General features: G+C 43.9%; 2 protein-coding genes and 1 long non-coding RNA gene across 3 annotated transcripts; 1 reads left to right on the top strand and 2 right to left on the bottom strand.

The window, feature by feature from the left end:
* The first annotated feature begins 41,305 nt into the window (after window positions 1–41,305).
* On the top strand, window positions 41,306–114,210 carry LOC128327874 (uncharacterized). The gene is made up of 5 exons (XR_008308849.1): window positions 41,306–41,435; window positions 55,643–55,742; window positions 56,393–56,487; window positions 96,541–96,644; window positions 113,079–114,210. It is a non-coding gene; the product is annotated as an uncharacterized LOC128327874 (long non-coding RNA).
* Window positions 62,189–67,214, bottom strand: LOC128327873 (uncharacterized). The gene is made up of 2 exons (XM_053257168.1): window positions 66,653–67,214; window positions 62,189–63,212 (listed from the first exon to the last, which is right to left on the bottom strand). The coding sequence occupies exons 1-2, from the start codon at window positions 67,044–67,046 to the stop codon at window positions 62,608–62,610; spliced, it is 999 nt and encodes a 332-aa protein (XP_053113143.1). The 5' UTR covers window positions 67,047–67,214; the 3' UTR covers window positions 62,189–62,607.
* LOC128327872 (uncharacterized) lies at window positions 62,189–72,745 on the bottom strand. The gene is made up of 2 exons (XM_053257167.1): window positions 72,601–72,745; window positions 62,189–66,780 (listed from the first exon to the last, which is right to left on the bottom strand). Exon 2 carries the CDS (start codon window positions 65,858–65,860, stop codon window positions 64,136–64,138), a length of 1,725 nt encoding a protein of 574 aa, XP_053113142.1. The 5' UTR covers window positions 65,861–66,780; window positions 72,601–72,745; the 3' UTR covers window positions 62,189–64,135.
* Window positions 114,211–144,179: the final 29,969 nt, after the last annotated feature.

The following is a 144,179-nucleotide window of genomic DNA, read 5'->3' as shown; positions in this document are numbered from 1 at the left end:
TGCCCGGCTGTCCTTGGCGGCTCACAATGGCGGCACCTACTCCTCTTTGGTCTCCCTCCCTCCTTCCTCACCAGCTCTCACAACTCCCGGCAGCTGCTCACGAACTCCTATGAGAGCTGCCACGCACAGGATTAGCCATGGGTATGCCTTAGAGAATTATCTATTTTTCTCAATAATTCTAAGAACCCTTTAGGCCAATATTACATATTAGGTGCTTTAGGCACATTATAAATTCTAAGGTACCTACTAAGTTCATGACTGGGGTGAGATTTGAACTCCCAGCTTAAGGTTTTAGCCACTTCATGTGCTCACTACATGTATGGCCATCCCACAGCATGACCTAAACTTGTGTGTTGAGGAATTAGATACCAGATTTTAGCTGCCAGAGAGGAATTGAATGTGGAGGAACTGATTGCCACAATTTAGATGTCCCACAGATCCATTTCCATTTGTGGACCCCAGTTTTTCTGCACTCTGGCCCAATCCAAAATGGATCACTAATGGCCTCAGTCCCTCAGCAGTCTTCTTTGGAGTCTCTCCCTACCATCCCTCTCCATAAAACTTATTGAAAACAGAGTGGATAGTGGAGACAGTTCCAGGCAATGCTGTGGCAGGGGATAAGGCCCCTAGGCCCCATTGTGTAGCTGTGATGCCATTTATACATACAATAGAGCCTACGGATCCAACTGAATCAATTAACATTAGAGCACATTTGGGTTAGTCAGTCAATAATTTATCTTGCCTACCCTGCCAGGCATACCAGGAAGTTCCTTCCTCGATGGGATTTGTATTCTGGTCTCTGTCACCTGCTCATTCTTATACGTTTATACTTATGGTACAATAGCATCCGAAACCAAAGGTCACTGTGATATCTGCGAAGAAAATTCAATTTCTTAAATGTAATTGGCCCAAATGATGTAAGCCTTATTCACAGGAATAGTCCCATTGGCAATAGCAATTTAGCTTATGTTCTCATTTTGATAGAAGAACATTGTGATATCAAAATGCCTCTTGGGTTTACAATGTGAATACTGGTATAAGAAAAGACATATATATTAACCTTTCTTGGACTCTTGTAATGCACACTGGAGCTGACAGTTAACTTCAAAATCTGTGCTGCTACATATCCCATAGGGTGATATAACACCATCTCAGTTAATTGTTGCATTCTAATTATTTGTAGAAATATGTATAAGTCAGTTCCCAGTGTTTTCAGTAATATGTGGTATGGATTTATTCCCCTAAACTGATTTGTAGTACAGAGAAAGGAGTGAAAGAAGACAGTACAGCTTGAACAAAGCAGTGGTAGTCTGAATAATTCCCTGCTATATAAGCAAGATCCATTATACCAGTAGCACATGGGACAATTTTGCCTGTTTAAAGCAACACTAAATTCTTGCTGTTGTCAATCTAAAACATATTGGTGAAAGAAATTCAAATATCGTATATATTTTATGCATGTTTTGTTGAAATAAAATATTTAAATGATTTGCATATGGAATGAAAGCACAATCATAAGACATCCCGCCTATGTCCTAAACAATCTCTAAAAGTATGTTTTAAAAATCATCATCATCATCATCATCATCATCATGTTTATTTACGGTCATAGACCAAAATTTACATAGATAATAATACACGTAATATAGTAATAATATATACATAATATAATCAGGAACATGGACTCATCCTAATCAGCAATTTCCCATTTTAAAAATAATCCATGGGTCTAGTTTCTGAGACCCCCACACAAATCTGTGGGTGGAGTTTTTAGTTTTGGGGGTTTTTTGGTGTTTTTATTTGTGTTTGGTATTTATATTTATATTGGGTTTTAGCATCAGAAAGCTCTTGCAAACAAAGCCAGTGAGGGGGAAGACATGAGGCCAGCTTGGACAATACTCCAACTGGATCATGTAAGAGCATGTGGGAGGATTGTGAGCATTCATGCTCCCCCTCCCAGCATGCTTTCATTTAATCTCAGGAAGGGCCACCCCCGAACATATAATGTTAACAACATTTTAAAGTACTCTTAAAACATATTGAGAGATGGTTTAAATTAACTAAACCCCCCCCCCCATGCAAGTAAGTGTCAGGTGGCCAAAACATGCACACTCACATTCCTCTTCTATGCATTTTGGATGGGCAGGTCAGAGTTTCATCTGAACTGGCTGAGAGTTAACATTCTAAAATGGAGTGGAAGTGGCTTCTATACACATCTGACATATACGGAAGCAAATTATTATTATTAGGGGTGTGCAATTCGGGTTTTCGGTGATTCGGTTCAGGACCCGAACCGAATCACCCCCGTTCTGTTCTGTGCCCGAATCTTGGCCACCCGAATCACCCTCGATTCGGTTTGGATTCAGATTAAATCTGAATCTGAATCTGAATCAATTCGGGTAAGAAAAATGGGTCCTGGGGCAAAATAGGTGGGATGGGGTGGTAGTGCCCAATGGTTGGAGGCTACCACCCAAATTTCAGGGAAATTGGGCAAAGGGCTGATTTTGGGGGAATTTTTGAAGTTTTAGTGTCTTTGGGGCAGTTCGGGGGCATAGCGTGGGATCTGGGCAAAAAGAGTGGGGTGGGGTGGTAGTGCCTAATGGGTGGAGGCCACCACCCCAATTTCAGAGTGATTGGGCAGAGGGGAATTGTTTTTGGGGGAATTGTTGAAGTTTACGCATCTTTAAGGTTTTTCCCCATAGAGAAGCATTGAGGTGTCAGCAAATGTATAGCTTCACGCGGGGGGCAAAGAGGTGGCCTAGAGCAGTGTGGGGTTGGTGGTAGTGCCAGGTAGGGTCAAGGAAGCTACCTGAATTTTTTCAAAGGATTTGGGCAGAGGGCTGATTATTGGGGAATTGTTAAAGTTTACGCGTCTTTAAGGTTTTTCCTCATAGGGTATACATGGAGCTTTCAGCAGCCCCATAAGTGCACTTGCGGGGTGCTGGGGTGGCCCAGAGTGAGTGGTAGTGTAGTGCACATAGGATGCCAACCACCCCCATGGGTTTCTAACAGGGTTCTGTTGTTTCTGGGGTACAGGGTTCTGTTGTTTCAGAAGTATTCTGAGTGTGGATTCTGTGATAGCAAATTAGAGTAGATTCATGGTGTCTCATTGAAAATCTCATTAGCTATTTTTTAGCTAATGCTAAATTTTTTGCACATCCCTAATTATTATCCCCTCTGGGGTTTAAACTAGGAAAATGGAGAATCCATTGACAGCTGAGAAAATTCTCAGATGTTTCTCCTTGGGAAGAACCCTGAAATCCCCTGCTAACTGAGCTCGGAGAGATACCTTTCAAAGTGATGGTTCTCTTATATTTAGCAGAAGGAGGGCAACTGGCTAGGGGTGTGCATGGACCGTTTCCCATGGTTTGGATTTAATTTGGACTTGGAAAAAACAAAATGACTACTGCACATGTGAAATGGTCTCTGCGAGGCCATGGGCCATGCCAGGCCTCTTAGAGGCCATTTACGCATGCACAGCGGCGGCCAAAATGGCCACCGCCGCATACTACAGAAGCCCGAACGGGCCAGAAATGATCAGCTTTCTGGGCCGCGGTGATGATTTCAGAGGCCGGCGGGGGGAGGGTAACCCACGCGGACCCCCCCATGGCAAACAAGAAGCCCCCCAAAGGGGCTAAAGGTACTTTTACATTTATTTATTTTTAAAAAATTTTTTTAAAAAAAATCTGCGAATTGTTCGGACCTGGACTGGACGGGGGGAGGGGTTCGATGGGGGCCGGACCGGACTTGGCCGGTCTGGTTTGAATCCAGTCTGGACTTGAGCCAAACCGGGCCAGCCGATTCCATGCACACCCCTATGCGTGACCACAGAAATTTGCATAAGCACACAAATGTGCTGTGTGTGGAGGCCAGGTGAGTGAGTGCTGGGAGCCATGCCACTGCCACATGGGCTTCTGGGGGAGCACGCTTTAGCTTCCAGTAGTGGCACACCACCAGTAAGCAGCACCTTCTTATTTACTTTGAGGTATGTCTCTTGCTGCACACACACACCCAGCACCACCTGCCCTTACTGGCTGCCTTAAGCTTTATCCTCTTTAAAGATAAAGGTTGCCATCGAGGCGGTGTCAAATCCTGGCAACCACAGAACCCTGTAATTGTCTTTGGTAGAATACAGAAGGGGATTACCATTGGCATCTCCCATGAAGCAGGAGATGATGCCCTCCAGCATCTTCCTATATCTCTGCTGCCCGATATAGGTGTTTCCCATAGTCTGGCATCTCCCATGCAGCAGGAGATGATGCCCTCCAGCACCATAGTCTGGGAAACATACCAGCAAGGATTCGAACTAGCAACCTCTGGCTGGCTAAGCAAGTCACTTACCCGCTGCACAAGCAACCTTATAACCACTTGAACCAGCGAACCAAGTCAAACCAGGGCTGATTCTGTTCAGTCTCGGACTAGCCTGCCTTTCCTGAAGGTTGGTCCAGTTAGCAATCAAACCGACCCAGTTCATGGTGGACCAGTTCACTATTGAACTGTTTGTGCACTCCCCTACAACTGTCCATATTCAATCCCAGCACAATTTTGTGACTGTAGTTGCTATCTTCATTCTGTTTCTTTTTTTAAAAAAATTTGTGAGCCCTTTGGGGCAAGGAACCTTCTTATTCTTATTTTGTTTCTATGTAAACTGCTTTGAGAACTTTTTCACTGAAAAATAGTATATCAATTATCACCATCTTTGTGTATTACTATACAATACGTCTTAAAGCAAGCTTCCCCTTCCACCCACAAACTTCCCCTTTTCACCCCCATTCCCTCCCCATAAACCCACCTGTCCTATTCTCTGCCAAGAAGAGCACTTATATTTCTCCATACATTGCTGCAGTGTTTTATCTGTACATTATGGTTCTTTTGTTCAGGGAAATAGATACATGGTTAATCTGTTCCACTATCTTAGAAGTTTAATTACACTGATGATTGTGTTGTTTCAAAAAGCTCAATAAAACATATTATCCCTCTTTTCTTCTTTAGAATTCTTTTTTCTTTTAGGAAGAACCTGGCCTTTAAAAAAGAAGTTTGCATTGTCCTTAAGACTGTAGAATCCTTTTTCGTGTGTAACTGTTATACCATATAATCAAGTTTAAATTATTATTAATCAGTTGATATGACAGCTGCATCTGTTCCTTGAAGATAGTGATCTCAGAACTGTGGTACACTCTCTGGTAATCTCTAGACTTGGCTACTGTAATGCGTTCTACTTGGGGCTGCCTTTGTATGTGGTTTGGAAACTTCAGTTGGTTCAAAATGCAGTGCCTAGTAGGGGTGTGTGAGTCTGTACCAACTTTAACCGGACCGGGCATGTTTGGTTAAGGCACCCCACTGAACCCTCAACCCCCCCCCCCGTTTGGTTCGGGGAGATTGCAATTTTTAAAAAATTAAATTTACTCACCCCCTCAGGGGGGTGCTGCCATGGCTGCTGGGGGCAGTCTCCAGAGGTACCCTTCTCCTGCCGGTCTCTGCTTATACCCAAATGGCCTGGTTCAGGCAGACTTCAGCCTGTTCCGGTCCTGCCCTCCATTGTGGTGGCCATTTTGGAGGCCGCCATGCATGCCCAATGGGCATCTGTGTAAATGGTTTTTTTTTAAAAAACTTAGAACCCCCCATAGAGGCCAAGGGGGGTTATGTTTGATATTGAACCAAACCGGGGGGGTAGGGATCGGTCTGAAATTGAACTATTGAACCAAACTGGTTCGATGTCAAACAGGTTCTGAATTGAACCTGTTCATGCATCCCTAGTGGCTGGATTGGTCTCTGGGGTGTCTTGGAGACATCATACTCTGCTTGTTTTGTAGCAATTGCATTGACTACCAATAGGTTTTTGGGCAAAATACAAAATGCTGTTGATTACCTTTAAAGCCTTAAATGGCTTAGGACCGGGTTACCTAAGAGAGCACCTTCTTCTGTATGATTGCCACCGCACATTGAGAGGTCAGTCTCCGTATGCCACCGGCTCATCTGGTGATGACTCAGGAGCGGGTCATCTCTGTAGTTGCTCCTAGACTTTGGAATATGCTCCCTATAGGCATTCATAGTTTAACAGCTTTGCCAGCCTTCCAAAGAGCCCTTAAGACAATTTTTTTTCCAGCCAGGCTTCTAATAATCTCTGAATGTTTTAAATTTTTAATTGCTATTTTAATAGTTTGTTTTATTTTGTTTTTCTTGTATCTGTTTTTGTGAGCCACCTAGAGCCTTTGGAGTCAGGTGGTATATAACATAAATAAGTAAATAAATGTATATGCACACAGGCATCACCCAGCCCCCTCATCAAACAATGTACATTGATAATTGTAACTTCAGAAATATATGTCATGATCCAGGGACGCCCCCTTCTTTGGTAAATGAGGCAGGAAGTTGTGGGGATGAGATGGGACAGAGTCTAGAACAAAGTTCCCAGATTACCATGGGCTCTGCCTCCTCCCACACCAGGAGACCCTGAACTAGCACCTCCATTAGGGGTGTGCACAGAACCGGCCGGTCCAGTTTGGTTGAAGTCCGGATTGGTTCAGTCTGTCACCCCCTCGGCACCCCCAGTTCATTTAGTTTGGGGGGGGTTCACGAACATTTTTTTTCAATAATTTTTTTTTAAATTATCCCCTCCAGAGGAGTTGTTGGAGGTAGCAGGGGGCGTGGTACGCGGTGGTCCCCCCCCCCGCTGGCCTCCCTTGATGCCCATACTGGCCAGCTGGCCGGCTCCTCAGCCCATTTGGGCCTTCCCACTCTGGTGTGGTGGCCATTTTGGAGGCTGCCACACCTGCACAATTGGCCTCTGTGTGGCCTGGATCACACAGAGGCCAATTGCGCAGGCACAGCAGCCTCCAAAATGGCTGCGCCAGAGGGAGAAGGCCTGAACGGGATGAAGAGCCGAACGGCCGGCCAGTATGGGCATCAAGGGAGGCCAGCAGGGAGAGGCGGAACCTCCGTGGAAACCCCCACTGCCTCCAACAACTCCCCCAGAGGCGGTAAGTAAAAAATTTATATGTATGTCTGGGAATCCCCCAAACAGTTGGGGGGGTGTTCAGTCTGGGGTTGGACCAAACAGGGGATGGTTGGGTTCGACGTTGAACACATTTAACGTTGAACCCTAACCTCCAGCATGACTGGAGTACACAGTCCTTCCTTCATTCTCCAGTCCAGAGGAGGCCCTCAGGCTTCTTTCTGTCTTAGTAGAAACACCACCACCTTCCATGTCACTGGAACCAGGACCTAAGAAATCAAGTGAAGCCCCTTTCAGACACACAGCCTTTCCTTGGGAAGGGGCAAAACAATTCCCTCTACCTAGCAGCAGAACCGGTAGTCTGTTCCAGGAAGACACTAGAGCAACATTTGGTTAGTTTTGCAGTACCTAACTCCCATGACCATGCACAGCATTGCCTAATCTATAGCACTCTGGCACCCCTTCCTTGGTGAAAATCCCAGCTTATCAGAACACCTCCAATTTATATCTGCAAACCAAAGAGAAAAAGCAAGACAAGATCTCCCTTAAAAGATAATTCTAGTAATGAGACTTTTTCGCTTTTTCAAAATACCTTCACCAACTAATCATGCTTGCCTTGTATTATGAGTGCAAATGACCATCCAGTCAATGGTAATTTTAGGGAAGCCTTACCACTTGATAAATCCCCCAAGCTTCATCACAATTCGAATTTGATGATGGGGAGGAAAATGACCTAATGGTCATTTAATTAGACAATCAAGCAAAAATATGGTTCAACACTTGATCACTTGACTGGTTCAAAACTTGATCACAAGTTGTTTGCAATGGGCCAGACATACATTCTGAAGCAGGGTAGGTTTTGGTCTTTTGGTGTAAGTAACTTGTATTGTTGATGTGGAATTTGCAGCAAATTGTACCTAGCTAAAAAACACAAGTGTGTGATGGAGCACTTTTGTCTCATTTATCTCATTAGAATAAAGTAAGGGCAATATGTTTGAAGTCTGACAAATTAAGCTGTGAACTGGATCCTTCCAAGGATTCATGTCGTAAAAGATGAAAAATTGTAAAATGCATATTGCTTTTCTTATCATTGGATATTGTTATGTACATGAATGATCTGTGAAAAGGGACACAAGAATATAGGAATTGCTTTGCTAGATAAATTCTGTATAGTGTATCATCCTGTTTCCAACAGCGGCCTGCCAGAAGCCTCTGAAAACTCACAAGGTGGGCGGGAAAGTGAAGACCATGTTTTGCTTGTCCCCAAATATGCAGTACTCAGAGATTAAAGTTGCCACCAAAGTTTTGTGTATAGTGAAATTCAAATTGAGCACGCTGGATCCCCATCAGGCAAATGCTGTTAATAATTTCTAAGAAAGCCATCTCTAAGGTGATCTCTAAGGTGCTAAAAGCATTTAGATAACAGCAGAATCCTATGCATGTTTATTCTGACATTCCAGTGTGTTCAGTGGGGCTTTCCCCCTAGAACATCTGTTTAGAATTAGATTGTCTTAATTAGTCACATTTCTAATTTATTTAAGATAATCATTTATCAAAGGTATTCTACTTCTCCACATGGATGTTCCATTTTCATCTTTATGGCTAATAGCCATGGATTAACCAGCTAATCCAGGCAACTACTCTTGTGTGGTGTAGTGAAGTCTGATTTTTTTAAAAAAAAAACATATACAGGGGGACAAGATTTATCTAAAATTCCCCATTGCTTTCCTATAAAGAGACTTGGATTTGAACCAACAGATTTGACCTAACAAAGGAAAACATCAGACTAAGCACCAGAATGAAATGACTTTGGCAGATGTATCAGGGGGATATATCTGAAGAGATTAAAGGAGGTCACACACTTTACTGCTGCTCTAGTTATATGCGACACTGGTAGATCACTTTCTCAAATGTGCAAAAATTCTAGTATCCCATTAATTTGACATCAAGTAGCAGAACTTCACAGTGCTTTTTCACAGTTTATCAAAGCAATTTCAAGGCCAGATTCTCAAACTATCGTGTTTGGTTTTTTTAAAGTATTCCTGACTTATAGAAGATCACAAGTTGTTTTGATAAGCAATGACATTCAATGTCTCTTTAACCCCAGATCACGCTGATGCAGCTGTTCTTTGAACAAAGGATTGCAGCAAGCCATGCTGCATGCTTGTGAGAGCTATTTATTGAACAGCATTAACATGGACACTTTCACTGAGAATTTACTGTGCTGTGGTCTATTGTCACTAAGCAAAGATTTATATTTTGATAAAGTGTAGCAAGCTCTGATTCGGAAAGGTAAAAGAAGTTGCATATATTTATAATTTGCATTGGTGTTTTCTTTGAAACGTATTTAGCTTATAAGAGCTACTGTCCACGGAGTATGGACAGAAGTGGGTTTAAGTAAAAACAGACATAATTTAGGATTTTATCTGATACAGAAGAGGCACCTTTTACCGTGGTGATTCTCTTTATTTAGCAGGGGGAGAGTAACTGCCCTATCCACCCCCAGCACAGTACCTCCAGTGACTGTAGCTGGTGTCTATCTTATGTTTCTTTTTAGATTGTGAGCCCTTTGGGGACAGGGATCCATTTTATTTATCTTATTTATTTGTTATTTCTCTGTGTAAACTGCCCTGAGCCATATTTGGAAGGGCGGTATGGAAATCAAATAAATAAACAAACAAATAAATATATTATTTTTGTTTCCATTTTACAGGATTCATTAGGAACATAAGAACAACCCTGCTGGATCAGGCCCAAGGCCCAACTAGTCCAGCATCCTTTTTCACACAGTGGCTCACCAGGTGCCACTGGAAGCCTACAGGCAGGATGGCCTACATGCCCTCTCTCCTGCTGTACTCCCCTGCAAATGGTACTCAGAGGCATCCTGCCTTTGAGGCTGGAGATGGCCTATATCCCTTTGACTAGTAGCCATTGATAGACCATTCCTCCACGAAGTTATCCATACCCCTCTTGAAGCCATCCAGGTTGATGGCTGTCACCACATCTTGTGGCAGAGAATTCCACAAGTCGATTATGCCTTGTGTGAAAAAATACTTCCCTTTGCTGGTCATAAATTCCCGGCAATCAATTTCATGGGATGACCCCTGGTTCTAGTGTTATGTGAGAGGGAGAAGAATTTCTCTCTATCCACTTTATCCACACCATGGATGATTTTATAGACCTCTATCATGTCTCCCCACAGTCATCTTTTTTCTAAACTAAATAGCTCCAGATGTTGTATCCTTGCCTCACAAGGAAGATGCTCTAGGCCCCTGATCATCTTGGTTGCCCTCTTCTGCATCTTTTCCAGTTCGACAATGTCCTTTGTTTAGATGAACTGACCAGAATTGTAACAAGACTTCTATACTGAAATGTAATCATGCAGCCATCTGTGATACAGGAATATTCCTCTCATGTTCTGAGCCTTCACTACATATACTTATTGCATATACATATACATTGCAGTAGCAACCCTTTACTTCAACATTACAGTCTACAGCAGAAATTAAAACTGATGCATACATTACAGACATGTTGACAAAACACATGGCAAGTGATCCTCCTCCCAACAGTAATTGTTTGGAACTATTCACCACATGGATCAGGGCTGGCTCTAGGGTGGGAGTGGAAGGTACACTCAGTGTGAAATTTGGCCAAGCTAAAGGGCCCCAAACCAAGTGATTGCAAAGGTGACTGAGCTTATATATTTTTTGCTATGGACTGCTTCATGGGTTAGGCACCTGGCAAGTGCCCAACTCTTGTGGCACCTGGAACCAGCAATTATATAGAATGATTATGTAGCAATTATGTTAAATGTAATAGCCACTGTGTGAAATAGGATGCTGGACTAGATGGGCCTTGGGCCTGATCCAGCAGGGCTGCAGTTATGTTGTTAGGATACCATCATATTGTTTTTACACTCTCCTAGCTAGTGATGGGCTAGCATTCCTTGGCTTGATTCAGAATTGGCTCTGGGTTTACAAGCTCTCTCAGTGGGCATTCTTAAAGTGTATTCTGAGATGTTTCTCCCAGTTTTCAGTGTTGGTGCATGAACAATGATGGTGCTGCATGCATATGCATTATCATATTGCCCCTTGGGAATGGTTTTCACTTGAGTTGTAGTCTCCACAAACACACATATCTGGGAACAAGATATGGTTTTAGATCCAGATGGAGGATAGTAAGCACATCACACACATGTGCAATAAATAATCAAGAAAATTGATCTAAGTAGAAAAGCTACTCACCAAACAAATGCTTGTTGGTCAGCTCATGCTGTTTACAGTTATTGACAAGAGGTTCCATCACGAGTAAAGGTAAGACATAAGGCATATGTGTCTGCATAGCAGCTCACCACACATGTGCATAATCTATATATTTAATTCTCTAAGGCATACCTGTGGCTAATCCCGTACGTGGCAGCTCTCACAAGAGTTTGCAAGCAGAAGCACCTGTTTGGGCAGTGAGAATTCCATATGCAGAAAGGGAGAAGGAGCCTGTGAGAGCAGAAGCACCATGGTGATTGGGTAGTGGGGATTCCTTATGCAGATAGGGAGGAGGAGCCTGTGGCACCATGGTGATTGGGCAGTGGTGACACCATATGCAGATAGGGAGGAGGAGCCTGCGATGGTTAAGGTCAGTTGGAATGCAACTGTTACTGTTCAGAAGATGTTCTTGATTGAGGAGGAAAGGGATAGATAGATAGATGGCAGGCAGGCAGAGGTCCGCGAAGAGAGGGGTCATGAGGGAGGAAAGAACCCCTTCAGGAGAAGGAGGCTGCCACTGTGTGAATTAGATGAGGAAACAAGATGAACAAGATCTGTTAACTCAGGGAGGGAGGAAGAGGACATGAAGGGAGGGGGAAGAAAGAATGGGGAAGAGTGAGTGGAGGAGAGAGAAAGAGAGAAAAAGAAGAGAGGGGAAGAGAGATAAGGGTGAGGGACGGCCTAAGCCTGTCAGCAGCCTGAGGGGAATAAGCAGCCATGGAAGGGTCCAGTCAAGGAAGCAAGGAAGGGTCCAGTCAACCACTGCTGCTGTTTGGGGCTACTAAGGCCATTGGCGGAGGGAGGGAGGCAGGCAAGGGACAGGCCCAGGCCTGTCAGCTGCCTGAGGGGAATGAGCGGCCATGGCGGCGGTGGCAATGAGAAAGGACCCAGTTAACCGCTGCTGCTGCTCTTGTGGCTCCTGTGGGCAGGACTCTGGGGATAGGTGGCTGCAGCTTGGTCAATAGGTGCCAGCAACACTGCAGCTGTGACCAGGAGAGGTGAGGGGAATGGAATAAAGGGATGGAGGAGTGACCAAGAGGGGTGAGGGGGATGGAAGCAACAGGATGGAGGAGGAGGAGCAGGAGTGCAGCTCAGGTGAGGGTGGGGAGATCTCAGAGGTGAGGGGGGCTGTGGCAGGGGGTGAGGGGAGAAATCAAGTACTAGCACGCAGATGCTCTGTGCTGGTTAAGCTAGTCTCATTCAATATTTCAAGACACACATACAATTCTAAGGGAAGTGGCATTCAAATGCAGCTGAGCATTATAAGGTAGGCAGATTTGTATACCAGATTGTAATTATGAATTTTAGTACCATCATTACTTGTGCCAGCTCTTCAGAACATGGCATGAGTGTATGAAAGTTCACATGGATGTCAGCAAACCTATGTGATAGATATAAAAAGTTACACTGTGGTGCAATCATTTGACACATGCTGGCTGTTTTACCTGACATTGCAATGTGTTTACAGTACCAGTCTTCCTTCTGTAATAGATATAACATTATTTTCCACAGTATAACAAAAGATGGGTGAACCTCCATCCCCAGTTATGCAAGTCTAGTAAACAGGCTATTTATTATTATTATTATTTCTTGTTTGCACAGTCAAACAAATATTAACTGGTTTGTTTTATCCAGACATCGAGTCCTTTCTAAGGACCTGGGATGCCAGAATTTTGTTATTAATATTGTTTTTGTTAAAGGTATCATCGCAAAATGTAGGCTGTAATGTTGTTTTTTGTATTTGGATGATGGTGATTTCTGTGACCCCTATGATGTTGAGGTGCTTTTCAAGATGTTTTGGAATTGCACCTAGGGCACCAGTTACTACTGGGATTATTTTGGTCTTCTTCTGCCACAGCCTTTCAATTTCAATTTGTAGATCTTTGTATTTGGTGGTTTTTTTTTGTTTCTTTTTCTTCTATTCTGCAGTCACCTGGTATTGCTATTAGGGGTGTGCAATTCGGGATTTTGGGTGATTCGGCTCGGACCCAAACCGAATCACCCCTGTTCTGTTTTGTGCCCGAATCTGGGTCACCCGAATCACCCTTGATTCGGTTCGGATTCGGATTTAATCCGAATCCGAATCGATTTGGGGGGGTAAAAAGGGGCCCAGGGGAAAAATTTTGGGGTGGGGTGGTAGTGCCCAATGGGTAGAGTCTACCACCCCAATTTCAGGGGGATTGGGCAAAATCCTGATTTTTGGTGAATTTTAAAGTTTTAGTGACTTTGGGGCAGTTCGGGGGCATAGCATGGGATCTGGGCAAAAGGAGTGGGGTGGGGTGGTAGTGCCTAGTGGGTGCAGGCTACCACCCCAATTTCAGGGGGATTGGGCAAAGGGCTGATTTTTGGTAAATTTCTGAAAATTTCATGTCTTTGGGGCAGATTGGGGCATATTGGGGCAGAAAGTGGGGCCTGGGGCAGAAGGGTGGGGTGGTAGTGCCTAATGGGTGGAGGCTACCACCCCAATTTCAGGGGGTTTGGACAAAGGGCTGATTTTTTGAGAATTTTTGAAGTTTTAGTGACTTTGGGGCAGTTTGGGGGCAGAAAGTGGATCTACCCCAAAGGAGTGGGGTGGGCTGGTAGATAGTGCCTAATGGGTGGAGGCTACCACCCATCCCCAATTTAAGAGTGATTGGGCAGAGGGGTGAATTATGGTGAATTTATTTGTATGAGGTTTGTCTTCATAAGGTGAAGTGTGCTAAATTGATTACTTCCTCATATTATTCATAGTAAAGGAAAGTGTGAAAAAGTGAAAGTGGGGTCATGAGAGTTGTTTAATTGAAAAATATCTCATTTGCTATGATAGAATGAGAATTCACACCTTTTCTGAATCAACCGTGAACCGAATCACCCGAATTTTTCATGCCCGAAATTCGGGTGATTCGGCTCGTGCCCGAAAAATATCGGGGGACATCGGGGGTGATTCGGTTCGGCCCCGAATCACCCGAAATTGTTCGTTTCGGGCACAGATCGTTCTGTGCCCGAAATTTTTTGCACATCCCTAATTGCTATGTCGATTATTTTAACTTGTTTTTCTTTCTTCTCGACTACAGTTATATCTGGTGTATTGTGTGGCAGATGTTTGTCTGTTTGTAGTCGGAAGTCCCATAATATTTTTACATCTTCATTTTCTACAACTTTTTCAATTTTGTGGTCCTACCAATTTTTGGCTGCAGGTAGCTTGTATTTTTTGCAGATGTTCCAGTGTATCATCCCTGCTATCTTGTCATGCCTTTGTTTGTAGTCAGTCTGTGTGATCTTTTTACAACAGCTGATTAGGTGGTCCACTGTTTCATCTGCTTCTTTTACAGAGGTGACACTTGCTGTTTGTTGTTGATTTTTCTACTTTTGTTCTTACTGCATTTGTTCTTAGTGCCTGCTCTTGTGCAGCCAGTATTAAACCCTCTGTTTCTTTCTTCAGGTTGCTTCTCTTGAGCCACTGCCAGGTCTTGGTGATGTTTGATTTTCCGGTTATATTGTGCAATTATTGACCATGCAGTGGCTTGTTTTTCCATTTTTCTGCTCAGTTCTTGACTTGTTCTTTGTTGTAGGCCTGCTGTGCTTCATTGATGTTTAATAATTTCTCATTGTTGACCATTTTAAGTGCACCTTCTTCACTGTCCTTTAGATATACTTCAAGGCTTCTTTTCTCCTCCTCTACTGTTCAATGGACTTGCAGCATTCCTCTTCCACCTGAGCTGCCCCAGGTACTTCCAGCCGAGGACAGGGAAGAGGCGGCAAGGAGGTATGCTGCCACCCCAAGGGGCTTTGATACAATGGAGCGCCGGCGGGGAAAACGTGGCAAGAGGGGTAAGTGTACCCTCTCCCACCCTTAAGGGAACACCCCCGCTGCCTCCGGAACAGTTCTGAGCACATCCCTATCTTCTAGCATCAGCTGACTGATGTCATCAGGCTGACTGTGATACCAGGCCTCCAAGCTGGCTTATGTGGAGGGGTTCAGGCTCTTTGCACATGTTGTGGGACTCCATCACTTCTTGCTTTGCCGCTCAACTGCTAGGGAGTTCAGCTGCTGCCTCCGGGACCCCTCCAGCCATTGAAGTGAGCTGTGTGGGGGTGGTGGATGGATATTGATTGTTTTCATTTTTAAAATTTAGATTCATTTTAATTTGTTTCATTTTCCATTGATTTTAATTAGATTTGATTTCAGTTTCCCCATTCATTTTCTACTGATTTCAGATGAAGACTCAGCCAGTCTTCAAAATCGGTAACCTTCGCCTGTAAATATTTTCTGTTAGAATGTCATGAATTTTTCAGGCATTCTACTATTCCAAGGCAGGAGACCTGCCAACTTCAGAGAAACTTAATAAAGTATCCCCATTGTACAGACAATTTACATGCTGAAAAGTTTTCATTGCTTTCATTGTGAGACCCAGCATTCCTTTTCCTGACGAATCATTAACTGTACGAATCACTTCTATATTCAATTGCTGCTATCTGACTCTAACCCCCACACCACAAAGATCATTGCCAAGTTCTGCGCGGCTGCGATTGGCATCTGGCAAAAGATGATAGCTGATGTGATCCTCCAATTTGAGTCCTGATAACACTCGCCTCCATAGTCTTTGTATCATATTAACTGCAGTTACACTGCAATGCATAATATTTTATTAGATTAATGCAGTGTAGCTTCACCATTTAGTGTATTTTGGTGTATTTTACCATTTAGTAACTCTGTGTAACTTTACCATTTTTAGTAATAGTCCAACTTATGGCAATCATTATAGTTTTAACCATTCTTAATTTTAATTCTAGCTTTTTACCACATATGAAATCATTTTCAGCTATATTAATACTAATATTTAAATTCCCCTTCTATCTTTTCTGTGCATTTTATTATGGGAAAGTATGTTTAGCGGTTTTAGTTTCTTAGTAGCTTGTTTCTTTTTAAATTGTAATCATTTAAAATTTTAGCCTTTTCACAATAGCTATCATCATATTTGCAATCACCTCTATCAACATGTAACTTTTCTCCAGTATTACCTTCATTTAATGTGTAATTTTATGCTGGTCTCTGACCATAATAAAGCTTGATTCTGATTAGGGATGTGTGAAACGTTTCGGATACAAAATGTTTTGTACCCAAAACAGCCTGTTTCGGGTGTTTTGTAGATAAAACAAAACACCCATTTTCCAGATCCAAAAGTTTTGTATACAAAACAAAACACCCCTGTTTCAGCTACAAAACATTTTGTTGTTTCAGACCTCCATTATGTGGTGATCTCTGAGTCAGTCTCCATTTTGTGTTTGACATCTCTTTGAATTTCCCACCCTTCCAGCCTTCTGATTAGTGACCTAAATCATGGGCTGACCTGCTGACAATTCCCTCCTTGTTCCCCATTGGCTCTTTTGCTTCTTGCCACTCTTTACTGACCCCACATTGGCCAGGGGAAGGGTTGCTAACCCATGGGGTGCTGGGTTCTGCTGTTTCTGTGGTGTTCTGAGTGTAGATTCTCTGATAGCATATGAGAGTGGATTCTTGTTTTTCACTGAAAATCTCATATGCTACCAGAGAATCTACAATGAACACCTCAGAAACAACAAAACCCAGTACCCCACAGGCTTTTGGGTATGGGGGTGGTTGACACCCTATGTGCACTACACAACCCCTCACCCACCCCAAAGTGGAATTATGGGGCTGCTGAAACCTCAATTATTCCCTATGGGGAAATCTTAAAGACACATAAACTTCAACAAATCACAAAAGATCAGCCCTTTGCCCAATTCCTTTGAAATAATTCTGGAAGTTTCCTTGCCCCCATTGGGCACTACCACCCACACACTCTGCTCTGGGTCATCCCTTCCCCCTTGATTTGAAGCGATACATTTGCTGGAATCCCCATTATTCCCTATGGGAAAATTCTTAAAGATGTGTAAACTTTAAAAAAAACACACACAAAAAAAATCAGACCTTTGCCTAATTCCTTTGAAATGTGGGTGGTAGCTTCCACCCATTGGACACTACCACCACCACCCACTCTTTTTGCCCTGGGACCCTTTTTAAAAATCCAAATAGATTTGGATTTGGAAAATTTGGCTACAAAACAAAACAGGGCTGATTCGGATTCAGAAAATTTGGGTACAAAACAAAATGGGGATGTTTCGATTCGGATACAAATCGAAACAAGAAAATTCAAAAACGCACACCCCTAATTCTGATTCTTTTCCTGAATCTAAATTCTTTGTTTTGCATCCTATTGCTATGAAATGTTCACACATTCTACAACCTCCTTAAAGGATCAGACACGGCAACTTTTCGATAGATAGGGCAAGGGAACCATTTTATAGGTAAGTAAAAATGCACACTAATGCTATTGTTTTCTTTTTCTTCCTTCTTTCATTTAATCTTTCTGTGAGGTTTATAGAGCATTGTCTGTACCAAGATTCTCAAGGGTTTTTATAAAAATAAACAGAAACAAATGAAAAAATGAATGGGGTTTCTTTATTAGCCCACCCATTTTATTTCCCACTCATTTTAATAGAAAAAACTGATGGTATTGAATGCATCAATTTGCATAGTCCCAAATGGCCATCATCATAGTAGGATCCCTATGGATTAGCTCATGGCTGCAAAACTAGGCTTCAGGGCTTCTCTAAGCTAGGCCCTTTTGGGCTGCACAGGAATTGCTCCGCTCTCTTTCAACTTCTGGGCAGCTTCATCACTGTGTTCCCTTAGCTCTTTTCCAGAGATGAAACATGATGAGGCATTTCTCATGTCTTTTAGGGCTTGATCACTCTAACAAAAGTTAATGTCTTATTTTAAAAAAATATTAGAGTGGCAAAGTTAAAATGTTCATTCTATTACAAAACTCGAGTCATGATTGGTTCTGTTTCAGTCCTACATTTGATATTTTTTATATTTATAAAAACACATATTTGTATAAGTATTAAGTTCTGTACCTCTAAATAGGTGACTGTGCACAAAGCCCCAATATAACAAGCATGGGACACAAAGGGAAAGGCTTGAGGGAGACGGAAATGAATAATTACATGGACAAGCCATCTTATTTATTTATTATTTTTCTGTTTAAACCACCCTGAGTGATTTTTGGAAGGGCGGTATAGAAATCAAAAATAAATAAATATAAATATAATATTTCCCCACATCCTCTTCCCTACAAAGAACTTATCTTCAAGAGAGCTTTCTCATCCCATCTTGTCTACAGCCACCACCTCTGAGTCATTTCTAAGAGTTGGGAGACACTTGGGAACTGGATGGATGGAATGGGGCTTGGTTGCTGTAGTGGGGAGGGGGAGTTGCTGAAATTCTGGTGGAAGAACCTTTCACGAAAGCTGTCTGTATCCAGTCTGCGGCAATGACCCTTCCCCCTACAGTCCCCAATGGCACACAAGTTTCCTTGTGTGAGCTTCCTTCTGCTTATGCAATGATCTGGATACAGCCTCATGTCTTATGTGAATCAGTTCTGAAGGTCTTGTCCAACTAAGGAAAGTTTTCTGATTGTACCATATATGTCTTGCCCACCTTTTAGTGACAGACTGGTCAAGAACTCATAATTTTGGTAACAAGCCTATCACTTTAAGTACTAGATCCAAAAATTACATACTGTACAGTAGTTGCATACCTACTATTAATGTCTACTAATGTTACACAAATGTTATATACTTTTGAAACTGAGTGATTTAATAGGCCAAGGCAGTAATTTTAAAATGTCTTTCCATAGTTCACTAGCAAATTTAATTTGAGGGCCATTCCTTAGATTCATCTTTGCCTGATTCTGTTCTACTGTACCTGGAGTACACGGTACCTGGAGTATAGTCTTCTATATTTATTTACATAGCAAGCTGACTTCTGGCTGCTAGCCAATCTGTGCTATCATGAGGTAAACAAATGTTTGTTCTAGGCAAGCAGCTGCACTTGTTTCTTTGAAGTGTCAAAGAATGAAAAAAGTCAGAGGCAGCATTTTCAACTCATTTGCAAAGAGATGTTTCCCTCACAAAGTTTCCCCCCAAAGCACCAAGTAGGTGGAGAATACCACACATTTCCTTTTTGATTAGCTATAGTTACCCAAGTGTGTACTCAGACCTAGATCTCTGACACTAAAATGCCTCATATTCCAATTATACAAATTCCTCACAGGCTTAACTAATCCAACTCAAATCATTTCAAATCCACGCTTTCCAATACTGGAATGTCAAACTGAGACAAACTACCTAGCATTGCCACCTTCTAACCTGGCCGATTATGGACACAGCCATTCACTGAGGATGTTCACATGACTGTTTGAGCTGGGGCTGGGGAGGGTGAGGGGAAGGCAGGATTGCACCTACCTCCCCCCACATGACTGTCTGTTCCTGCCTAGCCATGCCACTTGCTTATAAACATGATCTACACTGCAGCAAGTAGCATGGCACTTCAGAGGCTCAGTGAGTGAAGCTTGACCTCCAGGAATCCCACAATGCACTGAGCAATAAGAGAGGTGCATTGTGGAAATTCCTGAGGTCAGAAAACTCCTTTCCCCAAGACTCTATGATATTAATGGCTGCTGGCAGCTTGAAAGGAGCTGCCAGCAGCCTGTGCACCCACATGACTGGGCAGTGAGGCAGAAAGGCGTGTGTGTGCTCTCCTACCTCACTTTTAGCCCAGATACAAAACCCTGGCCACCTAGTGGAGGAGTGCCGGGATCAGGACTGATCCTGGAGGTGATCATACTATTCTAACTAGACTAACACTGCCCTACCCAAGTAGGGCTGGTTGTGGGAAAGACCTCACTGTGTTAGTGGGCAAAATGAATAAGCATATAGAGATGTATGGCATTCCCCTACACTCCCCCCCACCCCGAAATATCATTCATCTTATTGAAACTCTCTTGGGTTTTCTCTGTTTCTCAGATGGTCCATTTTAGGAGACATTTTCATGATTGTTTTGCATTCTCAAAATACAGGGCAACCTCCTCACAAATTCCACTAGTCTTATCAAAATACTTTTGGCACAATTTCTGTGATAGCTTCATATAGGTCATCAGAGCCTTTTTGCAGCTACAGTACTGTCATGGGCATCTAGTATTTTAATTATTAAAGACAGAGCTGTAAAACAGGTCACTAATGCTTAATTGCATTACTATTCAACACAGCCCTTTTGGTTTTCAGAGTGCAGATGACCAATAACAACACTATGCATTATATGTCTTCAAAGCAGTTTACCCTTTTCGGTTCTTTTGTAGGTAACAAAGTGTGATCTTACAAAAAACAAAACAAAACAGGAGGATGTAGACAGACTTGTAGACATCTGGAACATTGTCATAGAAATTTCTAAGTTTCTGTTTGCAGAATTTGCAGCTAGTATGTGGGTGTGCTGAGTGCTGAAATCAACAGAAAGAAAGTGCCTGAGTGGGTCTCTGGAGATGGAAGGGGCTCTTTAGCTGTTCAGGAAGGTCTTTTTATGGATAGTGGCAGCCAGCATCTCCTCCAATTTGAGGAAATATGTGTATATTTTGATAATTATGAGGGGTCAGAAACATAATTTGCAGGTAGTGCCGCATGTAAGGAGAAGAAACATGGCTAGTGGGGGAAAGGGGTAAGCCAGTGATGTGAAGAAATTTCTCCAAGGATAAAATTTCAGGTTTGCTCCCAGGGAAAATTTTCAGAGAATTTTCTCAATCTCAATGAACTTTCAGCATAGCCAGCTTCAGGAATATAAGCTAGCTTCTCTCCTCCTCCTCCCAACTGGCAGAGCAGTAGAGTATTAATACTTTTTGAAGGGTTCTACCAAAGACAACCACGGGGCTCTGTGGTCACCAGGAGTCGACACTGACTCGATGGCACACTTTAGCTTTACACATATTTTGATGGCTGCAACCATGCATTTCTAGCTGGATGGTGAACATGCATGGAACCCTTTTTCTTTGTTCATAGCTGGATCAGGGTACTTCAAGGTATCCAATTTAGGATAAAAACAATTCTTAAAATATGTATTAGGTCAAAGTGTATGTATAGTTTAGAAAGACATGGGGCGGGGGGGGGGCGGAAACACTGAACTATGGTAAATTTTAAAAGTTGACCAAATAGAATCCATGTTTTCTTGGAACCAAGTACAACTGAGTTCAATAGGGATTGTGCTCAAATAAATGTGCTATCATTTGCAATCATGGAACACAATGCTACACATGCTTATTGGATAGTAAGTCTCATTGATTCCAGAGTGATATACTACCAGGTAATTGCCCTTAGTATCATCTCCTTTGTTATTCAATAGCCACAGTTAAGTGTGGAAAGGGTGTGTCTGTCTATCTATCTATCTATCTATCTATCTATCTATCTATCTATCTATCTATCTACACACACAAACCCTTCAGCACAGAAAGAAAGAAAAACCTCACCAGAGAGTGAGACTGACTAGGAACTCAGTGATGCTAACTAAGCAGCTAGTAGCTAGCAAACTGTGCCAAGAATAAAGCTAAATCAGGAATCTGTAGAGCACTCAGATGTGATGAGCAGCACTGCTATCAGAGAAAACAATGGTGAGTTGAAGTGTAGAGAAAGAGATTAGAGCAGGTCTTCAAACAAAGCAGAAGACAAGAAAAACAATACTGTTAGATGACAAACAATAGTTGAAGAAATCAGTCTCAAGTCTCTTTTTAACTTTAACTGATCATCTAGACCCATTTCAAACTGTCTTTTGGGTGGGCTATGGGGTGGAAACTGCCTTGGTCAGCCTTATGGATGATCTTCAATTGGGAATTAACAGAGGGAGTGTTGGTCCTTTTGGACCTCTTGGCAGCTTTCAGTACTATTGACCATAGTATCCTTCTGGAATGTCTGAGGGGACTGTGGGTGGGAGGCACTGCTTTGCAGTGGTTCTGCTCCTACCTCACAGGCAGATTCCAAATGTTGTCTCTTGGAGACTCTACTTTTGTAGAGGAGACACTGCAAAATTTCTACTTTGGTATGGTGTCCCTCAGGGCTCCATATTGTCTCCAATGCTGTTTATATGAAACCACTGAAAGAGATCATCAGGAGATTTGGTGCAGGGTTTTATCAGTATGCTGATGACACCCAAATCTATTTCTCCATGTCAACATCCTCGGGAGAAGGCATAACCTCCCTAAATGCCTGCCTGGAGGCAGTAATGGGGATAACAAATGGGGATGAGGGATAACAAACTGAGGCTGAATCCAGAGGAGACGGAGGTACTTATTTTGTGAGGTAGGAACTCAGAAGACGATTTTGATCTGCCAGTTCTGGATGGGGTCACATTCCCCTGGAAGGAACAAGTACACATTCTGGGGGTACTTCTGGATATGAACCTCTCCCTGGTGTCCCAGGTTGAAGTGGTGGCCAGAGGTGCTTTTTCTCAGCTCCAGCTGAAACTCCAGCTGCATCCATTTCTTGACATGAACAACATCAAAACAGTGGTACATATGCTGGTAACGTCTAGGCTAGATTACTGCAATGCACTATGTGGGACTGCCTTTGTACATAGTTCGGAAACTGCAGGTGGTCCAAATGTGGTGGCCAGGCTGGTCTCTGGGTCATCTAGGAGAGACCATATTACTCCTGTGATGAAAGAACTACATTGGCTGCCGATACGTTTCTGGGCAAAATACAAGGTGCTGGTTATTACCTTTAAAGCTCTAAACAGCTTAGGCCCTGGGTATTCTTTGCCATGAGCCCCACCGCCAATTAGGATCACCCAGAGAGGTTCGTCTACAGTTGGCACCAGCTTGTTTGGCAGCTACTTGGGAATGGGCCCTCTCCGTTGCTGCCCCTGGACTTTGGAGTGAACTCCCTGTTGAAATAAGAGCCTCCTCATCTCTGGCAGCTTTTAAAAAGGCATCGAAGACACATTTATTCATCCAGGCTTTTAATTAGATTCATAGTTTTTTTTTAAAAAAAATACTGGGTTTTAAATGTTTTTTAATGTTTTAAATGTTTTTAATTGATAATCGATTTGATGTTTTAAATGATTTTTATTATAAACCACCCAGAGATGCAAGTTTGGGGCAGTATAGAAATATTTTAAATAAATAAAATGAACTCTCTTTTTAAAAGGCAAGAAAACAAGTTTTTACAGATTTTACAAAAGTAAAATTGATGAACTGAAAGGGTAGAAGAAATCTATAGAAAATCTGGTAATAAGTATGTGAAATATTAAAAAAATGAAAAAAACCAATAAGGTAATTTATCTACCGCAGTTTATGCTGGACGAACAGAAACCAAACAGAAAGGACAGCAGAGAAGTCAAAGGAGGAAAAGGGAAGAAGGGCATTTCCCCATCAAAGTTTTTCCTACCATTTGCATGCAATCCTGATTTTGAATGCAATCCTGAAGGCAGTGCCAACCTTTGAACAGCTCCCCTCCATCTCAAAACTTAGCTTCCTTCTTATATGAGAATGTTATGGATACTAGAAAAGCTTGTTCCAGGAGAAACAGTCTCAGTTTGAGCAAGCTGACAAGATCACTTCGAAACCGAGGGAGATTATGATCACCCTCAGATTCCATGCATTTTGATGGGGTTCAAAATGTGGCAAGAAGCCACATAGTTGAATTACCTATTCTGCACTCAAGCTCCCTGCAAAATCACTAGGAGCACATGATGTTTCCAGCCAAGCTGAAATAACTGAAATAGGCTATCTTCTGGTTTTTTGTAGTGCTCTTTTCCTGGCTAGTTGTATGCCATGTGCTTTTGTTACCTGGGAGGCCCCCAGTTACCACAAACCAGACGAACAAGGATGATTGAAGGAAGCAATAATCACCATTTATTTAGTTTACCAGCGCTGGGGCTTTTCTCGGTGCCTCTTGGCCTACCAGAGAATCACGCGCAGCTGCCTGGGTCACAAGTTTTTATACTTTGGCATAACTACATAGCTGGGCATCAACATTCAGCCCCGAGGGACCAATCGTTTCATTGGTTAACATCATTGTCCATCATATTACAAATATTATAATCATTGCATTCCTCTTGGTACAATGAAACATTTCTTATTCTCTTTCTCTAGCCAAATGTCCTTGATGGTGTTATTTTTCAGGCCTTTGCTTTTTCAAGAGATATAAGGAAACCCCCGCCTTTCCCCCCTCTAGCCTGTCAGCAAATTTATGGCTTTACAGCTCGCAATTTGGCAAGGCAGCTTGCAGACTCTATTAACCATTTCTTGACCAGTGCAAAGACACTTTCCCATTCCATGAGAACAAAGTGATTACAAAGCAGCTTTCAGAAAAGGTATTTTCCCCTCATTCCACACTTTAGCCTCCTAAAGCCTGTTTTGAATTAATTGCCTGCTGGCCAATTTTTTCAAAAAAACAAAAACCCAGAAGGTACTTTGAAATGATGCTGTTTAGCAGGGTTTCTGGACCATTCTGCAGGGAGGAAATCATGGACACAGAAAAACACTTCTGCCACGGAGGTGGCAGAACAGGTGCCACCTCAGGTGGCAGTTGTTCCCCAGCGTAGCTGCTCATGCAAGCCAGGAGTAAACCGTCCCTGAACCTTTTGGAGAATTTTCATCCATCTCCACAAGCAGTGAAATGTCCCCTTATTTTGCTGTCTGTGCATGGGGCAGCAAAAATGAGGGGTGGGGGAAATACAGATCACCTTAACCTTCTCTGACACCATGCCCTTCTCCAGGAGATTCAGTTTACTCCTTCCCCAGTGGAATTTTTTGCTTTGTTTTTTGTTTTGTTTTTTAATATTAGTTTAAAGTTATCTGAGTTTAAGAGGGTTTTTTTTTAAACTTTATTTCCTGATACAATAAGCTTTTGGTTGTGAGTCACCTTGCTTGCCTCAGAATAAGATAGAGCATAATAAGATAGATATATAGGAGGCCTGTAAAGACCCGGCTTCAAAGGGTCAAAGCCAAATCTGGCTCCCCATGCCTCCAAGGAGAAAGTATTGGGTAGTACTTTGTTTTCCAACACACTCTGTGCACCTTCCAAAACATTACTGGGGCTTCCTGTGACTCCACTTCCCTTTAAATGCTCTCCGTGGCACTGTGTACAGGCCTGCTCTGCATGGAGCTAAGCTGCAGGAGAGGCTTCCTTCGCATGGGGCCAAGGGCAATATGCCCATGATTTGGGTTTGCCTCTTTGAAGCCAAATCTTTGCAGAGGCCTAATATTTATTATTTTAACTACCACAACAATCTGTTAACCAGGCCTTTATGTGCATTTTAAGTGAACTTATTGTTATGTTTCACATTTGCATTTGGTAGACGGGGGGGGGGGACCACATCTTATTAGATCTCTATTCATCACCTGCAATTAGCTTTCAAATGAAGTCTTCACTCACATTGCTGTTAATCTCTTTTGTTGCTCTTTGTTATCCTTTGTGAGGTGCCATTTTAATAGAGAGAGAGGAAAAAAAATTGTATGCATCCTATTACATTAATCATAATTGTGGAATAATAAAAATGCTTTATGGTTCAGATGGAATGGCTTAATTCACCATTTGACATTATGTGCCATAACAAGAATGGGGGAAGAATAACAACAACAAAAAAGCAGCAACTATAAATTCTATAAGTTATGCAAATGTATGTAAATCAGCAAAAAACCCAACTTTTACAAAAGTAATTCTCTAACTAGAGCACCCATGTTATTATAACACAATTAGGTTGCTATATAATCCTCTATAAAAATGGGCTGCTAGATAATTAGAAATGCAAATGTTAAGAAAGTTTTGCCTTCACTCATAATTTTTAAACATTATCAGCTGCAATTAAAAATGAAGAATTCATTTTCATTTTCTTAACAAAGAGTTCAGTATTGTAATGTCCTTTGAAGATGTTGTCTTTTTTCCTGTAAATGATGCTGCATCATAAGCTTGTATTCTGATGACTTTATTATTACTACTTTAAAAAGCTGCATTCATAATTGTTCTGCTACTTAAATAATAATTTTAAAAACACTAAGTGAACTTAAGTAACTTTTCTAGAACTGCTGTCACAAAACCATTAACCCAATGATTCTCAAACTGTGTGCAACCTAGTAATTTGTCCCAAGAACAACTGGAATATTCTTTGAAAAATTAAGACACCATTGATGTATCCACCATTCTACATCTGTCAGAGTGGGGTGGGGTGAGCCTCAACCATCCATCCTCACAAATATATGGGTCACAACTTTAGAAGAATTTCTCAGAGCCCTCCTCCCAAATCTCCAAAGTTTTACCCCTCTCCTTTGAATCCCTCTCACACTTCCAATTTTAATCTCAAAAAATATTCATTGTCAACTTCTATCTCAGTGGTACTATTTGCAATGCATTGTGAACACCTCCTCAAAACACACCCCTCACACACACAAAAGGGGGTTTCCAAATTTACACTATGTTGGAGCCACCTAATGGTGCAGTAGGAAATGACTTGCCTAGCAAGCATGAGGTTGCTGGTTCGAATCCCTGCTGGTACTTATATTGGGCAGCAGCTATATAGGAAGATGCTCAAAGACATAATCTCATACTGCGCAGGAGGAGGCAATGGTCTACCAAAGACAACTGCAGGGCTCTGTGGTCACCAGGAGTCGACACCGACTAGATGGCACACTTTACTTTACCTAGTGATGCACTGAATAAAGATTTTAAGAATATTGTAAATAAGTTGACAGACCTCAACTAGCTCAAGGCCACGGGAAAGTATGCAGTTGCTGTGTCTGGCTGCTATTCTTTCCTATTCTTTCATTACGCCTGTCTCCTCTGTTTTGAATATTATTCAAAATATCTTTATATACTGCTTTTCAACCAAAATTACTTACTGTAAAGCAGTACTTTAACAAAAGAGAAGATTTTTCATGTACCAAAAGGGCTCACAATCTAAAAACAAACACAAGGAAGACGCTAACAGCCACTGGGACGAATGCTGTGCTGAGTTGAATATACTATTCCCTATGTCCTTGTTATACCAAACAGAGAACTGAGTGGCTAAGCGAGGCCAGTGGTGGAACATGCCAGAAGGCACTGTAGGTACGTCTTTTCTTTTGAGTGACTTTGAAACCTTTGTTGAATCCTAGTCTTGCAGAATACGATGACACATTCTGTAAATATATAACATATATTAAACAAATGAGGCATAGTGGAAAAGACACTGGCAAGTGAGAAAATTTGTTTTTCTACATTTAAAGTACCATGCTTTTCTGCAAGCATATGCAGAAATTGTACCCAGCATTTTGAGTCAGATCTTATAACTGAAATCGCTGACGTGAGAGAATTACTCAGTGTAGTCTCGCAATTCCATTATTGGCCCACAGACTTGGAAGATGTATCATTTCTACCTCCCAGGGTCTCGAAAGACAATATCTGCAATGTTGCCAGATTATGCCTAGCACAAATGGTGAATAGGCAGGAACTCTTTATTCTGAATGGAGCTGTTCAGGGAGACCACCCAGGCCAATATTCATTTTGGTCAGGCAGGAGACTCTCAACTATAGATTGATAACGTCTCATAATTTGACTCCCATGATCTCTTATTTTGAAATTATAGTTAGACCAGAAAGTGACCACCTGCCTTTATCATTATTTTGCAGTTTCCCAAGTGGCCCTTTGAAGGGGTCACATAGGCATCAACCGGATGTGTATTGGCAGATGCTGGCCCCTCAAGGATTAGATGGGATGGTCAGGTGAGTGAGACAGTTGCTAAATAGTATAATTCTGCTGATAGTAATTCCCTACACACTGCTATTTTAAAGAGATGTACAGATTCAACTCCCCCAGCCAAAAGTGTAATGGAATTATATGAAGTGTTCATTCAGAAGCTCCCAGTCTTTGTTGTTAAGACAAATTCAAAGTCAGCTTGGCACGGCTGTCCTTCTAAGAAATGGTTTTACCACAATTGTGTGGCTGCCAACAAAGTGCTAATTAATTCTTATATTTGTTATAGTACTGGATTTACACCTAGTTTTAGTCAAACCATGTTGGAAATGAAAAGAAACTATAAAGCTCTCTTGAGAAGGAAAGAAAAGGTCAACTATAGCTTTAACCTGGCAGCTTTTGATTGAAGCAGTCCAAACCAATAATTCATCCTCTTTCTAGCTAATCACTGCAGGGTATTCAGATTCTGGTCTATCCTGGTTGGCTTGCTGTATACTAGTAGGGGCATGGTAATCTTATTTCTGTTCATTATACAGAGATGCCTGTACTGCCACTTCTTTATTAGATCTAGTTGCAAATCATATATAGCGTTGGCCACCAGTATTGATTACCTAGACTAAGCAGCTCGTGAAGGTAAAGTGTGCTGTCAAGTTGATTTTGATTCCTGGTGCCCACAGAACCCTGTGGTTTTCTTTGGTAGAATACAAGAGGGGTTTACCATTGCCTCCTCCCGCACAGTATGAAATGATGCCTTTGAGCATCTTCTTATATAGCTACTACACAATATAAGTGCTTAATCTGGGAAACATATCAGTGGGGATTCGAATCAGCAACCTTCTGCTTGTTAGTCAAGCATTTTCCCTGCTGCGCCACTTATAGATCAGCTAAAACAAGGTAAAGCTCCAGGTAATGACATCATTCCTGTGGAGTTAATAAAGGCCAATGTAGATTGGTGGGCTCCTGTTCTAGCATCATTGTTTACATATATAGACTACAAAACACACATCCTAGGTGATTGGAGTATAGCTACAGTTGTCCTTATTTTCAAAAAAGGGGAATAGATATGATCCTGCTAATTACAGACCTATAAGTATTTTGAACATTATTATTATTATTATTATTACATTTATATCCCGCTCTTCCTCCAAAGAGCTCAGAGCGGTGTACTACATACTTGAGTTTCTCTTTCACAACAACCCTGTGAAGTAGGTTAGGCTGAGAGAGAAGTGACTGGCCCAGAGTCACCCAGCTAGTTTCATGGCTGAATGGGGATTTGAACTCAGGTCTCCCCGGTCCTAGTCCAGCACTCTAACCACTACACCATGCTGGCTATAATTAGCAAATTATATGGGAGACATTTGTGCTGGAAGCTCTGTGATTGACTTGATTAAGAGAACATACTCAGGAATGAGCAAAGAGGCTTCAGGGCTGGGAAATCTAGAACTGATCATTGCCTGGTGTAAATGAATCCCCCACTGAAGGTTAGGCAGTTTCACTCACTCACCCCTGCTCCAGTCCAGTTCTGTAGTCACTGCTACCACTCTCTGCTTCCAGAGAGAACTCAAGTCTGGGTCTGAATCAACATTTGGCAGAGAGGAAGCTGGGCTTGATTCCCCTTTTTAGGTAAGTTTCCCTTTGAAGTAGCTCAACTAAGTGGTCGGCTCATGGGAAATGGGAACTCCAGAGTCTCTTAGCATGCACACACAAGTGGCAAGATTGTTCCCTCTAAAAGATTACTTTATTAATCTACAGGAACCAAGATGGGTAGGGGCATAGGTAGGCAGTAGTAAAATAAAGCAAAAGTCATTTCTTGCTCCTAATACATTCTACAGTCTAAGCAAACACATATATATCTTGGTGACAGGTGGTCCAGCAAATAGATGGAAAGTAGCTGACACCTTAACACAGGCAAAAACACACTTTTAAAAAGAGTTCATAGGTAAAGCAGCTGAAGGGGCACTGCATGCCTTCCACCAATCAGAGGTAGACCATGAGGGCTCAGGTTGACAGCTCCTCAGCCAATGAAAGGATGAGATGCCCCAGTGAGCAGAGGAGGATTAGGGAATTGGTGAGGGGCAGATCCAGTGGATGCTGTAGGAGAGGTTCTCTCACTTTCAGGATAATGGAGGCGAAGCATCCCAGCATGCACAGGGTTCCATCACACCTGTTATTTCAGCATTTAGTACATAAATATATGTGGAGTTCCAGCAAATAATGATTTGCTGCATTTGGGGATTTCAGAGAAGCCTTTGACTCAATTTCAAGAGTTTTCTTCTGGTCTAAATTTAAGAATTCAAAAATAAATGCTTGTTGTTGCTTATATATAAACTTTATGAGGATATGAGACTTAGAGTTTGATATAACTGTGCTGGCCAACTCTCTAATCCAATTATGACTTTTAAGGGGGTAAAAAAAGGTTGTATTTTAGAGGTGTTCATGAGTATTTTGCTATTCGATTCAACCTTGAATAAAATAGCAAAAAATCTAATAATTTCATCAAACCAGCCATAGAAAGCAGTTTCAACAAATCGAATCAAAAATTTCATGGGGGGGGGGGAGGAATCACAATTTGCCCATAGGGAACAATGGGGAATTCGAATCACCCCATTGTTCCCCATGGGTAGGTCCTAAGGACACCAAAGTGGGTTGGATGGAATGGCACCTACCACCCAACACACAAAAGAAATAGGCAAGCAGGTGATTTTTTAAAACTTTCCCCCCACAAACCTCTCATAGAATCCTATCGGGATTTAGTCGGGACGTTTTGGGCAGCCCTCGGGGTGGTGGTGTGGAGAGTGGTAGCTTTAAGAATGAGGCACACGGGCCCTTACCATGTAATTAAAGCTACCTCCACCCCCCAGCTGCTGTTCCAGGTCTGGTATGGTATTTTTAATATAAATATAAATACCAATAAATACCAATATGGTATTTTTTGGGAGGGGGAGTTAAAAAAAGTAAACTGGACTGAACTGGTTTGGGGGGTGTACATCTGGTGTGGATTCCCCTTTACAAGTAAAGGAAATTCCCTATACTAATGTGGTGGGTGTGGGGGGAGAGAAATGACCTGCTTCTTCCAAACAAGGTCAAGTGGGCATGGGTGTGACAGACAGCCAATATATCTGGGACAGCCAACCAAACAGCCATGTGCTCCTTGTAGGCACTGCTAACAATGCTTATGGTTAAAGCATCCACCATAAGATCATTCTCATGGCCAGCTATAAAAGCACCAGGATTGCTGCGGATCCCAGTCCTCCATGACAGGTAGCCTGGGTTTATTTTTTAACCTGGGCTAATAGCAGAGAAGAAGGGTGCAAATGTGTCCTTCCACCCTTCCCCCTGTTGTGTGAACACTTAGGCTACCTGCAGCCCGAGCGTTCACAAAGCCAGGCAGCAAGAGCACCCCAAAATGGGGGAATCCCCCAATGCACCAGGCTTCTGGAGGGCTTACTTCTCTGGCCCCCAGTTCTTCTGCTCAGCACAGCTTGTTTGCCATGTGAGCAGCAGAGCTGCCTGTTGAACCAGGGCTGTCCCTAGGAGGTTCCGGGGCTGGGGGCGAATCAGCATGTGCAGGGCCTCCTTAACATTTCATATCATTACAGTATCATACTGATTGATAACATACAGTGCAAATAGTGTGACTGAGGTTTTTGGACATGTTCAACCAGCTTGGACATATAATGCATTTCTAAAGAAATAAAAATAAAAAGGACAACACTTGCTTCACAGTTCTCAGACTTTCTGGTTTGCAAATCAACTTGAGCATAGTGCATTCATATATATATTCTAGAAGTTTTTTAAATTTTCTGTCTTGAAACAAGCCACTTATTGGTGGTGGGGGCAGGGTCTGGCTCCCGAACAGAGCCTTGAGGAGGTTGAAATGGCATGTCTTTCAGCAAATTCTTGCTCTCCTCCCACCATCTCAGAGATTGAAGCACATGTTGTGGAATGCTTTAGCTCTTCCCAACACTGTCCATGTATGGATGGAAAATTGTATTGAACCAAAGCTGCAGTGTATGCATCCTTACATATTTGGGTTGTTCCATCCCAAAGGAACAATGACTGTACAGGAAACCATCAAACCTAATAGGCATTGGATGTTTTTTGTTGCCTATGTAGCTTGTTTTCAGAACTGTTGAACCTCCATCTTTATGAGATGTACCATGCTCTCTGATAAGTATATCCTCTCTTATAAATATAAAGTGTGCTGCCGAGTCAGTGTCGATTCCTGGTGACCACGGAGCCCTGTGGTTGTCTTTGGCAGAATACAGGAGGGGCTTTTGCACCAAGTCCATACTGCCCCAAGGAATTGTATCCTATGCTGGTCTGTGACCCTAACAAAGGTTGATTGATTGATTGAATTGTATCCACTGAGTTGGTTCCAGTTTTGTCTTCTTCCAATGGATGCAGATCCCCAGATCCTGTAGAAGAAACAATATGACATTTATGTTTCACTGTAACTGTGCAATTGTTTGCTCCATTATCAACTAGTCACCCTCAAATGGGAAGATCTTTATTCCTCTGTCTCTTATAACCTACTATCCATGCACCATCACTACTGCCATGCACTTTATGAAAACTTGGGAAGCTAATGAGGGTACAAATGGGAGGACTTTGTACTGGTAAATATTCTCTGCCACAGTAGATACTGCCTCTTATTCTTTCTTATACTGATTATACTGGCAGAGTCATACCAGTACAGTTAAGATGAGCAGTGTTTTCAACATTCCACCATTATAAGCCTTGAACATTATTTGGAACTTTCTAGCATGGGCTTGTTTCATTGGATTGATAGTTTTCAATCCAGCAAAAGGCACCAGTCCAGGGGAATTCTAAGAAGACTTCAAGAACCAGTTTAGGGGAATTCTAAGAAGACCAAGCATTTAAAAATATACCTTATCATTGGTAAAAACATGCTGCCGATACTTTGAACCCTCTTTAGAAGTTAAAAACTTAAACTTCGGTATCTCAGCCATTTTGCAATGGATTTGAACCAAATTTAGAGGAGGAGTTCTCTTGTTCCCCAGTTCATATGTGCACAATTTCATGGGGATTGGATGAATATTTTGGATTTAATAAGCAATGGAATGTTCAGAGTTTATAACGGTGGAATGTTGAAAACACTCCTCATCTTAACTATATAGGTACAACTGTGCCAGTATAATGGCATACTAGGAGCAGCAGAGGAAAGAACTGTACTGATTTGAAATAATCAGCCAAAGCCTTGGCTACAGCCTTCCCTACCCCTGCAACCTCCATTCTCCTATTGTCCCTCTAGAATAGACTTCAGTTGCAACGTTTGGCTCCTTGGTGTAAATTTCGAAGCAGCATTTTTCCAGTTCTTTGTTGCATTCCAAATTTGTTCATTTGGGATTATGATCATATAATCTGTGTCACATGCATTGGATATGGTTCCCTGTTTGGCTTAGTTTTCTGTGAAAAGCCTTTTTGACAGCTAAGCTGAAGAGAGTCAGATAGTAATGACATTGTGTCTGATTTATTTTTCCTCATTACCCCTTTCATCCGCTGCAAACATAATTATTTTAAAAAGACCATATGATTCACATTGCAGGCTGTTTGCTTGTGACGACAATCTTTAATGTTGCATAGCAGCTATGATTCAATCCGCAGGAAGGTGGATGTGACACGGGTGACACCTGTGTTTCTGTAAGTGGGTCAGGCTTTGGGGGAGGCTACATGGTCTCTGAAGCAGAGCAATGCCTCTGCTTTAATTTGGGGGCAAAGGAAAAAGAAACACAAGAAAGGGGTGATAATGAGAGCTGTCATGTTCTTTCATAAGGTCCTAGTTCTAGGCTTCCCTTCTCATCAGAGCACTATTTCTTCCTACCTCCCTTCTCTATAAGTGGCTTCAAGACTCCTGGGAAATGACGGATTATTACCAGAAAGCTCCCCCCGCACTTTACACTAGAGTGCGGTCTCTGCAGTGGCAATCATGGGTCTTGTCTAGTCTTAACATTTTTTAGAAGTCATCTTCTTGCTTGGAAATCCTTATTTGAAAGTTCCGAGATGTGTAAGGATTTATTGTCCTTACTAAGTGATTAGATAAATTTACCTGAGGCCATGCTCAGAGGGAGCCTTGCAAAGAAATCCACAGATGGTATTAGCTTGCAAAAGGTTTACTGCCCCATTCAGTCATATGTTAATCATTCCTGGCCCAACTTCTTCACACCTAGGTGGATACTGGAACCTGGGTCTCCCTGTCCAAAAGGCTAGCCACTATACCATACCAGGTCTCTGGAGAACAAACCACTGTTAAAAGCACAAGAATAGGCCTCGGCATGTTTTCCCTAGTCAGTTGGCAAACCTGGTTTATCAATTCTTACTTGACAGGTGACCAGCTGACTGGCTATTTAATAATCTGAGCAGACACTCTTTTGTTTTCCCATGTGTTCCAGGGCTTAGCCATGGCTTCTTAATCAGACCATGCTTTGATTAAGACCAAAGTCATAACTGCTCCAAGGGAAAAAAAGTCATTTCTGACTGGTTCACTATTTCTCATGCTGTCATACCAACACACTTGTTACTAACATTTTAACCATTAATTTGAAATTTATTTTACTAAGGCTTCAAGGGGGCCAGAGCTGGGATCAGGTGAACTGTGAAAGCTCAGAAACCAAAACAAAACAAAACAAGGAAGGAAAGAAAGAACAAGATGCTCATTGGTACTGTGGTATGTACTGAATATAGCTACATAGACAGAGTCAGATTAGATTTTTTAAATAAGAAAATATAATGGACAGTGGGTGAGATAAGGCACAATATTTGTGATAAAAGGACCAGCAATATTTTGTCTCAATAATGGGTATTGTGGAAAAGCTAATGCCTGTTCAATGAAATATTCTTATTTATTTATATAGCATCATCCATATTGGTGCTTTACAAGGAATGAGGAGAAGGTCTCTGCCCACAAAGGTTCCAAATCTGTATATCAACATGAAGGAGACAATGGAGGAGGAAGAAATTCAAGGCTGGGCTAAACAGGGGAAGAATTCTTCAGTACTAACGTTAGTGCTAAAAAATAGCACTGGTCACGCACTGGCATGGGATTACAGTACCCAACCGCCTCCCTTCCTCTGATCCTGTCCATAGGCTGTGGAAGTGGCCTCAGAGGTACTGTTGAGGGGGTTAATTGTCACCCTATTCCACTACGAGCTGTCAGGGAGAGGGGTAAGACTGCTCCTCACCAGAAGACACTGTCCAGATCTCTCCAGACCTCCTCATCCCTGGCAATCCAAGCCTTAAATAAAGCTCTGCAATCAAGGCAATCCCAACCACCCTCTCCTGACTCCGCCCTCTCCAATGTAGCGGCCTTCATCCTCCCTCCTTCAGCTGTTGCCTGTCTTCTCTTTGCCACCAGGAGGCAACCTATTGGGCCATATTGGCCCATCTGTGGCTTCCTGTGTGCCCTGACTCTCCCTGGCAACTGTGTAGGGTAACAGCTGACTTTGCCTGTACCCAGGGGCTGTATTGTCTCCATCTTCTTGGCCCCCTGACTATGTGAGTACTTGGGCCCACAGCCAGTGGGAAGGCCCGTGGCCAGCGGGAAGGCCCGACAAGCACTAAATGGTAAGGAGTGCTAATTGCAGAATGACAGCAAATGAAAAATGGACTATACAAACTACTCATAGTGCCTGACATCCTGACTAACAAAGCACTAGTGCTCCTGAAAAGTTCATCTGACTAGTGGGAGAAAATTTTGATGATCTCCCAAGAAGTTCTTCTTGGGAGATCATCGAAATGATCTTTGTGCCAGCTGAAAATATGTCCCTGATGACTGTGCAGTCTTCAGAGACAAATATTCAGATGGCTGTTGTGATCAGTCAGGAACAGCTTTTCATTTTTCCCTAAGGGGTGAACCGGATGTAAACCCTGCCCGGTCCATCAGCCAGTGACCTCTAGGGATCAGCCACTCAGCACATGGTGACCAGGACCTAGAGGGGTGTTGAGGCAGGAAGTGAAGAGGTTCTTCGTTCTATCTCAGTTGGAGCCAGACAGGGGAAGCAACAGGTTGGCTGGCCAAGCCATGGCAGCAACTAGGAACTCTGCAGTGGCCTGAAGTCTTTACCATGGTTTTGGTGAGTTCAGGGAAGAAGCCAGGGATTGGCTTTGAAGAAGGGTTTAGCCAAGGAACCGTGTGTTAGGTAGCTGGCATCAGATTTCTTTATTTTAATGCTTTGCTGATCCTTGCAACTGTTCTATTATGTTTTATTTTGTAACGTAAGAATGTTGTACCTGCCTGTACCCTTTTTATCCATCCAGGTCACTGCAAAAGTCTCTGTAACCTTTAAAGGTGCATCTAAAGGTTCCTTACAACTAGGGGTGCTTTTTGAATTATCTTTGCAACTGGGTAACCAAGATTTTAAAGTGTACCACTCCAACTATCAACTGGAGTGCTCTTTTTGAATTATTCTTGAATGTATTGAGTCTTTCTTTTTTTTAAATTGGCAACTGAAGCTGAGAGAAGAGAGCCTCAGATTGAAACAGTTTGTAGTATTTTGAATAAAGGTTATTTTTCTTTTCGGTCCTTTACAAAATTCTAACCAGCCTCTTTGAGTGGATTTTCAACTCAGGAAAGGGGTGGGGTGGGGCTGGAAAGGGGTCTTGCTCTGGTGCAAACATGCCTCAAGTTTGATTGCTCAGCAGCACACTACCATGTTTTTCTCCTCACAGGTAGGCTACACATGGGAGGTTTTTGTATTTTTCCATTTGGTAAAAGAAAGAGGGTTTTCCTGGAATTTTGCCCACACCAGGGAGGTATTAAACTCTGTTAAAAAGTGGGCGTGGTGGCAGAGATACCAGAAGGACAGTCTTTGTTGAGTGAACATGGAGGGAATGAATCAACAGTTTTCTTTCCCCCATGTGAACTTGCTCTAAGACAAAGGAGAGGTCTATCAAGGGCTACTCGTCGGAGGGCTATAGGCCACCTCCAGCCTCAAGGCAGGATGTCTCTGAGTACCAGTTGCAGAGGAGTAACAACAGGAGGGAGGGCATGCCCTCAGCTCCTGCCTGTAGGCTTCCAGCAGCATCAGGTGGGCCATTGTGTGAAACAGGATGCTGTACTGGATGGGCCCTGGGCCTGATCCAGCAGGGCTGTTCTTATGTTCTTATGTTAAAGGCTGGGCTTAAATCCACCATTCGCCAGGTCTCCATTCGTTACAGTGACACAGAGGACTTCAGGGGAAAGGGGAGGTCATCAGAATTCCTCTTCACACACACACTAGTAACAGTGCAGCATTAGTTTGGAAATCTTCAGAAGAAATGGTCCTACACTGATGCTTCTCCCATTGCATCAATGCTTCAGTAGTCAAGATGTCTGACAGTATTTCCTGGTACAACTGTTGCTAGCATCTTCATTTTCTCTCGCTCTCTTTTTTCCTTTTAGGATATTCCCATATAGGTCTCAGAAATTGTAGCAGTCATTATATTTACTTTAATTTGCAGCCTCTGGAATTTGCACAGAGATTGCTAATTAACAGAAGCTCCAATTGTATGAGCCACAACACAGCTGTGGAAAGGTGTGGGAGGCTGCCTTGGGTAAAGGTTTGCTAACACACTAATTTATTTTTGATATATGTAGTGAAGTGAAATGTTTCATTTAACGTACATGTGTCTTTATACTTTAATCATTTATTGTCCCAGGCTCCTTTTTCTTTTGGACCTGAAATAACTATTCATGTCATTTAATTTTGCATTGTTAATAGCCATGGTTACATTCAAGCTCATTTGTGAATGCACTCTGAGGAAAATTGTACCATTATAGTTTCTTTTCCAGACTTGGTTTTGCTGAGCATAAATTAAAACCATCTCCCCATTCTCATTACAATGATTGTTACAAGAGTCATTTTATATGCTTTTCAAATTAATTACTATTTTATGAAAATATTTCTGGGAGGGCACCAGCTCTGTCACTGAATAAAAAGGGTTTCTGTACAAAAGGAAGGAATTGTAGTGTTATATGGGAGAGAACCAATCCCTATAAAGATAGATTTTGACACGCTTTCTGTAAATTATTATCTCAAACAATGTGCAAATTTGGAGGTAGGTTTCCTGCTTCTGTTTTTTCACTTTCCTCTTGCCAAGAGAAGAGGGAAACTGGATATCACAAAGGCTGAAGCAGACTATGAAGAAATGGAGAAACATGAAGCAGAAATGTGGGGTCAACTCACTGGATCAAATTATTATGTTGGGAATGAACCCCTTTAGACCTTACCACAGAGGCTTACAAGTCTCTTTTCCATAGCTTTTCCCCACACCACTATGGTAAGTTTAAAAAGGACAGCAGCACACATGGAGACGCCAGTTATGTGGGCCAGTTCCACACAAATAACTTGCACAGTTGGTCATGATTCTCCCTAGTGCTTGTCATACTGTTTACCGGGTCCTGGAACATAGTTTGGAACTATGTGTATCTTCCTCTGTATTGTCCCTATTTATTTATTTAATTATTTATTTAATTTGATTAGTATATCGCCTCTCATTAAAACAATCCCAAGACGGTTCACACAAAAATTAAAAATAAGACTATAAAAATGACACAATTAAAATATTAAACTATAATATAAAACAAATATAACTTAAAAGATTTAAAATACAAGCATGAGAACTGTACAAAATACAAAGAAGTAGCAGTAGAGACAATCATATAAAAGCCTCGGTAGAAAGCCAAGATTTAACATGCTTTCTAAAAACTGTGATGGAGACAGAGGAGCGAATAGCCACCGGGAGAGCATTCCAGAGCCTGGGGGCAGCAACAAAGAAGGCCCTGTCTCTTGCAGACAGGCTCAGTGTTTAATACATGAGCCAGCTAGGGCAATCAGTACCATCTGGTGACAAATGCTCATTGTGATATATGGCAAGGTCTCCACTCCTAGAGATGAAAAATAGGTGACAGCATTGCAATACTTTCAGCTTTCAGTGTATTAATCATGCTTTAATTATCCTGACACTCAGGCCAAAATTGCCATCGTGTTTTAAAAGCTTTTAAAACACAAAAACTGCTACAACATTTTATCAATGTTGTCAGAATAAAGGAAAGGACAATTGGCAGGAATGTCCTCCAAAGACTATTTCATGGAGGGACAACGTTACCCTTACCTTGACTCTAACCCTACCGTAACCCTAACAATTATTTAGCTATCCTAACCCTTTACTTTCCTCTGTGTAAAAATGACTGCAATTTCACCCTAATTGTTTTGAAGTAAGGATAAAGAAGGGGTGATAACACCGGAAAAGCTGTAAGTGCAAGAAAGCTATTAACCTATTTTCCATCTCTAGGGGATAGACATTGCCACAAATCACTATGAAATGTTACCGATGGTCAAAATTTGTGGGCCTGGCTAATGGACTATTCCACCCAGTTCCGTTTCTGATCCTGCTCACCCTTTTACTTCACCTCCTGTGTTCTTCAGTGTCTCTGGCCCACCACTGACACTCTGCTTGAATGCCACTGGGAACCTAATGTGTGATGCCTGCCTTGCTCTGCTGTTTGTGCCTGTGGGCTTCCCAGAGGCATCTGGTGGGCGACTGTGTGAAACAGGATGCTGGACTAGATAGGCTTTGGGCCTGATCCAGCAGGGCTGTTCTTATGTTCTTACAGAGCAGACCACTTGATTGGACTCAGAGCCAAATGAGTCTGTTTCTCACTCCTTCATTCTTTAAATTCATCACTTGCAAACTGATTCGACTCTCCTTTGCCACAATGTCCTGTTAGAACTTAAACAAAGTGCCCAAAGTCTTGCTAAAGAACTGGCTATTAACATTCTGACATTAATAACACATTCCCTTTTCCCCCTTCTGAGATTATTGTCCTAGTTTTCCTTAAGTCTCGTATGGATTTATACTTTCAAATAATCCAAATTTACCAACATCATGTCAGTTTTCTTTGCAGCCACAGGAGTACACAAAAACTGACTTCAAAGTCCTCTTTGTTCTTTATGTGCATATCAAAGGAAAACACCTATTTTATTTTACTGCATCAAAGTTCATTAAGTGCTATTTTAGTATTTGAGGAATAACACAATTTGACATCCCATGAACTTTACATACATCAGTGTGTCTTCATTAATTCTTTCAGTGAGGTTTTGCTTTTTGAAGTCTTATCACAAGTTCAAATATATTATTTTTTCTAAGGTTTTTTTTTTTTTTTTGGTCTAATGAACCATTTCACTCTGAAAGGATTAAAAGCCTGTAATTATGATTGTCATTCTATAAGCATTCTTTAGCAGGTGATAATTTTGTTAATTGCAGGTTTATGATTCTTTTAACTTACACAATCACCCCCTAAGCATTACAGTGCAGGTTTAGACTTTTTCCTTGAATCATTTTATGGAAATCTTAAATGTCTATGGAAATTTCCAGTGCAGAAATATAGTTTTAAAGCTCTTCTTCAGGTTAATCAAAATCACTTACAAGCAATCCCTTTAAAAGAGTCTTCTCCATATAGCAAATGAATATTTCCTAAATAAAAGAAAAGTATTTTAGAGTAATGACATGGATTCTGATTTTGAAATAATGTATGACCCAGGGCTCATTAGCCATGGCATAATTTGTACTTGTGAAGCCACCCAGGGTGTTCTGGGAAAGAAGTGTTGTTGCAATGATAAACTTTATTACCAGTCTTATCTCTGTAGGAGGCATTACCATCTGGCATTCAATACCTTATATCTTTTGTATAAAAGTTTTATTCTGACTTTATCCAGATTCAAGGAATGTAGAATGATGGAATTAAAGAGGTACTTGTGAGCCTGAAAGCCATCTCTGATCTTGTCAAAAAGCTTTAATATGTATATTAAATTTTATGGGGTAAAACAGGGACCCCAACTAGTTAACTACCTAGATCTCAGCTCTCTAGGGTTTCAAGAAGGGGTTGTTCCCAACCTTATCTGAAGTTGCCAAGGATTTAAAGCGGGACCTTCTGCACACGAAGCATGTGTTTTTAATACAAATAAGGTAATACTAGCTGGGCCTGGCACAGAGCATCTGCGCCTCTACTCTGCCTGCCCGCTGCCACTGCCACTATCTTCTTCCCCCACCTGCCCACCCACTACAGCCGCCACCTTCTCCTGCCCACCCCCATCGCCACCATTTTCTTCCCCCATCTGCCGCAGTTGCCATTTTCTCCCCTCCGCTATCTTTCCCGCCTTGCCCGCAAGCCCATTTGCTGCCGCTTTTCTGTCCCCCTGCCAGCAGCTTGCTCGCGACGCAAACTCTAGTGAGAACTGCCACACATAGGATTAGCGATGGGTACTATATAGATATACAGGTGCGTAACAATGATAGGGCAAGGGGAGACAGTTGTCTGGGGGCCCCACTGCCTGGAGGGGCACCCCAGAGGCACCTCATGTGACTCCCCATTGCCCCCTGCCCAGCCCCAAGGCCCCTCAGCCACTTGCCCTGTTCGCCGTCTCTCCTGCTTGTTCTGCTGGCCCGCAATCGAAGCAGCAGGCAAGCGGCAAAGAGCTCCTTTTCTCCCGCCTCTCAGCTGATCGGCGGGTGGGCGGGGCTTCCACGGAGGCCTCTGTGTAGGCCGCAGTGACGCCTGAACTCGAGTAGGGCCCAAGCCAGCCAGGAAGGAGGAGGCAGCCAGAGTGTTCTCTGCAGCAGAAGACCCCTTGCGGCCCTGCTTAACCCAGACCAGCATTTGCCAGGTAGAGTGTGAACTCCTTTTTGTGGTTACCTTTCCCGCCCCCCTCCCCGGATATATAGGGATCTGCTTGCCATAGGGCTTGGATATGGGGGGGGGAGGGACCGAGAAGTCTCTGAATATTTATTTTGAAACAGCTTGGAAAATTTGCTGACTTAAAAAAAACTATCTAAAAAGTCCTATAAGTGGCTTGTTTCATGGCAGAAAATTGCAAAAACTTCTGGAACAGTATTTTATTAATTTTATTTATTCATTCATTCATTTATAAATGCACTTATGTTCAAGTTGTTTTGTAACCCAGAAAGTCTGAGTGAGAACTGTGAAGCATGTGTGGTGCTTTTATTTTATTTTTCTTGTGTGTGAACTGCTCCCCAATAACTTGCAGGGACTTCAGGGTCAATCTGGCCAACATGTGAATGCAGCACCTCCATTCCAGAGGAGATGTGTCTTAAAGGGCTTTAAAAGCCTCCTGTGAAAAACCTCCTGCAATCAAACTTGACTGAATTTGTTCAGAATTCTGGGAAAACAAACATAGGTTCACCCTGCATGGTTGAAAGTCTCCTTTGCTAATCTGCAGCGAGGGGCCCATTTTAATAATTCATCTTTCTAGTGTGTTCTAGGCATTAAAAGTAATACAAATGTATAGTACTCAATGTATATCACTATATATTGTGACATGTGTGTGTGTATTCAGTGAAATGTATTTGCAGGCAGCATACTTATTTTGGAATATCAGACTTAAATCCTTGGGGGCCTGGGGTGTGCGGAGGCCCTGGACTTTGAGGCGCTGGGGGCCCATTTTAAAATCTTGTCTCTGGGTCCACTCCAACCTTGCTACGCCCCTGTAGATATATATATATATATAGAGAGAGAGAGATTGGTGTTCAACATCAGCCCCTGTGACTGGCGTCACTGGATTTGCCAGGCCTAGTCTAACTACCCTTAGCCTTTTCTTCTGCTTTTGTCTGGTCAATGTAGCACTACCTTCAATCTCTAGCTTCCCCTTAAGTTTGCATGCTTTGCCAGTTTCCTGTTCTGGATTCAGCACAAATCCTCAGCAAAAGGTACAATTCCTGTGATTGATCAAGCTTTACCCTGTGTAAAGCTGGTATCTTTCTTTCTTTCTTTCTTTCTTTCTTTCTTTCTTTCTTTCTTTCTTTCTTTCTTTCTTTCTTTCTCTTAGGTGTACCCATCGTTAATCCCATGCATGGCAACTCTGCAAGAGTTTGTGAGTGAGCTGCTGACAGGGGAAGAGGAAAGTGGTGGTGCCGGACAGGAGGGTGGGCGGGGAGAAAACAGATGTGGGCAGGTGGGAGAAAATGGCATCTGGGGTGGTGGGCAGAGAAAATGGTGGCAGGGGGGAGAACTAGAGGCGCAGATGCTCTGCACCTGGCCCAGCTAGTTTTAAATATTTTCCAGTTGATTAATCATTTGACTTCGATCAAAACTGCATTTTGCCAAAACTTCAATATAGATACATTTTTGTGACCTTGGAGAAAGTATAAAATTACTTACTTACAAATATCATGTGTGAAGGAAAGGCCATCTTATTGTTCATTACAGTAATATTCCAGAATCAAAACAGCCTCAAAAATAAACATGCATTCCTGGCTTGTCCAAGGAAGAGCCCTGTAAAAGGATCCACTGCCCTTAATGGGATAGGGCTGTGAAAAAATACCTTCAGTTCTGAAAGTAGCAGGATCGAGGTAGTGGCTGGCAGAAAGCAGGGTAAGTAAAGAGTTCAAATCAGAATTTGAACTGGTAAATGTGATGTTTGTGACTAATTCATTCCTAGATCCAGGCCAGTTTTTCAGAAAACTGCAAAAACAGAGGCGAATTCATCCTGCGAGTTAATCTGGATTGAAAGGGAAATTTTAGAAGGAAAGATAGCAGTTCTATACAGCAAAGGAACAGCCTTAGGGAGAGCAGGGAGGAAGGCTGCTAGCACTTACCTCCCTGCAGACAATCCCTCTGTCTTTGCTGGGCAGGTGGATCACCTGCCCAATTGCTGATTGCACCACAGCACAACACAGAGGATCAGAGGCTGGGAAGCATCTCCCCATCCCCCAAACTCCCACAGTGCACCACACTAGTGTGTGGTGCATTGTGGGGATTCCCCTGATGCCAGCCGGGAGCCCTGCCATCTCCCAGCCCTGGCTTCAAGCAACCGGAGCTGACAGACAAGCAGAAGAATGTGGCTAAGGGAGCACTTCCTCTCTTATCCTCCTTTTAGAGGAGGTGGGTTTGCTACGGAGGTGGGTTTGCCACTGTGCTGCCGGCAGGAGTCAAGCAGCTCCCAGCAGATCTCACACACAGGCAAAACCAGGCTGGGCTTCCTTAGCCCAGTTTTGCCTGAGCATGAGAACAGCCTCAGAGCATTAGATCCTGCATGTATTGTAGGAATGAACAGATGTTTCTGTTTCCATTTTGTCCAAACTTTTCACAGTTTCCTTGATTTCCACTCCACTTTCTTCCACCAAAAACTGATGATTGATTGATTATGTGCTGTCAAGTCAGTTTTGGCTCTTAGTGACCACATAGATAGATTCTCTCCAGGATGATCTGTCCTCAACTTGGTCTTTAAAATACCTAGGGTTTTTTCCATCCCCCTCCCCCCTGCCATCCAAATCTGTATATAAATTCATATTTAAATCTATGTTTGTGTATGCATTTTCTTCAAATGAGCACTCCGGATGTTCACATTTCCTTCCCAAACAGCTGGTGCAACACTGAGTTGGGCTGGCTAAAAAGACTGCCATTTGAGACAGAATCTGATAAAAGTGTTGGAGTTTGTGTTGAAAACCAAAGTGAGATTCTTGGCGCAAACGTACCTGAGAGGAAGCCTATTGAAATGAATGAGACTTACTTTTGAATAGATATGCATAGGCTCATGCTTGTAACTTCCTTCTCTGGCCCAGCAAACTTCAGTATAGTAATAATCGGAAGCCTATGAGTATTGTATTGATTTATCATTTTATTATTTGTTATTTCATGTAAATAGCTCTGAGAAGCTGCCCAGACCAAAAACTGTGTGCAAGTGTTTTAAATAAATAAATAAGGCATAGTTCTTTGTCAAACTGCAAGAAACTTTTCTACTGTCACCTTAAGACTTAGACAAACTAAAGATAGGGAGAAACACAATGTTCCTTCTCAGAAATAATCTCTTTTCCCACTTAAATTATATCTACCATGAGGGAAAATTTCTATGTAACTCAAAAATTCACATACAGTGTCCTCTCATTTTTTTTCTTCATCTGTGTGAGGAATTAGTTTTGTTCTGGGTGGAGGTATCAAGGTGTGTGTGCACATGCATTTGGAGTGAGAGCTTCTTGATTAAACCTGAGCGGGCTCTAAAATTAACTGAGTGGACATAAAAATCCGCGTGAGCGTGGGTACACGTGCACGGTTTGGAGGGAACACTTCTCACATATAAGATTTTGAACTTTTATTTTGATAAACGTATTTACATAAGAACAGCCCTGCTGTATCAGGCCCAAGGCCCATCTAGTCCAGCATCCTGTTTCATACAGTGGCCCACCAGATGCCACTGGAAGCCACAGGCAGGAGTTGAGGGCATGCCTAGGAGTTGAGGGCATACCTGTTTCTGTACTCGTTCATTGTTTGTGTTCCTTTTTTGTATGAGCGGTGGGTATTTACTACTTAATTGCCCTTTCAGCTTATAGTTGGTATAGTTAAAGAGTGCTTTGTTCTACATGTTCAGAATAGGAATAACCATCAAATTTCAAAATGATATTTTCATTAGTAATTTGGTAGCTGTGAGCTCTGAACCAGGATGGACTTAGCTTTATTATTTAGTAGTGGGGTAAATGTTCTCTGCATGTATTCAGCTGCACTCTCCTGCCTGAAGTCTCAGGTGAAGCTAATGCAAGCAGTGATTTGGTGAATATGATCCAGAAGAGGGCTAAAGACGATGAATGTTAGTGTGTGTTTATCTATATCTCTCTATGAGTTTGTGAGTGTGTTTGTGTGAGAGAAAGTCATACTTCCCAATTAAAGGTAAAGTGTGCTGTCGAGTCGGTGTCAACTCCTGGTTACCACAGAGCCCTGTGGTTGTCTTTGGTAGAATACAGGAAGGGTTTACCATTGCCTTCTCCTGTGCAGGATGAAATGATGCCTTTCAGTATCTTCCTATATCTCTGCTGCCCAATAGAGGTGTTTCCCATAGTCTGGGAATGAGACTACCCTCTGCAGGGACACTGCCTCTTCTAATCTGCTATTCCATGAACAACTCACAGGGTACACATGATCACCCATTCCCTTCTCCATAGCAGGGGAGACACCTGGCAGGTGACCTTCACACTGTGAAGTTTCCAAAGTGGTGATGGGCAACATCCACTTCCTTTTAGCAATGGTTTGAAGAGCACCCAGCATGGCAGTGCACAGCACCATGAAAATGGTCCTCTTCCAGCACAGCAAACCTGTCTGCCTTCCTGTTCGGGTAGGGGAAGATGCTCCCAGGTGTATCTTGAGAAAGCTGCTCTAACTGCCCATGCCTCTCTTGTGCTGCTTTGACTTCTCTCTGCCGGAACAGCTCCTCTCCTCTCCTCTCCTCTCCTCTCCTCTCCTCTCCTCTCCTCTCCTCTCCTCTCTTCGTGTGCTGCTCTTACTCTTCTCAGTTCTGCCATCTTGCTCCTGCATCTGGCTGCTGCTCCTCTCATTTGCCTGAGGTCCTGGCAGATCTGGATGGTCTGGCAGCAGTCTCCCCTTGAATCTTAGATGTTGTGAAGGATACAACAGGCCACTATGACCTGTGGAACTAGCTCCTCCTTCATATCCAGCAAAGTGTAGAGGGCACACCATGAATGTGATAATCCCAGTTTGGAATGGTGTACACAATATCCCCTTCATTTCCTTCCCTTCCCAAAAGACCCTTTCCCTCATTGTCAAAGCAAGATAGAATGGGTGCTTGTGGGGGGGAAAGAAGTCCCCAACAGTCAGGGGTGGTATCACCAGATGCAGTGCAGTGTCTCCATCAAGGCATGTCCCTATGCGCATGCAGTAGCTCTCCCCACCCACAACCACCCCGTCTGCTTGATTAATTTTGGATACCACACAGGAATGCCCAGCTCTGAATTAACGTGCACACACACCACCTTGATACTGACGCCCAGAGCAAAAATCATTCTACCCACATGTGGGGGAAAGTAAAGGGAAATCTTGTGCAGTCTATCTTTTACCAGTAAGTAGGAAGAGAGAGGCCTAATCTTCTCCTCCCAGGGGAGAGAGAGGCCCCAAGCCCCATCCCCTCTGACTTGGGAAGACAGTTTGTCTTTTCCCATGGAGATTAAAAGAGGACCCGCACAAGGGGAATGTGAGGATCCTCACAGCCAGAACTCACAAGCCATTTTTCTGGATGTTTAAGCTCAACACGGCAAGCAGATTTTCCCTAGGGAGACTTGCTGGTTGTGGGCTCCCATACAAAGTTTGAGTATGGGTTAGCACTGCAATTGCTGTTGAGGGGAGTCCCCATGACAGTCCTTTTAAATGTAGTGATCGCAAACTGCATGCGGAAAACCTGCCCCCTCTTTTAAGTCTGGATGCATAAAACGAAGATCACTTCTCCTGACTAAAGGTGGTGGCCACATGGCTTTGCTAGGCGCCACCTTTCTGGGCAGGTAACAGTTCCCAGAAAAACGAAGTGCAATTAATTTGCATGAGATCTACCCTTAGTTCCAGGAGTAGCTGCACAGATATAACACAGAATCAGTCTTTCCAGTGGGCCATCCATTCTCCACAGCAAACAACCCACCACCTCTCACCTCAATTCCTCAGTTGCTGTTCAGTGTCGTCCCCCCCCCAAGACCCCATTACCTTCTGGAAGTGTCCCTTGCCATTCTGTGGTGTCAATAATTGTGCGTGTGCATGACCCTATAGGTTGAGAGTTCTTGCAGGGGCAGTGGTGTGACTAAAGGGTTAAAATGCTGAAGGCAGGTGATCAATGCCGAAAAGGCACGATCACCCTGAGCATGCCCCCTCTAACATCCTAGCCAATGGTTACAGATTTACTAACAGGCTGACACCTTGCCCGCAGTCTGGTGACACAAGTGGAACAGAGCTTGCTGGGATGCCACCTGGGCCGACTAGGAAGAGGGAAGGATTCCTCTGCCCAGAAGCCGGCGGTTGCCAATCTGTGGTTGATCGATAGTCTATGGCATGATTCCACAGCTTTGTCTACCCAATATTGTATTTTGTGTTCAAACAGGTCTTTTATGTTGGGTTGACAAGAAGAAAAGTTCAACAGCAAGTCATACTTCACAAATAGTTTGTTTCATTGCTTGCTTTTTATTGTAGTGTTAGGAATCTTAATTTACACAAGTATATAATTGTTCTATTATATTACGGTACAGTAAATTAACTGTGTGTGCCAAGCCTCAAGGCCTCTGACTTCCTTCCTTTACTTGGGCTAGGAGAAGCCCTGCTGTATAGGGATGTGCAAATTGATTTGGGTACAAATCGATTTGTACCCAAATCTAGCTGATTGGGGTGAATTGGAGACAAAACAAATCACCCCTGTAGTCCATTGCCTAGATTCGGGTACAAATCAAATCGTGCTTGATTTGATTCAATTCAGTTTGAGATTTGCATCCCTCCTATTAATTCCCCCAGATTCCCAGCTTTCATTAAAAAAAAAAAAAAAAGCGCTAAGCTCTACCCCTTGTAGAAATGAAGTTAAGGAGAAAAATTTGTGGTCACTATTTTTCAAATGTTAGGATTCTTTGGTGTACAATAACTTTCTCTCAGTGAATCCCTATGAGGATTCATTACACACCTTCATTTCTTCTATTCATTTTGCTGTCTTTTGAACAGTGCCAACGGTCAACAGCCATGTGCCAACTACACCTTACTCCAACCCGCAGGGCAGTGGGGTACTACTCAGTTTATGTTCTAGGATTTTTTTCAAGTGCTTAGGCTCTTTGGTGTATAATAACCTTTCCTCATAATGAATCCCTATGAGGATTCATTACACACCAAGGAGTCTAAACACCTCAAACATTCCTAAACTATAAACTAAAACTAAACAAAAATCATTAAAAATCAACCAAGTCCCCCACTGCCTTGAAATTTAGGTGGTAGGTGGCACCCATGGGGACCTACCCACCACCCATATTTGGTGCCCCTAGGACCTTGTTAAGTGGTCTGAATTGGTCCAAATCCAAATCAAAATAAATACAAATCAAATCTGGGGTGATTTTGAGGGGGTAGATTTGGATACAAAACAAATCAGGGGTGATTTGTTTTGAGCACAAATTGATTAAAAATCAATTTCTGCACATCCCTACTGCTGTAGGCATATGCAGAGCCCTGCAAAAAACATAATATAACCCTATTAATAAACCTGTTGTGCAGCAGCTGCCTAAAACCTTTGGGTGTCTGAAGCAGGGTGCCAATGCCTCTCCCATTCCTGTCTCACCTGTGGCCCTTCTTCTTGCTTTCACCTTTATCATACCCCATGTGCATGCACACACCCTTCTTTCTTCCACAAGAAGCTTCTCTGATTCTACCCTCTCTCCTTGGCATGCACATTGTATTGAAAAGGAGAAAGATGGAACAGAAGGGTTAGTGTAGTGATCATCACTCTCCTCTCTTCCATACTTCTCCTGCTCCATCCTTCTCCTTTCATTATGGCACCCACACTGAAGGACTGAGTTGCAGTGAAGCAACCAGCAGGCATGACAGTTGATACTCCCAACTCCAATAATCTGCCACCTGAGGTAATCATCTCACCATGCCCCATTATGGTGCTGATCTTGCTTGTGTGGAGAGCCTCAATGAATAATGTGTGGAGTCTATGTGGAGAGCCTCAATATCACAAACAACATTGAACATTCCCAAGTTTCACTTACCAGTTTGGGATACTCATGCCTCTGCATCATCCAAAACATGCCCAAGTGCTCTGACAGACATGAACACTGAAGGATCTCCATCTTAACAAGTATGTATTTTGCCCAGCAAATAGTCAAAAGCCTCTCTCACTCAGCAGAACTTCCAAGAATAGAGGCATCAGTACTGCGAACAATGGAACATTTGTTGGCTACTGCTCTCAACTTCTGTTCTTTGAGGGTTTTCAAATCCTAAAAGACTGGCAGGGCTTGTTGCTTTATGGCCAACTGGCAACGCTTTTTGTGGTCCAGTCCAAGTGGGACAATGATTTATCTGCCTTCAGTTGCTGAGGGCAGGCAGAGCTGTGTGAACACCCTGCTGAGGAGAGATTTGCATCCTTTGGAGGAAGGATATGTTCTACTTGACTGCTGCTTAGTGGAAAGTAGCTTCAGGGCAGTTTCTTAGTTTTGCAGCCACAGTAGCAGCTGAAGCATAGACTCCATCACAGACAAATCACTCCTCTCTTTCAAACATTCTAAAGCATGGTTAGTTGCAGGGAGGTGAGGCGGGTTTCGAGGACCTCCCTCTTGGTGGATGATTTTAAGGATTTCACTCATGCTGCAGGAACCATTGCCAGATCTCACCAGTGCTGCAGGAACCATTGCAAAAGTTTAATTAACAATAGCTTGGAACAATTCATGACACAGCACATTTTGGAATTGTTCTTTCCCTTTCTGTAGAAAAGAATACATGAAATCTGGAAGGTAGCAAACCAGAGGAAAGTTGATTCTACAGCAGTAAGAGGTAGACTGGACTCTGAAATACCCCTCCTGGGTTCTGCCTACCTGCCTGGAAAGTGAATGACTTAAAGAGGCAACCTTCTGTCTTGGGGTCTGGCATTCTTCCTCCTCCTCTATCTCATCCTGCTTAGCTTGAGGAGGAGCTGTCTCCTCAGGGGGCATGCATTCAGAGGATTCAGGGAGTTTAGGCTCTGAAGGTCCTGTTTTGGGGGGTGGGAGTCAGTTTGACGCTCTCTCAGACTGGTCTGGTACGAGGGCCTGGGCTGGATCTAGTGCTGGTACTGTCACCACAGGGCCAAACTCAGAGTCACTAGCCAGGGTCATGACAGGTACAAGTTTACTCTGCTCACTAAAAAGGTTATAGGTGATGAAGATGGTCTGATATTAACATCCAGAGTAGATTATCAGTACAAAAAGAGTGAGAAGCAGATGTGTAGCCAAATGGGGAAAGTTCACATTTTCTTCCTCCATCACAAATAAAATAAAAATTATCTCCTCCTCAGTGAGGCAAATTATACATGGTTTATGCCCATAGTGGTGTCTTTGGTGTCAGGAACTTGTTCAGTAAACATCTTCTGATATTCAATGAAGGGGAAAGCAAGGATGTGTCCACTAGGCCAGGGATTCTCAACTTTGGGTCTCTGGATGTTATTGGACTTCCATAATTCCCAGCCCCAGTGGCCTTTGGTTGGGGATTATGGGAGTTGATGTCCAATAACATCTGGGGACCCAACGTTGAGAATCCCTTCACTAGGCATGCCGATGTACTCCTAGGCATGACCCCAGCCAAACATGCATTCTCTCTTTGTAGGGAAAGGACTAAGATGTATTAGAAGGTGTATCTATGAAATTTGGAGCCCAGGTCAATCCACTCAAGCCAACCCTTGTTTCATATCTTAACACAAATTGTGCAAGAAAACTGAATTTTCCCTTGGTACTTGAATCCAACACAGTTATATTCCTGAACTATGACAATGGGAATATGTTTATTACTAATCTACACTTCTTTGAAATGGATAGTTTGCTATTGTGGATCACTATCCTGTTGAACCCTGCAAATTCTGAATAAATTACAAAATTAATGAGACTGGCTTATCTGGTGACAGATTTACTAACGTTTCCTTGAACAAATGTTCTACTGTGGCATCGTTTTCAAAGAATCAGTTATCAAACATTCCCATATGGTAGCAGATTGAATGAGGAAGTTACAGTAAAGTGTACAAGTGTTCTAATGTTCGCTTGCCTATTATTAAATACTAATGAAGAATCACTCAACATGATGAGCTGTACTAATTTCCTCCCATCAAAGTGAGTAGATTCCATTTATGGCTAAGGGGGAAAGTAAAAGGGCTGCATTTTTCAGATCTGTTAAGGTGAGGACAAAACCCTTCCTGACACATATGACATTAGAACATAAGTACAGCCCTGCTGGATCAGGCTGAAGGCACATCTAGTCCAGCATCCTGTTTCACATAGTGGCCCACCAGATCCCTCTGAGGAGCCCACAGGCAAGAGGTATGTGCATGTCCTCTCTCCTGCTGTTGCTCCCCTGCAACTGGTATTGAGAGGCATTATGCCTCTGAGGCTGGAGATGGCCCACAGCCATCAGACTAGTAGCCATTAATAGACCTGTCCTCGGTGAATCTGTCTAAACCCCCTTTAAAGCTATCCAAGCTGGTGGCCATCACCACATCCCATGGCAAGGAATTCTATAGATTAAATATGTGCTGTGTGAAAAAGTACTTCCACTTATTGGTCCTAAATTTCCCAACCTTCAGTTTCATGGGGCTACCCCTGGTTCTAGTGTTGTGAGAGAGGAAGAAAAATTTCTCTCTGTCTACCCTCTCCACTCCATGCATACTTTTATAAACTTCGAGCATGACTCCTCCTAGTCACCTCTTTTCCAAGGTAAATAGCCACAGATGCCTAGCTTCATAAGGAAGGTACTCCCAGCCCCTGATTATTTTGGTTGCTGTCTTCTGCACCTTTTCCAGTTCTACAATATCCTTCTTCAGATATGGTGACCAAACTGTATGCAGTATTCCAGATGTGGCCACACCATAGATTTGTTTAAGTGTGTTATAATATTAGCATTTTTATTTTCAACCCCCCTCCTAATGATTCCTAGCATGGAATTAGCTTTTTTCACAGCTGCCACGCACTGCGATGACATTTTCAATGAGCTGTCCAGCACAACCCCAAGATTACTCTCCTGGTCAGTCACTGACAGCTCAGATCTCATCAGTGTACCCGTATATGTGAAGTTGGTGTTTTTTGCCCCAATGTGCATTACTTTACACTTGCTTACATTGAACCACATTTGCCATTTTGTCACCCAGTCCCCCAGGTTGGAGAGATCTTTTTGGAGTTCCTCACAATCCGTTGTGGATTTCACTACCCTAAATAGTTTAGTGTCATCAGCAAATTTGGCCACTTTACTGGACACCCCAACTTCTAGATCATTTATGAACAAGTTAAAGAGCACTGGTCCCAGTACCGATCCTTGGGGGACCCCAGGGCTTTGAGTTTCAGAGTCTTTTGCCCCCCTCCTTAATAGTGTCACCAGTTGCAGTCCCTTTAGTTTCACCCACAGAAGTAAAAAGAAACCACTCACATATGTGGGAGTAAAAGAAAATACATCTAATCCATTGTCTTCCCTACCTTGCTAGGAGATCTATATTATACTGAATATACAGTGTATAGGGATGTGCATGGAACCAGCTGGTTCGGTTTGGGTCCAGACCGGCTTCGAACCCAACTGGGCCAGTTCGGTCTGGCACTCTCCTTGAATCCCGCCCCCAGTTCGGTTTGGTCGGGGGTGGTGGTGGTTTCACGTGCTTCCTTTAGTTAAAAAAGAACCATTTTTTTAAACCTTACTCCCCTTGGGGGAGTTCCTGGAGGCGGTTTCAGGATGGTGTCAGCAGAGGTTCCCTCTCCCCATGCTGGCTCTCTATATAGCCCACTCTTTGGCCATTTTGGGGACTTCACCCAGTGGCCCAGCAGCCATTTTGGAGGCTGCACACTTGGTCTCTGCAGATAGTCTCTGCAAAATGGCTAGGCCAAATACCAGCCAAAGAGCCAGGCAAACTGGCCAGAGGAGGCTATAGAGAAAGCCGGCAGGGGGAGGGGGAACCTCCATGGACAACCACCCACCCACCCCCGCAACCTCCAGGAACTCCCCCAAGAGGAGTAAGGTAAACAAAAATTAACTAAAGGAAGCTCGCAAAACTCCGAACAGTCTGGGGGTGTTCGGTCCATGGTCGGACTGAACAGGGGGCAGTTCAGTTCAACCCCATGCCATCGAACCAAACCAGCTCGACGTTGAACCAGTTTGCACACCTCTAACAGTGTGTATACTCTTCCTACACTGCATAAGCCCTGTGTGACTGAGTGGAAGGCACCAGTACTTCTTAACCAGGAACATTGGCAGTATGGCTTAGGTGCCACTGGACAGCTTGCAGGGAGAGGGTTTGGCTAACCTGAACCTTGCTCCTACACAGCATCCCTCTGACAGTGGCCAGAAGGGAAATGACAGCAACCAATCGAGGAGAAATCAGGTAACGCAGAGAGCCAATAGGGTATTTGCTGGCTCTGTATAAGAACTTCCCTGGGCTCCCCAGTATGAAGAAGATGCCAAAAATATTTACCCTGCTCTCTTGATGACTGCTGTGGATCCAGATCCCTTCCTGACTCAGTTTCTCCTTGACCATACCCTACACTTCTGGCCTTGGATCTGTTTGCCCATGACAGAATCTGACCCCCAGCTAATAGCAGATCATACTATGTACCTCTATCTCTTTAGAACATCACATGTCTTCTCTGGTTCCTGACCACCAGTCTGTTTTCTCATGCTGGTTGCCTCAGACCATGTTGGAAACTTGGCTACAAGAGATGTGTATGTGTGTGTGTGTGTAGTATATAATATATAAAACTTTATTTTTTAGAAGTGTTGCAAATGAAAAGGTGCAGTGGTATTATTTTCATATATCATCTTTAGAACTTAAAGGAGTTTATGGTCAATAAATCAGACTAGAAAATTTATGGGCAGAGAATTAAACAAAGCTTGTTTACAATGATTCATTGGCTTTTCTTCTAAGGAAAATGACTCATGGTGGAACTAATTGTGATGCTAATTTCGATGTACTGAAATGACAAATAAAAGCCTTAGCACACTGTACATTTTTATGCAAATTGTAAGAACAGAACAAAAGCACACTTCTGTGGAAACAGAGAGGTTGGACCCAAAATATACATTGGGCAGAAGCAAAATATTTGTTGTAGGGCCAGAAACTTGTTCCACTTGAAAATTAGGACTTAGGTAAGGGAGTATAGGCTTCAGATGCAAGGTCCTAAACTGACTATGTTGTAAATAGGGTGGGCTTCATCCAACTAAATTAATCTTTTATGGCGTTGTAGAAAACTCCTCTGACAAATGTTGGCAGCTGGATGAAGCCCACCTTATTTAGAACAAGGTCCAGCTGAGAACCTTATAACCCAAGCCTGTACTCTTTGGGCATCTCTCAAAATTCCCCAGAGATGTGAAGAGAAACCTCAAATGCCACTTCATAAGAAATCTAATGATAACCTACAGATACAGGTGAAACTCGGAAAATTAGAATATCGTGCAAAAGTCCATTAATTTCAGTAATGCAAATTAAAAGGTGAAACTGATATATGAGACAGACGCATTACATGCAAAGCGAGATAAGTCAAGCCTTAATTAGTTATAATTGTGATGATCATGGCGTACAGCTCATGAAAACGCCAAATCCACAATCTCAGAAAATTAGAATATTACATGGAACCAAGAAGACAAGGATTGAAGAACAGAACAATATCAGACCTCTGAAAAGTATACAGTGTACTGTGCTTGATTGGCCAGCAAACTCGCCTGACCTGACCCCATAGAGAATCTATGGGGCATTGCCAAGAGAAGGATGAGAGACATGAGACCAAACAATGCAGAATTGCTGAAGGCCGTTAATGAAGCATCCTGGTCTTCCATAATACCTCATCAGTGCCACAGGCTGATAGCATCCATGCCATGCCGCATTGAGGCAGTAATTGCTGCAAAAGGGGCCCAAACCAAGTACTGAATACATATGCATGCTTATACTTTTCAGAGGTCCGATATTGTTCTATTCTTCAATCCTTGTCTTCTTGGTTCCATGTAATATTCTAATTTTCTGAGATTGTGGATTTGGGGTTTTCATGAGCTGTACACCATGATCATCACAATTATAACAAATTAAGGCTTGACTTATCTCGCTTTGCATGTAATGCGTCTGTCTCATATATCAGTTTCACCTTTAAATTTGCATTACTGAAATTAATGGACTTTTGCATGATATTCTAATTTTCCGAGTTTCACCTGTATGTGGAATCTCTCTCAGAAATTATGTTTTGGTTTCCCTCAGAATTCTTCAGATGTTTAACACCTAAATTTACTTCTGGATAAATTTCAGCTTACTTGCCTGAATCATTGTGTGCAGCATCACTCGATCTCTCCAAGTCAAAAAGTGAGTATGAAAAGAAGTTCCATAACCATTTCTTACTTTCTGTTTTCCAGTGTTTCTGCTTTTCTTCAACAATAAACTAACCAGGCTGAAGGCATTGGAAAGCAATTCTGCTTCCCCTTCATTCCTCCCAGTTACTCCTTGAAGCTGAGGGTAAGTCTCAGAAGGCTATGTACACTTAAGATACCTCTACAGAGTCTGCAACTCTTGTCCCTTCTGCTTATTGGCCTGAGGACTGCAGGTGACATTTGGGAGGAGAGGAGAAAGAGAGAAGGAGAAATACCTCACTTTAAAATGCCCTTGATTAACTTGGGAATTTTTAAAAAATACTTAGTATTATTTTTAATTGTTTAAATAGGTAGAGTAGTTCTAGTCCAAAAACACAATTTTATTTTTTTGTGGTTAAATTTCGGGACTCACTCTGTATGTTCCTGCAAGTGTCATCCATTGACACAGTTTGAAATTGCAGCTCTCTTCAGTCATTGGCATTCATTAGGAGCTATTTAATTTGGAGCACTTGCAGAAGATGTACGATGTGAATTGATTTCCTATCTAAAGGTTATTAGAGTAATGGCTGAAACCTCTGATGCTCTCCCATCAGGTGTTTTCCATGAATATCAATATAGTAGCTTACAAACTCCCTTTCCTCGTACATCATTCTTAAAGGCCAGCCTGACATTGCCTGACTTGTAATAGTAAGGACGTATGAGAAAAGAGGTTATAATGGTGGCCACAGTTGTTATGTAGTTTAATTAGATGATTGAAGAACAGCATTCTTACATGATATTTGCCACTGAATTTAGATTGAAGCAAGATGTCCAGGTGAATATGGAGATTCCAACATGAGTGAAACATCTGTGGAATTTGAAAGGAAGCAAGAAGAAACTTCATAAGTGAAGTGAGTTTTCTTGGAGGGAACAGGTGCATTCCCTATATTCCTAAGGCAAGACATTTAAACATAAGAATTTAAGGCAAAAGGAGGTTCCCTGTACAAAATAACTAACAATTTTTGAGAGAACCAACATGTGGCTGGGGGAATGATGATGCTGAAGATGTGTGAAATCTACATCTTTACATCTGCACAAAAATACCTGCTGATTCTAATCTCAAAAGAACTATGGGCCAAACTACACATTTGTCAAATTCAGACAATCACCTGAAAGTAAGTAGGAGGTTCTGGAGGCTCCCGAGGAGTGCATGCTCTCTGTGTGAGCTGGTACTTCCAGCCATTTCCATGTCATAGAAACCTGGGACTGTAAGGTTGAGAATGTCTGGTTCCCTCTGCTGCCTCACATTATTTGCCCTCCTTCAAATGTTGACTACAGATGTCCAGCAAATGTTGGGTAATGGAGGGAACCCAACATTCTCAACCCAACTTTTTTTGGCTTTCTACAACATGGATATGGCTAGAAATACTGGCTCACACTAGGAGCACACACTCCCCAGGAACCTCTGGTTCCCTCCTACTTACTTTTGGGTGGTCATTTGAATCTATCCATTATGTTAAGTCAGTGATTGGGGCTGATGCACTTGATTTTTCACCTTATGCAGCAGCCATTAGCAGGTGGGGGGGTAGGGTGCAATGGTAGCTTTTTGTCTGGGAAGCAACTGTGTGTGAGCCCAAACCAGATTAGAACCATGACAGAGGCAAAGGGTTACAAATACCTATATTTCATGCCAATGTCCTGATCTTGAATGTGGGGGGGACATGACTAAAATATTTAAAAATGCATGTCAGTACTGACCACATGCTTAATGTAGCCGGTCATGTGGTCCTAAGTTTCATATCTCAGTGCAATCTGAATCATTCTGCCTTGTGCAAGTAGATGGAATATATAGGAATGCAGAAGGTTAATCTGGAAAACACTTGATAGGAGTTGAGGTCTAAAAGAGGAACCAAAAAGATCTGGAGCAGGGAAAAATCAAGCCCTCATCAGGAGCTTAACAAATTGTAGCATCTTTTTCATCCCCAATATTAGAGAATATGTTTTGGTTTTTATGGGGAATGAAAAGAGGCTGAAATCTGGAGGTCCCTAAGGCACACTTACAATGGGGGAAAGTGTATCTCTCATGCTTCCAGATTGTTCCCTTCTTCCCACATAGAATTTAAAACAATCTCAGGATGAAGATAAGTCAGAGTAGGAATATGCAGTCTCACTTTATGCGTTGACTATTTGTAACATTACATGTGATATTTTACAGTTACAAACTCTGATTTCTATCATTTTCAGCCACTAAGTGAATATCAATTAAGTTATGCATGGCACAGCTTTACACTTTGGTATTGCAGATCCATTAACAACAATGCAATTTAGTGCCATATTAAAATTAAGATACCTGGAAATTACTTAAACTCCGACAGTTAATGGACACTCTGCAATGGCACCCTATTAAAATAATGGCCCTGGGATTGCCTTGAGGTATTCAGAAATAATATGATGAGTGGAGCCTAAATTGTTGCAAACATTTTACATTAAAATCAAATCTGTCTTTGCTAGTAATTCACTGGGTCATTAACTTGGACGGCAAGCAAGCGTTTGCACAGCAGTACACATTCAATATAATTGATGCACAATTTCCCCATTTAAAGGAATTCTTCTCTCATTATACCTGGCATAGTGGAAACTATTGGTTGGTGAATCTGTTTTTAAGCATGTTTTCCCCTCACCAGCTTATATACAGATGGAGCCCCAGACAGATAAAATGAAGGAGATTTTGGATCGGGTCTTGAACTTGTGTTGTAAAAGTGACAGAACAAGGTGCCAGATTAGATAATCAAGCCATGGCTTTCTGTCCTTAAACCTTTCTTTCATCTATAAAATGACTGATCACCCATTATCACAATTTTAAAAAGCAGGCAGCAGAAAAAGACTTTTACAAATCCATTTTTTTAAAAATGCAGAAAACAAACGAGTATGGAGTGTAACACTTTTTTTGTTGCATTTTTTAAAAAGAAGGATTTGCATATTATTCTTAGTTTTTAATATATTAGGCCCCTGTTCAAATTAGGCCCCTGTGTATTCCTGAATGATATCTCTGTTCAAAAATGTGGCGTTCTCTATCTTGGTGAATAATGCAGTCACTCTGGTATGCTAACAACAAAACTGTTTAACATGAAAGACTTGGAGAGACTGGAGAGCCAGGATAATGTAGAGCTTAGAGGATTGAACTAGGACTGGGGAGATCTGAGTTCAAACCCCTCGTTCAGTCATGAAACTCCATGAATGACTGTGGACCAGTCACTTATCCATCAGCCTCGCAGGGTTATTGTGAATAATAAAATAAACATGTACACCACTTGGGGCTCCCTGGAGGAAGAGCAGGATGATGATGATGATGATGATGATGATGATGATGATGATGATGATTAATTAAACACACATTAAATCATAAGAGAAAAAGAGGGGAAGAAAAGACAAAAGACAATACAAAACCAATTTAAAAAAACATTTTTAAAAACTCAGTTACAATCAGATCACAATTTAAAGAAATTTAAATTTTAAATTTTAAAGGCCTGCATGAACAAAAAGGTCTTTACCTGGCTTCTAAAAGAACAAAGTGATAATGCCAGGCAAACCTCACTGGGGAGGCTATTCCATAAATGGGGTGCAACCACTGAAAAGGCCCTCTCCCTAGTAGCCACCCGCCTCACCTCATTTGGCAGGGGCACTTGGAGAAAGGCCTCTGAAGAAAATCTTAAGGACCAGGTTGGGATATATGGGGCTGGGTGCTCCCTCAGGTAATCCATTCACCAAGCCATTTAGGGCTTTAAAAGGTTAAAACCAGCACCTTGAATTTGGCCTGGAAATGGACTGGGAGCCAGTGCAGCTGAGGAAGCACTGGTGTAATATGCTCAAAATGCCCCATCCCAGTTAATAATCTTGCAGCCCTGTTTTGTACCAGCTGCATTCTGGACCATTTTCAAAGGCAGCCCCATGTACAACACATTGCAGTAATCTAAGCAAGAGGTTACCAGAGCATGAATAACTGTGGCCAAGCTATCTCTATCCAGGTACAATCATAGTCGGTGTATCAGCTGAAGCTGATACAATTTTCTCTGAGCCACAGAGGCCACCTGAGCCTCTAGTGACAGTGCTGGATCAATGAGCATCCTCAAGCTGTGAACCTGGTTCTTCAGGGGGAGTGCAACCCTATCTAGGACAGGCTGGACACCATTCATCCAGGCAGAGGAACTACTGACCAATAGTACTTCTGTCTAGTCTGGATTGAATCTCATCTTATTCACCCTCATCCAGTCCATTACTGCATCAAAGCACTGATTCAGGACAGTCACTGCCTCACCTGTATCCAATGAAAAAGAGAGATACAGCTGAGTCCCTGGCTAACTGGGCAAAGAGGCACCTTTTTAAAGTGGTGATTCTCTTTATTGAGCAGGGGGAGAGTAACTGGCCCTATCCATCCCCAACTGACCCTATCCATCCCCAGCACAGGATCCCTCTAGTGGCTGTTGCTGGTGCCCATGTTTCTTTTTATATTGGACCGGGTCTCATGATCAGTGAGACCTGGTTCATAGCGGTGAGCGGGAAGAGTGGGCTAAGCCCGCTCTCCCCGCTCACAAGCGGGCAGGGAGCCCTGGGCGGCCAGATCGGCCATCTACACGATGGCCTGCTCCGAGATGGAGCCGGCAGGGTCTGGGGAGCTCGGGGGCCACGTGGCCCCCGGAAGCCACAGTATGCCCTGTGTGAGTGTGCAGGGCATACTGGGGAGACTTTTAAGCCTCCCGGCCGGAAGTCTACTCATGAGTAGCCGTGGCGCGGAGCCATTCCGTGGCTCCTCACAAGCAGATAACCCGGGTTTGCAGAGCACTCGCTCCGCAAACCCGGGCTAAGGGGTGGGCTGCAGGAGCGGGTTAGGGGCTCCAGAACCACCGGGCTCAGCTGTGAGCCTGGTGGTTCTGACGATCACAAAAATCGGGCTACGGTTTTCCTAGCCCAATTTTTGTGATGTAAGAATAGCCCCATTGAGTCCTTTGGGGACAGGAAACATCTTTATTTGTTTTTATTTCTAAAAGCTCTGGGAACTTTTGTTGAAAAGTGGTATATAAGCATTTGTCGTTATTATACTGATGACACCGCAGACCAAATCTTCGGATAACATCTCCCAGTGGTTTCATGTAAGTGTTAAACCGACCTGAGCCTTTTGGAAGGGCAGTATAAAAATTTTAATAATAAATAAGTAAATAAAATAAATAAAATAATAAACAGCATCAGGGGAAGAATGGAACCCTGCAGAACCCCACAACATAAAAGCAAAGGGGATAGAAATGTATCTATCTAAATGTATCTATCTAAAACTTTCTAGCTTGTTTCTTGGTCTCTTTTGCTAGGCTTGGTAACAACCTTCATTTAATGATATCTACTTGGTTGTTCCTGCTATCTCACCTCTTAACAGAACCATATCCTCACAAGAAGTTACTATCCCAGCTTTTATTGAATGTGTGGACAGGGAAAGCAGGAGTACACTGGCTAGCCATAACTCCATAGCAATGCATGCCCCTGAGCATTGCATTCATGCCCCTGGGCATTGAAACATTCAGCATTGTCTGTACAGGGCAGTACTAAATACAGGGAGGTTCTTCTTCCACACTATTTGGAACTCTGGGTAGCTAGAGTTCCATCATGTGGACTGTGATCTATTTGTTATTCATGCTTGTAAATTTAGTTTGGGGCTAAATTTCCCTGAGTCAATCCAAAAGCACAGTTTACACATGTGTACAAATGTGGCAACATCATGTTGGCAAGGGGGCATGGCTACCCAGTGCCTCCTTTCTGCCTTTCCATGTGAACATAGGGAAGATAACTTATGAACATGGTTAGTATGTTCTTATTACTGTATAAAGTTTAAACCACAGAATGGAATCAGCCTCTGAGGTTGCAACTGTAACTCATCCTCCTCTGAATGGTTGGGATGACTGAGTTCACAACCACATATCAAACAGATTGCAAACCCATTTGGTCAAGCCTACTCTTTTCATTTCAAAGATGCTAAAAAGAATGACTCAGAGCTCTTTAACTTCACAAAATTGTCAGATATGGAATTCCTGACACACATTTCTAACAGCATGTACTTTTGTTGGAAGGTCTCTCAAACATAAATACTTCCCAGGTTTAAAGCCTCTTAGCTTCTAAGAACTGAGGTGCTAAGAAGTGGTGATGGTGTGCCTACCAGTTTGTTATCTTTTCTTTCAGCCCCTGGCAATTGTGGGTCCAAAAGACTATTATTAGCAGCAAAAAGCAGGACTAGGCTCCCTCTTTTCTTCCTGTACTACTACGACTAGATGTATTTAACCTCTTACCGTTATCACATAATGGCAAATGATGGGTGTAAGACTGTTCTGTCTTTCTGATCTCTGGTGTGGATGCAGTGAGGGAGATTTGTTGTAGTTCAAAAACAGGTTAGTACTCAAACTGGGCTGATAACAGTAAAATAAAATTAGACAAAGATATATGTGAAAGACGGTGGGAAATCTGCAAACATTCGGGGGGGGGGGGCAACTTTTTCCCCTGACAACTGAAATAGAATAATTTGTAGGGGAAAGAAAACATTGCCCGACACCCAAGAAGACACGAGACACAAGGTTTTGGTATAAAATTGGGCCACAATTTATTTAACTTTAACAAGAACTTGAAGAGCAGGGATGGCTTCCCTCTTGGCAGTGCGTAACTATAGGCATGCGCCCCCAGGGCATGCCTAACCTATGGTATAGGGCGATACACCTTGGCTCCAGGCAACCCTAAATGTTCCCAAATCCAGGGCTGCCTATCCTAGCCAGCCTAGTGCCGGGCCCTTGGCTAGCATCACCCCAAGGTAGCCGTACAGCTATTCCTAAGGGCTTAGCCTGCCAGGGTAGGTTAACAAGGGCAGATCTCCCTGAGCCGTGCAGTCTCTAGGGAGATGCCCTTCTCAACCCATAGCCAAACGCTTACCCGAAGGTGTTCACCAGCCTAAAATCATTTTCCAACCGCACTGCACCTGCCACAGCACGGGTTAGCCTAGCTTAACCCGAGCCACCCCACCAAGAGCGCAGATAAACAGCCAATCCCTGCTCTAGCTCACGTAAAAACGAACTGGTGCCACTGGGCGAAAGGTGGACACCGTCCCCCCTAAACAAACTAGGCTCAGAAAAAAGAATACTGGGATGGTCTATAGGTCCCCCTCCGATGGCCGCTACGAAACGTGCCATCTGTGCGGTAACCTTCCTCCTAGCCCTTTCCACCCTGTAAGTGTCCCTCGCGCCTCTCCAAACTCTGCGTTGGAGCATGGCCGACCATAGAATGAGAATCCCCGGGCACCATTCCAGGACTAGTAAAATGTCCTTGCGCAAGCTATGGAAAATGGACAAGCCTGACTTGGACCCCAAATCGTTCTCCCCCAGGTGAAGAACCAAAATGTCAGGCGGCGGATTCACCGCCAGAAATTCCTGCAGCATGGGTAAAAACTGGGCGATAACCATGCCCCTGCGACCAATCCAGGAGATGTCTGCCCATTGACCCAGTCCCAGCTGCGTTCCAGGCTGCACCACTCGAGCCGCCTTATGCGCCCAGAAAACAATGGAGTGGCCCAAAATGAGTACACGAGCCCTCGCCGCCCGTCGCTCAGGGCCTGTAAAGAGAAAAAACCGTCAGTGCCGTCACCAATGCTCTATCGCACGTATCTTTTGTATGTGGCAGACCGCCAACGCCCAATGCGCTGAATGGTCTCACCCGAAAGACCCAACCGGGAGGCAGCTGAAGCAGCTCCAATGCGAAATGAGTGTAGAGACAGCTGCGCAGTATCTGCCCCGGCCGCACTCAGTGCGCGCCGTGCCACCGTCCAGAACTGGTACTGGGAAAGGGGGCGCCCGTCTTCGTGTACGAATAGGCATCCGGGAGCGGATCCCCGCCGGGTCATGTAACTACCCAAAGCACGTACCGGGCAGAGGAGCGCATTGTCGGCTCTGTGTAATGACACCCACTGTCCCCTGCCCTGTTGGTCGGTCTTGGAAAACCTAAGACGCAGCTGTGCTATATCCGGCCCCAAGCTGACATCCCCAAACTGTACCACCTTGAGTACGGGGCTGCGATGACCCCTGGGGAGCAATTCACCAGCTCTAAAGGCACCAAAGAACAGAACAAGAGTGACTGCGTGAAAAAGAGAGGCCTCATATGGAGACCGGCAGATCGCTGAGAACTGCCCGACCGCGCCCTGTATGGCAGCGGGAAGAAGGGGCCGTCGACTGTCAAGTGGGACCGGGTGTTCCCGTGTCCAACCTTCCAGCATCCTCCTTACCCTGAAATCCCCGGTTGTATCGGACATTCCCTGCGCCTTAGCGTGGAAAGCCAGAGCTGCTAAATAACCCGCCATGGCCCCAGGAGACAAACCCTTACCCTTAAGGTGGACCAAAAACTGCATCAGCTGCTCCGCAGGGGGGGGCCAGTCCTGGCCCAATCCTACCTGAGTCCTAAAATCCTGAAAGGCCCTGCACTGCCTAGAGTAAGCTGCCCGTGTGCTGGGGGCCAAGGAGGCCCAGACCGCCCTCTGGGCTTCTAGGCGCCAAGGCTCCAAAGCCACGCCGGCATCTGGTCGGGCAAGCTCTCCGCCTCTGGCGCCAGCTGGCGAAAGCGCTGAACCTGAAAACGAGACAGCGCGTCCGCCAGGCCGTTCTGCACGCCAGGCACATGGCAAGCCAGAAAAAGGATGTTATTAGACAGGCAGGCCAAGACAAATGCTCTGACTAGGGACATCACCCTGGGGGACCTGGAAGTCTGCCTATTGATCACCTGTACAGTGGCTTGGTTGTCACACCAAAAGCGCACCGTATGGTTCCTAAAGAGATCTGCCCATAGATGTATAGCCACGACTATGGGGAAAAATTCCAGGAATGTCAAGTCCCTGGTGGCCCCACTAGCTACCCAAGCGGCCGGCCACCGCTCGGCGCACCAGCAGCCACGGAAATAAACGCCAAAGCCTGAACCTCCAGCAGCGTCGGACTGAACTTGTAGATCTGCTTCCAAGAGGAGTGAATCGCGCCAGAAAGAAACCCCATTGTATGATTCCAAAAAGGATGCCCACAGACGGAGGTCAGCCCGCATAGGGGCAGTGACTCGTATCCTATGATGACCGCACCTGACCCCTTTAACGGCGTCGCATAGGCGGCGCAGGAAAGGCCGGGCGGGCACCACCACCCAGCATGCAAAATTTAAATGCCCAATAATCTGTTGAAGCTGCTTAAGGGTGACCTTGCGTGCCTGGATGCAAAATGCCAACAAGGCCCGCAAAGTGTCCAACTTAGTCTGGGGGAGTCTGGAACAGCCCACAATGGTATCAAGTTCAATGCCCAAAAAGGTGAGAATAGCTGAAGGACCCTCGGTCTTCTCCTGAGCCAATGGGACACCTAGGTCTGCGCAAAGGTGCTGAAAAACCTCTAACAGATGCCTGCATTGGTTGGTTCTAGGCCGGCCAACCATGAGAAAATCGTCTAAATAATGAGACGTGGTAACAAGACCCACCTCCCGCCGAAGGGCCCATTCAAGAAAGGAGCTAAAAGCCTCAAAGGCTGCACAAGAAATCGAGCAGCCCATGGGCAAAGCCCGATCAATATAATACTGCCCCTGAAAGGTGAAACCTAAGAGATTAAAATCCCCAGGATGAACCGGGAGGAGGCGGAAAGCAGACTCAATGTCGCATTTTGCAAGGAGGGCACCCTTCCCACAAGAACGAACTACTCTGATAGCCTGGTCAAAGGACGTGTACTTCACAGAGCACAGGCTGTCTGGGATCCCATCATTAACAGAGGAACCATGTGGGAAGGAGAGGTGGTGAATAAGGCGGTATTCGCCTGGTGCCTTCTTGGGCACCACCCCCAATGGCGAAATGCGCAGTTCTGGTAGGGGCAAGTCCCGGAAAGGGCCTAGAACCCGCCCCAAAGCTACCTCCTTGTTAATCTTGCGGAGCACCACCGCTTCCATCCCCTCCACGGACTTAAGGTTAGGGGACATACTGTGAACTCTCAAACCAATGTAGGGAATGCGAAAACCAAAAGTAAACCCCTGGCTCAAATACTGTGCTTGCTCTCTAAGCGGGTAGTCCCGCAGTAGCCGTTCTAAGACCAGAAGCTTCACCGGGCTAGGGCCCTTTTCCAGGGGTGGCACCTTGTACAGTGCCTCCACCCCTTCTGCTACTGCTTTGCTGCTCCCTCGGACCCGCCCGGGGGCCCCTGACTCGCTGACAATGAATGCTGGCGTGTTTTCCACCGCAGAAACCGCACTCATGCTTAAACCTACAAGGGGACCTGTTGCAGCTGCCACTAGTATTGAAAGCCCAGCACGGCAGGGTACTTTGAACACCCTGCGCAGCTGCAGGCCCTGAGGACTGCACTGCGGGAGTTCTAGAAATCAGATGACCACTGTCAGCCTGTTCGCCCAGAATGGGCCTCGAGGGGGTCATAATTAGGAGCCAGAGTTCCTGGTTCTGCCTGTCCCACGGAATAGCCGGGTTAAGGGAGGCCCGCAAACAAAAAGAGCGATCATAGCGCTCCCAGGCGTTGCCCATAAAATCCATGTACCCCCTATGGATGATGTCCATGTACTTAACCATGGCAGGTCCTCTGGATGTGTGCACCTGAAGCACGACCCCCATATAGACCGTGTAACCCGACAACCAGTTAGCCCAGTTATGTTCCACAGGCTTGCGTTTGGACTTCCCTTCATCCTTCTTGTGCTCTCCCTCCTTTTGGGCCGGCTTAGGCTCTCAAAAGAGCAGGTGAAAGATATCTACAAATTCTCCGCGCCAAATGCGCTCTTTAACCGTGGGCAACAGGTGATCACCCAGCGGCAGAGAGGTGTCGCATGGCGGGTAAGGAATCTGTGTCCCCGAAGCATCTAACACAGCACCCGAGGCAGCGGGTGACATGGTACCCACAGCAGGTGCTGCTCCCTGCCAAACCTGTGTGCATGCCCCGTAAGGAGGTGGGGAGGCAACGGCGGCCGGGTGCCACCCATACATGTGAAATGGCTGAGCCCAGGGGGAAAACCCCCAGGGCCAGGTGTGGTGCGAGGACTCACCAAGCGGAGCCGAAGGACGCGTGTCTCTGCTGCACGTTTCAGAGGTGGCCTGGGCACCATCCCCATCCGAGGTCAGGTCCACTGCTGGCGCTGTAGGGCATGGTTCACGCGATTCCAAAGCGTCAAGTCTGGATGAAAGGGACTGTATGAGTTTAGTACGTTTTGCCCCCCTAGTAATGCTTCGGGAACTAGCTGGAATACCAGAGGGACCGCCCTTTTCTGCCGCTGCTGCCCCACCCTGCTTTTTCTTTTCGAGTGCTTCCAAGCGTGCTATAAGTGCCCGCACGGTACCCATGTCACAATCCTCATCAGAAGAATCAGAAACCGGTGCAGGGCGTGGGGGAGGACGAACCCGCTTCCCGCCAGACTTAGCCTTGGCCTTCTTTGGACCCATGGCACAGGCAATTGAAGTGAGCGAACAACAAAGCTCCAAACAAAGTCTGGAACCAGGGATGCTCCCAAACCAACCCACTGAACCCAGAAAGGGAGAAACCGGCCAATGCAAACCCAGGCTGCTGCTAAACTGACCGGAAACTGGCCTAGGCCACCTAGCAGGCCGTTCAACAACCCACCACATTGCCCAGGACTAGCCCAACCACTGTGAAAGTGGCCCTCCGCGGGCCGAGAAACGCCGAGGAGGGGGGGAAGCGCCGCCGCAATCTTGCTCCAGCAGTGGGGGGGGAGCTGAAAGTGTCCCTCCCAAAGCCGCAAAGCGTCGCCGGGGGGGGGGCGCCAAAGGCCCGCTCAAGTAGTGGGGGGGGGAGAGAAGCCCAGGCCTCCGCTGCCGCCCAGGGCCCGCTGCCCAAAAGGAGCACCGCCGGGGCCCAGTACACAAAGAGGGCAACCCGCCCCCAGAAACACTCCAAACCTCGGGGGAGGCCTTAAAAAGCCACCCCCCCGTTGCCGCTGCCACCGCTCCGAGTGGCGAAAACCCTCTCCCGATCTCGCGCCGGGCCGACTAAGCAGGAGCCTTAAAAGGCGTCCTGCTCCGATGCCTGTCGAGAGCGAACTGAGCTCTCCCGGGCCCGGAGCAGGACGCGGAGCTGAAGCCCCGCCCCCTGCACGGGCCCCCTGACCAATCAGGTCAAGAGAAGCCTCGTGCTTCTCAAAGGGGGCCAGGCAAGAGCGCTGCGCTGCTCATTTGAGCACCAAGCAGCGTAAATCTTCTTATGAAAAATGTTTTATTTCAGAATTTTAAGTAAAATAATATTACATTATTTAAATGTTCATTTTTTAGCTTTTTCCTTCTAAAAATAGGAGTTTCTTCTATTGTTGCTCAAGATGATATTGAAGTTTACATACTATTTTTAAGCTTGGATACAAATATAAACTGCCTTTGGGGATCCCCTTAACCCAGGAGTTCTTAATGTGTTTGCACCTATGGACCACTCTGATCCTCAAAAATTTCCCATGGACTCAATTTATATATTTTTCTAAGACTCTAGAAAAATAAAGAGGGGGGGAAATACTCCTGATAGTTATTGTCAAGAACTTTTTTTCTGGTTTACCAGGAAGAAAATTAAATTTAGTACAATGCAAATCTTCCATAGATCACTGGGCCTAACCCATGGGCCCTCACCACCAGGGGGTCCAGGAGGACCAGGTTAAGAACTCCTGCCTTAACTCATTTTCTAAATGAGAAAAAATGCATATGTCCCCTGAAGTACAAACAATGTAGTCTTATTATTGACACGAGTATAGTTGTTATATTTGAGTGAAACTTAAAGACTATCAAACCATACTTTGAACTACACTACAACTACTTAAAAAGGCTATTCACATGAGCAGCCCTACCAGGTTAGGCACCAGGATCAAGGCTTGTGTGAAGTGCCGGTATCGAGGCTGATCCTGGGCTACGTAGCCCAAGGATAATACCCCATCTAGGTAGATGGGTGCAGATTCCTTGTTGTGTATGTGCTCTGGCTGCCTGCAGCCTGAGCACACACAGAACTGGGTAGCAAGAGCACCAGATTGGGGGTGGAGGGAATCCTTCAATGCAATGCACTTCTGGCAAGGTGTGTTGAGAGATTCTGGAGGACTTCCTCCTCCAGCTCTCTGCTCTGCCACTCGCTGTGGAGCAACTGTGTGAGCAGCAGAACCTTAGAACTTAATTTGATCATGTGTGCGGAGGCAGGTAGGAGCCTGCCTCCCCACGCCATTGTTTTCAGTCGCGTGAATGACTTAATTGTATTATGACAATGGTAAAATAGCATTTTAAGTTTGCTAAATATTTATTTATTTGACATAGTTGTATACTGCCCACTACCAAAGTTTCTAGGTGGTTTAAAGCAATCAGTCAATCAAGATGTATTGTGATACATATATTATTTTTTCTCAAAATGTTCATTTCTTCTGGAGAAAAACACAGGACAGGGAAAGCACATGGATCCTTCCCACCCTCTCTTCCAGCCAGTGGTCGGTTGAGAAAGACCCACATGATTGACCCCATCTTCAGACCACACCAAAGGATCTGAAAAGGCTCCAGAACCTCATGCTTATCATCCTGGTTTACACAGAGCAATACTGGACCTAAAGCATAATATTCCTAGTATTTCACTGGTATTGTTGATGTGAACAACATTCTGTAGTAAAACTTGCCAGATTCTGTATTTTGCAACACCATAGTCCAACTGAGTTATTGTTACAATGAAACAATTGAACAAAAGCGGTAGGAGTAACATCATTCATAGACCCTTCAAATTGCACTCTTGTCGCCATTAAGCAGCCATAGAAGGGGCATTTCAAAGCACTTAGTATTGGCTATTTCAGTTGAAGTCAGTGGGGAAAATTAGGAGAACCAGAGTAGTTTTTTTAAAAAAATTAATGAAGTATCTTGAGAGCTTTAGCTGTAGGGTAATTTGTAAAAGTTCAAAAGAATTATTGTTGTCTGTGAACTTATGGTGTCTTGACAAATTGTCTTAATCTGCCCAAAACTCTGTATAAGAGAAAACATAAATAGCATATTTCTATTACTGGCTATTTTCTAGGTGGTAAATAAGCTTTTGCTGTGATTTCCTTTGTCAACAGATGATAGTCTATCTTCAGGTACACTTCATGAAAAAGTACATTCAAGAGAGGCTAAAAGTATTTGTAAACTTTCTGAAAATGTCAAACATCTGTATAGATCCCCAGACTGAGAACAGTAAGAGTCCCAAAGTTTGGAGCTCAGCTATAGTTTTGTAAATAATCTTGTGACTGGTAATTAGTGTCACCCAGAGGATTAAATCTTATTTTGTTTTGTCTTCCTTGCCAAATATCTAGATTCAATTTTGATTTTTCTGACATATAAAGGCCATTCATATGACATGACATATGATGACCACCTGGGTTGCAAGGCAGTTCATAAAAAGGTCCTTAAAAGACCTCATTTGAAATCTTCCTCATTTGAAATCTTTCCACCTCTTTTATTTATCATCTAACATATTAATCAGAGTGATGGCATGAAATCTGAGTTGTTGATTTTCTTTAGTAGGAGCAGTTAGTTCTTTTGAAATATCCTTATCAAACTCATCTTCTCACTTAGATGCTCCTCTGTCATACCTACTGTTTTAATACCTATTTCCTTGGTTCAAATAGCATTTGAGTTATGTGTCTCCTTTTTAATTGGCCTCTAAAATTTGGCCTCTTTGTGTGACATTTCACAGGTTCTCCTCTTTGGAGGGGTCCTAGAATGCATGGAAATATGGGTGGGGCTGTAGCTCAGTAGCAGAGCATCCACTTTGCATAATGAGCTCCTGGGTTCAATTCCTGGCGTCTCCAGATAGGGCTGGGAAATCCTGCTTTGGAGAGCCACTACCATTCAGAGCAGGCAATACTGAGCTAGACTGACTCAGTATAAGGCAGCTTCCTATGTTCCTAGGTGGTTCTCCCATTGAACTCAAACATTTTCTCATGAAACAAATGCAATTTAAATGAATACTGACATGAAGGAGCAGCGGCGGAGCAGGACCACTGGCAGCCTGTTCACCCAGTGATAGCTCTGCCCCTGTGAAGGAGGCTTTCAGTGATAAAAATGCATAGGGAAATGAAAGGGAAAAAATTGCATATAACTAATGTACAATAACATGCGAGTGTCCAAAAATAAATAATTGTAGAGGTCTACATGTCTCAATAAATGCTTTACATGGCAAGAATTATTTCTGACCAAAAAATACCCCCTGAAAGTACCTTCCTGAGACTTTGTAAGGTGGGGGGAGTATTAAAGATACTCTTTTGTGGCCATCTTGAATCTTTCACCTAGCAGCAATTCCTGAAATTTTTGGGATGGTTGCTCTGATCCAACAATTCAGTTGCTCTGATCCAACAAGATATCAAAAATAGCTGTCAGCAGTAGGGATGGGATACCAGTGGCTGCCCCAGTTCAGCCCACAGCCAGTGCCCCCCCCCCAGCCACATCCTCTGTGTCAGACATCAGATGTCAGATGCAGGGGGCATGGTTTTGCTCGCAAACGGGGCTGCATGCCCCTTTTAAAGGCAGGGAGAGCCGATCCCGGCCACACTGTGATGTGGTGCTGGCCTGATTTTGCTTGCAAGTGGTGTGTGTGGCCCTGCCCGGTTTCTTTGAACCCATTTGCACTATGGTGGGTCCACTCGTGGCTGTCAGACTTGTGTCATTATAAAACGGCATGAAATTTTGTTATTTTTCATCTATTAGTTATGTCCAATGCCCTGCCCAGGTTCAGATCCTTGGCATATCTAACGTGTGTGTGTGTGTGTGTGTGTGTGTGTGTGTGTGTGTGTGTGTGTATTAGAATACATCTTCATAATTTGCACCAAAAACTGTCACACAGAATGGTAATGAGGGAGGTAGCAGCATGTCAACTTTCCTGTTGAGTAAATGGTTTAAAATTATCCAAACAAAGAGAGTGAAGGACTTGTTCATACTTTTTGTCCTTTGATCTTACATTTCCCACTTTCTGGGGCCTCTCTAGGCTCTATGTCTGTCCCACACTCTCTAGGCTATATGTCTGTCCTTCCATGGGAGCTCAATGAGGGCTGATTCCAAATGGACAACTAGTCCCTTTTATAGAATCTGGACTGTGAACCTTTGGCTGCAGACAGTTTGGTTTCCTGAGCAGTTGTCACAGCTCAGCCAAACCTCTGCACAGGGGCGTAGCAAGGTTGAAGTGGGCCCAGAGACAAGATTTTAAAATGGGCCCCCCCCCCAAAGTCCAGGGCCTCTGCACACCCCAGGCCCCCAAGGATTTAAGTCTGATATTCCAAAACAAGTATGCTGCCTGCAAATACATTTCACTGAATACACACACACACATCACAATATATAGTGATATACATTGAGTACTATACATTTGTATTACTTTTAATGACTAGAACACACTAGAAAGATGAATTATTAAAATGGGCCCCTCGCTGCAGATTAGCCAAGGAGACTTTCAACCATGCAGGGTGAGCCTATGTTTGTTTTCTCAGAATTCTGAACAAATTCAGTCAAGTTTGATTGCAGGAGGTTTTTCACAGGAGGCTTTTAAAGCCCTTTAAGACACATCTCCTCTGGAATGGAGGTGCTGCATTCACATGTTGGCCAGATTTACCCTGAAGTCCCTGCAAGTTATTGGGGAGCAGTTCACACACAAGAAAAATAAAATAAAAGCACCACACATGCTTCCCAGTTCTCACTCAGACCTTCTGGGTTGCAAAACAACTTGAACATAAGTGTATTTATAAATGAATGAATGAATGAATAAATAAAATTAATAAAATACTGTTCCAGAAGTTTTTGCAATTTTCTGCCATGAAACAAGCCACTTATAGGACTTTTTAGATAGTTTTTTTTAAGTCAGCAAATTTTCCAAGCTGTTTCAAAATAAATATTCAGAGACTTCTCGGTCCCTCCCCCCCCCCATATCCAAGCCCTATGGCAAGCAGATCCCTATATATCCGGGGGGGGGGGCGGGAAAGGTAACCACAAAAAGGAGTTCACACTCTACCTGGCAAATGCTGGTCTGGGTTAAGCAGGGCAGCAAAGGGTCTTCTGCTGCAGAGAACACTCTGGCTGCCTCCTCCTTCCTGGCTGGCTTGGGCCCTACTCGAGTTCAGGCTTCACTGCGGCCTACACGGAGGCCTCCGTGGAAGCCCCGCCCACCCGCCGATCAGCTGAGAGGCGGGAGAAAAGGAGCTCTTTGCAGCTTGTCTGCTGCTTCGATTGCGGGCCAGCAGAACAAGCAGGAGAGACGGCGAAGAGGGCAAGTGGCTGAGAGGCTATGGGGCTGGGCAGGGGGCAATGGGGAGTCACATGAGGTACCCCTGGGGTGCCCCTCCAGGCAGTGGGGCCCCCAGACAACTGTCTCCCCTTGCCCTATCATTGTTACGCGCCTGCCTCTGCAAGAGCCTACGCCATCACCAGTGCATGGAAATGCAATATAGATTGTAGAAAATTGACATCAAGGAAATGTAAAAAATGTTTTTTCTTTGCTGTGAAACATTCATACTTTTAGGTGGCATCTCTTTGAGTCTCTTGCTTAGCGGTTCTTCAAAAGTAATTGGAATTTAAGTACTCGGTGAATTGATTCTCAGGGGTTTACTTAGCAGGATTTGTGTGCACAGCCACCTACTGTAGCTTTTATTAAAAATGTTAATGACAGAAGTCATATGTTAGTGGAGTTTTTACTCTTCTTGCAGAGTTGTGACAAATCCCATTACTCAAGCAACATCTGCCCTTCGTCCCTTAATCACAATCTCCTGTTTTCATTATCTTGCTGTTAAATCTTCAAAGCACTGCAGCTTGCAACAGTTGCAAGGGGAAATGACATTTCCCTTAAGTGGGGGGAAAAAGTTAGATTACTTCAAAATCTATTAATTAACAAATGTTGCCTAGGTATATAGGAATGTACACAACAGTATCCACTTGCGTGCCTCAGGGAACTTTCATATCTATCTATCTATCTATCTATCTATCTATCTATCTATCTATCTATCTATCTAGTTTGTAGACTACCACAAACTAGAGATGTGCATTAAACATGATTCGGATTCCGAACCACATCACATCCCTTTAACACAGAGGAGATCAGGTCCACACCTGCTACTTCACCACTCACTGCCACTTCCTTAATCATGGCACCTGCCCCATAGCTGCCCCTGTCGCATGCTGACATGCTCTCCCCTAGCTTCCCCAGTGAGACTCCGGAATGCACATGGCCTCCATGCATGCATGGGGGCCATTTATATGGCCAGCATGGTTGCTAATCCTGCAAATGTCTGCTAGACAGGTGCAGAAGACATGTACATGCTGTCATTGTGTGGAGCCAGCTCATCACCGACACACAATGGTAGCAGGGGGGCACCATGATTAAGGAAGTGGTGGTGAGTGGTGGAGGAGCAGGGATGGACCTGCTCTCATGCATGTTAAAGGAGATGTGTAAACCCTCCATGTTAAAGGGATGTGCTGCATGCAATTCAGCATCCAAATCATGTTATGTGCACATCCCTACCCCCAAACTTCTGTTTCTGGGTGGTTTACAACAACATAAAACAATTTAAAGTGAAAACCTTAAAGCAACTGAAAACTACAGTCAAGTTAAAAAGATTGGTGAAATAAATAAGTCTTTAAAGAATTTTAAAAAGTTGTCACAGATGAGGATGCTCTTATTTCATCAGGGAGCGCATTCCAGAGTCTCGAGGCAGTAACAGCTAAAGCTGTCCCTGAATAGCCACCAGACGAGCTAGTAGCAAATGCAAATGAACCTCTCTGGATGATCTTAATGGCAATGGAGCTCATGATGGAGAAGATATTCTTTTAAATATCCAGGGCATAACCTGTTTAGGGATTTATAGGTTATAACCAGTACCTTATATTTTGTCTGGAAACCTATTGGTAGCCAATGTAGTTCTTTTAGTATAGGAGTAATATGGTCTCTCTGAGATGGCCGAGAGACCAACCTGGCTGCCACATTCTGGACAAACTGCAGTATCCAGACTATGTACAAAGGCAACCCCACATAGAGTGCATTGAAGTAATCCAGTCTGGAGGTTACCAGCATAGTACCACTGTTCTGAGATAGTTTATCTCAAGAAACGGACACAGCTGGCGTGTCAGCCAAAGCTGATAGAAGGCACCTCTGGCCCCTGCCTCGACCTGGGACACAAGGGAGAGGCTTGGATCCAGAAGCACCCCCAGACTGCATACCTGCTCCTTCCAGATAAGTGTGATCCCATGCAGAACAGGCAGATCAAACTCATCTCCTGAATTTCAACCCTACACAATGAGTACCTCTGGCTTATCTGGATTGTGTCTCAGTTTGTTATCCCTCATCCAGCCCATTACTGCCTCCAGGCAAGCATTTAGGGAGGTTATGCTTTCTCCCAATGATGTAGACATGGAGAAATAGATTTGGGTGTCATCAGCATACTGAAAACAACCTGCACCAAATCTCCTGATGACTCCTCCCAGCGGCTTCATGTAAATGTTAAGCAACATTGGAGACAATATGGAGCCCTGAGGGACACCATATGGAAGTTCAGATTTTGAAGAACAAGAGTCTCCAAGAGACACCATCTGGAATCTGCCTGTGAGATAAGAGCAGAACTACTGCAAAGCAGTGCCTCCCACCCCCAGTCTGCGCAGATATTCCAGAAGGATAGCATGGTCAATAGTATCAAAGGCTGCTGAGAGATCCAAAAGGACCAATAGAGTCACACTCCCTCTGTCAATTCCCAATTGGAGATCATCCATCAGGCCGACCAAGGCAGTCTCTCCACCCCATAGCCTGCCCAAAAGCCAGTTTGAAATGGGTCTAGATAATTTATTTATTTAAAATATTTCTATACCGCCCAAAGCCTGCATCTCTGGGCAGATTGCAATTAAAATCATTTAAATCACTGAGAACATTTACAATCCAGTATTAAAACTTTTAAAACTATAAATCTAATTAAAAGCCTGGCTGAATAAATGTGTCCTCAGTGCCTTTTTAAAAGTTACCAGAGATGGGGAGGCTCTTATTTCAACAAGGAGTGCATTCCAAAGTCTAGGGGCAGCAATGAAAAAGGCTCATTCCCAAGTTGGCGGCAAACACAGACAAAGGCAAAGAAGACATTCTCTTAAATACCCAGGGCCAAAGCTGTTTAGGGCTTTATAGGTAATAACCAGCACCTTGTATTTTGCCCTGAAACGTATCGACAGCCAGTGTAGTTCCTTCAACACAGGAGTAATATGGCCTCTCCTAGATGACCCAGAGACCAACCTGACTGCCACATTCTGGACCAATTTTAGTTTCCAGACAACGTACAAAGGCAGCCCCAAATAGAGAGCTTTGCAGTAATCCAGCCTAGAGGTTACCAGTATATGTACCACCGTTTTGAGGTCATTCATCTCAAGAAACGGACGCAGCTTGCGTATTAGCAGAAGCTGATAAAAAGCATCTATGGCCACCGTCTCAAATTGGGACATGAGGGAGAGGTTCAGATCCAGTAGCACCCCCAGACTGCATATCTGTTCCTTCTGGGGAAGCATGGCCCCATCCAGAACTGGCAGATCAAAATAGTCTTCTGAGTTCTGACACGCACAATAAGTACCTCCATCTTATCTGGATTCAGTCTCAGTTTATTATCGCTCATCCAGCCCATTATTGCCTCCAGGCAGGCATTTAGGGAGGTTATTCCTTCTCCCAATGAAGTTGACATGAAGAAATAGATTTGAGTGTCATCAGCATATTGATAACACCCTGCACCAAATCTCCTGATGACCCCTCCCAGCAGCTTCATGTAGATGTTAAACAACATTGGAGACAATATGGAGCCCTGAGGGACACCACACAGAAGTTCAGATTTTGAAGAACAAGAGTCTCCAAGAGACACCATCTGGAATCTGCCTGTGAGGTAGGAGCAGAACCACTGCAAAGCTGGGCATCCCACCTCCAATCCCCTCAGATGTTCCAGAAGGATGCTATGGTCAATAGTAATGAAAGCCGCAAAGAGATCCAAAAGGACCAAAGGAGACACACTCCCTCTGTCAATTCCCATTTGGAGATCATCCATCAGGCCAACCAAGGCTGTATCCACCCTATAGCCTGCCTGAAAGCCAGTTTGAAATGGGTCTAGATCAGGGCTGCACAACTCAAATGCCCTAGTGGGCTGGGAACCATCCACAGCTCGGAGTGTACGGGCCGAGGTCAATTTTTAGCACATTATTACATTAAAACTAAAAATCTTATTAGTTACTCGTGGATCTATTCCCCCTGTCAATGGACCCATAGTTTCAACCAAGGATAGTGGCCAGAAAATAGGTCCTGTCCCTGCTTAATCAGTGGGGCCCCTGGAGTGCATGCCAGCTCCAAACAAATGCCAAGTCCTCTCCTCTCAAACTGTTGTTGCTTTTCAGGCTGCAATTCTAGGCATGCATACATGGGAGTAAGCCTTGCTGGGAACACCATGGAACATATTTATGAGAAAACATGCATAGGGTGGCGCTATAGCTGCAGGATACCCAGGGGCCAGTGGGCCAGATCCAGCCCCCGGGACTTATGTTGTGCAAGCCTTGTCTAGATAATCAGTTTCTTCCAAGATTGCCTGGATCTGGGAGGCCACCACTTTCTCAATCACCTTGCCCTGCCATGGAAGATTGGAGACAGGCCTGTAATTGCTTAACTCTGAGGGATCCAAGGCAGGCTTCTTCAGAAGCAGTCTAATGATTGCCTCTGCCCTTAAGACAAAAAGGCATCCTGCCTTCCCTCAGAGAAGATCTCTACCAGGCCCTCTACAACAGCCTAACTGCTAGACAGTATAAGCCATGTCAGGAAAGGATCAAGAGGACAGGTGGTAGGCCGCACCATTCCAAGCAACTTGTCCACATCCTCAGGATTAATGAACTGAAACTGATCCAGGATCACCACATAAGAGGAACTGCTGGACACCTTGGCGTCAGACTCTGTTACAATTCTAGAGTTTGAATCTTAGTAGGCCCAAATACGAGTGATTTTGTCCACACAAAAATCGTCAGAGTGAGTAATTGTTGGTTCCAACTACCAATTCAAGGGGGAAGGGGCACACATTAGTCGCTTCACGACCCTGAACAACTCCACCGAATGTGAACTTACGGGTGCGATATGGGTGGAAAAGAATTGCTTCTTTGCCACATGTATCGCCAGAGCATAGATCTTCAAATTCGCTCTGTGTAGTAATCTGTCGGATTCAAGTCGGGTTTTTCTCCATTTGTGCTCTAGTCTTTAGGGGTGTGCTGGGAACCGGCTGGCCTGGTCAGTATGAGTCCGAACTGGACCCAAACAGGACAGGGCCAGTTCAGTCTGGTACCCCCTCAATCCCCCCCCCAGTTGGTTGGTCCAGGGGGGTCCAGGAATTCTTTTTTTAAAAAAATTAAGAACTTACCCCCTCCGGGGGACTTGCTGTAGGTGGTAGTGGGGTCTGCAGGGGTTCCCCCTTCCCTGCTGGCCTCCTTGCCTCCCAAACTGGCCCATTTGGCCAGCGCTTTGGCCCATAGGGGCCTTCCCCCTCTGACATGGTGGCCATTTTGTAGGCCACAGCGCCTGCGCAATCATTCTCTGCATGGCATGAATCATGCCAGGCCATGCAGAGGCCGAATTCAACAAGCTGGATGAATGGGCCAGTTTGGGAGTCAAGGAGGCCAGCAGGGGGGGAGAAACCCTGCAGAACCACCCACCACCAAGAGCAATTCCCCCGGAGGAGGTAAGTTCTAAAAATATTATTATTTCTTGTTTATACAGTCAGACAGGTGTTATTGACCGGTTTGTTTTATCCAGACATCGAGTCCTTCCCAAGGACCTGGGATGGCTGTATTTTATTGTCAATTGTTATAGATATCGTCGCAGAATATAGGCTGTTCCCAGTAAAGATGCTTTTTGTAATTGGCTGATGGTGATTTCTGTGACATCTATGGTGTTGAGGTGCTCCTCAAGGTATTATTATTAATAATAATAATAGATGGGGGGGGTTCGGTCTGGGGTCAGACCGAACAGTGGGTGGTTCAATTCAACCCTGAACAGTCAAACCTAACAGGTTCAGACCTGTTTGCACATCACTATTAGTTGTCTACCTCACTGCTTGAACCCTCGTAGTTCTTCTGTATACCAAAGGGCCAGTTTCAAAGCAGGTCAAGAGGATGCTTAGGAGCAATTGTGTCCACTTCCCTGGTGAGTTGATTATTTCAGTTATCCACCAGAGTGTCAACAGGGTTATCAGCAGAGCCAACACTAAATCCCTCCAAAGCTTGCAATGCTGTTGGATCCAGTAAACCTCTCGGGTGGACCATCCTAATGGACCCTCCTCCCCTGCAGAGGTGGGATCTGGTTGTGAGTCCAACCTTGACCAGATGGTGGTCCATCCATTACAGTGGGAAATCACAGGAGTCCCCACCCAAAGAGCACAACCCTGTTCAAAGTGAAAGACCAGATCAAACATGTGACCAGCAATATACATCAGTCCTGAGACAAGATCAAGCATGTGAGCAGCAATATGCATCGGTCCCACAATTTCCTCCAAGACCGCCTGGAGCTAGGAGGCCCCCACCTTCTCAATCCACCTTGCCCAACCCATGGAAAGTTGGAGACAGGCATGTAGTTACTTAACTCTGAGGGATCCAAGGCAGGCTTCTTCAGAAGTGTTCTAATAATTGCCTTCTTAATACAAGGAGGCATCCTGCCCTCCCCCAGAGAAGCATTTATAATCTCTACCAGGTCCTCTACAACAACCTCCCTGCCAGATATTGTAAACCAAGGCAAGAATCAAGAGGAAAGGTGGTAAGCCACACAATTCTGAGCAACTTGTCCACATCCTCAGGAGGCACAAACTGAAACTGATCTAGGGTCATCACGTAAGAGGAGCTGCTGGACACCTCAGCAGGAGACTCTGTAACCATTGTGGAATTTGAATCTAAGTCAGCCTGAATACAAGACCTTTTGCCCACACAAAAAAACTCATTAAAAATGTCACAACAAGTAATGGGTGGTTCCAAGTACTGATTCAAGGGGGAAGGGGCATACATTAGTCCCTTCACAACCATGAACATCTCCGCTGGACTTGAACTTGCGGGTGCGATACGGGTAGAAAAGAATCGCTTCTTTGCTGTATGTATCGCCTGAGCATAGGTCTTCAAATATGCTCTATGTAATCATCTGTTGGATTCAAGCAGAGTCTTTCTCTACTTATGGTCTAGTCATCTACCTTAGGGATGTGCACAAAACCGGTTTGCCCAGTTCAGTTTGAATTTGAACTGGGTTTGAACCAAGAGGGGGAGGTTCGGTTTTGGTTTTGCTCAACCCGCCCCCAGCAGGTTCAGTTTGAATTTGAACCAGTTTGAACTGGTTAAAACTGGTTTGAACCTCCAAAAGTGGGTGGGGTGGTAGCTGGCACCCATGGGTACCTACCACCCAACCCCCAAAGCAATCGGACACTCATACAATTTTTATGAATTTTTGAAATTCTATTTTATTTTTTTCTCATAGGGTATAATGAGACTTGAACCAGCCCATTATTCCTCATTGTGGAGCACCCATGGGTGCTTAACAACCACCCAAACCCCGAAGTAATCAGACACTCCTATGATTTTTTATGAATATTTGAAATATTTTAAATTATTTTTCTCATAGAGTATAATGGGACTTGTGCCAGCCCTTTATCTACTGTTGTGGAGCACCTAGGAGCACAAACATGGGGTGGGTGATAGGCACCCGGGGTGCCTACCACCCGCCAAACCCCAAGGCAATTGGACACTCCTCTGATTATTGGTGAATTTCAAAAGTATTTTTGAATTCCTCATAGGGAATAATGAGGATTCCAGCAAATGTATAGCTTCACATCGGGGGGAAAGGGGTGGCCTAGAGTGGAGTGTGGAGGGTGGTAGTTCCCAAGCAATGAAGCTACCAGAATTATTTGAAAGGAATTAGGCAAAGAGCTGATTTTTAAGTTATTTTTGAAGTTTTTCTCCATAGGAAGAATGGAGGTTTCAGCAGCCCCATAACTGCACTTGGGGGGTGCTGGGGTGGCCCAGAGTGAGTGGTGGTGTAGTACACAGAGGGTGCCAACCACCTCCATGGGTTGCTAACCCATGGGGTTTTGTTGTTTCTGAGGTGTTCTGAGTGTAGATTCTCTGGTAGCATATGAAATTTTCAATGACAAACCATGAATCCACTCTCATTTGCTACCAGAGAATCTACACTCAGAACACCTCAGAAACAACAAACAGCAGCCATTGTGGCATTCATTCCTTTCCCCAGTTCAAGTCTTTACCAGGCAGGTCCTCCTTCTCTTCTAGAGATGTGCAGAATGTTCCAAGCTCAGAATGTTCCAACTCCAAATAGGTCGCTCCAAGTGTTCCAAGCTCAAAAAAGAATGCCCTTCAAATGAAAGGCCTGTTTCAAGCTCAGAATGCAATGACCCTGAGTGTTCCGAGTGCTGTTTTGGTGGGCTGTGTTCTCCTTGCTTCTTTCCTGGTTTCGGCACTGGCTTAGATTGGCTTCCAATCTCCTTGCTTCTTGGTTGGCTTGTTATCATACAAATAAACTTGATTTGTATGATAACCAACGAAAATGGCACTCAGAACACTTGAAACATTCTGAGCTCATTCCGACACCCTGTTGTTCCGATGGAATGTTCCAGGGATTTGTGTACTGTTCTGAGTTCGGAATGAAATGCAAATCCCATTCTGTGCACATCTCGACTATCTTCTGCCCAGGGCATAGAATGGGCTTTGCTGGGAGCCGAATAGAATTTTTTTGGTGACAAAGTTTAGGGAGAGGTGGGGTTTTTTGTACCTACTCCATTCCCTTTTACCTTTAAGATACCTTTAGTTAGGTCACCATGTGGCAGATGCAGTGTGGACTGCATACAAGTGTAGTGGAGTTTTCTTTAATGAGCTCCCTTGGCCTACTTTTAAATGGGGGAGGTGTTAACTTGTCCTTAGAGGCTGTGCAGCTTAGGGATATGATTTCCACTCCTACCTCCTTTGGAGGCTTCAAAAACCTCAAAGGCTGAATGGCTTGTGGGGAAGAACTCAGATCCTCCAGGGTTGGCAAAGAGGCACAGCAAGCAGCATTGTGTTGATTCAAGGCTCTGAGCCAAGGTGTGTCCCCAAAAGATTTGGGAGAAAGATGCATTTGTCTAACCTCCAGTCTAAATTAAACCCACACTGCATGGGGGCTGAGTTATATTTATCCAGTTCTTTACATTGTTAATACAGTTGTGGCCCTTTACCCAAATAAGTTTCCTGAGTTTGTAGTGCTTCATGGCTTCAGGTATGGGGGAAAGCTACCATCTATTGTTCAAAGTAAAGGCCATCTTTAACATTTCTTTCTCTCTTCCTGTTACAGTAAAATACTAGTATCAAAACAAGCCTCAACAAATAACTGTGCCCTTATATTTTTGCTCCACCAGTTAAAATTGACTTCCATTGATTCACCAGCCAAAGCTTTAGTTGATTAATCTGATAATTAAGCTGATTAAAAAGCTTGCTACTCTACTGACTACTATCAAAATGACTATGTGGAAGCAACTGCAATGTCTTGTGATTTCAAAACTTTAATATGACATATAGCTAGAAAGAACAATTCTGTCTTTAATATGTGAAGGAGGCAATGTAAGAATGAATCCGTGGTGACCATTTAGAATGAAATTCAAGGCAAAACAGCACTTTATTTGCTTCATAAAAACCTGTGAAGCATTCAGATTGAATAATGCAAGCAGAATGCAGCAGTATAAATCTTCTTAATTTACATCCAGGGTTTCATTATGCATATTGTATGGCACTCTGCAAAACTTTAATTTACAGATTTTTTTATTTGGAATTTCAGCAATCCTAGTAGAAGTGCTAAGCATGCCCATTGGAACATTTAACCAAAGTAAGTCTCTAGAGATTTACTTAATGAGTCTGGAATTATCAGTTATTTGCATTCCTAGTAGATTTAAAGCAGAAAGGCCTATTAACAAGATAACGGGCACATGTCGCTTGAATGCTAGTCTTCAGTAAACTATTTATGGAAATGAATAACTCAAAGTACAAATTTCAAGCATGTCACTACTAAATGGAGGTAGCATTTGTTCGTCTCATTTAGATAGGTAATTTGACTCAGAATGGCCACTTATTTAGTTATATGCCATTGAATAGACTTGAGCAAATTGCCCCGATAAACTTAAATGTGAACCCTTTCAGCTGTGATGACCTTCATTGTGCTCTCCCTAACATTTTGGATAGGTATGTATCACAATGAGGTTATTAGAAAGACTGTGATTGTAATACAGAAAATAATAAAACAGAGGCTTTTTAAATGAATGGGAGGAAGTGTAGAGGGTTTATTTTGCCTGAAATCTCTCTATAGCACTGTGGTTCAGACATAACTACAGTCCCTGAACAAATGGTTTCTGTGAGCATAGATGTGAACACAGGAAACTGGCTTATACAGAATCAGAGCAACATTTAGTTCTGTAAATGTATTGTAGTTTTCCTAGTTGTATTTTACCTATCCATGAGTATATTAGAGTAGATACTTCATCTTAGACCTCACATGATTGTGTAATAGATTTTCATTATGAAAATGTTTATATATTGGCCATGCTAAAATAGCAGCCACTGAATAAATTGCTGAAATTAAAATGAATAGGACATTATTATGTACAATATAGGGTTACCCAGAGACCTGGACCTTTTTAGCTAAAAACATAACACTCTGAGTCCAGATGCATTTTATGTTGTCTGTAACACAGCTACGAGTTTATTACGGAACTACAGATTCCATATAGGATAGGGATCCTTTATTGATTAAGAATTTAAAAAACCTATTTCAAATATGATTGGAAGGGATTGGCACAGCTCTTTATTCTCAGTGTAATGATACTCCTGGACTGGCTGGGAAGAAAAGAGTCAATCTGAACATGTGCAGAGACTACAGCAGCTCCTGTACTTCCAGGACCAATGAATGGGGCTTTCTGGTTTATGGAGGAGATTTCTGGGCAGGCCAGAATCTGGGCATTGCACTTTTTTTAGTCAACCAAGTATTGCCTTCCCCAACTTCTTGGTTATGGCAAATTCACACAATACCCTTCTTTATCTTCAACAGCAGAACCAACCTCCCCCAGGGAACTGTTTGCCTGCAAAGCTAACAATCTGTGAACTCTGCAATCACATATATAATTTGGAACAACTTTCTTGATCAAAGCAACACTCTTTTCTATCTGCGTCATTCTCAGAAATTGATCTGTCAGTACAGGGCCTTTCATGTATTACGTTTTCTCCCATGTGAGTTGATGCAACTTTCCCCAGTTACAGCTCTGTTTTGCTGAAGGAATATATGAGGTCATTCCGGCTTGACTATTGCAATGCGCTTACATGGGGCTGCCTTTGTACGTAGTCCGGAAACTTTTGTTAGTTCAGAATGAGGCAGCCAAATTGGTCTCTGGGGCAACCCGGAGAGACCATATGATGCCTGTTTTAAAACAGTTACACTGGCTGCCTATATGTTTCCGGGCAAAATACAAAGTGCTGGTTATTACCTTTAATACCTGGTTTTCAGGGTTTTAATTGTTTTGATAGTTTAATTGTTTTTTAAGTTGTTTTAAATTGGTATTTATATTTGTATCTCTGTTTTAATTGTTTTTAATGTTTTCTGTTTTAATTGTAAACCGCCCTGAGCCATTTCGGAAGGGTGGTATATAAATCAAATCAAATCAAATCAAATCAAATCAAATAAATAAATTCTCACAACTGGGCAGGTGGGGTAATGGGCAGGCGAAGGGGAAGGCTGCAGAAGCTTTCCATCCCCACAATCTCCAAGGACCGTCTGAGCACACGGATCACACACACAGATGGTCCACCGCTACCCCAGGGGTGAGGAGGTCTGGAGGTTGGGACGTGTTGTCCAGGCCCCCAGAAATCTTACAATGCACCACACGAGTGTGAGGTGCATTGTGGGGATCCCCCCCCGGGTGCCAGCCAGGAGCCCCGTAGTAGGGTTGTGCATTTTGGGGTTTTTTTTCTGTTTTGTTTTTGGCCTGAATCCGAAACACCCCAATTTTGTTCTGTGTTCGAAATTGCAAAATCTGAATCCGAAAATGTTTTGGATTTTAAAAAATGGCCCCGGGGAATAACTAGTGGTTGGGGGGTGGTAGTGTCCAATGGGTCCACCCAAATTTCAGAGGAATTGGGCAAAGGGCTGATTTTTGGTGAATTTTTGAAGTATAGGATTTTTCCCATAGGGAAGAATGGAGGTTTCAGCAAAAGTATAGTTTCATGTTGGGGGGGAGGGGATGGCCCAGAGCAGAGTAGGGTGGGTGGTAGTGCCCAGTGGTGGCAAGGAAGCTGCCAGAATTATTTCAAAGGAATTGGGCAGAGGGCTGATTTTTAAAGATGTAATGGAGTTTGCACGTCTGCAAAGTTCTTCCCCATAGGGAATGATGGACCTCCATAATTCCTCCCCCATAACTGCACTTGGGGGGCACCAGGGTGGCCCAGAGCAAGTGATGGTGTAGAGCACATAGGGTGCCAACCACCCCCATGGGTTGCTAACCCATGGGGTACTGGGTTCTGTTGTTTGAGATGTTTTGAGTGTAGATTCAGATTCTCTGGTAGCATATGAGAGTGGATTCATGGTTTGTCGTTGAAAATCTCATATGCTACCAGAGAATCTACACTCACTCACCACCACTCGCTCCCGGCCACCCCAGTGCCCCCCAGGTGGAGTTACGGGTCTGCTGAAACCTCCATTATTCCCTAGGGGGGGAAACCTTAAAGAAGCATAAACTTCAACAATTCCTAAGAAATCAGCCCTTTGCCTTATTCCTTTGGAATCTGGGTTGTGGCAGGCACCCCTTGGGGGCACTGCCACTCAACCCACTGTTTTAGCCCTCAGGCTCCCTTTCTGCCCCAAATCTGCCCCAAAGACATGTTAACTTAATCCCCCTTTCTGCCCTGAATCCACCCCAAATAACATCAACATCACACATTAACAACAGCAGAGCTTTGGAAAAAATCAGGCAGATTTCCAAAGGTCATAGACATCCACGTCCCCCCCCACCCGAAATGCAATTGATCTACACACAACATTGTGAAACAACAACAATGAAATGCACACTGCCCCACTAGCCAATGATGATAAATTTAAACTTAAATTTGCTTAAAAGGAATAAGCAGGCAATTGCCAGCAGATCAGCCCATGCTTTCGCTGGTCAATCTGCAGGCTGGAAGGGCTGGAAATTCAAACAGATGTCAAAACTCAGAATGGCGACTGAAGGAGAAAGACTTTTTGCGATTGCAAAATGGAGTTCCAAAACAGCCCAAACAACAAAATGTTTTGTATCCGAAACAGGGATGTTTTGTTTTGGCTACAAAATTTTCTGGTTTGAGCATTGGGTGTTTTGTTTTGGGTACAAAACAGCTGAAATGGCCTGTTTTGTGCACAAAACATTTTGTGAGCCTATTTTTCAGACTTTGCATTGGCTGGGCTATTGATCGTTTGATTGGCCAGAATGAGTCTTGTGCTCTGGTAGGCTGTTGAGTGTGCCACTGTTTGAGAGCTGGCACCCTGTTTGCGGGGGGGGTACAAAGGTGGGGGCTCCCAAAGGAGGGAGTTTCAAACCTATTTAAGCCAAGCCTCTGGCCTGGAAAATTCTCTTTGGCTGCAGTTGTGGGATCATCTGGACCTTGCTGTGCTGACTAGCTGGTGTCTGTGTGAGTCCTTGACTGAGTCTGTCCTCCTGCTCTTTCTTTCGTCCATTCTCTGCCCTGTGTCTGTGTTACTTTAAGCTTCTTTCCCCATCTATTGTTGTTGTTGTGTTGTCTTTCTCTCATTCATTCGTTCTTTCATTCCTTTGTTATTTGGCCAGGGCCCAAGGCCTTGGCCCTTCCCCATACCCCATCTATCTGTATTGAATTCCTTAATTTTACCCTGCCTCTCTTCTTGTTCATCTCTTTCCCTGCTGATTTGTTTTTGCTTTGGTTTTGTTCTTTGTTCAGTGTGCTTTTTTAAAGTCTTCTTGTTGTTCCTGCCTCCCTCCCTGCCATCCCATCCCCTGCCTGGATCCCATCCCAGGCCAGTCCCCTGGCTGATCCAGGGCCTAGGCCCTGCAGCCTGGCCTGGTCTCCCCTGACCTCCTCCTGTGCCATCTGCCCCCCTCTGGAACCCCCTCCCTCTCTGTTTGTGCTTTGCTTTGCATTTGAACTGCTGGGTTCATTTTTATTGATTATTGTTGATTCCTGATTATTGTTTGCTGTTATATATTTATTGCTGTTTGGATTTAATTATTGATTTTTGTGTGCCCCTTCTGGGCCTGCTGCCCCCTTCCTCCTGCCATGCCCCCTCCCATCCAGAGTCCCCCTCCCATCCAGAGTCTCCCCCCCACTGCCCCCCCTCGCTCCTATTCTGTGCCTGTGCCTGCCTGGGCTTGGTTTTGAGCAGTTTTGGTTATTTAGAAAATATTAATTTGATTTCTGCTGTGTCTGTGTGCTCTCTGTTTGATTTCTTGTCATCAACATATTGAGGAATTTGGGGGTTTTTTTGCTCTGTTGTTGTTCATTGATTTCTGCACTTTGCCCATGTCTTGTTGTCCATTGATTCATTCCTGGTTTTTGTTGTTGTTGATTTTGTGCCCCTTGGGGCCTGGTGCCAGCCCCCCCATGCCACTCCTGCTCCTCCTGCTCTTCCATCCCCCCTCCTATCCAGACTCTCCCCCCCACACTGTCCCCTTCCTTCCTAGTCTGTGCCTGCCTGCCCGGGTTGCTTTTTGAAGATTTTTGTTTTTTTAAAAAAAATATTAATTTCTGCTGTGTGTTTGCTCTGATTTGATTGATTTATCTTATTAATATTATTGAAGAGTTTGTTCTGTTGTTGTCCATTATTTCCTGGTGGTATTTTTGCACTTTTGCTCTTGTTGGGTCACTCCTGGTTTTTGTTGTTTTGTTGATTTATTTATTTTGTGCCCCTTGGGGCCTTGTGCCCCCCCACTCCTGATCCTTCTCTGCTAATCTCCTCCTCCCATCCAGATTCCTCCACACTCACCCCCCGTGTGGCCCTTGGGCCTGCTGCCCCCTTCCTCCTGAAACCCCTCCTCCCAGCTAGTTTCACTCACCCCCTCTCTCTCTGCCCCCTTGGGCCTGCTGCCCCCTTCCTCCTAGGACCCCCACTCTCTGCTACATCACCCCCACTCGCCCCCTCTCTCTGCCCCCTTGGGCCTGCTGCCCCCTTCCTCCTAACACCCCCTACCAGCTACATTACCCCCACTCACCCCCTCTCTGTGCTGCGCGCTCTCTCTCTCTCTCTTACTCCTAACTCCTGCTCTGCTCTCTTCTCCTTCACTCTCTGACTCTGTCTGCTCTGCTCTAGTCTCTCTTCCTGTCTCCTTTCCTTCTTTCATTCCCACAGCTGCAGCCCATAGCACCTGCCATCGGTTTTTATATTTTTTAATAAGTATTTCATTTTATTTGTCGCTGCTTGGGGGTGGGTGAGTCAAAAATAGTGGCTCCTCATTCTGCCCCTCTCAACTGTCCTTGACCACCCCAGTTGCTTCTGCCACCCTGTCTGTGTACCAGCCGGGGTGGGGGGGCTGGTTTGCATGTCTGACCAGCAGTGTGCGGCAGGAGAAGGACCAGAAGAAGAGGGGTGAGTGTATTCATGCGCATGTGTGCACCTTTTGTTGTCCCCTTCCCTAGTTGGAGGTTCTAAATAGGGACTCGTGTATTTTGCAATGCATTTGGGTATGGGGAGGGATATTTTGTGATATATTGTTGTGTTGTTGTTTGCTTGAAGATATGTTGCTTCTTTTTCAGATTGTTTCTTTTTTTGCAGGTCCCCCCCCGGCTATTGTTGTTGTTATGTTGATGATTGCTATTGTATGTATTTTGTTTGCTTGCTCTGGGTGGAGTGGGTGGGTTTTGTTAAAGGGGTCATTTAAAATAGGCTGCTAGGCTTGGCAGTTAAATTGTTGAACCCCCCCGCCCAATTTTAAACTACACTTTTCACTAAATAAGGGTTTCGTTTGATGTTCAGGTTCCCCAAGCTTTGACTCTGTCCCTCCCTGGTAGGTGCTGTGTCCTAATCCCCTCCTCCAATCTATTTTCCCCATAATAAAAAAAAACCTCCCCCCCCCCGCAACTACTCCACCTAACTGCCCGTGCCACCCACCCAGGGTTCCCCCCTTTACTTAAAGTTTAACACCCCCTCCCCAATTGGCTTTTTCAAACTTAACCAAAAGGTTCCCCTCACCTCACCTCAATTGGCCTCCCACCCGCTAAAATTCTTCCCTTCGCCCCAATTGGCTTTTCCCCCAAAAAAATTCCCTCCCAGCTCCAAATTAATTGGCCTTTTTTGCCCCTTCCCACCTTCCAAACTATTTTTTGTCCCTTTCTAGCCTTTCTCATACAGTCTCCCACCTTTACAATGTCAGTGCGACGCGAGCACTGTGTTCAGGCAAGGCCTCACCTAAGGTTGCCAGGCAGAGGTGGGAGAGGCCGGGGGCGGACTGTGCCTGCGGCTGTGGGGCAGAGAGTGAGAGGATGCGGGACAAGCCTGATGATACCCTAGTCCTCCCCATTGCAGAATTCTTTGCCCCAGCTGAGGGGATTGTCCGCAGGCTAGATTTCCCCCAGCCTGCTGCCGGCTGAGACAGAGGCAGAGGTACTAGAGCTGTGGTGGGTCCCTCAACACCAGGTGCTGCTGGGGCACTGCCAGTGGTGGTGGAGAAGACTGCTGGTGCGGGGGAGCATGCAGAGGGCAGGGAGGATGTTACGGCTGGCAGCAACGCAGCCAGGTTCTCCCTCCATCTTCGGGCCCTTCCCCCTATACTTTCGCCACTCAGTGGAACCCCCCTCATGAAGCACAGGCAGTCGTGGTGGTGTCCAGTGGTGGTGGGTCCCACCACTCTGGCTCCAATGAGGAAAAGTCTAATGCTGAGGTAGTGGAGAGGCCTGCCTTTCCTCTGCCAGTGGAGCCGGGCCCTTCCTCTTCCATGGAGGGCGGAAGGGGGTTGGGTGGCAGCAGTGGGCAGGCAGAGGCAGCCGCCCCCACCCCAGGACTGCAGCCACCAAGAAGAAAGAGGCCTAAGACAGCGCCCAGGGTGCAGGAGGCCAAGGGCAGCGGTGTCTGGCGGCATTTTGAAATCCCTGAAAATGCCCCAAACCATTCTCCTGCCACTAGAGCGGACAAGGACAGTGTGCCTGCACCAGCCAAAAAGCAGGCTACACTGCCAGTCCAGTGGTGTTGGGCAGTAAGCGTACTGTTCGTGTGGACCATCATCACTTCCCCGCCTCATAGTGGAGATGATTTCCACTGATGACCAGCCATTTCAGGTGGTTGAGAATTCCGGCTTCTGCCAGATTCTCCAGTACCTTACTCCTGACTACATCATCACCTCAAGGACCACGTTCAGCTGCACATGGTCTCCTCCCTGTACCACCGGTGCAGGGAGCTCGTGTCAGCTGGGCTGCATGCGGCCCCAGTGGGCACCAGCATGCATTTCACAACTGACCTCTGGGCCAGTGTCAGTGGGATGCACGCTGCTTTCCTGGCCCTCACTGCCCACGGGTGGGGTCCAGAGAGAGAGGGGACGTCCATGGGCACTGCCTCTGGGTCCAGCACGTCTCCCGCTGCACAACGGCACAGGTGGGCCATTCTGCATGTGGAGACGATGGACACGAGGCACACCATGGACGAGGTGGCGGCCGTACTCGGCCACTCGATTGAGGAGTGGATTGGCGGGTGTCCACACCTCTCCTGCGGCTTCATTGTTACAGACAATGGAGCCAATGTTACTGCCATTGTCGAGACAGTCCTGGGCTGTGTGAAATATGGTGTATGGCACATACGCTCCATCTGGCTGTCAGGGATGCCCTTGGCCTTAGGGAGCTGAAGGCATCCAAGCCGCCCCGCTCCACCACCACCCCAAGTGCTGCTGCTGCCATGGCCACGCTTGTTGAGAAGGCTGGCAAGCTGGTTGGCCATTTCCACCGCAGCAAGAAGTCCAGGCACATGTTTCACAAGAAGCAGGATGACCTCGGGCTTCCACATCATCTCATCCCAACGGATGTAGATACGCAGCTGTTTGCGACCTCTCGAATGCAGAGTGGAAGCAGATGTCCAAGGCGGTGTCGGCACTCGAGCCCTTCCAGGTTACCATGAAGGGCTTATATGGTGACATCACTCTCTTGAACCAGGTGCTTCCCACAGCTCTGTGTCTGGAGAAGCTGATAGGTGAGCTCCAGACTTCTCTGACCATGCCAGAGGGTCGTGCTCTGGCTGGAAGGCTGAAGTCTGGGGTAGCCAAGTGGCTTGTTGGTGAGTTGGGTAGCAGGGAGGAGTATGTCCTCACTTGTCTCTGTGACCCGACCATCAAGGGAAATGTCGTGAGTGCCGGCGACTTGCCTCTAGTACTACACCAATATGGGTGGAGGGACCTCCTGATCCAGAAAGTTAGGGAAGAGGAGGTCACTAGGACCAGGAGGGACTAGGAGGGTGGCAGTGGTGCGGGTGCATCTCCCCCGAGTGACCTGCATCCAGCGGCAGTGCAGCGGCATTAGCTTGCCCTTCCCCTTCCTCTTCCCAGTCCAGCAGCATGGCATCCCAGGCAGCGCCAACACAGCAGGCACTTGCTCCCTCCATGAAATCCTCTCAGTGGTTTCAGCGAGTATGCCTTGACACCTTGCCTGGTGTGCGAGAGGCTTGACCTGCCAGGCCCTCCAGTGCTGAGCAATGCATTGCCCAGTACTTGGAGGAGCCTGTGGAGGAAGACAGCTCGATGAACTGCGCACAGTTCTGGGTGATCCGCTGCCAAGTCTGGCTGGACCTGGCGGTGGTTGCTGTGTACCTCCTCTCCTTCTCCCCAACCAGTGTCCAGAGCAAGCGGGTGTTTTCACATGCCGGGGACGTGGTAGCACCCTCTCAGTCCCAGTTGGATGCTGGTCTGGTGGAGCAGTTGGTCTTCCTTAAGGTCAACCTCCTCCTTCTGGGATACCTGAGCTGGAGCTTGAGCTGGGTGAGTGATTACCATGGTTGCCCCATGGTTGGTCACCTGCCTGGCTCATCCTCTGCTCATCCCTCCCCCCTTCCACCTCTAGCTGAGCTGATGTGACAGATGCTGAGCCATGACAGCCAACTTGCAGCGTGCCCAGTACTAGTGTTGTGACTGGCCAAACGTTTATAACCCCGCCGCTGCCCACGCCCACGTAAGAAACTCGATGCTGACCACAACAAGCCCTTATCTCCACCTGTCAGCATTCGGGGGCCTGGCATGGGCATGGCGCGCACACCTAAAAGTAGCACAGCCCCACAATAATACCACCAGACTAGCACCAGCGGGGGCAGGCACACGTTCTGTAAATATGTAAATAATAATTTCCAAATATGTTCTGTTAATCAACCCTCCAAACATATTGAAAAGCATACTTGTAAACAAATGATGACTCCAAAAAGTATTGATTTTTAAAAATATGTTATCAAAGAAATCATGTGTGGGGTTGGTTTTCATTAAAAATGTGTTTAATATCTTTTTAATGCTCGCTGAATGAATTCTCATGTTGTTTGTTGATTATGGTTACTGTTGATGTTGACTGACAAATTATAATCATAGAACTTACTTGTCAACACAACTGATTGATTGATTGATTGATTGTCTGGGTTCTTTGGGGGGAGGGGAGGGAATTTGGTCTGTGTCTGTCTGTGCTGTTTGTACTTGTCTGGAGAGAAAGGTGTGTGTGTGTGTGTGTGTGTGTGTGTGTGTGTGTGTGTGTGTGTGTGTGTAGGCTGTTTCTGTTGTGTTTGTGTGGATGCATGTTGCTGTTAGTACTGTCTGTGTGTGTGGATGGATGCTTACTGTGTGGTGTCTGTCTGTCTGTGTCTGCATGGTTTTTTTCCTCCCCTCCATTCCTCTCCTCCATCCCTCCCTCCATCCTCTTCTTCATCATCACCCTTCCATCCTCCCTTCCACACCCACCTGCCCCTGGTCTGGCAAGCTGATGAGAACAGTGGTCTCCCACCGAAGCACACACATCATGTGTGTGCATGTATGTGGCATACGACCTACTCTGAGCCAGATCTTCCTCCCCCTTCAATCCCCTCTGGAACATCCCCCTCCTCTCCCCTCTCCTCCCCTCCCTTCCCCTCTCCTAGCTAGCAGCACACACATGCACACACAACACCTGGCCAAACAAATACGCATGCATTCACACTGGTGCCACCACCTGCCTTGGGCCTCTTTGTCCTAGAACAAAGATGTGGTGGACCAGAAAGACCCATTTTTTTCCCCAAGCAAGGCAAAAGGCATGCAGTGCACACACAAAGAGATGACGAAGACACTGACAGTGACACTGGACAAGACTAGAGAGAACTACTGAACCAGCAGGTGAGGGTTGCAATGCTCAATGCTCTGCTCTATCAGCACACTCAGCTCTCAGTTGCACTATGTAGACACACTGGTGGTTCTTCCCAAGTAAAATTTAACTTTCTATCTGTATTAGCCTCCTGCCTGTAATAATTATGCCCTCCCCTTGCAGTTGCATCGTCACATGGGTTGGCTACTACTCCCATGCGCCGCCATCTAGTTAGGTCTTGTTGGCTTGTGTGGGCAGCAGCTGCTGCTGGCTGTATGCTGTGCTCATGCTGTGGTGTGTGATGTTGGTGTAGCACTACTACTAGTAGTAGAAGTAGCTAGCAGTCTGTGCTTGGTTTGGTTTGGATTGGTCCCCTGGCCTGCCTGGACCCCTTCTTGGCCTTTTCAGCTGTAGCATGTGCTGTGCATTCATGATGAAGGAAGAGAGCAGCAGAGCAGAGCAGGTCAGCTTCTGTCTGTGGTGGCCTCAGTGGGTAGGCACGGGGATGGTGGGTTTTTTTTTTTTTTTGCATCATCCATCCTGCAGGAGCAGCAGAGCAGGTCTGCTTCTTCTCTCTGTGTGTGCTGTGCTGGCAGGCAGCAGTGGCTTCTTAGATCATTGTCATTGTCAACACTAGTTGGTGGTCTGTGTCATCTTAGTTGCTTGGGTAGGTAAGGTGGACTGACCTGGGTGGTTTTATGGTGCCCAGATAGGGGCAAAAAAGCTGGAGTGGCAATTGATGGGTGCCCCTAGTATTTTTTGGTGAATTTTTTTTGGGGGGGAGGAATTCCCCATAGGATATAATGAGGATTTGAGGCAGCCCTGAACCCCGCCTCTGTGGGGTGTCAGCACCCCAAAGTGGGTCTGGGGCCATGGCAAAAATGGCCTCAGTCCCTCCAAGAAATCTCCAGATTGATAGGAGTGATGGGTGTTTTTTTTTAGGATTTTCTAAGGCATTCAATAATATCCCATAAGGATTGATGGCTTAACCTTTCACCCAGTGACACACTTTCAAGCAATCCCTATGAGATATATTTAATGCCTTAGAAAATCCTAACCCCCCACCACCACCAAACCCCATCACTCCTATCAATCTGGGGATATTTGGGAGGGACTGAAGCCCATTTCCCCCCCAAAATTCACCATTAATATTAGGGGCAACCAATTGCCTTGGGAATTTATGGGTGGGGGACACCCATGGGTGCCTTCCACCCACTCCAGCTTTTTGCCCCTAACACAGAGGGAGTTATGGGCAACAATGGAAAATATTTTTAAAATTCATAGAAAATCATAGGAATGTCCAATTGCTTTGAGGTTTGGGTGGTATTTGGCACCCAACAGTACCTACCACCCTACCTACCTTTTGAGGTTCAAACCAGTTCGAAACCAGTTCGAATTCGAACTGAACCGGGGGGTGGTTCGAGCAAAACCAAAACCGAACCACCACCTCACGGTTCGAACCCGCTTTGAATTCGAACGGAACCAGGCAAACTGGTCTTATGCACATCCCTAATGTTCATAAGGCGTTCTTGCTGGTTTGAGACCGTAATAAACTTCATCTATCCATCATAAGATATTTGATAGGAAAGTGAGGAGCAATACTGAGTAAATTTCTCCCACAAGAAATCTATCCAGCTTATCATAATGGATTGGCTTCTATTGCAATTTCTGGGATATTTTCCTTGAGGAGAGGACCCCAAATTCAGTTTGAATTGTGCTTTTGATTAAATGTTGGTAGGAACTGTAGTGTTCAAGTGACACTAACAGGCACTGTTGCAAATGCTGATATAAGCATTGTGGAGAACCATGAAGGAGTTTGCAGGGAGAGTGGGCTCTCCCTGCTCTCCTCACAATCAAGCAGGGAGTTCACCCTGGGTGGCCAGATTGTCACAGAGCCCGTTGGGGTGGCAGGGATAAGGGGCCTCTGTAAGTCCCAGAATGCCTGTGCATGTGCGCAGGGCATTCTGGGGAGCCTCCTGATGCTGGTAGGCTTGTTGTAGTCTCTGTGACAGAGCTAGTAATCATGTGGGAGGCCGATCTGGCCACCCAGGTTGAGCTCCCTGCTCGCCTGCGGGGAAAGTGGGTTAACCTAGGTCTGACTTTACTCTCTCCATTGAGATCTCCATTGCCTTTTCTTAAATTTTAGTGTTAATGTTTGTTCTGAATCACTTTTCTTCATCTGTTACAATGTGCCAGCCGCCGCCTAGGGTAGCTAAACTTGGTATTTTAAACCTGGTGTTTGCAGTTGCTTTATGATCCCCTAATCATGGGATGCTTCCATTGTCAGTACATCACTCATTGAGTCTATTCTCACGACCAGGAGAAACTGGGCTAAGGGTGCCTAGCCTGGTTTTGCCTGGTCGTGTGCTGCAACAGGAGCCATGTGGCAGGAAGCCTCCCTCAATGCCCCTCCCCTTAAACAAGGTTAGCTAAACCACTAATACTGGTTTTTTGGTTCATGTGTTGCCATGCCATGGGGACTCATGAGGGAACCCCCGTCCCGGAGCCACACTTCAGCAACGCATGATCCAATAAATGGGGTTAGCAGAGCACTCGCTAGGGGATCATAAGGCAATTGCAAACAAACGCCAGGTTTAAAACACCAGTTTTAGCTACGCTAGGCAGCTGCTGGCACATTGTAACTGATGAAGAAAAGAGATTCAGAACAAACGTTCACACCAAAATTTAAGAGAAGGCAATGGAGATCTCAATGGAGAGACTGAAGTTGGACCTAGTTTTTACCGGTTGTGGTAATACCTAATGTGGTATTAACCACGGATACCTAAGTGGCACCTTACATGCCAGAGGGGCATCAAATGAGGCACAGCTGCCTCTGGTTCCCAGCAGCCCTGGTTGCACCTCTCTCTTTCATTTTGCCCCATCATTAACAACAGCCACATTGCCTGAAGGCTGGCCAAGTGGCCATTTGTCAAGTCGAGCTGTGTCAGCTGATTAATCATGGACCAATTGCCAGTCTGCAGGCAGCATGTTCTTGTTAACAAAGGGCGGGGGGGGCAGGAAGGGCTCCTGAGAACCATGGGAAGCTGTGCCTTGTTTGGGATCCCACCCCCACCCCCCACCCACTTGTTAGGATGAGCCATTACTGATATTATGGCAGATATGTGGCTGCTGCTGAAAATGGCACTGCCTGCCATCTCATGATCTCCTCCCATCCTTCCATGTAAAGTCTGCTGATATTAAACACATGATGTGATGTCATTTTGCTGCAAGCTTTGCCCACCTATTCTGTACTTGCTGGGGGCTGCTGGGGGTGGTGGGGTAGAAACCAGCATCATCATCATATCACATCACAAATTTTGTAGACCTTACTAGGAAGACAGGATAATGAGCTCTTCAGGCTACTGTTTTTGGCACTCGTGTCTGCTAGCTCCAGCAGTTCCAGCCTAAGGAGCATTTCTAGGGAGGGAGTGGCAAATAAAATTGGGAGAAACTGATTTTGCCATGCCAGCAGGACATACAGGTTTATAACACCATTGTTATTCCAAAGCACTTATTTATTCTTTGTAAGCTATGCTAGCATTGTCAGGGCAGTGAATTTTCCCCTACTTTGTCAGCTCAGAAAGCAGTTTGTTAACTGCACTGTTTCATTCCACAGGACATCCTTCAGCTTCGTACTGAATCTACAATGCTAGCTCAGCACTTCAGAGTACTCTGCAAAGCAATTACTTGAGCCCCCTTTGCTAAGCCTAGTTTTGGAAGGTAAGGCAGTTCACTATAATCAGGGATTTTGGTGGCAAGTGCCTTTTGTCAAATATTTTCCATTCTTTTGCACTGTGTACATTTTAAGCTTACCTTATGCTGTCATGCTAAGTAATAGCCTGCATTTTATGCCTTATGTTTTGCTCAGCATTAAAAGCAATAGCTGATATCCAGACTAAATGCACTGATGCAGTGAGGAAGGGGTGATTTCTGATGACCTCCTCTGCACTGGTGCTTCCTTGCTTTGAAAGTCAGCCAGTAAAGATTGCTACTTTTCATCTGGCCTTTTAAACTTAGCTAAAACCCTCTCATTCTCTTAGTATCCTGGTTTTTCTTGAATCCAAGATTAGGTTTTTCCTAAGTTTTTTGATATTAGAAATTAGGAGTTTGTCTTAAATTCAGAGTCCTGTTCATTTTGAGTAAATGCAGGTATAACCTGTATTTAATAGGGGTGTGCAATTCGGAATTCCGGTGTTTCGATTCGGATCCGAACCGAAACACCCCTGTTGTGTTTTGTGACCGAATATTGCCCATCCGAATCACCCATGATTCGATTCGTATCCGAATTAATCCGAATCTGAATCAATTCAGATTAAAAAATGGGTCCTGGGGCCAAATGAGTGGGGTGGGTGGTAGTGCCCAGTGGGTGGAGGCTACCACCCAAATTTCATGGGGATTGGGCAGAGGGTACCCAGCGAGTGGTGGTGTAGTGCACATAGGGTGCCAACCACCCCCATGGGTTTCTAACCCATGGGGTACAGTGTTCTGTTGTTTCTGAGGTGTTCTGAGTGTAGATTCTATGATAGCAAATTAGAGTGGATTCATGGTGTCTCATTGAAAATCTCATTTGCTATCATAGAATCTACACTCAGTCAGAATACCTCAGAAACAACGGAACCCTGTACCCCATGGGTTAGCAACCCATGCGGGTGGTTGGCACCCTATGTTCACTACACCACCACTCACTCTGGGCCACCCAGCACCCCCCAAGTGCACTTATGGGGCTGCTGAAAGCTCCATTATACCTTATGAGGAAAAACCTTGAAGACGCGTACATTTCAACAATTCACCAAAAATCAGCCCTCTGCCCAAATCCTTTGAAAAAATTCAGGTAGCTTCCTTGCCCCTACCCGGCACTACCACCAACCCCACATGCCTCTAGGCCACCCCTTTCCCCCTGACGTGAAGCGATACACCCTCCATTATACCTAATGGGAGGAAACCTTAAAAACACATACACTTCAGAAATTCACCAAAAATCAGCCTTCTGCCCAATCACTCTGCAATTGGGGTGGTAGCCTCCACCCATTAGGCACTATCACCCCACCCCACTCTTTTGGCCCAGATCCCACGTTATGCCCCCAATCTGCCCCAAAGACACTAAAACTTCAGAAATTCACCAAAAACCAGCCCTTTGCCCAATCCCTCTGTAATCGGGGTGGTAGCCTCCACCCATTAGGCACTACCACCCTACCCCACTATTTTGCCCCTGGGACCCAAAATTTGAGCAGACGTCACATCAGACCTTTTTGCATTGAAGTCAACGGGAGGCAAAAAGGCGGGAAATTCAAATAGACGTCATTGCTCAAAATGGAGGGGGCAAAAGAAGGCCACAAAATGGAGGTCTGAAACATCCGAATATTTCAGATCTGAAACAGGGGTGATTTGTTTCAAATCCGAATTTTTTTGGGGTTCTTTGGGGGTGATTCGGTTCGGATCCGAATCACCCAAAATTGGCTGTTTCAGGTACAGATCATTCTGTACCCAAAACGTTTCACACATCCCTAGTATTTAACCTCTACTTTTTAAATGGGGGGGGCATCTTAAATTCGGAGTCATCTTCTATTCAGGTACATACAATATGGTTCCCAGGAGCAGCAGGCCCCTTAAATGAACTGTTATTAATGATTCTTGTATTATTGCTATAGACAGATTCAACTGTCTGACAGAGACAGAAGATGAACATATTTCTTGCCGCAGTTGCCTTCTAAACAAATAGGTCTTCGGCTACAACCCTATACACATTAACCTAGAAGCAAGCCCCATTAAACAGTTGGACTTACTTCCGAGCAAACATGCACTGGATTACACTGCACCATACATAAGACTGGGAGAGTAGATTTATTTATTTATTTAACATATTTATATACCGCCCAAACTCAAGTCTCTGGGCGGTTTACAACAGAAGGGTTAAAACATCAGTTAAAACAGAATAAATGACAGAAAAGTTAAAACATTAATTAAAACAAAATAAAGAAAAGAGTGGATGGGTTTAAAGAACCTGGGCCCTCCAGCTCCTGAGGACCTCCCAGGTCCACCCCTCCTTATTTGCTACATTATCTCCCTTGCTCTGAGGGGCCGCTGGGGAGAAGGGTGAACACGAGCCCCCTCTCCCCTGGCTATGCCCCTGCACAAGACATCTCCTGCACACGTTCCAATAATATGAAGGTCTCAGTTCCACTTGTATGGCTAGCCTAGCTCTGTCATGGGCACACTGGCTGTCTTTAAGCAACCTACTCTTATCCAGCTTTGGGCCCCATTCCCAGGACCAATATGGGAATAATACTGACCTATTCCCTATTCTTATAAGTAGTACAACAAGATTATGTGGCTGTTCACTTGAGCAGCCCTACCCAGGCCGGGCAGTCCTACTGTTTTATAGCTGCTTTCCTCACAAACACAAAGTAATCTTATATAGATTTAACTAAGAGTTTATTCAGAAACAACTCCAATTTCTCCTTCTCCTTCTCTTTCTGACTTCACCTCCTCCATACATACTCCCTACAGGATCCCTACTAGGACAAACTTCTAAACAAGAAAACATAAAAGATACTGGATAGAATACAACACCTACCAAGGTAGGGCTGCTCTGGGCTGCTCTGGATAGCCCAGGAATTCCTCCCAGGCTTTTACTTGAGTACAGGGGTGTGAGTGATCCCTTTTACCCAGGTCTTCAGTCGTGTGTCTGCTTGGGCTGCAAGCAGCCCATGCAAAGAAAGAGCAGTATTTCGCTCCTCACACAGTGCATTTAGGAATATCTGGAGGCCGGGCTGTTTTTTTCAGGCCTCCAGATGGCTGTGTGGTTCCCAGGAGAGTTGCTTATGCGAGCCACACTGCCAGAAGAAGAGGAGATATCATCGGGAAGGGGGGGGAGTTAGATATGATCCTGATCCTGCCCCCGCCCCCTACCCCCACTATCCCCACTGGCTCAACGGTTATGTGAATGACCTTAATATGTACGAAGTGCTTTGAACACTCCAAAGTGATTTTTAAGCAGATGAGTCATGCTAATCCAGTTGTGGAAGGTTTCCCACCACCAGGTATATCATTACATCTTAATGTGTGAATCCTGTACAGTGGGCACCTTGAGCCATGCCAGTGAACAACATTGATAGGCGGGAAATCTCACTAAATGCTGAGCTATTATAAGTGATAAAATATTTTGCCAAAGGGAAAAATTGATTCCCCATGGCATATCAGCTCACTGAATCCAATGGTTGTGTCGCTTTTCTCAGAATTTCACTTCAGGAAGATCTTTACAATGATTTTGATTTGTCACCTACCTCATTCCAAAGACACATGTTAGGTAGCAAAAGCAATGTAATACAACACGTGTCCAGCAAAAAAGGATAAAAAATTCATTACATTTAAATTTCTTGCCTATGATACTGAGCCACAAAAACTAGAAAAAATACAGGTGGTCTGGAAACCCAAGGTGCTCAGATTTGGCCTTCAGTGGGTCTCCAGTGGGAAGGAGCTCCATAATTGGGTTCCAGCCACTGAATGATCATTGTCAGCTGCAGACATTTGGCAATCTATGTGATGTATGCTGTTAATGTAGCTTGCATAAGTAAATATGCTTCAGATGTCTCTGTCAAGAACAGCAACAGACATTTGCCTGAGGACACATTCCTAGACTGCAGGCTGAAGGGCAGCAAGAGGCAAGCCCTCAGGTAATTCACTTGTAATGTTCGTGAGTGAGGGCCAGTGATGTAGTTGCAAATTCAGAAGAGCAGGCAGCGCTTTCCATGACAGCCCCCATGGCCATGCCCTCCCTAACAGCCAGAGAAGCCAAGAAGTACCAGTGCTCCATCCCTGCAAGTCCTCCCTCCACTACACCCCTGGTTAAGGATCATGAGTGTGATTTGATAATTGTAGTTCTTGGTAGCATGAACTACACTGGCTGCCAATATGTTTCTGGACAAAGCACAAGATGCAGATTATAATCTATAAAGCCCTAAACAGTGTATTTAAGAAAACATCTCTTTTTGCTATGAGCCCTGCTGCCCATTGAGATCATCCAGAAAGGTCCATCTGCAGTTGCCACCAGCTCATCTAGTGGTCTGCTCAGGGACAGGCCTTTTCTTTTGCCACCCCGAGGTTTTGGAATGTGCTCATTGTCAAAATAAGAGGCTCTCAATCTCTGACAGCTTTTAAAAAGACTCTCAAGACACATTTATTCACCCAAGCTTTTAACTAGAAATGTGGTTTTAAACTGTTAAAATGTTAAAATGAACTATTAACTTGTTTGATGATCAAAGCCTGCTCTACTTATTATTTATTTATTATTTATTTATTATATCCATATCCCTCTCTTATATTCATATCCCTCTCTTATTCCAAAGAGCCCAGAGCAGTGTACATGGTTATGTTTATCCTCACAACAGCTCTGCAAGGTAGGTTAGACTAAGAGTCACCCAGTGAGTTTCATGGCTGAATGGGAATTTGAACTCTGGTCTCCCTGGTCCTAGTTCAACATTCCAACCACTATACTACACTGGCTTACTTGCTCTAAGAACTGATTGCCTGAGTGACTTCTTTGCTTGAGCAGCATAATTGTGGAGTCATTAACTTGCATGAGGACCTCTTACATGAACTAGAAAAATTCCAAGAAGATGTGGTCATTTTCTTTCAGGATGCCCCTCACCTTACTTCATCAACCAAGTCTTCCCTGTTGGTTAGACAAGTTCAACACAGCCTATCCCCTTGTTCATTCTTCCACCGTCTAAAAGATAAAGCTGTCAGCAAGATAAGTCAAGAACTGATTGTATATTCCACTGATGACAGAGTCAGACTTCTAGCAAATGTCAGGATAGTTGAAGTCCCCCATTATTATTATGTTTTGCTTCTTCAAAAGTTTGGTCTTTTGATTTAGGAAAGCATTGTCCTTGCCTTCTGCTTGGCAAGGAAGTTTGTAATAAACTCCCATTATGATATAACTCTTACATCTCTCTTTTTATTTTTTACCCAGGAGTAAAGGTGGCAATTCAGTCAGTGGCTGGGAGCTGTTCTGATCACATTAGGGTGTAGTCAGTTTGCCTGTTGGAACCTTTTCATTTTACCAGGATTCTTACTTATTGGGCTGACAATTTAGCTGCATTAGAAATGCAGTTCCTGCCTTTCCCAGAATTTTTTAAAAGCTCAGGTTCGAATTCACTTCCTATATGACCATCTTGTTTGCTTGAAATGGAAGGTGACCCACAAAGCAGAAGTTAGGTACACGTGGCAGTTTTCCAGGACTGACTGCTAAGTTCCAAAGTGTGAGTGTGTGTCTGTGTGCACGCATGTGGAGAGAAGCTCCGGCAACCTCTTCTGTGGGCAAGGAATTTTTTTCTTCGTGTGGAGAAACATTCAGTCATGTAAATTCCCCACCTGCAATCTAAGTGGCACAGCCCAGGTGCACAGGATTACAACCTCCGTGGAAACTAAGCAAATATGTCCTGTTTGTGAAACTGATAAAGGAAATACATTTCCCCTCTGTCTTGAACTATGGTAGACATTTGTGCCAGTTTAAATTTTCTGGTTACTTCTTCTCCTTAGCTTTTAATAAATTCCCTTATCAAAGCTGAAAGTATTTGCACATCTTGTAGAATTCTTCGACACCAAATCTATCCCTGAGGTATTTCTGAATTAATTTTAATAGATTTTTGTGCTGAAGAAATCATTCTACATTTCTGCGAAGGGCATCAAATGACAACACTGCATACAGATATTTTTTAATATTCTCTCCAGGTACAACCCTGTCATTACTAAGACTCCTTGCTCTACAAGAGTTCCTGCTGGGGAAAAGGTGTTGCTATAGCTGCAGGCTAATAGTAACTGCCAAGCCTGATTTTATGCCTTTCCATTTGCATCTATTCCAGAGAAACCTCTCTCCTTCTCTCTCCTCAGTTGTATCTTTTGGGACTGCTAATCATTGCCACTCATCAACACTGAAATATATTCCTAGCTGACAGAGTTGAAATGAAGAAATCCTCTGTGCAAAAGGAGAAAATCAGAGGCAAAAATTATGCCGATGTTTACATTTCACACTTCCAATGGGTGGCTAAGGATAGACAAAAACACAGTGAGGAGCTGTGGGTGCCCCCAAATACCTTCCTCCCTCTTAATCCATTTGATTTTTCTGAAAATTATTACAAGGTTTTCTGTGTAATAATATGTATAGAGTAGGCTATTTCTCCAACTTCTTTAACACAAATCTGGAGTCCCCAATAGCTTGTTAGCTGAAATCAATAGGTGCTATTTAAACAATATTTCCCTGGCTTCCAAAAATGAGCTCCAGTGCCCTGTGGCTTCAGCAAAAAATAGAGTAAAAAAAAATTTTTTTGGGGGGGGGGGGGATAATAAAAATAATAAAAAGAAATGAATAAAAATATTTTTCTTTATTTGTTCATTACAATTAGCATTCACTAGAATGAATGAAAAAATGAACCAAATGACTCTCATTTGTTCTGAAAGGAATGCACATCTCCACTGTCTCTGAAGGAGAAGAATAGTTAGAACAGAATTAAAGATCTGGACATGTTCCAGAAATAACCAGACAGACCAGGGCTGCACAACTTTGGCCCTCCAACTGTTTTGGGACTACAAATCCCATTACCCCCAGCTACTGTGGCCTATAGTCAGGGATAATGTAGCCCAATATTTTTCAATAAGGCCAAAGCTGTGCAGCCCTGAAATAGACTGTGGGGCAGCAGTACTAGGATACAACTCCACCTGCCAGATACTTTGAACATGCTCAGAGTGCAATGTAGAATCCATTCAGTCTTTGCAATTTTACTCCATGGGACTGGTGGAGCATAGATCTATTCCACTCTCTATCAAAACTTCTCAAGTGGTTCTTCCCTTCCTACTCAAGTGAACTCAACTTTGGCTGGATTGTATCCTTGTTTTAAGTAGAACCGCAACTTGGTCCTTCCACACCTGCTTTTCTTTTTTTTTTTTTTTTGCCATGTTTCCTGCAGCAGATGCGAAGAAGCACACAGAAAATCGATATATAAAATTTGACCTAGTCAAGGCACTGTGACCCCAGCATATTGTGGAGATTTGATATAGATTTGTCTGCTGCACACAGTTTAGCAGAAGAAATAGCTTCTGTTAAGGGGATTGTGAATGCCTGCTTAACACAGCTGCTATGTCTGTAATAAAACCCATATGAAGAATTTAAAATGCTAAACATCTTAGGAAATGTGCACAATTTTAGCAGCATCAAATGAATATTAAATCGGGTCAGGAAGTTCATGTTTGCCATATAATGTTAAAAGTTACAAGGGAATATATCTCCCCACCCCCAGGCTGATTAATGCTGCCAAATTGAACGGGCTAAGAGTGAATTAAATTTCACATAATAGAAAACAAATTAATACATTAACACCATTTAGAATGATTGATGTATTTGATACAGTGAAATATAAAGCCATCCAAGTGACATCTATGTCATACAAAAGATGAGCATCACATTTGGGTTAAAAACAGAAGAGTATATTTTGCACTGCATGCATTAGCAAAAGAGGATTTCTGCAAGTAATTAAAATTTTTCATGGAAAAATAGTATTTTAAAACTGAAATAAAATGAAATTTATGGACGACCACTGTCATTTGTCATATTGCTTCAACTAGATTGAAAAAGTGCTCATGATAGAACTACAAATACTGAATGTCTATAAGATTTCTTAAAGTACAGGAAAGTACTCTCTCTTGTCATCTGGTGATATTGGAGTTGCAAGAGAACCAAGGTATTTAATCTATGTGGCTATAGAGATACTGTAGTTGCTGTACAGCATGGGATTATTGGAAGGATTGCCATAGTCATGCATTTCACACAGTACTAGCTGTGATTTCAGTTCTAAAATGAATTTGTGGCTCCTGGATGATGATCTCCACTTTGAATGCGTAAACTGTCCTATATAGGACAGTTAGTGACTTATATAGTTATGCTGAACATTTCAATCTGGCTCTAAAGAATCATTTACAAACAAGGCATTTGGATGAGCACATGACTATGCTTATTAATTGTGGGCAGGATCCAAACTAAGCACCAGTGAGACATGACTAAGAACCACTGAAATAAATGAGATAAGTTAGTTATTACTAACTTAAGGTCCCTGAATTTCAATATTATATAGTCATGGATTGTGACCAGTGTTTCTAAAGTCAACCCAGTGAGAGTTAACCTATTCAGAGAAACAGGTTTCCATGTGTAATTTCCCCCTTGTTAGGTTTATACAAGTTTCCATGTATAATTTGCCCCAAGGGGGCTGCTTGGGGCAAACAATATTCTTCTGGTTAGGAAAAGGTGTGGAGCCAAGCTCACTTTTTCCTTCTCATGTTGATGCTGTGTTGGCAGAGATCAATGAGAGCAGAACAGAGACCTAGTAAGTGTTTCTATCTTATCATAAAATGACAACATATGGCACGTGCAATCTGAGGTGACCTGTTATAGTCACTTGTTGACTGCTAACATTATGACAAACAATTTGAAAGGCAACCTTTACATATATAATATATAACATAAAATGGGAACTATAGCCTGCAGTCCTACAACTATGAGAAATATTCATTTATTTATTTGCTTATTTATTCATTCATTCATTCATTTAACAAACATGTTTATACTGCCCCAAACTTACGTATCTGAGTGGTTTACACGAAAACAAAATAAATAACAGTTAAAAACAAATTAGTTAAAATAAATGACAGCAGAAAAAGTTAACATTACAACAATTTTAAATTTTAAAACAATGTTTTAAACAATGTTAAAACTATTAAAACAGTATTTAAATAAAAGCCTGGGTGAACAGATATGTCTTCAAAGATTTATTTAAAATTGTCAGAGATAGAGAGGATCTTATTTCAGCAGGGAGCCCATTCCAAATCTCCAGGACAGCAGCAGAGAAGGCCCGTCCCTGAGTAGCCACAAGATGAGCTGGTGACAACTGCAGACGGACCTCTCCTGATGATCTCAAAGGATGGTGGGGTTCATGACGAAAAAAATGTTCTCTTAAATATCTAGGGCCCAAGATGTTTAGGGCTTTATAGGTTACAACCAGTACCTTGTATTTTGTCCAGAAACATACTGGCAGCCAGTTTAGTTCTTTCAATACAGGAGTAATATGGACTCTCCAAGATGACCCAGAGACCAAACAGGCTGTCACATTCTGGACCAACTACAGTATCCAGACTACGTACAAAGGCAATCCCACATAGATTGTATTGCAGTAGCCCAGTCTAGAGGTTGCCAACATATGTACCACTGTTCTGAGGTCATTTATCTCAAGGAACGGATGCAGCTGGCGTATCAGCCAAAGCTGATAGACTGCACCTCTGGCCACTGCCTCAGCCCAGGACACCAGGGAGAGGCTTGGATCCAAAAGGAACCCAGACTGCACCTGTTCCTTTTGGGGAAGTGTGACACCATCCGGAACAAGCAGATCAAACTCATCTCCCAAATTTCAACCCTGCATACTGAGTACCTCTGTCTTACCTGGATTCAGTCTCAGCTTGTTATCCCTCATCCAGCCCATCACCACCTCCAGGTGGGCATTTAGGGAGGCTAAGCCTTCTCCCAATAATTTTGACATGGAGAAATAGATTTGGGTGTCATCAGCATACTGATAGCGCCCTGCACCAAATCTCCTGATGCTCTCTCCCAGCGGTTTCATGTAGATGCTAAACAACATTGGAGGCAATATGGAGACCTGAGGGACACCATACAAAAGTTCAGATTTTGAAGAACAGTCTCCAAGGGACACCATCTGGAACCTGTTCAAAAGGTGGGAATGGAACTACTGCAAAGCAGTGCCCCCTACTCCCAACCCCCTCACACACTCCAGAAGGATACTATGGTTGATAGTATTGAAAGCTGCTGAAAGATCCAAAAGGACCAACAGAGTCACACTCCCTCTGTCAATTCCCAATTGGAGACCATCCATCAGACAAAACAAGGTAGTCTCCACCCCATAGCCCACCTGAAAGGCAGTCTGAAATGGGTCTAGATAATCAGTTTCCTCCAAGACTGTCTGGAACTGGGAGGCCCACACCCTCTCAATTACCTTACCCAGTCATGGAAGGTTGGAGACAGGCCTGTAGTTACTCAACCCTGAGGGATCCAAGGTAGGCTTCTTTAGAAGTGTTCTAATGGTTCCCTCCTTAAGAAAGGAGGCAACCTGCCCTTTCTCAGAGAAGCATTTATGATCTCTACCAGTCCTTCTACAACAACCCCCTGCCAGATAGTATAAGACATGTCAAGCAAGGCTCAAGAGAACAGGTGGTGCTGTAATGACCTGCCTTGGCTAACTGCCCAGCAGCTGCAAAAACCATTCTTTTCAGAGGGGAAGGGAGAGCTAGTGGACAGGAATGGAGATGGAGAGTAGTCACATACATTGCCAGAAGTCAACATCAGGAGTTCCACAGGATCAGGGTAAACACAAATCATTGTCAGACATCAACAAACAGTGCCAGATTTCTAGGTCAAGGTTGCTCACAGTAGGGTTAGTCACCACAGATGTTGTTTCCAGCACAGACCCAGCTTTCAGGCTGCTCTAAATAGGCAGTGTGCTGAGAGCCCCGCCCATCACTGCACCTGGGCCTTGTCAGGGAGATGCAGCTGGGTCAGAGCTAGAACACCTGTTCTTTCTGGCCAGCCTCTCCAACCTATGGCGTTCCTCCCTCTGCGCCTGTACTCTGTCCAAATGTCACTGTCGGGGATCTGGGGTAGGCACCTCGACTTCAGCAGCCTCGGATGCTTCATCAGGAGAAGGGAGGGAAGGAGGCAGAAGGGCCTGCAGGCCTGTCAGCTCTGGCTCTGCTGAGTCAACCGGCAGTTTCAGCCTGCTCCCCCTGCTCTGGGTCTTCATCTGAGGAATCCTCCTCCATGACCCCCACAGGAGTCATCACAGGTAGGCCTCACCACTCCAAGCAGCTCATCCACATCCTCAGGAGCCATGAATAGGAACTGATCCAGCCTAACCACACAAGATGAGTTGCTGGACACCTCCACATCTGACACTGAAATAATTGTGGAGATTGAATCTAAGTTGGCCCAAATATAAGAAATTTCCCCCACAATGAATTCATTAAACACATCAGAGTGGCTAATTGATGGTTCCAGATTCTGATTCAAGGGAGGAAGGGCATATACTAGCCATCTTACAACCCTGAACACCTCCGCAAAATGTCAACTCGCAGATGCAATACAGGCAGAAAAGAATTGCTTCTTTGCTGTACCTATTGCCTGAGTATAGATCTTCAAATGTGCTCTATGTTACAATCTGTCGGATTTGAGTTGAATCTTTCTCCACTTGTGCTCCATTTGTCTACCTCACCGCTTCAGCCCCCATAGTTCTTCTATATACCAAGGGGCCCATTTTGAAGTGGGTCGGAGAGGACGCTTAGGAGAAATCATGTCTACTTCCATGGTGAGTTTGCTGTTCCAGTTCTTCACCAGAGCATCAACAGGATTACTGGCAGAGCCAATACTAAATCCCTCCAAGGCTTCTTGGAATCCCATTGTTCAGAGTTCCTGGTGAATTTCTCTGGAGCCGAGCTCAGAGAAGAACTTAGGGATTTAAAAATCCTATTTGTTACCCAATCCATCTAAGTACTATATACATATCCCTAGCTGAGGGTATCAACTGACTTCTGGGAGAGGAAATATGAGGTGTACTGGATTTGTCCCTGATGACAAAACATTGGTCTTCTCTATTGCAGAATATTTTACATTTTGCTCTGCAATCACATTTGACTCTGGGCCAGTGACAAACATGATTCTCTGATTGATTACGTGTTGAAATGGCAGTGAAATCTAGTACACTGAAATCTGACACACTCTTGGTTGTTGCTCTAAAGTGCTGAAAGTGGGAATAGGGAGAGTCTAAAGAAATATACTCCTCCATGTGTCATGAAATAATTAATCCTGACAAGCCACCAATGCCTGAGGAAACTGTGGAACAGATGCAAAAAGAGAGGACCTTCCAAAATTAGTACTCTTACCCTTTTGTTTTAGTTGTGCTACTAAAATATAATAAGGCTATGCATACAAGCAGCCCTACCTGAGTAGGGCTGCTCATGTGCTCTCCCAGGTAGCCCAGGTTTTGTACCCAATATTTTACCCGGGTAGAAGGGTGTAAACACACCCTTCTACCCAGGTAAATGGTCTTGTATATGCTTGGGCTGCATGCAGCCCAAGCATAAACAGAATCAGGCACCTAAAGCACCCAATCAGGCACCTAGAACACCCTCAATGCACTGCGTTTGTCGCATGTTGCACTGTGGGATAGGGATGTGCAAACGGGTTTGACTGTTTGGGGTCAAACTGAGCCACCCCCTGTTTGGTCCGACCCCGAACTGAACACCCCTGGGCGTGCGTTTGTTTGTATTAATTTTGCCAGGCCATGCAGAAGCCTATTGTGCAGATGTGGCAGCATCCAAAATGGGGGGGGGAGGCTGAAAACTGGCTGAAGAGCAACCAAACGGCCAATTTCTGCAATAAGGGAGGCCAGCATGGGAGTCCATGGTGGTTCCACCTCAGACAACTCCCCCAGAGAGGATAAATATAAAATATAAAATAAAAAATTGCACCCCCCCTGACTGAAATGAACTGGGGGGGGATGTTCTAGGGGGTTCTGGACCACACTGGCCCAGTCTGGTTTGGGTCCAGTTCAGACTCAAACAAAACCAGACCAGCTGGTTCTGTGCACACCCCTACTGTGGGATTCCTGGAGCCCAGGAAGTCCTAGCCTCCACTAATCCACACTGCACAGAACAGTGCAGATTGTCTGGGCATGCAGTAGCATGCCTAAGACCGGGGTGGGGGGGAGTAGATGAAACCCTGCCTGCCACCACCACCACCCCCGCCATGCTTCCCACCCTGGTGGGAAGTGTGTGAATGGCTTTAATAAATGAAGACAAAGTAATTATGATGATTTATTGAATTTAGGCAATGTAAATTACAATATCACTTGGTGATTTAAAATAATATTAATGCACACTAAAGAAAAGTAAATTGAAGTAATCTAAAGTATTGTTAAATTGCTTGAAGATATTTGATCCAGCTGTAGAATGACACTACAAAGTTATTGGGAATCCTGCTTTTAGATCAGTTGTTTCAAGGCCAGGATTAAAATGCTGTTAATTACCAGCATACCAGCATACATCAATGTGTGGCTTCTCCCTTTGTATTTCCCCCTTCTTGATCAAAGAATATGTTTTTCTCCATATCCCCTCTCTTTGGATTGGCAAGCATTGAACCAGACCATTTCCACTGTTGCCAAGGCAGCTTCCTGACAATGTTTCAAATGATGAAATTTCTATGAAGTATTTAAAAGCTATGTGGTTATTGATTGTTCTTCAGCTTTGGAGTGCCCATTCTTTTCTTGGGGCAAATGTCATTCTAGAAAGACCGAAAACACATTGTGTGCTTCATGTTTAGGCCACAGTATTGAGAGCACAACGTTCATCTTCCTAGCCTACTGTACATAACGAGATACCGTTTTAGATCCATATTGGGGAAAGGGCATATATCTGCTTTTTGCATGTGTCCCAGGCACCCCACACCAACACAGGGGAAGTCAGAAAAAACCACAGAAATGAAGAGAGTGGTTTTGTATATCCCTACATGAAGAAGACAGGTATCAAAGGGCATATCAAGAAACTGTGTATGTTGCACTTACATCCCGCACATCCTTCAAAATCACAGCACAGGCTTTAAACTTCACAGTAGCCTTATGAGGTAGGCTGAGATTTGTGACTGTAGCCTAGTTATCACTGAAATGGTGTTTTGATTGTACTACTTGAGTATGAAGATGACAGAATGCTCCTTGATAGAAAACAACATTTCTACACACACTATGTGTAGAACTATGTGTAAAACTATGACAAGAAGACTAAGCTATGACCCTTCTTCCTGACAGTTGTATATGGGCAGGTAATTTTTTTTGTAATGATATATAGAAAAATTTGTCTATTCAGTCATGTGAGCCTCATGTGCACTCGGAAGTGATATAGTTGAAGCACAGGTTAACCAGTTCCAAAATGGTGGTTTAAATCTGGATTTCCCCTCATCCAAACCTCTTGGGAGTATAATTTGTTTTAAATAAATAAATATGACACCGGCTGAGGAAATTTGTGTTAAATCATAAACAGCTCTGACAACATTCCCTATATAAACAAAGAAAGCATCTTAGAATGCAATTTGACCCTCAGGTTACTAACTGCTTATGCTTGGAAGAATACATGAACATTGTCAACAAGATAGGAAAGATGTTATGAAAGAGGACAAGAAATATATATCACAATATTTTCCCTGTCAACATTCAGCTAAAAAGCCCTACAGTTTCAGACCCAATGCTTATATCAAGCAGACATCGTAATGGCACAAAAAGCTACACTTAAATGAGACTTGAGGGTAATATAAGATGCCCTGACATGTATACAACATGACAACCAATTTAGCTGAAATAAAAATATCATGAGTGCCTGTATAAAATTGCAGAATGTTATACTAATGTCCAACTGTGCAACAAGGAATATCAGTTGTTGTCCAGACTGAAGTACTTCTGACTACTTTGCTGCCATGAGGCTGGGAGCTGTAACCAGACTGAATTTTTCAATTAAATGATTGCTGGAAAGACAACTGAGAAGAGAACATAAGAACTCATTGGGGAGCGAAAGAGGCCATCCGTTCCTTTCAAGTTCATCCATTCTTAGTACTCTGCTTCCCTATGGAAGACATCTCATTTTTCTCATATGACCCCTGTGTTTTTGCCTCAACGACTTTGCCTGACAGCCTGTTTCACACATTTATCACTCTTGGCATGAAAAAAGCAAAAAATCTTTTGATTCTTTTTGTGCCCTTTAGTTGTAATGTATGTTGATCATTTTTGCTGTTTGTATTTACTTTTAACCTTTAACTGTACAAACTACATATATGAATAGTCAGCTGCCATATTGCAATGAATTTGGAAATCTACGGTTCTGGGAATCTCTCAGCCATAAACCCATTAGGAATCTGTAGCCAAACCACTGCCTTTCATCCTCACCCTCCCCATCTGCAATATTGATAAAATAACTGGCTGAAATTATAGGCTTGTTGTTTTAAAGATTATTAACATGCTTTAACCAACTGTTTGAATGTGAAATAAAATAAAATAATAATAATGATCTATAGTCCATTCATTGTATTCAAATCAAATAGTTTATTTCAGCCCACATATCATAAAAAGCATTCATTATATTGGTCCATTATATTGAACCAATATAAATTGAACCAAATATAAATACATTAATATATTGAACCAATATATAATATTAATTATATTGGGAGTTGTTTCCCAGTAAGAATTCTCTGAACTGCCAGAAAGCCATCAGAAACTCACTACATTTTGAATAATTTACACATTATTTCTGTATGCATTTATTCAAAGCACTCTTCAACATACGTTTATATATATATATATATATATATATATATATATATATATATATATATGAATGAGATAATATGAAAAACCTCTGATATTATCTACAAATAGGGTTATAGCTTATTGGAAGAGCATGTATTTTACTGGAAGAGTGTTTGTTTTATATTCAGGAGGTCCCAGGTTCAATCCCTGGTATCACCAGGCAGGGCTGGAAAAGATTTGTGTCCACAATTCTGGACAGCTGATGCCAATCAGTGCAAATAATACTGAGCTGGATGAATTAAAGGCTTGACTCAATATATGGCAGCTTCGCATGTTTTACAATGCTAATTTCCATCCATCGTTTCTCTTTCTAGCACTATGTATTATGTAATGTTTTAGTGAATAATGTAGCTCATAGCAGGCCTTGAACTAATGTAATGACTGCATTTAACCAGTTTTAGCCCTTAGTGAGAGTCAGTGGCAGTCCATATGTTTACCTGCTGAAAATGTAGTCAATGTGATGGCACATCAGCTGTATAAATGTGTTCTCACTGCACAAACCACATAATGCATGCTCCTGTAGCAAAGTGTGTAGTGCTCTATATTTTGAGAAATTATAATCTATTTGTTATGTTGGAGCAATTGCAGAATATTGTGGCATCACACAAACACACCTAATGAAGTTGATACTTTGTAGTATTTTTCAATCTGATGTTTATGTTAATAAATTGATTATTATATTATGTGTATATAGTTGTGATCCCAAACAGCACCAGTTGTTCAGCCTTCTTCAGATTGGAGTACCTGTCCAGGTTCTCTTGGTCCACCTGTTCAGGGCCTGAGTCTTTATGCTTTGACACTGTCACACCCTCGCCCACGGATAGTGATGAGAAGTGGGAGGCTGGCAACCCTCCAGCGAGCAAAGAAGCACCTGAGATGGAAAGCTCAGTTGTCGGGCCACAGGAGGTAGCTGAGATGGGCCAGGGTGAAGGTTCAGGACAAGAAGGTCCATCGGGAGTAGAGGAGACTGGGGGTGGAAGGCCAAACCCTGAGCTGGACGACGATCAACCATTAACCCCCAAGAGCGGAGACGTGCAAAACGCCAACAGCAGGTGCGGGCTCTTAGAAAAAGTCAGCGCCTCCTCGGCAGGCAAGATAAGCACTGAATCTCTAACAGCTGGCTGAGGGAAGAGAGCAATTAAGCCAAGGACTATAAATCAGCCGGCAGGCAACGAACAAGCTGCTGGAAATAATGTGTCAGTTGAGTTTGCTGCATACCAAGCCTTGTGTTACATGGAATTCCCAGATTTGTGGTGGAACTCTTGAGTCCCAGGCTTCCCCTGCTTGTAACCTGATTCCTGAGCTGGGCACTGGATGACTTCATCCAGGATGAGCTGCTGGTGACGCCTTGGACCCTGGGCTCAGGACGTTTGAGATCTGGTGAGCAACCTGGGTTGTGGGGGACCAAGTTTGGACTGGATACTCTGTAGTGATTTGTTCTTTTGTGCTTGTTTGCAGACGCGGAGTGACTCCTGACCTACCAGCTTCTCCGGATAGAGACCAGAGACCAGACTGCGGACAGACAAGCTCGTGATAGGCACTCCAGTCATGAATCTTGTGCTAATCATTCCAATGAATCAATCTGCATTCTGTGTTCATCTCACTTACTTTTAGCTGGGCTTCAGCCAATTCTTTCAGTTTCAAAGCTTCTCCACAGGGGATCTGTTACAAAAAACCTTTCTCCTTTCATAGAGCTTTATTTTTAAAGTGCAATGTAATTTTACCTCTATAGTCACTTGTTGACTTCCAACATTATGCTAAAACATTTTGCAAGACAACCGTTACATATATATATATAAATAAAATGGGAGCTATAGCCAGCAATCCTACAACTGTGCAAAATATTGTTGTATCATAAGTTACTGATGTTGTTTTCTGGAGCTAGACACAGAGACAAAATTAGGGGGCTCAGAAAAGCCCATTTCAAATTAAATGTGAGTTTCTGAAGCCCACAAATTCTTCTTAAATTAGGAGATTTAAATTAGAAATTTAAATTGTTATATTTAGATAAAAAGAGGAACTAGAGAAGTACTTCTGCATTACCTCCTCTCATGCCTGCTAGACCTCATAATTCCCAGAAGCCCTGCCTGCCACCCCACACCTCCATATATCTGGTCAGATTTTTGCAGCAGGAGCAACAGCAGTTGAAGCATGGGGAAAGGAAAGGAGGAATGTTTGTCACCTCCTCCATCCTGCTCCATTTGTTACATGGGGAACTCTTACTCCACCTGTGGGGACCTTTAAGAGCAGTTGCGAAGCAGGCAGTTCCCCAAGAAAGTCACAATCACAGACTTAAATGTAAATACACATGTCTCATTACTGAATATACAATAAGAGGCTTGACTATAATACTAATGAGGGAATTCCCATGTGACTCAGACACTCTGGTGGAAGCATGCCTGCGGTCAATGCTATACCTCTGCTATAAGATAAATAATTGATTCAGACAGAGAGGGGGAAGGGAAGTGTTGGGAGGGTGTTTGATTCAGTCTGCTTCTGATGACAGGGAGAGAAGCTAGGTGGAAGGGAAGAAAATGGCTTCCTGCACTTCATGGGGAAGTGGCTTCTAATCCTCTGATAGAAGGATGAACACAAGGGCTGAACCACGCCTCCCCCAACTCAGCTTCTGGGGGAGGGGTGGTCAGTGGGGCTGACCTATGCTGATCATGGGAGGCTGTGTGGAGTCAGGCAACTGAATCATGGGAAAAATAGGAACCTCCTAACTTGACCTTACAGTGACTTGACCTTACACACACACACACACACAGAGTACAGAGTCACTCCAGAAAAAGGGGAATCAGAAAGAGAAGGGAGAGGCCCCCTATAATACCTATCATAATGTGAAAGGAAGGTAGTGCAGATCCCCATCAGCAGAGGCAGAGAAAGATGATGGAGAATAAATAAATCCCAGAGTCTGTGCAAGTTGGAGTGGGTTTTGCTAGCTATTTTATAGGGTGGAAGGGCTACATACAGAAAAGGGACTTCTCTGTATTAATGGTTACGTGGGGTAGTGTCTGGCAGAGAACAATAGATTTAGGGGTAGTTAGCCATTACAGGAGGGTCTGATTTCCTTGTAAGGATGTAGAATGTTGATTCTGAGGAGTAGGATTATCCGAGAGGCATGACTGAGCTGACATTAGTGCAGAGGTCAGGAGTGCAACAATTTGAGTAACTGGAGGGGGAACCATGGTTGTATTGCCCTGGTGTCTCAGGGCCACTGGAGTCTCTGTAGGGGAAGCTCTTTTGGGGTGTCACAGTGCCTGGTTCAGGCTCCTATAAGATAGGGGTGTGCACAAAACTGGTTTGCCTAGTTCAGTTAGAGTCTGAACCAGACTCAAACCAGACCAGGCATGTTCGGTTCTGTGCCCCTGAACTAGAATCCTGGCTTGGCTCGAGTTTGAGCTGGTTGGGGGTTTGGATAGTAAACTCAACAGCAACCTCCAGGGGGTGTTGCCACGGAGGGGCTGAAAATTCCCCCTTCCCCCACTGGCCTCCCCTGGTCTTCTTTGGGATGTTTAGGCCCATTTTTAGGCCTTCATGGCCCTCTCCTGGCTCATGGCAGCAATTTTGAAGGCTGTGATGTGCATACTAGCTATGAGACAGGACAGGGCTGAAAAAGGCCTAAACAGCCTGAAGAAGCCTGGTGGGAGGCCAGCAAGGGAGAGGAACCTTCAGAGACCCTGCACCACAGCTGTGGCAGCAGCACTCAGAGGCTGCTGGTGAGTTAATTTTTTTTTAAAGCTATTCAAACCCTGAACCAGCTCCGAGCTGGCCCAGGGGGTTCAGTTTGAGGTCAGACTGGAGGGATGCCATGCCATGCCATGCTGGGGTTGGACAGGAACAGTTGTTGGATAGGGCACAAAACCTAAGGGATGATGGGATAGATAGCTCTCCTGAGGTGTACTGAAATTGCTGCATAACCACCCTGCATGCCAGGGCAATGTGTTAGGAAGTCCAGAAATGAGCATCCAGGAATCCCTCCTCTGCTCCATGGGAATGCACAGTCTGGACCTGCTTGCTCACAGGAGGGTCCAGGAATAAGATAGTATTCATCTCTACAGCTAGATCACTGCATAAATGATGTTGGCAAGTGTAAAGTGATAATCATTGGGATGAAAAACCCCAACTTCATGTATACGCTGATGGGATCTGAGCTGTCAGTGACAGACCAGGAGAGGGATCTTGGGGTTGTTGAAAGTGTTGACTCAATGTGTGGCAGCTATGAAAAAGGACAATTCCATGCTCAGGATCATTGGGAAGAGGATTGAAAATAAAACTGCTAATGCCATTATACAAAACTATGGTGTGGCCACACTTGGAGTACTGCGTACAATTCTGGTCACTACATCTAAAAAATGACATTGTAGAACTGGAAAATGTGCAGAAAAGGGCAAGGAACTATTGTATGTATGTATGTATGTACGTACGTACGTATGTACGTACACTGCTTTGAGAACATTTGTTGAAAAGTAGTATATAAATATTTGTAGTAATAGTAGAATGTTTTGGGGTAAAAGCTCATCAAGTGGGGTTTGGGGAATTGTGAAACAGGGAGAGAAAGAGGAGGGCATTTTTTGAAGCCTCAAATAGGCTTGGAAAAATTATCTAAGTTCTTTCATGTGTGTGCTTTCTTTTTCCATGTTAATCTTAGGCAAGTTTTGGAGAGCTCACCTATCTCTATTGCTAATCTTGTTTATTATTTATTTATTTGTTAAATTTAAAAACCACCCCATCCAAAGGCTCTGTGCAGTGTACAACTAGTTTAAAAAGACATAAAAACACACACCAATCAAAACACAGTGCTCAAAACAACAAAAACAATTCTAAAACAATTCAAAATGCTTTAAAACCAATTAAAATACTTTAAAAACAATTTAAAAACCTTGGAAGGCCAGGCCAAACAAGTAAGTTTTTAGAGCTCTCTTAAAAGCCGACAGCAAGCCTAAACTGTGGTTATCTGCCAGGAATGCATTCCATAGGCCAGGAGCAGCTACAGAAAAGCCCCGGTTCCAAGTCATCACCAGACGTACTGGTGGTAACTGGAGATGGACCTCTCCAGAAGACCTCAATGTGCAATGGGGATCATACAGACGAAGGCGCTTTCTAAGGTAGACCCAAAACACTCAGGGCTTTAAAGGTAATAACGAGCACTTTGTATTTTTCACGGAAATATATCGGCAGCCTGTGCAACTGTTTTTAAACTGGCATAATATTGGCTGGCCAAATGTTGTAATAGAAAAATTGATTGAAATTGAATTGAACAGGCATAATATGGTCTCTCCGGGTTACCCCAGAGACCAGTCTGGCTGCTGCATTTTGAACTAACTGAAGTTTCCCAAATAAGTACAAAGGTAGCCCCACATAGAGCACATTGCAATTGTTGAGCCTGGAGGTTACCATCTGATGCACCACTGTTTTGAGTTTGTTCTCTTCAAGGAATGGACGCAACTGTTGAATCAGCCAAAGTTGATAGAGAGTGCTCCTGGTCATAGCCTCCACCTGAGATATCAGGGTGAGGCCTGGATCCAAGAGCACTCTCAAGCTGTGTACCTGTTTCTTCTAGGGGAGTGTAACCCCATCCAGCACAGGATGATCTAACTCTTCCATCAAATTCCAATCCCCCACCATGAGCACCTCCATCTTGCTTGGTTTCAGCTTCAATTTGTTATCCCTACAGCCCATTACTGCCTGTAGTCAGGCATTTAGAAAATGAGAGCCACTTCCAGAAGATGAAAAGGAGAAGTAGATTTGTCTAGTTATCAGCATATGGATAACACCCTGCACCAAATCTCCTGATGACCTCACCCAGAGGCTTCATGTAAATGTTAAAAAGCATTGATGACAGAATGGAGCCCTGAGGGACTGCATATAATAGCTCCCATTTTGAAGAGGAACTGTCACCAAGCTCCACCATCTGGAATCTGCCCAAGAAATAGGAGCAGAACCACTGCAAAGCAATGCCTCCTATCCCCAATTCCCTCAGGCGATCCAGAAGGAAACCATGGTTGATGTTATCTAACACCACCAAGAGATCCAGAAGAACTAACAGAGTCACACTCCCTTTGTTGATTCCCTGGTAAAGGTCATCCATCAGGCTGACCAAGGCAGACTCAACCCCATAGGCTGTTCTAAAGCCAGTTTGAAATGGATCTAGATAATCGGTTTCCTCCAAAACTGCCTGGAGCTGGTTAGCAACACTCTCTCAATCACCTTTCCCAACCATGGGAATTTTTATAAGCTTCCAGTCACCTTACCCAAACATTGTTGGAGTTTTTATAAGCTTCCTCGGAATTTCTAAATGTTTTGCCTAAGCAGTTCCTCCCAATTTCACTCTGTTGGATAAATTTAGTGGCAGGTATACTGATCTTTTAGCCACCTAATGGCACAGTGGGGAAATGACTTGACTAGCAAGCCAGAGGTTGCCAGTTTGAATCCCCGCTGGTATGTTTCCCAGACTATGGGAAACAACTATATCAGGCAGCAGCAATATAGGAAGATGCTGAAGGGCATCACCTCATACTGCATGGGAGATGGCAAATGGTAAACACCTCCTGTATACCAAAGACAACCACAGGGCTCTGTGGTCGCCAGAAGTCAACACCAACTCGATGTCACACTTTATACTGATCTTGGGCAAGTTGTAGCAATGTGAACAACATGGCTTAAGGATTTCTCTGTGTGTTACTTTTACAAAAGGTGAATATAGCTACTGTATATTTTGTACACAGGATTATACTTCAGGATTCTGAAAAAAAGATGTTGAATAACTTCTACATTTTAAAATTCCCCTCAAGTTTTTGCTGAAGCACTTTTAAGTGCTAACTTGGGGAAAACATTAGAAACCTTTTTGAAGAAAAGTCAGCTTCTTTCTCTCTCTCTTTTCCTCTCCGTGTTGAATCTTGTTAAAAAGAACTTCAAATTTACCCCAATGGACCTTTTAGAGGGTATAGAGCAAAACTTTATTTTTTTTTATCCAGCACTGTTTATCTTTTTTTTTTAATCCTCCACTTCAGTAATTCCCATGGATGTTCATCTATGTTCCCTCTAATAGTTCAGAATGGTTTCAAGGGCAGCTATTCATGGTTAAGGGATTCTCTGCTGCAGCCACTGTTCTGACAGGTTGGTAGGTTAGGTTGAGAGGCCGCTCATTTACTTTTTTCTCTCCTGAGCTTTAATACTTCAGAAATTCTTTTCCTGGCTAGCTGCACATGATCCAAACCTATTATGGGAAATTTCCAACTGAATTTTAGCTCTACATTCTTGTAAAGTGAGCATTTCTTCCCTAAGGGAAACTAAAACCCATTAATTAAATGCAGGACTACATAATGCCGTTAAAATTTCCAGCTATGAAAAGGTCACTCATGTCAGAAGTTTGTGTGCTGTAATGCAATCCCAGTTCAAATACTTCTAATACTTCCCTACATTATTCTAATATTTGGCATGATGTACAATAATTGCCTTTTTGGTGAAAAAGTGTGATGATTTAATGAATGGGATACAGGTGAACCTCACCATTTGTGGATACAACATCTGCAGTTTCACATATTCACAGTTGTGTAACTGGCACCCGTTTTTGGCATATTCAAGGGGGGAGTTGTAAAGGGTTAATTCTGCATATCTGCCAATTCAGGGTGGCCAGAAATGACCTTTGAGGTAATTACTTAGTATCATTTTGAAGAGAAGAGCCATTTTGTGGCCCATTTGTGTAATTTTTTTAACATGTTTGTGTAATTGTTGTGTAATTGTTTAAACTTTTTTTCATGGAAAAAGCCAGATTTGGGACTGGGGGGGGCATTGCTATACACCTGGAGACCCGCAAAGCATGGTAGGGCATCTTCACCCAATTTGGGCGGAGGGGCTTCTTTTTGCCCCTTTCAGCAGTTTCCAGAGCCTCCAGGAACCTAACCCCCTGAGTCCCATGGACTCAATGCATCATTATCTGTGATTTCATTATCCATGGAAAACAGTGGGAATCGAAACTCTGAGGATCAAGTGGTACACTTAGATTGTTGTTACATTTCCCTTTTTCATTTTGTTTTTTGTTTTTGCAAGTTGCAGGTGGAAGTTGTGAAAAACATGCTGTAAACATTGATTTTCACTCCAAGCACTTGTCATGCATTGAAGTAAAGGATTCTTTGTAACTTGGGAACAGTCAAACAGAAATACTGCACATATGCTTAGCAAGCTTCCTACAAGGCAGTCGTCAGGACATATATCTCTGGGTGTTCATACACATGTGTTATTCATGCATGTTATTCATGTATGTCAGCAGCTACATGATAGAGCAGGGGTGGGCAAACTTGGTCCTCCATCTGTTGTTGAACTACAGCTCCCATCAGCCCCAGCAATTGTGTCTGTGATAGAATGACAACTTGCCTATATAAAAGAGTAATCACAGATCAAACACCACATAGATTATTTATTCAAATTTCAAATATAAAAAACCTGCCCTTTAATAAACTTGAGATGATTGTGTCAGGGACACATTTGGCCTGGCTCAGATGTAACAAGAAACTGGAGGGCCCTTCACTTCCAATTTCCTAACCCAAATGTCCAAATTCAGGGAAATGGAGTTTGTGAGGGAAAGCAACCCATGGTTTCCCTCACCAAATTCCACTCTGAACTTTTTGTCAGAGTGGGGTTTCACCACTACAAAGTCTCCATTTCTGTGGTGCCGGCATTACAAATGCTGGCACCGCAGTTTGGGCCCCATGGAACTGGAGATGAGAGAGGAAGCTCCTCCCTCACTCCAATTCAATTGGCTGTGTGGGCTGTCCTTCAGGAAAGAAAGATGCCCACACAGCTAGCTCCTCCACCTCTCTCCAATCTCACTGACTGCAGAGAGGCAGCTCTCCCCAATGTCTGAGCATGGATGGGAGAGTAGGTGGAGGGGCATGAAACCGCGGGTGCATTCCGTATTATGTCTGAACCAGGCCAATTGTGATAAGGGTTAAACCTGCTTCCCAACTATGATGATCTCATGCCTTAAGAAGAAAATCTACTTTGATCTGCATAACCTCATTCTGGGTTCTGTTCCACAACCATACCAGGGTTTCACAGAATGGAGAGATCTGCTTTTATAGCAAAAGCTTAGCTTTTCAAGTTAGCTTCAAACAGAAGAGAGCAAGCCTGATAGCATTGCTGTAGAGCTGATTGGATTTTTTTGCCATTGCTTGTGAAAATTAACTTACATTGCCTTTTCTTGCTATCTCTCTAACTTGGTTTTGTTTCTCTCTAACATTATAATATTGCCAAATCTTACTAAATATGTTCCTTCATCATATTATCCCACTCACAATGTGAACCCTGATTAGCTGGGAAGTCCCATGTGACTAATCCTGGAACAGCAAATAGACAAAAATGGTGCTGAAGCACCAGCAACTAGGGGAAGCCATGGTTTTGTACATAATTTTTTAAAGGTGAACATTCTCAGAAGTGCAGGGGTTTGTGTGTGTGTGTGTTTGTTTTCTAGCCCCTGACCCCAATTATTATATTTTCTATTTTTCTGCCCCCAAATCAGTGCAGAACAATATATGGCATGGCCAAAATCCCTCTACATACTTTTATACCCTGTGTAACACCAAGTTCTCCACATGATATTTTCACATAAACAGCTATCACATTATAGATTGCTTGTCTAAACCCACTGTCACAGAGTGTTCTTTCTTCTCACATCATCTCACAAACAACAGCAGCAAACGTATGCGAGTAGTCCTCATTTGGAAATGACATTGTGAAAATATTTGGTCGTGTCAATTCTTTTGTGTGAGCCAGTGTGAAAGAAATCTAAGTTTACATTGCTTTCCTTAGAGGAGGCAGCCAGAGAGACACAACTTGCCGTCAAAATATCCTACAAAGATATACAGAGTTCCAGCAATTATTGTTGAATAAAATGTGTTTTCTTTCAGTTTCATGTGCTGTGAAGAACTCGGAGGGAGAACTGTATTCCCACAAAGTTTTTGCTAACAAGGATTCTTTCCTTGTCATCATGATCTGTAGTTTTTTGGCCAAGAAATTAAAGTTACCACACAGGAATGTAAACAATATTAGGAGCTCATTAGAATGGAACTACCATTTCTTGCAATGGCAGCTCTCGATATAGCTTTAATTGGCTGAATGACGGAAGTGCTGAGCTCAAAAGCAGTGTCGCTTTGCTGAAGAATTGCATCTATCATTTCTCAGTTGATGAGAGAGGCAGTCATATTCATTGGAGCTGGGAATCTTGTTTTAACCCTTTTTGCCTGTAAATATTTGTTTCACTTCCTCTTAGCACCTTTCATAAACGGTTTCAGGTTAAAAGAACACACTGAAATATTTGAACACCTAATTAGCACAAAATGTATTAAATGGAAAGCTGTTTCACACATTCAGCTGTGCCACTGAATTCTCTCCACATGATCATCCTCAGGCATCCAGAAGCCAATAACAGGAGGGAGAAAGGGCCAGACCAACTGCAGATGATGGTCCTTTTGAGGAGCAGAATGTGATGTGCCTTTATAGCTGTTTGATATTGTTTTTACCCCCTTTGTTGCTGTTTCAGGGTTTTTTCCTCTGTTTTATTCCTCCACAAATGATCCCATCAACCAGGGATTGTGTATTAGACATTATGGCATACAACATTACATGGCCAATCATTTAATGATTTTATTAAAGGCCAATGTAGCCTGTTTAAAATGAGGGCAAAGCTTCCTGTGCTGTTCACATAGGTCACAAACTATCAAAAGAATGCTCTTGCAGCTTTTTGGCAATGATCCATAGGATCCCCTTTCCTGGATGTAGGAAGAGTGCAATAGTTTAGGAAATGAAAAGGAAGTTAATAACAATTGATTCTGTGCAGTATTTGGCTCCTCTTGCACCAACCGAATGGAACTGCTAGTTTCTTTGTGCTTAGTCACTGACTCATTTCAGCTGAACAGACCACAGAGGCACAACTAATCTTGTTTTAATAACAGACATGATAAGAATTCCCCTACATCAGAGAAAGGGCACATTCAAGATACCACCATGGATTATTGTTACAAATTGTCCAATAAAGAGTTTTTGGCAAAATCGTGAATGTCAGCTGAAGGCAAAGCAAAGGTGAAGTCTGTCTGTAGTCAGCAAGAGCAGGTCTCCTAGTTGCTTAGACTAGCAACTAAGTCTGCTCAGGAGTGTTTAAAATGGTCAAGGAGCATGATAGGACCTATACTGGCTTATTGGTACTAGGAGGCTTCCTTGGCTGATTTCCCTTCTTTGGCCAGAGCTGGGTGCCATGGTGGTAAAGCACAGGTAGAGTACCTACCCACCATCCCCCAGGTAGCTAGTTCAAGGTCTTTTGCAAGCTTAAATCCTAGTTAAAACTGTTTAATATCATTTTTTATGTTGCTTCTCTGTTATAGCTATGAATTCATTTATCAGCTGCACATTTAGGCACCCTCCAAAATTCAATATATATTTAATTCAATTTTCAAATGTAGATAAAGAAAACACTAAGCTGTTTAAAAAATCATTGAGATTAGGCTAGCAAAATTGCCTACCATCTCTAATGAAGCCCAACTGAAGACTCTTAGCTGTCCATTAAAAATATGAAAGCCAGCTGAATATGAACTTGCATTCCTAAGGAACATTTTTTTAAAAAAGGAACATACCAAAAAAAGGAACATACAGAAGGAGAACATAGTAATTATTCCAGTCAATTAGTCTGCAAAAATCAAACATATTCTCACGTTAGCTACTAATGGAATTCTTAATATTGTACTCATGATCAAATGCTTCTTTAATCCTGAATCCAATGTGCAGCATTACGTCTGTGTTTCTTTTCACAGAGGCTGAGCATGTCATGACTGTGAGGTCACAGTGTTAATTGGCTATCGAGTATGTGAAGTAGATAATTCTGTCTCACCAATTATTTGATGTACAAATGTAAAGTCCTTTGGCCAAGGTTATGGAATAAACCTATAACTCCCAAGCCAGGGAAATATTTACTGAGCTAGTGTTAGTCACACCACTGAGGAGGATAGTAGTGCTATTGTTATTGATTTAACTATACAGAGGACTGCTGAGTCACAAATCCAGAGTATTTAGTAGAGTTCTAATAGAAAGAAAGAAAAACATATTTTAACAGAGCATGTAATTATTTGCTCTGCTGTTTCCTTGGCATGTGTAGCATTGCAATTCAGCTCCATTACTTTTGCATCCTCCAATCCTGCTGCATCATGAATGAATCAACAGGGGAGGGGCCTGTGCTAGAGGTCACGTTTTGCCCGCGGAAGGCCCCAGGCTTAATCCTCGACATTTCCAGGTAGGGTGGGGAACTAGAATCCGTTTCTCACAGTAGAGAGCCATTGTCAGTCAGTCCAGACAATACAGAGCTAGATGGACCAAAGGTCCAAATCTGTATAAGGCAACTTATATATTCTTATGTATTCATCAGAAGTTCCTGGACCATATGGAAGCACCCCCACACTGTGCTCTTCCATGTGCTCATTGCACCAATTTGAAGTGGATGTTGCTGGTATGGAAAGGATCCACAGTGTAAGCTTCTCCAGTGTGACCCAGGACTTCTGCCATTACATCCACAGCATATAAAGGCGCTGTACTGGACCATATTCCATTCTAGAAAACCTCCTTTCTATGTTATTCTTAAATCAGTCCATTCTGAAGAAGATTGCCTTCCTGTTAAGTAAGCACTTCCCTCTCCACAAGATCTAAGCAGAAAGTTCACGAAAAGTGCTACTGGAGGCTGAGATCATCATCTGGATGCTTATCCACCAGTTGCTCTACTCACCCCTGTTCTAAAGGACAGCTTGCATTGCCCTGCAGTCTGCATTTTGTACTTAGACACCACTAGATAAGGTCATTTAGCTCAATCATTTAGAAAGACACCAGCTATTGATTTCATGTCAGTGTGTACATAATGTAGTATGTCGATGCATTTGATATTGGTTTGAAGCTTGCAAGAACATTTGACTTCAAAAGAGCTCAGCATCTTACAGAGTTTTAAAAAGTTGATCCTGACTATAGAGGTTGTTTTATAGGCAGGGTTGTGGACATGAGAGGCTGCCTTGTGCTGAGTTCTGCCATTAGTCTATCTAACCCAGTTTGGTCTCTGGATGGCAGTAGGTTTGAAGAGTTTGAAGTCTTTCTCATCCTTGCTATATGGGATCCCATAATTAGTGTTTTCATTGATTCGACCTGTGACCATCAAGTTGTACAAGTGAAGTACATACCCTGCCACTGAGCTATTGGCACGGTGCCTATTGTCCACTAATGAGGCAGTTTCCTAAGGCTTCTACAAACTGGCCTTCTACACTAACCTTCCACCCCACCTGATCTGCCACCCTCCTCTCCTCCTTCCCTCTCCCTCTCTGCCTGTTCAAAAGGCAGGGGGCACCGCTGAGCAGCAGGAATTCCTGTCCTTCTCCAACCCTTTGCCTACTCAAAAGGCAGTGAGCAGGGAGTGGAGCCCTGGAAAGTGCAAAGTGAGAAAGGAAGAGCACCAGCAGCAGAGAGTACCTTTAGTATCACCTTACAAAAGCAAAGGAAAATTGAGAAGAGCAACAGAAAAGCAAATAAGGAGAAATAGAGGGCAGTATTTGGATGCACAGGGTTGGAGATAGACAGAAAATTGAGGGAGAACTGGCAAAGCTTGTGGGAATGAGAGAGATGTGAGATGAGTGCTACATGTTACATTCTCTCGGGAGCAGCTCCAAACTCACCTATGCATGTTTCATTGGAACTAAGTCCTGCTATGTTTAAAGCGGCTGATTCCTAGGTCAGTGCAAACAGGATTGCAGCCCTAGTTAATGACTGTTGGTTTAAAAATGAGTGCTAAATATTCAACCTGGAGTCTCTCTATTCCACCCCCACCTCCCACCCACTGCATGGCTATTTGGCTTGTGTTTTCCATATCCTTCTGGATTTAGAAAAAGTACAGATGTGAAGCAGGTATCACTTTCAATCTGCTTTAAAATCAGTTGTGATTTTATTTTGTCTTGTTGATATGGCTTATTCAATCTTCCTTGTTCAAGTTTTATTTCTAGTTTCTGAATTAATATGTGAAAGGTATTCCTCTTGCTTTTCTGCACTTAAAGCATGGTATTCTCTCACTTGGTATTCTCTCACGTATGTGGCTTGCATGATGATCATGGTCTGTTTTTTCTAGCTTCAGAATAAAATTGGAGAATTGGAGACAGCCTCACAATGAAGACTGTTTTCCAACTGCTGGGTGAAGCAACTGGGCTTGGAGAATGCTAGCAGTCAGCTGACTGCCTTTTCTACTTTCTCTTTTCTGATCAATGATCAAAAAAACCAATTCATCCATCCATCCATTGACATTCATAGCTTCCTCCTTGCTATACAGTTTCCAGAGGCCCCGCCCCCTGAGCCTAAAAGCTCTTAATGGGTGAGCAACACCACATCCCAAAGAGGATCCAGACCTTGACACCCCCAGGCCAAATAACCCTGATGGACTGTCTGTTCCATGAAAACCCCCTTCTACATTAAAGGTACCTCGGGTTGAACACCTTACTTTGAACTATCTCCCAAAGCCAGCACTAATCTGCCAGTGTGACCAAAATTATACTAGTAAATGGTAGACCTGGGCTTTGGGGAATGTTGGAACCCTAATAGGCCATTCCCTCCCCTCACCATGCAGAAGCAGCCAATCCCAGGGCAGTTGCCCTAGGTAGTAGGGTGGTTGGGTTGGGGTTTCCTTTAATTTCCAACCCAGCACTGGCACATGGGAGACTGTGCTGCTGCAGGGAATACCAGGGGGTCCATGCAGAGGGTGGTGATACGTGCAAGGGAGACTGAGGAAATGCCCAGGGATGCCTGGGTACTGCAGTTCCTCCCAGAGCTTTTCCCAGAAGGCAAAATAGTTTGAAAGCCAGAAGTAACTCACAGATGAGTGCCACTCTCTCCCAAGTATGCACAGGTCTCAATGATGTTTAACTTCTTTGGATTCTGTTCTTGATTGAATTTTAATTACTCTATCTTGGTTCTTCCCCCCTTGTTTGTTCAGGAATTATTCTTTCTTTTAAATGATTATGGCTTTGCCTTAGCTAGAATTAGAATACAAAACAGATATTTGCCCATCTTTAAATATAATTACAATTAATACAATGCAGGAGAGAACAATGCACATAGATAAAGTGCCTTTGTATCATTATTACCATTCATGGATGCTTTGTTCTTGATTGGTAGCATTAACATTGTTACTAAGAAACCCATCTAATCCATCTACTCAACAGTCCCAGGAGGCTAACTTTCTGCTTTATTGCCACGTCAACCCTTAATAAAGCCTTTAAAGCTTCATGCTTTTGTACACAGTGCTGAGGCAGGTTTTTGTGATTCCAGAGGCTGCCAACTAGAGCAGCACTACAGAAATGATTCGTCAAGTGATGCAAACAAAAACGGAGTCTTCCCAGATAAAGCCATGTGCTTCTCTCCCAGTGTCTGACTGAACAATGTCTGAGGCAGCTAGGACTAGGAGGCAGCTGCTGGGAGCAGGTTGGATGCTCTTTTTACACCTTAAAAGTTTTAAACAAGAAAGAAAATCATGCTATTAGTTTAACTTCATGCTGGGTATTATTTGCTCTGATCAAAGTGGATTCAGTTGCCTGGATTTTCAGCTGCTCACTACTACATACAATAAGTGAGGAATTAGTCGCCATCAGGACACAGAAATGCACAAATTTCAGAGGTGTTTGAATGATAAAAGGGAGGTTTTGAGGTGGTCGCATCTTGTTGGATTTTTTTTTAAACTTGTATAAATCTCCATATTTGCTTGCATTATTTGTTTATGCATGCAATATATGCATTTACTAATATAAGCTAAGTGTTGCATTATATAGATTATTATATAGATTATATAGAAATATATCGATTATATAGAAATTCTATATAGAATTCTATATAGATTATATAGAAATCAAATTAATAATAATAATAATAATAATAATAATAATAATAATAATAATAATTTATTACTGTTTAATTTATTTCCTCTTTTCATAGTGAATACCCAAAGTGTTGTACAGAAATCTCTCTCTTTGGGGTCACCCCCAATAGGACAAGTACTTGGACTGGTTTGCAAGTGCACACCCACATGTGTAATGCACAAAGACCATGAAGAAGAATCAGCAAATCCCTTTGGTTGGAAATAGGACCCAGGTATCTAGTTCCATGCACAGAGAGGGAACCATCTCTATCTGTCTATCTGTCTATCTGTCTATCTGTCTATCTATCTATCCAAACCACTTTGGATATGTAGCTAAAAAGCGGTATAAAAATACTAGTAGTAGTGGCAACAGCAGCAGCAGAAGTAGTAGTAGTAAAAGTTTGACTTGATCACTCAAACAGCTCAGTTTACCCCTTTCTCCAAGCTTCCCCCACTCCTCCAATCCCATTTCCTGCCTGCCAGTTCCCTTCTTCTCCAAGAAAAAACATCTTTACCTTGGGAAAGATGGAGGGGATATTATGTGGTATAGGGCAGAAGAGCAAGCCAGATGGTAGCGGGCAGGACAGCAGAGGTCACCCAGACCACTCTTCTATTTGGCTTTGCATGTAAATGTCAACCCCCTCCATTCCCAAGGAATTTTTTCTCCCTTGAGTGTTGGGAATTGGGGTCCCAACAGATTGAGAGCTGCACCAAAGATGGTGCAAGAGGTCCATTCTTATCTGGACCTGGCAGAGAGATCCAAGAGACAGGAGCCGGAGAGCTGCTAGGCGAGGTGAGGATGGACAAGACTGAGCTGGGGAGGGTTTAGGAAGGCGGAATGAGATCTTGCCAAGCTTGGGTGATCTCTTCTGAAAGCACAGAGAGCTTTTACAAGACTGCCACCAGTGTGCAGTGCTCTTCGGGGCCGACTAGGCTAGCTCTGATGAAGAGAGATGGGGTCTACAGGAATGGCTGGAGCTCTGGGAAAGGAGTCTAGCCATGGAGTCTAGCCTCTGACAAGAGAGGAAACTGATGCCAGATGAATCCCCTTCCTTCCATAATTGACACTCTTGGGAAGCAAAGGAGAGCTGGCCAACTGGGGATGGGGGGAGTTGACAGGGCAGGCCACTAGCAGCAGGTCAGCATTAAAGAAGAAGGGAGATTGTCAGGTAGGAGAAGGGAGCCAATGAGGTAAGAATACAAATCTCAGTTTATATTCAGCCAAGTTCAAAGGCTGATCCCAAAACAAAATAGGACCGTCCTTTTCAAACACAGTTAAAAAATATTTTAATTCAAGGCTCCTTACCCAGTTTTGAATACTACTGATTCCTAGAATTTGTGATTGGTGTCAGGTTTGTTGTAAGCATTACTGAGGCTCTGCACTGAATCCAGGCATCCTGATTCAAAGCACAGTCTCTGGAAGTCCTGAATCAACAGACGCATCCACCGCATGTAATTATGACCAGATGAGCATCAAGCTGCAAAATCTTCATTTGCATCAGCTACCCAGGCAGCTCTGGCTAGATTGGGGTGACACAGATGTATATATCTATTTTTAATCATCAGCAATTCTATTATCTATTTATCTTTTTTTAATCATCAGCAAGTGAAAATTATGCAGTTACAAACCTATGCATACGATATAAGAAGAAAAAGCCTCAAAAAGCTCATGTCAGCAGAACATTCAAATGAATATTCACAGTATTCTGACACTCCATGTGTTGGGTCCTATCTGTTTTGAGTCAAAAATTCCCACTTGGAGTCTGGCACCATTCTCTTAGCCAGAAAAGTGGCTGGCCATCTGCCTGCATCTGTCTGTATGTAAATGCACAATTCCCCAAGGTAAGAACTTCAGCATCATTTCCCTTCATTTTGTAGTTGGCTTTATTGACTGAAAAGAACAATATTTGGCTGATTTCTATGCATAACGTCTGTGTGTGTGTGTGTGTGTGTGTGTGTGTGTAAGCTTATACACAACTTGGAGTTTTGTTGTTTTGTTTTGTTTTGTTTTTGTTACATTCATAAAGTGAAATATCCTGGATCTACATAAGGCCTTTTGTGGAGGCCTTAAGCAGTTACAAACTAAAATCCTCATTCTGAACTCAAATGTCAGATTCATGCCTTATCTCCTTGGGTTGATTCAGATAAAGTATTGTCTAATACATCTCAGATCTCCCTGTGGTATGGAGATGTGCATGCTACAAGTATATATGTCTTCCCTCTCTCAGTGTGCTGGGGTGCTATTATTTAATTGTATTAGAGTGTGGTTCATCCAAACTACATGGTCACACATGCTACAAATACTAGTAGTACTTGTAGTGTAAGTGCATGTTGAAGAAAGGTGCCTCAGCATGCCAGGAGGGGGAAAGGCCATCCATGCTCACAGTGCGCATACATCCTTATCACACAAGAAGGGCCAGTTGGGCAAATCATCATCCAAACTGTCCTTTATATTCCCAGTTTGATTACATATACAGGAGGCCCTAGGTTTCCACGGGTTCTCCTGTTGTGGTTCAGCTATTAGCACTGGGGTGATATATACCCAGTTTTCATTATAGTGAGGATGAATTTTGCCCATTTGTGGTTCCTGTGTGTATGTTCCAGTGGCATTTTTGGTGGCATTTCCAGCTTCAGGGGGCAACATGGAACCATGTTGGGGTTTCCCCCCTGATTTTTTAGTGATTATATTTGGCAGAATTTAGAGGCTTTGGGGGCCATTACTGAAGAGCTGGAGGGTCCAAGGTACTGTGCTGTACTCCTCTTATTTCTGGTGTTTTTGTAGTTTATTTTCGTGATTTTTATCACTTTTCTTTGCACTGAGGAACTGAACCCCAAGATTCCCATAGGTGCAAGGTTTCCATTACTGTGGTTTCTGCTTTCACAATAGCAAGGAATGTAAACCCTGTGAAAAATGAGGACCTCCTGTATAGTGCTCATATTTACGTGTGTGTGTGTGTGCATGCTTTAATATAGTAAAGCCCACACATGTATAAAGATATTTATTTATTACATTTTTATCCTAGCTTCTGCATCATGGCTCTGCAAGGCAGCTTACAATAGCATAAGCAATATCATAACACATGAATAAAACCAAAATTTAAACAAGGTACAACTACAAAGCAAAGTGAGAATAGAGATAAAAACCAAGGAACACTCTTCCTCCAGGCAACTCAGGCCAAAAACCACAGTGGATATCCATGTTTTTGCAAACCATTGGAAGACCAAGAGGGATGGGGTGATAGATTCTGATCACAAGTAGAAGCGAGATGCATCATGGGATGAGCTGGAAATACAAGATTATGAGAAGATCTGTCTTGCGGAAGAAACTAATTCTTGATTATTCAATGCTGAAAGTACGCAAGTGTCATGGGTTTATAACAGATGTCAAATTTAAGGCAATGTAGGAGGCTGGTTGCAATGTAGGAGGCTGGTTGCACTTGATTCTGCATACATTGCATTTTGAGGTTTCCAAAATGCCAAACAAATTTTGAAGGAAACTGATTAAGATTAGCAAAAATGCTTTAGTGAGGGAGGGTGGTAAACCCCACGTGCTTGCTTCCATGATACCATATCTGAAGTGAAGCTTCTGGTGAAAAAACAGTTAAGAATGATGAGGAAAAGTAAAAGATTTTCCAAAAACCTAGCAACATTTCTCACATGTTGTGGGCCCTTCCTCACCAATGTTAATGCTGAATCATTGCTTAGTACATTGTTATCAGCAGTGAGGATTTCTAAGCAGGGCTCCACTGTATGCTTTCAAAAATAGTGGATCCTTTGCAGGGACAAGGGTTGGGGCCAAAGCCAAGCAGAACCTGAGGGGTCAAAGGCAGAGCCTGGATGAATAGCACAGGTCAGGGGCAGAAGAAGGACACAATATTATGGCAATGCGTGGAGTAGGACAGAATTTGTTACTTGCTTTTCAAACTCAGGCAATGAGTTATGAAAGAACATGATTTTACTGGGTGATTGGCAATGCTTCTTTATAGACGCCTGCTGGTAGGGGAGTTTTCAGTTTTACTCTAGGATGTCATTATGAAGAATCTAAAAGGGTTTACTGAAAATAAAACTACAAATTATATTCAGCAGTGTTCTCTTAAAGTTCACATGGTGTGAAACATTTCTCACCATGCGCAAACTGTGAAATGCATTCCAAAATAAAGATTTTAATTATTGTGTTTGACATTTCTGAAGTGACAGCCATCTGGTAGGGAACATGATGACTATGTTGGAGTCTTCTGTACACAAGCTTTTGCAAGCAGCTCCTTGTTCAATTTTTCAATAAGTAGTCTTGTTTGTGAGTCAAGATTCTTCAAAAAGTCTCATCCCAATTTTTGCCATTATTTTGGAATTCCAAATTACCTGGACTTATTTCCGAAGTGGAAATGGTACATTACAAATTTTCCATTGTTCTGTTTTTATTATTATTACCTTTTGTGTGGCTTGCGGCATATGCACAGTTTTCCACAATATTCAGTTCCTTGAGTTAATTCCCACCCTCTTTATATTAATGGTGAACATGAGTACATTGATAAATATTTCAAAAATCATTCTTGATGCAATCATACATGTGAATCCATCAAAATTCTCTTTGTGTGGTGCTTAATTGATGTGCATGTACTTGTACATATTGATAAAACATCGCTAAAAGGTTTATTTCGCTCATTTGACTCCCCCCACATGCTGCAGATGCAAAGATGTCAGCTGGCAAAAACACTGTGAAAAAGGCATATTTATGTGATTTACAAATATTGCAAAAATCATAAACAGTATCATACAAAAGGCCATATGCTACTAAACATACGTGATACAAGAGAACTAAGATACATAATACAAGAGAACTAATCAGTGGTGGCTGGTGACAGCTGGGGCAGAGCATTAGACAGAGTATACATTTAGAAGTTGGTAAAACCTCTCCCCTGCAGAGGCGTAACTAGGGAAAACGGCGCCTAGGGCAAGCACTGAAATTGTGCCCCCCCGCCCCCCCCAACATCTGACACGCATGTTTCGGATCCCAAAGCAATGCCGAGGCCTGCTGCCGTGTCTGGGCCTGGCGCCGCGTCGCTTTCTTCTAATCACAAGTCGACTGTTATGGCTGTGGGGTGGGCAGCTTGGGTGGGTGGGTGGGTGAGGGTGAGCAGGCCAGGGGTCCTCCTTCCACCCCGGCAGCGGCAGGCGGCACATGTATGAATGGAGCGATGCCGAGGCCTGCCGTTCGGCCTGGCGTCACTTCTCAACTGCACAGCACGCCTGCGCAGTCCAATCTATTAATGGCCCAGCCGCTGCCGCCCCCAACCAGCCCGAGACACCCCCCGGTGGCCCCAGCAAGTAACAAGCTGGCCAGCAGCAGCTCTCCAACAAAAGCAAGCCCACAGCTCCGGTATTTTAAAGATTCAAGAATTAAAGAGATACATTCATTCATTGTAATAATAGTAATAAAAAAATTTTAAAACACACACACACACCTGATCCTCCTGTGAAAACTTTATTGGTGGTGGTGGTGGTGATGATGATGTTGTTGTGCTGGCCAAGCAGATCTTCTTCCTTTGGCGGGACTGGGAGCAGCAACAACAGGCAGGCAACACTCGCGTCATCCTCTCCTCATCGCTTCTCAACAGCACGTGCGTGCTAGGATCAACTCAAGCATGCACGTGTGAGTCAGAGTGGTGGGCGGGGAGGACTAGGAGGACACCGAGGTCATGCTGCTGACCAACAATGCCACACCTGCAGCTGCAGGCAGTGAGAAATGCCCAGCCAGCCAGAGGGGGGGGGGGCGCCGCACTGGCGCGGCTGCTTGGAAAATAAATTGGGTGGGAACAGACTCGTGGGTAGTGAGGCGCCCAGGCCAGCTAGAATCAAGAGCTCGCGGGGAGGAGGAGGCACCACCTTGGCGCGGCTGCTTGATTACAATTTTTTTTTCATACATTGAGTTGGGTGGGGGCGGGGTCATGGCACCTTGGTGTGCCCCCTCCCAAAGTGGCGCCCAGGGCACGTGCCCTGCTTGCCCTACCGTGGTTACGCCCCTGCTCCCCTGTGCAGCCAGCCCATCCCATGGCCCACAACCTCCGCTGCTCAGTTGGCCAATGCATATGCACAGTATTCATTTGAGGCGTCAGCATGGCAATGACTGCTAACCCTTTTTTGCACTTGTAAAACCAAACTCCAGGAAAATGTGATTATGGGTGCATTTTTGACATTCCGGTCTAAATTAGTTTGTAATCTATGAGCACTTCATCCACTTGAAAAAATGTTTCCACCATGGATGTTAAAAAGGTTTTTAACATGGAACAAATGGATACAGAACCAACCAGAAAAAAGGCAACCTTGGACTTAATCCTGAGTAGTTCCCAGGACCTTGTGCGAGATGTCAGAGTTGTAGAACTATTGGGGGTACAGTGCCCATAATGTGATCCAATACAGCTTATATGCATGTGGAGCATTGCCAAGGAAGTCTAACACAGATGCATTGGACTTCAGAAGAAGAAACTTCTAAAAAATGAGGGGACTAGTAAAAACGAAGCTGAAAGGGAAAGCCAGGGTTAAATTCCTCCAGAAAGCATGGAACTTATTTAAAACCACAATATTAGAAGTTCAGTTGGAATGTATACCAGGAAGAAGGAAAGGTGCCACCAAGTTCAGGAGGATGCCAGTGTGACTAGCAAGTAGCTGGGGTCATAACAGAGAAGGAGACTTCCTTCAAAAAATGGAAGTCCTGCCCAAATGAAGAAAACAGAAATGCACAGAAACTGTGGCGCAAAAAAAAATAAATAATAAAAATAAAATCAAGGAGACAATAAGGGATGCAATAAAAAAATTTGAGGAGCATATAGCTAGAAATGTCAACGGAAATAACAAAAACGTCTTTAATTTTATCAAAAGCAGAAAACCTACCAGGCAGTCGGTTGGACCCTGAGTTGATGTGGGAGTGAAAGGGATTATTAAAGAAGCTGTATGAGTCTTCACAGCAAAGGGTACTGACCATATCCCCACTCTGGAACTGAGCTTCTCAGGCTTGGAGGCTGAAGAACTGGGCCAATTTGAGGTGACGAGAGTGAATGTTCTAAACTGTCTTGAAAAACTAAAGATTAACAAATCACCAGGGCCAGATGGCCTCCACCCAAGAGTTTGGATATGAAGGAACTCAAATGTGAAATTGCTGACGGCGGGGAGGTCCACGGAGGTTCCCCTCCTCCCGCCAGCCTCCCTTTATGCCACAACCAGCCATTTGGCTTGGTGGCCATTTTGGAGGCTGCAACACCTGCCCAATTGGCCTCTACATGGCTTGGGTCACGCACAAGCACAACCCTATCCACCTTCTGACCCAATGATATATGTATAACTACATGCAGCTAAAACTGAATTAAGATAAAAGTTCTGGTCTGCAGCATTAGTGAGCCATGAAACTGCCAGCACAACATGACAAGACAGTATAAGAATGTGTTTCCTCACACATGCAGGCAAAACCAGGCTAAGGAAGCCCAGCCTAGTTTTGCCTGTGCATGTGTACCACCGGGATCAAGCCCAATCCCAGCAGTACCTTGACAGCAAATCTGCCTCTACAGCCACTCTCTAAAATGAAGTTAGGAGAGTGAGCGCCCCATTTCTGTGATTATCTGCCAGCCAGCAGGGATCCCCATAATGCACTGTGCACTTGTGTGGTGCATTATGGGACCTCCGGTGGGCAGGGCGATGTAGGGTGATGCACCCCGGCCCTCAGAGCTACCAGCAGCAGCTGGTAGTTGTCTGGGCAGGCAATCTGCCCACTGAAGAGGGAGCCCTTGGTCATCTGCAGGGAGGTAAGCTTTTTAAGGTTTCCTCCCTGCTAGCCCTCTTGCCCTTTCTCACTGCTTGTGAGAAAGTGCTCATTGAGTATTAACTGTGAAGGTGGGGGGAGGATAGATGGATAGATGGTTAGCTATAGATGGATAGATGGATGGATAGATAAACTTTATTATAGTATTTGACCACTACTGAAACATGAAGGGAGGAACACAATGGGGCGCTTCTCACGATCAGCAAAAATCAGGCTAGCAGAGGCTAGCCCGATTTTTGGTGACTGTAAGAACCACCGGGCTCACAGCGAGCCCGGTGGTTCTTGAGCAGGTAACCTGCTCAATTATCCCTGGTAAAAAGCAGGTTTGCGGAGCGAGCGTTCCTGCAAACCTGCTTTTTACGATCGTGAGTAGCCACGGTGCGCCTTTGCGGCGCGCCTACTAATGAGTAGACCCCCAGCCAGGAGGCTTAAAAGCACTCCCCAGTATGCCCTGCGCAGTCGTGCAGGGCATATTGGGGCTTGCAGGGGCCGCGGCCCCCGCTCCCCCCACCCTCTGCCAGCTCCATCTCAGGGCCAGCCATCGTGTGGGTGGCCAATCCGGCCGCCCAGGGCTCCCTGCCCACTCGTGAGCAGGGAGAGTGGGCTTAGCCCGCTCTTCCCATTCACCAGGAGGAACCGGGTCTCACTGATCGTGAGACCCGGTCCAATGTCACACCCATGAAACAACATAGTAACCATATAGTAGGGATGTGCAAAAAATTTCGGGCACAGATTGATCTGTGCCCGAAATGAGCAATTTCGGGTGATTCAGGGCTGAACCGAATCACCCCCTATGTCCCCCGATATTTTTTGGGGCTGAGCCGAATCACCCGAATTTCGGGGCTTAAAAATTCGGGTGATTCAGCTCATGGCCGATTTTGGGGGATTTTTTGAAGTTTTAGTGACTTTGGGGCAGTTTGGGAGCACAGAATGGGATCTGGGCAAAAAGAGTGGGGTGGGGTGGTAGTGCCTAATGGGTGCAGTCTACCACCCCAATTTCAGGGGGATTGGGCAAAGGGGTGATTTTTGGGGAATTTCTGAAAATTTTGTGTCTTTGGGGCAGTTTGGGGCAGATTGGGGCAGAAAGTGGGGCCTGGGGCAGAATAGTGGGGTGGGGTGGTAGTGCCTAATGGGTGCAGTCTACCACCCCAATTTCAGGGGGATTGGGCAAAGGGGTGATTTTTGGGGAATTTCTGAAAATTTTGTGTCTTTGGGGCAGTTTGGGGCAGATTGGGGCAGAAAGTGGGGCCTGGGGAAGAACAGTGGGGTGGGGTGGTAGTGCCTAATGGGTGGAGGCTACCACCCCAATTTAAGGGTGATTGGACAAAGGGGTGATTTTTTGGGAATTTTTGAAGTTTTTGTGTCTTTGGGGCAGTTTGGGGGCAGAAAGTGTATCTGCCCCAAAAGGGTGGGGTGGAGTGGTAGAGCCTAATGGGTGGAGGCTACCACCCCAATTTCAGGGGGATTGGGCAGAGGGCTGATTTTTTGGGAATTTGTGAAGTTTTGGTGTCTTTGGGGCAGATTGGGGGCAGAAAGTGGATCTGCCCCAAAAGAGTGGGGTGGGCTGGTAGATAGTGTCTAATGGGTGGAGGCTACCACCCGTCCCCAATTTCAGAGTGATTGGGCAGAGGGCTGGATTTTGGTGAATTTCTGAGGTTTTTCTTCATAAAGTGCTTTGATTCATTCATCATATTCATAGTAAATGAGAGTGTGAAAAAGGTGAAAGTGGGGTCATGAGAGTTGTTTAATTGAAAAAAAATCTCATTTGCTATCATTGAATGAGAATTCACACCTCAGAAGTTTTTCTGAAGGGATGTTATTCCCTTATTTTCTGAGGTGTGAATTCTCATTCAATGATAGCAGATGAGATTTTTTTCAATTAAAGAACTCTCATGACCCCACTTTCACTTTTTCACACTCGCATTTACTATGAATATGATGAATGAATCAAAGCACTTTATTAAGAAAAACCTCAGAAATTTGCCAAAATCCAGCCCTCTGGCCAATGACTCTGAAATTGGGGATGGGTGGTAGCCTCCACCCATTAGGCACTATCTACCGGCCTACCCCACTCTTTTGGGGCAGATCCACTGTCTGCCCCCAATCTGCCCCAAAGACACCAAAACTTCAAAAATTCCCAAAAAATCAGCCCTCTGCCCAATCCCCCTGAAATTGGGGTGTTAGCCCCCACCAATTAGGCACTACCACTCCACCCCACTCTTTTTGCCCAGATCCCATGCTATGCCCCCGAACTGCCCCAAAGTCACTAAAACTTCAAATATTCCCCCAAAATCAGCCCTTTGTCCAATCCCCCTGAAATTGGGCTGGTAGCTTCCACCCATTGGGCACTACCACCCCACCCCCAAATTTGGCCCCTGGGCCCTTTTTTCCCCTGAATCAATTTGGATTCAGATTCGGATTAAATCCGAATCCAAACCGAATCAAGGGTGATTCGGGTCGCCCATATTCGGGCACAAAACAGCACAGGGGTGATTCAGTTTGGGTCCCGAACTGAATCACCAAAAATCCGAATTGCACACCCCTACCATATAGTTTTTATGGATATACCATGATATAGTCACTGGGGGTTGTTGTATATTCATTGTTATTAAACAAAATTTAGGCACGGGGATAGAGAGTATAGTAGAATGGAAGGTAGGGTTTGTCATGAACATTTCTGTAACCCCAAAATGGAAATTACCATGGCCAATATACATACATACATACATACATACATACATAAAATTCTGGGGAAATTGTTACCTGAGGCTTTAAAAAAAAGTTTGGTCCTTGCTCACCACCACCACCACCACACACACATTTATATACCACACAAAACATATGTCTCTGGGCAGTCTACAATCAAAACAATACATTAAACATTACAATTTTTTAAAAAAAAACCAACACCAAATTTAAATCATTCCTTCCTTCATTCATTCTATTTCAATACCACCCTTCCAAAAATGGCTCAGGGCAGTTTACACAGAGAAATAATAAATAAGTAAGGGATCCCTGTCCCCAAAGTGCTCACAATAAAAAAAGAAACATAAGATAGACACCAGCAACAGTCACTGGAGGTACTGTGCAGCGGGTGGATAGGGCCAGTTACTCTCCCCCTGCTAAATAAAGAGAATCACCACGGTAAAAGGTGCCTCTTAGCCAAGTTAGCAGGGGTTAGGTCTTCTGCTATTAGGTCCCCTAATGCTGTTAAGTCCCCTAATTTAAACATTAAAACAATTTAAAATTTAATACAATCATTTAATAAAAATGATTAAAAACTGTAAGTCTAATTAAAAGCCTGAGTGAATAAATGTGTCTTAATTGCCTTTTAAAAAGTTGTCAGAGATGGGCAGAGAGCACATTCCACTGTCTCGGGGCAGCAACAGAGAAGGCCGGTCACTTGTTTTGGCATATACATTTAATTGCTCTTGCATATAACTTGATAAATAAGAAACTAGCCTAGCTATTTATGTCCTGGACTAGATTTTAGCTGAAACTAATGTGTGAACAGCTGCACTCACTGCCTGATAGCCAACTATAACACGCACACACAGAAGGAAAATGTTCAACTGTATACCATGGCGTTAACTGACTATTAAATGAAAGAGGGCTTTTTATCAATAGCTAAGCTTTTTATTCATTTTATGAGTTAATAGGGTTCAATTAATGTTGCTGAGTTGCACACTTCTTGCATATATCTCTGGGGCTTTGGTGAAGTTGAGAAGAAAGCTTAATGAATGGTTGAACAGTTATATTGGTACCCTAGTAATTAGAGAATGGGTAATTAATGTGCATCTGTGGGAGACTCCTGGGTACTGTCAATGACCCTGTAGCATGCAAGAACAAAAAAAGGAAATTACAAGCTTGGTAGGGGAATACAGCTTTCCCCATTTTCTTACATTTTAGATCTGCATCTTTGCTTAATTAGAGGAAGAAAATTAATTCCCATTAAAACCATTAAGCAACATGCGATGATTGGTTGAGATCTGAATAGACTGTGAAAGTGATCAAGAAATCTCAACAGACCAGAGGATTTTTTTAAAAAGTGAAGGACTATTCAGAAAATCTAGAAGATAACTCCAAAAAGGTTGGGCACAATTCAGCCAAACTTAAACACTTAGGAGATTTATTCATTCCAGAGGGGTAAAACTAAGTATGTGCGGAACTCCCATTGAATGAAAAATCAACTGAAATTAATAGGGCTCCTAGGTAATTAATTCTGGTTAGATTGTGCCCACTGATTTCTATAGCAGTTACAATACACAAAGTATTTTAAAGTGAAATACTTATCTAATGCATGCTCACAGCAACCTGGTGAGGTAGGTTATTAATATTTCTGTTTATTAATTATTATTATTATTATTATTATTATTATTATTATTATTATATTTATATTTATATCCCGCTCTTCCTCCAGGGAGCCCGGAGCGGTGTACTACATACTTAGGTTTCTCTTTCACAACAACCCTGTGAAGTAGGCTAGGCTGAGAGAAAAGTGACTGGCCCACAGTCACCCAGCGAGTATCATGGCTGAATGGGGAGTTGAACTTGGATCTCCCCGGTCCTAGTATGGCACTCTAACCACTACACCACGCTGGCTTTCTGATGGTTTTACTGATGGGAAACTGAGGGACAATTATATACTCACTGAGAGCAGAGTTTTGCACCTAACATCCCAGTTCCAGGTGCAGCACACTCATTAGATCACAATAGTTTTTTAAGATATTATAAACACATCTGTTAAATAACTGGGATATTAGAGAAACCAACATTTGCAGAAATTAATGACTGGCATACAAAACAAGGCTGTAACAGTGCAGCAAAAGAACAGCCTAAAAGAATTTCCCAACAGCGAAGTAACAACTTTTGACATCCTTCTCTCACCCAGGAAGCCCTCTGTGTCACCTGAAAATATGTCCCTGAGGGATGCACAGCCATAGAAGACATATATTTTGGTGACACGGAGCACTTCCTGGCGAAAAGGACATCAAAAATTGCTGCTTCAGTGTTGCACCAGTGCAGTTAGTTGGGATGTTTTGTTAGGCTCCTCTCTTGCTGCACCACTGCACCTTTGTTCTGTATGTCAGCCAATGGGGCTATTCACACAACTGTACGAGCAGGCAGTTGGGTAGGCAGGGGGAAGGCAGGGTTCAAACTACCTTCACCCACATGATCACTCTTTGCTTCTTCTGTGTGCGAGCCGCATGTCCACATGACCCATGCTGCCAGGAGCAGCTCAGAGCAACAGAGCATGGGACTCATTTTCTTGGCCTTTGCATATGCCACAAGGCACCACATGATGGGTGTGGAGCCCGAGGAGACACATGATCCCGGCAGCTGGGTTAAGGGACAGCTGGACTTGGGATCTGGACTTGAGAGCTAGGTTCGGCTGGGTGGGAGCACCAGGATCCACGTGGAGCCCAGCACTCCACACAAGCAGCCTAGCCCAGGCTAGGCTGCTCTTGAGAACAACCTCAATGTCTGCATAGGAATGCTATGGATATCTATGATTTTCTGCTCACAAAGTGAAAACCACATATTCACTGTTAGGCCAATCTGTAATAATGATTTGTATCTGTACAGTGCCTTGTATTTTTGAATGGAGAATGTGAAACAGAACTGGATAATAAAATGCACATGTTGTACACAATTATGTGGAGTTGCTTTCTGGTAATCATATATCCACTATTACGAATAAGGGTTACAAATATGTTGTGCCAGGTTGAAATATTCATTCAGTTAAACGGTTATTCATACCCCTAGGAATATTTTCATTTGCACCAGTATCACCGTTTCCCTATAAATATTTGTATGTTTGGATATCCACCCCAACAAATAATATATCAGTAGTACTTGTGTAAGAATACAGTTTTTCAGTGAACGCCTGCCGACACAGAACCACTTACAAATTAATGATGACAAAGTTGAGATAATGCTTACCAATGTTACAGGTAAACTAGCTGAGCTGATATACTACTTTCTAGAGGGATTCAAATTAAATTGCTTTAATCTCCAAGAGCAAATTATATTCCATATGCAAATCAGTTGTTTGTGCTTTCCCGAAACAAAAAAGCTCCATAGCAAGTGGAGAAGAAGAAGAAAAATGCAGGGAACATAAAACTTGGTGTACATGTAAGTTAAAATGGTTGTAACTAATCTTCTCCTCAGACTTGTTCACTTTTAGTTCCATATGTAATAGATGGGGAAAGGAAGGTACAAATGATTGAAAATGTAGAATATGAAAATCAGGCCAAAACTAGATATTCAGAATCCATATACATGGCTGCAAGGGGGGGCATCAAAGGTTGGCCAGGTTGGGGATTGGACAAGGGCCCACATCCCTCAGCAGGCCCATTCAGCTGGGCTAATTGCTGAATCCCCAGTGTGGCAGGAGTTGGCTGAGAGAGTCATGTGTTGTTGTGCCTGGCAACCCACCCACCCCCATTCAAATGGACACAGTCCCCAGAGCCCCTGCATCATGACAGTGCCTCTAGGGATGCTCTCATTGGTTGGAGGGGTTGGACCTACTGTGCAAGTATCTTAGCCCAGAGACTCACATGGTGGCAGTGCCTCCCATCCTCCCCACTGGCCAATGGTCCTCCTCCTAAGGGCCCTGTGTTTCAGGAAGAAAGCCTATTGACCAATGTGGAAGGTGGGAAGAGGGAGAGCTGTCACTGCTATCCCACAATTCATCAGGGGAAGCATCTCCCCTTCTTTCCATCCTCTGTTCCTATTAGTGGATGGAGGCTGGATGCGGTGATTCCTCCTACCTTCTAATGGGAGGAGGAGGAGCTGCCACTCTCAAAGTTTTCTGCATTCACTGATGGGGAGAGTGAAAGGAGCTGCCACCCTCTACACAAATAGCAGCATTTTTCAGTTTAGAAATGCATTCCACTTGTGCTGGTAAAGCACTCCCCCAACTGTGAAACATTTTGTATAATTTTGTGCTATGCCCCAGAAATGTTAAATTTTCTGTCCCCTGCAAAAGTTGCACAGCATGGCAAACTGCCCCCAAAATGTTGAGGGTGGACTTTTTTGGTCCAGCACCATCACATAAAGTCATCACTTGCAGTTGTGAGATGAGTATGATGGGCATGTGAATCCACTCTAGATTGGCATTGGGCACATGAATCAGTGGTTCTGCATATGGCTGGGTTGCTTCTGAATCCTATCTGCAAGGATTCTGGTGGCCAATCAAAAACTGACCCATTCTTTTGAAGCATTTGTTTAGAAGCCCTGTTACATGAATGAACATTCTATATTCTGGCAATATATGCATCTTAGCAATATTTCAGCTTTTGTGCAGCAAACCATCCATGACTGCATGTAATTTCATCCACGTGGAAGTTAACTACATCTCCATAAATCAGAATATCATATCACAAGACATTATCTTTGATCAGATGCTATGAAAAGAAAGGAAGGAAAGCAGGAAGGATGGAAGATCCATTGTGCCTAGATTGTTCTCGGAGGTGTGAGATTTTCTAGATTCTATTTGCATGAATATTAAAGTACTGCAAAATGATAGAACCTTTCCGGAGTAAGGGTTCCAAATTCATCAATGTGATGTTATGAGGAGAATATGTCTTATGTTTAAATGACAACTGTATCAACATTCCCTCAGCCATTTTTCAAGAGTGGAAACAGAGGGCAATTTTGGCAGGAATGAGTGCCCCCCCCCCTCAAATTTCTGTAGAAATTAAACGGGTGGAAGAGCTTATCCAGAGTGGTGGGGTGGGCAGCTATCTTGATTTGTTAAAGGCTGCATAAAAACCTTTTTGGCAGAAGCAGGCAGTGGCACACAGACTGCCCATCTCCTTGCCAGTGCAGTTTTCCTTGCTAGACTGCATCAGGGAAATGTGTGTCACATGATTCATGCTTCTCCAATGCATTCTGGAAGAGCAAATGGTGCCAGAGAGGAGACAGGTGCCTCTGCTATTGCTGACTGCTTCTGCCAAAGAGGGTTTATAATTAAAAAAACAAAACAAAACTAAGAACACTTCTGTTTCCCCTGCTCTCAATAAGCCCCCCACCTCCTCAAATTTCCCTGCAACTTTTGTCAC

Source organism: Hemicordylus capensis, chromosome 5, assembly GCF_027244095.1.
Source record: "Hemicordylus capensis ecotype Gifberg chromosome 5, rHemCap1.1.pri, whole genome shotgun sequence".
Lineage (NCBI taxonomy): Eukaryota > Metazoa > Chordata > Lepidosauria > Squamata > Cordylidae > Hemicordylus > Hemicordylus capensis.
Note: the sequence above shows the minus strand (reverse complement) of the source record. Positions and strands in the feature narration are given on the sequence as shown.

Bases quoted from the DNA above. Each gene is read 5' to 3' on its own strand.
- LOC128327872 (XM_053257167.1), bottom strand. From the start codon at position 65,860: ATGAGTGCGGTTTCTGCGGTGGAAAACACGCCAGCATTCATTGTCAGC.
- LOC128327873 (XM_053257168.1), bottom strand. From the start codon at position 67,046: ATGGGTCCAAAGAAGGCCAAGGCTAAGTCTGGCGGGAAGCGGGTTCGT. The intron at 63,213-66,652 runs GTGAGTCCTCGC...TTCTCTTTACAG, and splicing joins GCGTCCTTCGGCTCCGCTTG to GCCCTGAGCGACGGGCGGCG.